Genomic DNA, 140,106 nt, shown 5'->3' with positions numbered 1-140,106 from the left:
TTACTGGCTTTGTAAGGAATTTTCATCAACCTCCCTGAGGAAAGAGGGATACAGCCCCCAAGCACAGCATATGGAGAGCGTTCTCTCTAAGAGTCACCAGTCAGCGAAATGACTCCTGATTGTGAGTATCTAGTTCTACTGGACAACTTTGAGAGTCACAAACTTGCAGGAGAACTGGTTTCAGGCCAGCTGAAAGCTGTACTGTGCTCAATTCCAGGAGTGCTGAGATGCTTCCACCTGCCAGGCCTGTCTCTGGAGGCAGCTTTTTTGTTGAGCATTGCTGCAGATTCGACAGGCGCAGTTGGCTCAGGTTTGTGGCTAAATTAGTTTATCTCTATTGGTGGCGTGGGATGACAGGGCTCCTTAATACTTCATGGATGGAAAAGTTACCATCCTGCACATCTGCAGCTAAAGCTTCTGCATGAAACTCGTCTGAGTTCGGCTCCCCAGCCTGCAGCAGCTAAGACAAACCTTCTAAATGAGCTGATCAGCTGGAAAGGGGCTGGTGGGGAGGCAGGAGAAGACACTTACAGAGTCATTCAGGTGATGCTCGTGTCTGGACAGCAGGGTCTGTATCACAAGTCAGCACAAAGGAGCAGAGAGCTCTCCCGAGCCAGTGTGGGGAAATGAGATGAAGACACCCAGCAGATTTCCACTTTTAGCTTAGAAGGTGAGTTTTTGTGATTTCAGTGCTTAGGTTGGTATAAAGCGGGGAGAGAGAGACAGCCGTAGGTGAAACTTTGTATAACACCGGCAGGTAGCTGCATTAACCAGTTCAATCCCCTGTCTTTAGGTAGTGTATTGCAGCACTCTCTAGGACACTCAGCACCAGTTGCTAACTGGTATTTTCCCGAGTAGATCTCTGCTTCTCAAGCACTGTATCATCAGCCTTTAAGCACCTCCCTTTCATTCCTCGTTGTCCACTTATTTGCTGTGATTGCAGGTGGTATCTTGGGTAACTCCCGTGCATCATGGTTTATCTCTGGCCTCAAAGACTTCTTTTCCTTTTGTAAAGAAATAGGCTGCTAACACAGAGAGAGACCAGGCACGGCGTAAGAGACCAGGGTGGCTACACTTCCTAAAGGAATAGACACCCTTTGTGCACCAGCTCTGTGCATTACACGTCTCTGCCTTGCTTATATGAAAAACTGTTGAAAGGCTGCAGCTATCAGAGGGGTGTTTTCCACGCCTGCCGGAACAGCAATCCAAATTTGAGTAGTGAGATGACAAGAAACCCACTAAAAGAAATAAAGGGTTTCCTGCATCGCAGACGCTAAAAGCCCTTTTTGGGAAATGAGTGACTCTGAAAGGTATGAGACCATTCAAAGAATTGGGGCTGTGTGCTACTGTGTCCTCTGAGGGTTTGTCTGGTGGAGGAGAAATAGCTCGTGCTCGCATTAACCTGCTCCCAGAAGGTATATTTCTTCCAGCCCTCTGAAACGGAGACCTGGCCAGAGATGAATATGAGTTTTCTCTGCCAGTTAATTTCCAGCACACACTGCACGCAAAATCTTCATTTAAAATGTGTAAATGACAGCAAAAGATCCACAAGGGAGCCAGATTTTAAGAGACCAATTTGTTGCCTGCGTTTTAAAGATTGTGCACCCTGGTGAGCCCTGTGTTGCTTTGCTGCTGAGCGTGCTCAAGGAGAGGATGAAAGAGTGGCCAGACACAGGCAGGGGCTCTGCAGAGACTGCATGTCACCCTGGAGGATAAAATATTGTATGTTATGCTCAGAAAAACTGGGAGAAGTGGCCCTCACTTGCTCCTGAAGAACAGAAAGAGGCTTTGTTTCCCAGACACGTGGCTCGGTGCTGTCCTATGGCACGTTTTGGGGAGACTGCTCCCTGCCAAAGGGGGCTGCCTGTCTGGTGCCCTGTAAGCGGTGGGGCATGATGTGAAGTTCTGCTTCACTACAGGACTTAAGCAGATTAGTTCCTCTGAACAGCCTTGGCAGGTTGTACCCCCAAATCAAGCCCCAAATGTTCCCCCCTTGAACTGCAGCTTTCCTGCCTGGGGTGTTTGTCCCTGCTGCCCTTCGCTTGTTTCTTGCAGAGCCCTCAGCTGCCAGCTCTTGTTTCCAGCTGTTTGCCTCTGCTTCTCACCCTGCCTGAGAGCTCTCATCAAAATATCGGGGTCCAAATATCCCAGTGCTGGTGCCTCAGGGCTGCCCCAGGATCTGCGTGGGGAACGCGACAGCCGGTTTGTACCGTCCCATAAAGTGCTCTCGGCTGCCTGGAGGAAAGGAAGACGCAGGCTGGTGTGAGCCCAGCCTCTGCTTTACAATCTCTTTCCTGCCACTATAAATAACCTCGGCGAGAATCACTTCAAAGGGAAGGGCTGGCGGCGGAGAGGTGGTTTGGGGACCGAGCGGGACAGGGGCGTCCCACTGCCCGATCCCACCCCGGCGCTTTGCATAAATAAATAAATCATGCAGCAAGGGAGAGGTGGAGAGAGAGGGCGAGCAGAGGAGGTTACTTTGGGAAGCCGCGCAGCTCGCTCATCCCAGCCCCGTAGTTCTGAGGCAGTGTGTCATGTTACAGGGGTGCCACGATCAGCCAGAGCACAGCGTCGCCGGAGCAGCTGAGAATTACCTCTCTCTGATGGGGACTTTCATGTGTGAGCTCCTGGCCAGTCTGCGAAGGAACTGAAACCGACAGCTTAGAAAGAATCAAAAATCTACCAGCGAACCAAAAGACTGAAATACAGGAGGAAAACCAAAAAATCTTGATCAGATTACTTTTTTTTCTCCCTCAGACGCTTTGCTGCAGTTGGATCCTTTTTTTTCTGCACCCCTTTTTATGTGTGTGGTTTGTTTTTATTTTTTAAAGACCCCCCCCATCCACTTTTGTCATTATTGCTGTCACTTGTGACTGCTGGCACTGGGATCCCATTGGACGTTCTTTTTCTATGCCTTGTGGATTGTGCTTCTTGGAGTAGGAGTGAAGCTTTATTTATTCTATTTATTTATTTATTGTTTCTCAGGACAGGGAGGGAATGTTGGAGGAGAAGAGCTGGAAAGGCGTCGATGAAGCAGCTTTTGACAGGGGGTGTGTGGCTCCCCCCAGGACCAGCGATGGGGAGAGATGCTGCCGCCTCCCTCTCCTGCTGGGCTCAGGGCTGCCCGGCGTCTCCCTGCTTTCTCTGGTGCTGAGTCTCCTGCTGTATTTTCGAACCTCCGATCTGCAGTCCCGGGTGTCCCACTTGGAAGCGGACAGACCCACACAGCTCCCTGCCTGGTTCTCCGCAGACCAGATGGAGACAGCTATTTTGGGAAGAGTTGACCAACTGCTCAATGAGGTCGGTGTTCTTTCACTTTGTATGTATAGTTTGCAGTATTATAGATTTTATGTACATGTATGCTTGCATGGTCATGTTATCCATGTTCCCCCTCCTTCCTTAGTAATGTATCTCTGCGCAAGGGATGCTGCTGCTCGGCTGAATTCCCTGTTCTTTCAGGTCCCTCCCAACTCTCAAACTTGCTTGGAGTTTACTTTTCTCAGCCCACACTGTGGCTGAAGCCTACGCTTTGCAGAGGAAAACCTTATCCCTGGTCCTGGCATGGAGGGAAGAACCTTCAGAAGTCTTGCCTGCTGAAAGGGCTAGCATCACAGCTAGAGGTTAAGTCTGGGGATTCACTGTGGGTTTGAGTCCCAGGAAAGGGATAGGCAAGGCATGTCAGCCGGCATGGCTATGGGAGGAGGTAGTCGCAAACTCACCGATGTTGTGATGGGCTGGCTTTGCTGTTGTGCCAGCCCTGACCCCTTCCCTAACTCTTGGCTCAGGAAAATGAGACACACTGGTATTGCCAGGATGGTTTGTGGTACTGCCAGAGCAGCAGTGCAGAGCATATGGCTGTGTTATGATCACTCGAGTCCCATCCAAACTCCACTGGACCCTGTGGGGTCTCCTCTGAGGATGGGGGAATGCTGCTACTGGCTTTAGCAGGTCAATAAAGAGGGCCAAAAGTGCGGATTATTGTTGCTGACATCTTTTACTTTGCTTTGTTGATGCGGCTGGGGGCTGTCTGGGTTCCTGTACTCTGAGCAGGATGAGTATTCCTTGCCTTGTTGAGCTTTGAAGTGTTGACATGTGTCAGGGAGCAGATGGTGACTTATATTGCTGAACTCTCCAGACAGGTCCCCACTGACCTGTTCCCACAGCTCTAGGAGAGACCTGGGGGTGAAATTCGGGGCTGGAGCCATTTCCACCCACCTCTCCTTTTCTCTGTTTACTCTAGCTTTGGCTTGAGTCATGCTGGAGAGATCCCTGGGGCTAGCCCAAAAACTGTTCGTGTCTGAAAAATATCCCTCATGTGCTGCTATTGCCAAATGAGGTAAGGAATGAGATGGTCAGAGTTGTGGCTATTGGGACCTACCTTGGGCAGTACTGCCTGGCACCTGGAGTGACCTGGACCCCCTCCTCATTTCTAGGAGCAGTGAAAGTCTGTGGTGAGGAGTATAAACCTACAGCTGACAGGCTTGGCTTCTGTTTATGGGTCTTGTGAGAGCAATCCCTGTATCTGCTGGGTTATGCAGCCAAAAGCTGTGAACCTTGAGTAAGGAAACACTGCAGGAGCTGAATGATAGGGTTTTCAGTTGCCTCTTTGGATGAGGAATAAGGGAAAGACAGGGTCCATGGGGCAATATTCCATTTTAAAAGGGGTTTGGGGAAACAGAAGCATTGCAAGTGACTGAACTGTGTCTTGTGATAGCACTCTCATGTAGGAACTTCTTCCCTGCCACCAGGCAGGGGATAACCTGCAGCAATGCCCCTGTTGCTGCTGGCATAAGTCTGCTGGGAAGTCAAAGTTTATCTCTACCAAGTGATTTGAGAAGAGCCACAGGATGCCTCCCGCAAGCGGTACCTGGGGCTGGCTGGCCCCCTGTGTCCTGCTGGCTCTGCTGGCAGCGGCACCTTTACGCCATTTTATAGCTTGGCTTAGTGAGGAAATGGGGCTGTCATGATGCTGTGTGCCCGGCAGCACCCCTGTTTTCTGAGCTGCTGCTCCTGTGCTCCTGGGAGAGGCCACAGTCCTCATTGCAGCCTGTGTGGAGAGCAGCTGTAGGACAGGAATGACTGCTTGAGGGGCCGGCACTTGCTCCTCGATACTGCCAGGGTTCCCAGCTCCATGCTGGCCTCAGCTTCAAAAAGAGCTTGGAGAAAAGTGCTGGAGACTGTGGAGCAGTAGGGATGCCTGGCCCATGTCTCCTGTTCCCTTTATACCTGTGAAGGTCTGATGCCCATGGGGAAGGAGGACTGTCCCTTTGGGGAGGAGACCCTGTCATCTCTGCTGCCCACTTCTGCTAAGCATCTAACCCTCAGACCTCCACACTCAGCCAGAGCCACTGGTGTGGACCAAGCGGCTCGAGGTCCAAGGCAAGGGGCTGCTAGTGGACAGATGGTGGAGTGGCATTTGAGGCTTTTGCTTAGGAAAGAAAAATCCTTCCGGTCCTCCTTTTCGTTAGATCTGAAGTGGGGCCCTGGACTAACTGGTGAGGGGCAAGGATGAGAAAGGAGGAAAAATGAAGGAGAAAAACAGGGAAGATAAAGGGAACTGGGAAAGGATGGGAGAAAAAAACAAGGAAAGCAAAATTAGTCATGCTGACCATGACTGGGGGAGAGGGGCTGTGGATGAGCTTGCTGCTGTGGATGTGAAAATGGGATATTCATCCCCCCTGCTCAGACCCTCGCTGCTTCTCATTGCCACATCCTTGCAGTTTCCTGGTGTTTTGACCTTAATGGGTTTCACAGCTGCCAACTCAGCGTTATCCATCACAAAATAAAACAGCAAAGCTTTAAAGAAGCCCTAGCTTTACAAAAAGCTAGTCAGAGGTGGGCAGGGAGGTGGGAAGGGAGGGAAGGCACAGCACCGGAGCATATTTCTAACTGGTGGCTGTGAAGATCAGCTGGAGGAACGTGAAGAAGTAAAGTCTGTGAGATCTGGTGGAGGAGCTCTAAGGTTATGCTCAAAATCCGTACTGCTCCGTGCTCTGAACTGGAGTTGGGGAATGCCCTCCAGGCTGGGCCATGTTTGTGCCCAGGTCTGCAAGGGACACCATACAGATTGTACTGAGGAGTGCAAATTGCCAAAGTCCTTTTACAGGCGTTTCTTCTAGACAAGGAGAATAGCTGTGTCTGTTTGCTTAAGATGTTAATTTTAAGGCAGCTGGTGGGGATGTTTTTTCGATCTTGGAGCCTGGTTTTCGAGCAACTGTGGCTGGCTTTGGTAGTGTTTCCATCTCAGCTCAGGAGGAGCAAGGAAAGGGCAGCAGATATTTTCCCAGAAGCAGCCTGACCAGCACTTCAATTGCTACTGTATAAACCTCTGCCTGGTGTAGGCGAGTACCACAGGGGAATTTACTACCAGACTCGTACTGACTAGGTTTTGTTATAAAAACATCTGTGCAGAATGGGCCAGAAACAGGTAGTACAGGGAGAACTTTAACTCCATGGAGGAATTCGAATTCCTCTGCATTTATGAGACTTCATAAAATCATGCAAGGAGCACAAATAAACTCACTACTGTCATTTGCAAGAGAGGCAAAGCTTTCCAAAGAAGAAAACAAGGTCCTTTCCCATGCTGGGTAACATTTGGTGCTATTTCATCTGCCAAAGCCTCATCAGGGTGGAGAACAAGAAAGATTCAGTGCTGCTGCTAGGGAAAAATATCCCAGAATTTGTGAGCTTGTAGCGATAGAAATGTGTATGTGTGATGCAAGAGCAGGTAATCCTGTGCAGCCAGAGGAAGGATCAGCTGCCCCTTGGCCTTCTCAGCGGCTTGTGTTGAAGGTGTTTGTTGTGGCTTTAATGATTCTGGTGGGATTCAGGAATGTGCCTATGATTGAAGAGGGAGCATTGATCCTCACTGCTTTCCCAATAGTCTCATTTCCCTGGAACTCTTTCCTTACTTACGTAAGGAAAGGAGAGACACCAGAAAATTCCCTTCCCCTCCTGACTTGAAGCTTCCCCCAACCTCCCCTTTTATTCCATATCTCAAAGCACATTGATCAATTGTTTCATAGGGTCTGCAAGCTTGCTCTGAGCATCCTCTGCTTACATCTTTAGCTTAGCATTTTTTACCCCAAAATCAGGAGATCTATTGTTTTTCTTTCAACTTCTCTGGTAGCTGAGTCCTATTTCCTTTCAGCTGCTTGCAGTCTCTGTACCTAGGTGGTGTTATTTCCAAGCTTTTTGCTCCATCTGAGACAACTCGCTCCTTGCTTTTGCTCTGTGCCACATGGTCCCATGGTCCCAGGAGCTGGGCCTTTAAGAAAAAAAAACAGGGAAATTGGAGATAAAACAATAAGAGTTAACAAAACCACCCACCCTTGAAATCCTGTAGATGGTTGTAATAGATTATCTATTTAAGATGTGTTTCTTTTAGCTGTTGGAGATAGTGGTGGGAAATGATTTCACCTCCCTGGGTGACTGCAAACAACTGGGAATGCTAAAGAGCTATTAATCTGCCCACTTTGAAGAAGTGCCCTCCCTCTTGCCTAATCTCAAGTGCCCAGCTGAAATAGACAGGCACTTGCAAGGTTTAGGAGACCACAGCCATGGTCTTCTAATGTCAGAAGATACCTTGCTTTTACTGCTGTGTCCACCTATGGCACCTGTGTCATGCTTGTGGTGAGTTAACAAAACCTATGGGAAAAGTCCTTGCTGACTTTTCTTCCCATTCCCAGCACTTGTTTCCGCACGACCCTCCTGGCCTTTCCTACTTTTCTTTCACACTCAGCCATGTGCGATGGCTCCCTAAATTACAAAGAGGTACAAGCTGAGGTGATCAGCTGTGGCTCCAGCGCTGGCAGAGGCTTTTTTCAGCCACTTGTCGTGGAGCAGGGGGAAGGTGCAGCTGTTAAGTGACTGGATAACATGACAGACAAGAGCAAGCTGGCTTTGCTGACAAAGCAATCCTCTCTGTAGGAAGTGTTTTCAGCCTTTCTGGAAGGCAAGAGGTAGTCTGTTGCTGCTTGTGATGTTATGTGCTCCAGGTATCCCCCAGGTGAAAAAGCAAATCCCAGATCCCAGGAAAAAGATTGCAAACACTAGATTACCAGAGGTCGCCTACCTTTTTTAATTTTGTTTACAGAAGTCAACTTTGCCCTAAAATTGAATGGTTTTCTGTTGCCTGGAAATGAAATTTTTCTCTTGGAAACACCATTTTTAGATGCTCTCCTGAGCAAAGCCAGCTTCTTGTGTGAGACCAGGCAATATTTTGCACAGTGGTAATGAGGGAAGCAGAAAAGGCTGGGAATTTGTTTTGTTTCACCATCTTCAACCCAAAGTTGAACCGAGGTCTCCAGAAGCCGAGGATTTTTTTCCGTGGCAATCAGTGTTTGTTTAGCAGCCTGTGCAGGAAGCTGGACTCCAGGCTCTCCTAAATCCCTGGTAGGTTTTGCCTCTCACTGAAGGGGAGCAATCCTGTGGCACCACTGGGCTTTGCACTCCCCAGGGATGTGCAGAGCTCTTGGGCTTGAGGGAGGCACAAGGGATGGGGGGAGAATGTCCAAGTGCTGGTGAATGCCTGATGGCTGCATGGTCATGGTGCACAGGGCTGTGCTCCCAGCCTGCCCAGCAGCATCCACTCCTCCCTCCTGAGGGGCCCCCATCCTTGAGAAGGCTATTTCAGTTTTTCCAGGTCTTTCCATTACCCTGACCCTGCAGATAAAGCGTCAGGGAAATGTTATCGGTCCTGTTCCTTTCCCGGTCATGCTCAAGTCCTGCTGGGTCATCATTTCCCTGTCCAGTTATGCTGCTGCTCTCCTTGTATGCCTGCACAGCAACCTAGCCAGGGCTTCTTGCAGCACACCCTAACTCAGCCATTCCCTCTTAGCCCCTCCAGTGCCTCTGCACTTGGTGGGGCAGGGATCTGTTCCATGTTTCCTGGCAGATTTGTGTCCTGTAAAGGCTGAATTTGGACCCTTGCTGGCTAGGAAATGACTTTCTGCTCCTGCCTTTGTGAACTATTGTGAACCCCTTCCTTGTCTGAGCCTTGTCTGATTCCCAAACATGGGAACACCACTCAAATGTGGTAGTCTCGTGTTGGAACATTTTGGTTGGTACATGTATAGATGGGAATGGGGCTGTGTATGTCTAGATACCGATGTGGGTATCCAGATAAAGGCTCTGCTGTCCTACTTGTGCCCATGTTTTTCCTCAGGCCCAGTTAAAAGCCAGGCAGTGCTGCAGAGCTATGCCATCTGGGGATGACAGATGGGCATGTGCCCAAATGCAGTGATTCACATATCTGTGCTTTTAAACTGAGAATGTAAACACAGATGAAATGCTCTATGGGAATGGGCAATTTTCCTTGCCTGAAACCCTCTCCTCACCCTGATATCAAATCAACTTGGTATCAAAACATTTCAGTCTACCATGCAAAGTAAGGCCCTGAAAAGATTCGATTTCTAGTCAGTCGCAACAACCCTTACTCTTTTGATTCTCAATGAGGAAGCCAGTCCTTTCAAAGTGAAAAAATGGAAATGTTCCAGCCTGTTCTGCCTTCCCTCATCCCAGGCAGAAACAAGTTGATTTATCCTCTCTAAAAGAACTATTCCCCAAATGGATGCCTTCTTGCAGGAAGATGCTCAGTTACTTGTGAAAATAAAGCAATTTCTGTATGATCTTGGGCAGGGGCTTCTGTCGTGCCCTACATAAGGCTATTTATTTTGAAACGTGGGTCCACTTGTGAAGTAGTTAAAAAACATAGGGGGGTGCTACTGGGATGGGATGTTTGGCTTGAGAGTTAAGAGGGAGGAGGGAGTAACTCCGTAGCTCAGGAACCCCAGCAGCTCAGCCTTCTCAAATCATTAACTAAGTGTGGATCACAGCCATTAATGAATAACTTAATTGGATTGATTTGCATTTTCTTCACTAAATTACAGTTATTTTATAAAGTCTGTGAGGGCTGGTGAGGATGCTACTCCTGAAGCACATTTTGCTCAGGACATGGGTTAATTTTATTGACATTTCCAGTGAGGGAAGATGCGCTAATCTCAGGTGGACTTTATTTGCCCTTTAAGAGATACACAGATGGTCCCAGAGAGGAGGAGACTGACATGTTGGCACCATTAGAAATCCAAACTCAAATGAAATTAACATTCTGACAGAATTCCACCTTGTGGAAGTACTTGATAGGCTTGTTGTGTTCTACCCTTGGGGAAAAACTGATTTTCACAGCGTCTAAAGGTTTCAGGGGATGCAGTACCACAATCTTGCAGTGGTACCCATCTTTCCACCCAGGTGTCTCCATGAACATAAGGAGTCTGCTGCAGGGTGGAAGAGGACCTGCTTCAGATCTTCATTTTCTGCCCACTGAGTGGGTCTTCTGAGAAATGCAGCTTTGTCACGAGGACACAGTCACCAATTTATTTGCCACTGCTGGCTCTTGGTTTTGTAATGCCTGTCAGGAGGACCACATTTGGAGGCCATTACGAAACGCCCTCAGCCTGCTTTCAATCAAACCCCACATTTCTAGTTAAAGACCATGAACTTTATTGCCTTTTTTCATTCTCAAACTGCTCTGCCCTGTCTCTCCCATCTCTACTTGGGCAGCATCCCCTCCCAGTTCCAGTTTTTCAAGAATCTGAGGCTTTGATTTCAATGGTAGAAATAAATCCTTTTTCTGTTTTTCCTCTCTTGGCAGAAATTAAAGTTCCACTTGCCAAGACATCGAGAAGTTCGAGACACCCACCAGCGATGCAACTGCCCGGCAGGTAGGGATCTGCGACAGCTGGCACTTTGGAAGGACCTTTTTTATCTACATCTCATTGAAGTTTTTTTTAATGTGGTCTCCTGTGTGAATGCAAAGTTATGTGAACTTGCATAACAGTGTGCTTGATGTATAGGAAATGGATATGGAGATGTGTGCAACAAGTCTGGTATGTACGTGGATACCAACATGTGACAGGAGAAACAGAAAAAGTGGTGGATAACCTGGTAGATGTCTAGATAACCAATAAAGAGAGAATAATACATCTAGAGGGCAAATGTTCCCACTGATTTTAGATACCAGTTTTGAAGTGTGCAGAGCAGCTCTTGGGAAGTGCATCTGACCTGGCTGATTTTGGAAGGTTTGCGACATGTAGGCTGGATCCAACACCAAAACTGAACATCTGAATTTTGGTGAGCTAAAATGCCTCTAGGGTGAGAAGATTTGAATTCCTTGGTGTTCTACGACTATCTGAGGCATCTCAAAGAATAATAGCTTTCTGCTAGAAGCAGCCATTTATGAGGAGGTTGAATGAAGTGGTCACTTGAGGTCCCACTCATGTAACATACAGCAACATTATGGGATTGCTTAATTGCTTTATGGTTTTAATCATGTTAATATCAAAAGCCTCTTTGAGACATGTCTTTTGAAGTGGTTTCAATACAATAAGTGACAAATTGCTATGGAAAAAACATTTGTGAATGGCATTTCATTCCATGAGAATGAATCATTCAGCGTTCTTCATTGTCTTTTGCTGCATTTGACTGTTCAGAAAAAAAAGCCAGAGAAGTGCCAGCTACCACTCGCATCTGAAGTTAAAGTTTTGGGAGAGTTTGAATTTGTATATTTAAACTGATTAACTGAACACATTTTGCAAAGAAGGTGGCAAGAAAAGTTATGTCTCGATGAGCACATGAAAGCAGAATTTATATTTTCTGTGTTTTCTCCTTTCAGTACCCAGTGTGAGGTGTTTGACAGCATATGGTGGTGTGCTCATCAAAGGGTATTTAAATGTGGTCAACAGTGGGATAAGGGTGGATGATACTACAAAGGGGTAATCTTTGCTTTAAGTAAGATCTCAAAATCATTGTATTTAGGCCTGTAGCAGGTCTCTTGCCAGACTAAAATGAACTTGCTAGGTAGCAGATTGTAAAAGCAAGAGTTAAAGCTCTGCAGGTTTGTGGTAGAAAAGAACTAAAATCCAGGATTCAGACTTGTAGAACATAGCAAAAAGTCTGATTTGACTAATCCAGATCAAAATTGTTGGACTTTCTTTTTGCCCGAGAAAGAAACAACAGGAGCAATTTTGGTTTAAATTTAGAAGATGGCACAAATGAAATGTTTCCTAAGTATCTGTTCTCTAAAGAACAGATCAAACCTGAATTCAACTGATTTTAAATATCAATGTTTTCCCTTCAGTGGGAGCAAAAATCATAGCCCTCCTCAATTTTTAAGTTCTGGCCTGGACTTGATATATAAATGCTGTAAAACAAGAGGAATTAACACCCTCCTGGTGTTTCTAAGCCAGCTTCAAGAAGGAAACTTAGAATTTGAATGCAGAGCAGAGACAAAAGATTCACTTCTTTTTGAGGCCATCTGAATGTCACCTCTTACACCATTTGTGTGATAGATGACTCACTCAGGTATTTCAGCATCGAGATCCGTAACACCTCATTACAGATAGCCATGTCCCTTGGGAAGCTTTGGCAGCAGTCTGTGATGGATTTCTCATGACTCTCAGGTGCCCATTCATTTCATTAAGTTCATAGTATTGCTGAATAACAGCTTTGATTCAGGATGACAATAATAATAAATGTTTCATAAAGGTTGAGGCTTCCTTTTTACCTGTCAAACTTGCTTGCCTTCATCAAATACTCTATGGGTATAGAAATTATGGCTAAAATTCTCCCCCACTCTGTCAGCTACTTTGTTGAGGGAAGTTAAATCATGATCTAAAGCTGATGTTGTAGCAGGTGAGGTTTTTATTGGCTTGGAGCAGTACAGAAAACAAAGGCACCTTCAGCCAGATGTTGTCTTGTCTTAGACCCTTTGCTTCAGGGTATTTCCCTTTGGTCTCCAGGCTGATGCAATGCAGACCACCTGACCATATTTCATCGTGGTCTCTCTTCCAGCCTGAGACCTTGGGAATCCTTTTCCCCTATGCATTTTTTCTCTTGTGTTTAAAATGCCTCAAGGATCAGACAACATGACTTTTGCGGGAGACCAAGGTATTCAGAAGCGTCAAGATGTTGCAAGACTTGGCGCATGCCTGTTGCTTCTCACTGGCCCCTTCACTGCCTATAAACACATCATGCTCCTCAGCAAAATAAATGTTTATCAGAAGTGACATTTGAGTTCATCCCTATCTGGGACCCAGGTCCCTGCATGGCAGAGAAGGGGAAAAGACAAGTTCATTTGCTGACCTGTTCAGTTCGGATGTGGAGGTGCAGGGCAGTGTCACCCATTGCCATAGAAGAGCTTCAGAACAGATGGGGTTGTGAACATAAATGGTTTGGAAAAGCTGAGAATAGGAGAAAAAGAAGATTGTGAAGTATGTGACTGTGCTGTGGCTATCTGAGAGTGTGTGATAAGGGCTCTAGGAATTACATGGTCAGGAAAACAGCACAGCTGTATTTATAGTAAACGATAAGGAAATATAAGTTTCCTTTGACTGGGAAACAGCTACTTCAGATCACTTGTGCTGGGTGTGACTACCTGTGAGACGTTGCTCCTTGGCATTGTGTTTTTTGAGCTCTGAGGTTGCAATGGGCTACTCCAGCAGGGTCTAGATGGGGAGGACGCAGCCCTCAAGTTTAGCACAACCTATCTGGGTAATTAATGACTTTGTTCCCTTCAACAGGTAACTTGTGTCATTCCTTCTGTCCCCAGTTACTGCTAGACTGATCTGGGACAACTTTGCACAGGTTGGCCAGCAGACCTGGGGAAAAGATTGGGGATGCCTCAATGGCAGCAATGACTGTACCCAGCTATTCTCCAGCCTCAGACCGTGTGCTGGGATGGGACCAAGGTGTGGGCAGGGAGCTCAGCACAGGTTTTGGTCTGAGGTTGTTGCTTGCGTGGATGTGACTTGGGGAATTTTTCTGCAGCTAAGCAGATGCTTTTCCATATGGTGTGTCAATGTGGTTGGGAGCTACCTGTGGCTGGAGGATCCTCTTACAGCCAACTGACCTCCCTTGATTTCCTCCATGTGGTAAAAAAATACTGCGAGGGGAAAGCATTGTATTTCAGGCTGACAGGGCAAAAAAATCTCAGCTTTCCTGGTCTAATCTTGATCCAGTTGCAGATCCAGACTGTGTCTGCCTGGGTAGCCTCAAACAGCCAGGGATTATACCACAATCCCTTCCCACAGCCTTCCTGGAGGAGGTGGGAGCTTGTGTATTTTGTATATTGTGGCTCTCATTATAAAACTTTTCCCGTCTTCCTCTCTTCAGCTCTGATTTTCACAGTCCCCACGTGGCTGTTTTTCACACTCTTGGCTCTCTGCTCTGATCTTCAATATCCCTTGAAAAAGAAAAAAAAAGGCTGGCCGTTTTCCCTCTGCCTCCACAATGCTTGTTTTGGTCCGGTTTCTCCTTGGACAGGTTGGGAGCCTGTGGTGCTGGAGGCGGTCAGCCATGCAAGCCGGGAAGCAGCTCAGAGGGATGCTGAATGACTTTTCCATCCCTCCCTATGGCAGCACTTGGGGGCAGAGGAGGGACCTGGGCTGCAGGAGGAGGCAGCTCCCAGGGACTGCCACTGGCCGTTAGAGGAAGGTTGTACAGCCCTGCCACAAACCAATGTACCTTCTGTTACAGGGGCTTGGAGGATGGTGTGGGGTGGCTGCAAGGATTTTGGCAGTGGCCAGGAACTGGAGTTTTCTTCGGAATATCTTTGAGGCTTTGCAAAGGAATGTCCCCTGGGCATTTCTTCTCAGACAAAATTTCACCCATGTTCCCTATCTGCCTCAGCATGGGGCACAGTGAATGCTTCTTGGCCACCCTTCAGCTGCAATTGACATTAAAAAAATACCAGCAGGAGATACCRCAACTCAAAATTGTTGCTGCTGTTCCCCTTCTTACTGGGAGGCCTGCAGGAGCCTGCAGGAGATGTGTGCCACATGGTGCATGTCTGTGGTCCAGGCATTCTGCTTTCCACCTTGGCTACACCCATCCTGTGCTGTCCAGACCCCTCTGCACACTGGCAGCTGCTGGAGGAGGCCAGTAAGAAACAGGGTAGGGCTGCATCGGGCATTGGCTCTGACCCAGGATGTCACCCAGAGCCAGCAGGGCCAGCTGATGGGAAGCAGAGGATTTCCCACATCCTGACCTTTGCGCGGCCGCACAGATGGCTGCGAAGGGAGAATAAAATGCTGGGAAAGGTAGAACCTGGGCTAGTGGATGAGGAGTTGGCTGGAGCAAGGGGAGACCTCTGGGCAGCATGGGCTGAGCCTTGGCCCTGCAGCAAACAGGTAGGATGTGGTATCCAAATGGATGTGCCTGTTTCTAACTTGGCATTTGTAACTTCTCCCCAAACATCTCTGTGGAGATAAGCCAAAAAGGGGTAGAGCGTACAAATCCTGCCTTCTCCCCACATCCTAGTTGGGGTGCTCTGTCTCTTGCAAGATTATTTTCATGGTTTTATATTTTCTTGCTGTCATATTTAACATGATCCTCTTTCAGCTTGCTGGGGCTGCTTGGACAAATCATAGTATCATAGAATGGTCTGGGCTGGAAGGGACCTTAAAAGACTATCTAGTACCTGCCCTGCCACACACTGGAACACTTTCTATTAGACCAGGTTGCTCCAAGCCCTGTCCAACCTGACCTTGAACACTTCCAGGGGTGTGGCATCCACAGCTTCTCTGGGCATTCTGTGCCAGTGTCTCAATGCTGCTCAAGGGCTCCCACGAGATTGAAAACATGAGCACATTGGTGAGCCCTGAGAGGTGAAGGAGGTGTTTGGGATTCCTGGTGTGGGATGAGGGTGTGGAAAGGTCAACTTCAGCTATTTAAACACCAGCAGCCACAAGCCGTGTCAGTGGCCTTGGCTCAGAGCCATGAGCAGCATGAGGTGGGAGGGCGCAATGAAACACCCTTGGCCCAGTGGCCCTACTGTCAGGAGGTGCATTGAACTGCTGGAAATGCTATGGTTTTAATTTCACCCCTTTTGAGGACAGTAAGTCAGCGTGGCTTTCCATGCTGACTGTGCAAAAGGTGTTTTCCTCTTTGAAAGTGGCTCAATGCAGCTTTTTGACAAGCGCAAACAAAAAAAATCGGAAAAGAGGACTTCTGTCTCAAGCAGCCGCTCCTTGCCAAAAGCTTTGAGCTCTCTGCATTGTGTTTTCCCTTGGAAGGAGTAAGCCCTCTTGGCAGGGCTGGCCAGAGAGCCGGGATCTGGAGGGAGCGGTGCCTGGGATGTCGTGGATGGGCATCTGGCTCCACCACAGCCACAGCAGCATGTTGCCATGTCAGAAACTGGGATTCTCTGGCATGCCATCCCCGCAGCACATCTGGAGGAAAAATTGCAGCATAATCATTGCTTAAATACTACCCTCCTTTTTCCCCCTGCTTTGTAAGACATCTTCCTGGGAATTCTATTATTCCCTGAAATTTAAATATATTCCCCCATCCACATTTTTGGCCCCTCCAGAGTATATACACACTTCAGCCTGGAAAGTTGCTCATGCGCCCTGGGCTGCTGGCTGTATTTTGGGTTGGGATTTGTTTGGTTTAAACATACTGTTGTTTCATTTGTTTTGAAGATGCAAACCACACAATGAATTCCATGGATTCTGTGAGCAGTTATGAATAGATGGGGATGAATAATTCAGGAAAACACCAAACAAATAGTTTGTTTGGTCACTTAAATCTCATTTTCTGAACATGTAGGCTGCTGTGCTCTTAAACAACTGCCTGGAGTGGCTTGAGGAGTCACCCTCACCTTGGCTTTTATCACCTGTATGTTCCCACATCTGTGGCTGAGGGAGAAAGGATGGTCTTTATACCTCTAAGCATCAACACATCCGGCTTAGTCTGGTTTTGGGATTTAAACTGGCTTTATTAAGGAGTATTTAATTGATTTTAATTAACCTGCTGTTGTTGTCTCAGTGCAGACTAGGAGGGCTTGTGTAAGTCATTAATGCAGCTGCGAGTGTGGCCTGTGCTGCAAAATGACTGGAGGGCTTAGAGCATCCCTATGGTGCTACCATACCAACAGAGTTAGGATGACAAACACCTCTGTCTTTCCCTCTTTATCCAAAATATGCTTAGAAACAGACAAAGCACTGAAAAGGAAAGGTGCTGTGACACAGTGATGGACACAAATGCTCTGGAAGAGGGTTTATTTGCACCTGTCTACTTGTTCATATAATTCCCTCTTGCCATGCTCAGGCCTGCCTCCTGTGCACCCCAGGGTTCCCCACTCTGTCTTTTATATCCTTTCTTATTTTAAACTTTTTTTTTTTGGCTTTTTTATTTTAAACTGGCTGCAAGGTGTGAAAAATTTCCTCCAAAGACATGGAATTGCTGTGGGATGTTTCCTCTGGAGGCTGAGCTCTGGCCAAAAGTGCAAACAGGTGAACATTTATATTCAGGTATGCTTGAATCCTGGTGACAAAAGCATTAACTTTAATAGTGCTTGTATATTATAGCCCAAATGTTATATCCCAGCCCTGGATAAACCTTGATTGTTTGATGCCTCCATTCTCCATGCAAAACCAGGGATAAACTAACCTATTTCTCAGGCAAAGGTATGGGGCAGAGAAAGCCAGTGAGGATTAAATGCATGGGAAAGAGATTTTGGCACAGATACCCACTGGTACATTCTCCAGCCAAAGCACAGATTGAGGCAGGAGAAAAGTGTTGTGGCTGTGCTGGTTTTTATCAGGTAACAGTCTTGATGTGACCTTTACTGTCTGTGTCTGAATCTCAAGTCCAGTTGCACATGACACCCCACACACAGACTGGGGCCTGATAGGTTGCCTATGGGGCAGCATGTCAAGGGCTGCAGCAGGGAGCTTCTGCACATTTGACAGGTTTGTGTACAGATGTTTGGTAGAAGTGTTTACACCATTGCATGCCTGTGCTTACAATGTATATGGTACATATGGGCATAAATCAGCGCCTTGACAAAGCAAGGCAAAAACATCCCAGCTGGCTGAGGAAACCCGAAGAGCACATTGCACTGCTACTGTACGGTGACGGCTTTGATTCAGCACGAGCGTGCTACTGGGGTGGAGGATTTTTCCCAGGCCTGGGCTGCGTGCACATGGCCGGGCTGGTTTGCGTCAGCCGCTGACGCACGTCTGGGCCCCGCGACGTGGGTCTCGCGTGTGCTGCCCATCCTGGCAACTCGGCGGCGGCCGGAGGAATGAGGGTGAGTCGCACCGGCCGCCAGGCTCCGCAGCGGGGCACGGCGCCCGGTGGCGGCCGAGCCCTTTGCGCAAAGCGTGGGCGCCCGCCAGCCGCGGAAGAGCACCGAAAATATCCACGATGGGCCAAGGGAGATGTCGCAGGCGCCACGTGGCTCGCTTGGAAGTTGTTTGCAAGGGGACTGCTTTGGTGCCAATGTTAGATGTTGCCGTGTGCTTGAGGGCAATGGGATGGTAAAAAGTGGGTTGTTGGCCTGGCCAATGTCAGGATGATTCTGTTTGGCATCCCTGTGGTGAGGCAGAGAGGAGTTTTGCAGTGAGATGCAGAGGCTCATGAGGAGCTCTCCTCTCCAAGGTTTCTGCTTTCGGTCTGGTGATACCCGATTCCCTCTTGGCTCTTCCGGGCATCCGCCCACACCTTTGCCCTGTGGAGACCAAGGACCAGGCTGATCTGCCGGTGCCCAAGGGTGTCCCAGGACGCAGATCAACAGGAAGAGGGGAGGGGTGGCTTTCCTTCCCCCGGATTGCATTTCAGCCCTCGTGCCAGGCTGGGGCTGCAGGTACGCTCATGGTACACAGGCAGAGGCAGCCTTTAAAAGGGAGAGGTTGCGTCATGCGGGGCTGGGCGGGCCTTGAGAGGCAGAAACCTCATCTGTTAAACACATACCGCCCCTCCTCCGCCGGGGAACATTCAATCCCCTCTTTGATGGATGTCCAAGAAAATACTTCTTCCACATCCTAAACTTGTTAGCACCAGTTAATCATCTTAACCTTCTTCCCCTCCGTACACACACTCCAATGAGTTTCCCATCGCTGGCAGCTGTTAAAGACGCAGCAATGCTTTTTGTGCCAGCCTTCGCAGGCGAGTGTATGGCCATTAATTATTAAACCTCTCGGCTGTCTCCCAGGTGGGAGAGCAGATACCTATGCCATGTGCTGAAGCCCCTTCCAAGACACTGTCTGATGAGTCTCTTTGAGGGTGGATGCATTTGGTGCATCTCTTCCCTTCCAGGACCTGTACCAGCTCTCTCTCCCTCTGTGCACTCTCTTGTACATTCATAAGCATTGTGAAATGGAAGCCCTGAAAAATATTTGTTTGCATTAGAGCGATGCTCCAACATCCCAGATTACCATTGCAGAATGCCAGCAGTGTGGCAGTCGGAGGGGTTGGAGAGATGTGCTCACATCTGAGGTCTGTGTTGTGCTTCTGGTGAGAGGAGTGGACTGTGACATGGCACCTGCTCACTGGGCATCTGCCCTTCATTGCATCTGACTATTTTCTCTCCTTTCCAATCTGGAAACCTGCTTGTTGCCTGTTGTGTATCTGTTTTTTCCCAGAAATAAGGTTGTGTTTCAGGTAGACGAAAGGTGGCTCCCTGATGCATCCATCCCCTCTTCAGTGTCCGAGGTTCTGGTGGGGCAGTGATGTGCCCTTTGATGCTGTCTGACTCCTGCACATAAGGGATTGGGTGGTAGCCTGCTTGCATAGGCTCCCCAGACCAATTCACCTCCTCACTCCCCAAACCAGGGCTGGGATGATTCCTGCTCTTCTTGCCCATCCTGTTCTAGTCTGGCTGCTGAGACTCAGTGTCTGTTTCTTCCTCATGCGATGTCTTGGGCGAGCAGCATCGCAGACAGGCTGTGCAAGCAGGCTGTAATTAAATCAGCATATTCCCCAGGGTGGGCAGCTGATTAACAGCACATGGGGGGCTGAGACACACACAAGCAGTATCAATCCATTGCTTGCCTCAGTCCTCTCCCTTAGGATGTCTGTTTTTTTTTTTTTTTTTTTCTTTTGGCTTTTCTTTTTTTCCTTTCTTTCAAAGAGAAGATGAAGATTATATCAGCTGAACTGGAATCTGAACTGACAGAGCTTTGTGCGAGGGACTTGTTTATTATGATTTGGTGTTGCTCCGGGCAGTGTGTGCGCCTCGCTGGGGACCACCCAGCTATCCCATCCACGCCAGGCTCCCTTTGTGGGGTGGCTCAACCAGCAGCAGGTAGAGGACCATGGAGCTGCTTCGCCTTTGGGAAGGGATCTTCCAGAGGCTGACTCTGGCACTGAAATGTGGCACTGGGTGGATGCAGCCAGATCCTGGTGGCTGCTCTTTTCTTGTCCTTCCCCTCTGTCATCTGCTGCTGCTGTCCAAGGGAGGAGGTGTTGCTGGAGGCAACAGCAGCTGCTGGGAGTTGTGTGTTGGCCTTGTCCCTAACGGAGCTGAAGAACACAATGGGCTGGGATTTTTAAAATCCTTTTTCTTATTTAGTTTTTAAATATCAGCTCCTTATTAGAGCGATTTTGGCAGCAAAGAGGGAGTAATTATGTCTTCCAAAATGGCAGTGCTTACTGGAGATTGACTTCACCTTAGACCCTACTGTAGACGAATGCCACACAGATGAAAGAGGGGTTGAAACCCCAAAAGCACCCTGGGTCCATGGCAGTGCCCTGGCCATAGTGAGGGCTCAATGTGTCAGCTCTCTGGTTAACAGGGATTGGTGTACCTGGCTCTGACGTGTCTGAAACCCAGGGAGAAGCCGTGGTACAGTGAGGCTGTTTGTCATTCCTGGTGTGATATGTTTTAATGTGGGCTTTAAAAAAGAAGGAGAGGAGAGGGGGCAAGAAACATGCTTTTTCTGAACGGTGTAGCCTCTTGTTTTTTAGTTTACCCTCAAATCATGTGTGTGGTGATGTCTTGCTTATGGATGACTTGAGAGCTTATAGAAAATGCTTATTTTCTGGGGAAGCAGGTGTGGTTGTGAATATTTCTGTCTCTGAATTCCAAAGCCATCCTGGATAGAACCTCATGCTCTGTTATTGCACTAAACTGTATCTTGGTGGACAGGGTCCTGGAGTTTCTTGACACAGTGGTGGAAAGTGGTTCTCAGACCCTTTAGGAAAAGGAAGTTACAAACATGTGGCACTTGGTTCGAGGTCTGGCATGGGGTATGCACTGTCCCTAGCCCCACATGCTTTGGCATGCATTCAGCCATTTCCCCCTCCTCCACATCGGTTTTTCCATGTGCCTTTCCAATGCAGCTAGCTGTTGCAAACCTTGGTTCTCAATCCTCCTCTTTGCTCTCTTCTTTTCTACAACAGTGAGGGTTTCATGTTTTGCTAGAACTTGCCTCTTTAACAGTGGCTGAGGAGCCTCAACAGCTTTTTACCAGGTGTACAATATGCCCCATGTACTTTGGAGAAACTTCTCTCTAAATATAATGCCCTTTTCCCCTCGTGCCCTCAGGGCCCTTCCTTTTGTCTGGGAGGAAGCGCTTCAGTGTAACTGATGTCTAAACTGCTTGGTTTTCCTCCAAGTTATTTTTTCTCTGCTCTGTGGAGAAGGGAAAGTATTTCTTTTCCATGTTCATTGTGCTCTCTTTTTGAGATTTTAACAGAATCTCTCATTACCTTAAAAAATAACCACTTGTGTGCCTAAATAAGAAAAAATCTTGCCCTTTCAAACAAGGTGGAGGTCCTGGGAGAATTTGGCAAACTTACTGAGTCGAATTTGCCATGTTGAGATGAGACAATACAGGTGCCTTCCAGACCGTGCTCAGCTGTTGGTTGGGGTTACTTTTTTGGCTTTCCAGTTTGATGGCTCTCTCAATAGTGTGTGCTGTGCATCTGGTGTTGGCACTGGAGCTAGCAGGGAAGGGTTCAGCATGCTCAGTTCATTCTAGATATGGGAAGCCGTGAGTCCCTTATCCTTGTAAGCCAGCACAGGTTGTCTCCATATGTGTGTGCAGCCCTAGCCCTGCTCCCACTGGGCATGGGGGTATCCAAGCTAAGCCAACCTCTCCCACTCAAGATGTGCTAAAAAACATGAGCTAGATTTGGCTGAATGGATACTCTCCTTTTCCTGCACTATAAACCATGCTGAGCAAACCCACTTAGACTCGTAAACCCCACCGCATTTTTCCTTTTGAAAGGACTAGCATCAGCCCCGCTCTCTTCCACGTGCTCTGTTTGGACACAAGGCGACAGATCAGGAAGAGCCTGAAGCAAGAATTTATGGTGTCTCTAATTAGTCACTTTGTTCCATCCTTGAAGGAGCGGATAACGAGCAACAGGGATGCATTGCTGGCCTCTGGAAGAAGAGTGCCGTGGCTAGGCTCATGTCCAGCTGCTGATAGGGTAATTAGTGGTAACTGGGAGCTATCAATCATTTGGGATGGAAAAATGTCTGGGCTAAAGGAAAGACCCTCCCAAACATTTTCATAACTCAAAAGGGTGTGAGACAGGGTCTGGAAGACAGTACTGGCAGTCCGTGAGGTATTTGAGGAAGGAGTCTATTAAAAGATAAATTGAACACAATGGTCTTTTGTTTGTCCCTGGGTAGGTGACAGAATTTGCTGTTATAAAAGTTGCAAAGTATTTTGAAAGGAGGAAGGAAGAAAAAAGAGTTAGCAGATGGAAACGAGAGAAGAATAACAAGAATTATGGGGGAGAAAAAAGTAACAGTGCACTAGTTATTAAAATCAGCTGCTAATTGCAAAAATGATATAGGATTAAAATGAATTGTGCAATTTGCTAAGTGAACAAAGTGTGCTGTTTGCATTTTAAGTGCATGATCAGAAACTTTATTCAAATAATTAATAGCTCTAGTAAAGTCCAAATTTCTACTTTCCCCAGACAAAAGTAAAAATGCCATGGATTTTGGTTTTTGCTTTATCCAACCATGATTTACTTTGGCCAGTTTTTCCCTGTGGTTCCTTCCTAATTCTGCAGCTCTCTGAGGAATAGGACTTGTGCAGGGCCTGGCTGAAGAAGCGGCTAGCTCCTTGGTGCAGAAATTACAAACTACTCTTGAACAACCAGCTGCAAGATTCAAACCAGTTTGGATCTCTCCAGAGCTTTCAGATGCCACCTTCTTATTCCTGGCATGGAAAAGGATGTGTTAGGGGATGTAGGGTGGGAGTTCCAGGGAGATTATCAAATGTCTGCCAAAGGGTTGGAGTCATAGCTAATTGTATTGTCATATGTGTCATCAGATTAAGAGTTGTGAGGTGCTTCTGGAAACGTCTAGGTGTTTGAGGTGGATTTCAACAACACAGAAGGAGCTGGAGAATTGGTGGGATAGTGCCCCTGGAGAGCAGTAACTGGGTAAGAAGTTGAGGAAACTCAGCGGCCTGACCAGGAAAGTCATTAATTGAATTTGCCCCAGTGCAAAGGAGCTACAGGAAGAGATCAACTAAAGAAAATAATGAAGTCTTCAGCAGGCTGAAATTCAGACGGGAGGAAAGTAAAGCTGGAAAGATTTAAAATGAATGGGTATGCGAGATGGAAATCTGAGAGCCTTGGGTGAGGTGGGTCTGTCAGGGACACCAAGAAAAGGCTGAAGTTGTTAATTATGAGTGAGGAGTAGACCTTCCTCCTCGCTGGAGCATGAGTGCCATTCACACCAGACAGCGAGGACATTGGCTTCTTAAAGAAATCTCTGAGCATTTGAGGACCCATGGAGAACAAGTGGCATGTCACAGCATAAGGGCAGGGCACAGGTGGTGACAGGGAGGAACTCATTTTCCCTCCGTGAGTAAGACCCTTCTGGTAAGATGAATAGACACCATGTCTTCTGCCTTCAAGTTGTTTGCCATTGACTCATTCAGTGTGCTGGCGAGGAGGTTGCAGTTTGAAAATTACACTCAGAGAGGCAAAAAGGCTGCTGAGGGGGAGCAATGAGGACAACCAGAGGTCCAGAAAACATGGCCTCTGCAGAGAGACTGGAAGAATTAGGTTTTGTTTAGTCTAAAGACGAGAGAAGACTGAGGAACAGGACAGCAGACATCAAATACATGAGGTAACCGCAAAAAGGAGAGAAATAAAGAAACCTCTTACTTGAGTTTGCTGTGCATCAGAGGTCATTGACTGACTTAAACAACACTGGAAATTTTGGGTCGTCTCTAAGAAAGATAATAAATATGGCCTTATGAATCAGGGCTTGGGTATTGCCTGGACTCGATCACTAGGGCAGCACGTGGTGTCTCTATCCCCAGAGGACAGCAACAGGTTAGAGAAATATTTGCCCAAATGGGCTAGGTACAGACTTTTTATTCCTTTGGTTGCTTTGAAGATGTTCCCTCCTCAGTTTCGTGTCACTCTCATTTCACAGGAATCCTTTAATCTCTGTTTGGTTTGCTCAGGGGAGGCAGAAGGGGAAGAGAAAGGGGGATAGTCAAGAGCAGCGGTTTTGGGCTGGTGGTTTGCTGGAGCCTGGGGGCACGCTGGCTTTGGCAGAAGGTGATGGAGTGGAATGAGCCTGCCACCATAAGGTTTCAATTTACCATCCAGGGGTCTGCACTGCTACTGGAAAACCTTGGGGGGGGGGCCTTCAAGCATGAAAACCCACTGGGTGAGCTGACCCTGGAAGTCCTTCCCAGCCTGGATTTCTCTGCTTTCTATGGTGCTAAGTGCTTCAGCATGGCAGGGACAAATGCAATTGCTTGCTGCCTGAGAAGAGCTTGCTGACCCATGGATGCCTGCCCAAAATGAGCATTGTGCTGCCCCTCGTTTGCCATCCCACTGTCTCTCCCCTGGCAGTGCCAGAGGTGCTCTGTTTGTCCTGGGTGCAGCCAGCACTGTTTGGGCCATCTGCTCTTGCCCCTTTCCTGCCCTTTGTTTTCACAAGGGCCTCTCCCAAATGTTAGTCCTGGTATTTCTGCTTGTCTGTTTTTGAGCCCTTGTCTCTGAGCACTTGTATGTGCCTAAAGGGCTGGCTGCAGTTATGCCAAAGGCCTCACTTACCCTTATCAGATTCTTCTGGCTCTGGAGGCTGACGGGCTCCTGTTTTCCTTATAGATTCTTTTTTGAAACATGCAGAGATGTTTGGAGATGTATTTGGGACCTGTGATTGAACTCCACTATCAGAGCCTCTCTTTTGAGACTAATGCCTAATCATGTAAATTTTTCTGTGAGGCTTCACCTTGGTGTCTACTTAGGTTATAGCATCCTTTGGACTTTTTTTGGTGCTGCGTTTGTGGCTTTCTGCTCTGCTTGGGCTAGTGTTGGTGGTGTGCTGGGATGCTCAGAGTGCCTGAGCAGTGACTTTTATCCTCAACAGCTGCTGATATTAACTACTGAGTCTCGGTGATGTCATGGGCTTGATTTCGGGGGCGAGCTTGAATGACTGGCATAACCTGATGCCTCAGCTTAGCGTTGGTCAGATTTTTTGGCAGTGAAATCCTGATGGTTCTTTCACTGTCCAGCATTTCTGCAGTCCTTTGAAGAACCTCTTGCAAGGGTGTAGCTGAGAAAGAATGTTTTGGAGTTGGAGGGGCCTGGCCTTTTGCAAAGGCCATGTGCACTCTGGAGTGAGTTATACACTCAGATTGTCTGCCACTGCTCACAAAACCTGAAACAAAATTTCTGGAGGTTGTGCTTTGGGTAGTCAGTGTTGTCTAAAATTTTTCTTACTATTTTCAAGATATTTTTGTCTTTAATTCCACCTATTGCTAATAATACTGAATTATGGCAAGGCACATGGTATTTTCGCCTGTTCATTTAAGCTTCTCTGAGTTAATGTTCCCTCCACCTCCCCTTGTGTCATTTGTCCCCTGATGGAGGTAGGGAGGGTGGGTCTAGAAGACTTGAGTACTCTGGATCTGTTGTGTCAAAACTGCAGTAAGGCCAGTATTTAAACTGGGCCAAACCCATCATTTGTGCTCCAGTCTGCCTGCTCCAAAATGGGGTCAATTTGCACTGAATACCCATGGAGCCATGAATTAGGGGTTCCATGCCACCCTGGCTAAGGTCATGCTCAGGCCACTGACATTTTAATCAGTATTTCATAACTAATTGCGTGGCCACAGCTATCTTGTTATCAATTAACATAGCACTGAATGTCAGGAAGTAACTGTATCTCTCTAACTCCCTGAGGCTGGCTTCTGGGTCTGTGAAATGGCTGGATTTCCTCACAGGGATGGATTACATGTTTACATCTTCCCGGCTGCTGGAGTGTGTAGTGAGGATGACCCAAGTAAGCAACAATAATGTCTTGGCGTTCTCTCTCTGTCCTCCTCGTCTTGTGTATGCTATACAAGAGGAATATGTGAGCTTTGGGAGCAGGCTGGAAGATACCCACATTGCAGACACTGTACTGCCTGAATCCAAGAAATTAGAGAAAAGATAAATAAGCAACAGCTTTTGGGAACCTTTTGAGAATAGACACTTCCAGACTTCAGGAAATGCTTGTAAGTGGATGGGATAATTTCAATGATTCTCAGTCCAGAGAGCATTGCTGTGTCCAACTGGGGAATATCTCTGTCATCAGCAGAAGGCCTCTCACCAAACCTGCTCCTCTGTGTCCAGCTTTTAACATCTGATATTCTGGAACATGGGACTTTCCAGATTAGGATAAATTCAAACCACTTGTAAAACTAAGCATGTCCTTTTCTGAGCCTAAAGAGGCTGCAGTGTGGAGGGTGGCTTTTTATCTCCCTGAATGGGTAAAAGGAGTCATTGCAGTTCTGGTCAGTCACTGGTTTTGGTCAGTCACTGGTTGAACAGGTTGAGGAAGGTCAAATGAGCAGGGACCTCTGTGGCATGGCCTTGCTGTTCATCACAGGTGTGCTCCTTCTGTATATGCAATAAGGTGGACCTATCCGTGGCTGCTCATTTCCTCACTTGGGCTAAGGAAAGGCAGAGTTTCTTTAGTGAAATTTTCTGTCTGCATAAAAACCAGAGCATCTGAGAAAGGATAGTGCAGATGGTGTCAATTTCCAGAGGCCATATGTTTGGAGGGACCTTGGGTACCCCTACAAGAATTCTTTGTTTTCTCAATGTTCAGTTTCAAAGGTACTCTGGAGGTCTCCTCTTTGCAGGAGACCACTGCTTCCTCCCACTCGTCCACTCCTGACACATTTTCTCAGTCCCCTCCTCCGTCCCCCGCTGCTGCACAAGCCTCGCAGCTGGATAAACAGCGCTCACAGTCACTTACAACCCTCCAGTGCCTTCCAGCGAGGCGCCGGCACGGAGAGGTGCTTCCTGAGCAGCCCATCGTGGGCGGACGGTCGTGCTGCAGCCTGCATGCCAGCGTCAGCATCGCTCCACTCCCAGCAAGATCAGGTTCAAAACACACAGGATCTGGAGGTGCTAATTACAAGTGAGGGTCCTCTGTCTATGGAAGGCTGAGGAATTTGGTGACCTGGAAGCTCTGGGTCTGTTTGCTGGCTGGGCTTAGCTATGGAATGGGCTTGGAAGCGTTCACAGTTGCATTGATCACTGCTGCTCTGCTGCCTCATTGTCCTCTCTCTGTTGACTGTTTATATGGAAAAGAGGATCTAGCTCATCTCCTATGCAGCACCACCTCCGTCTCACCTCAAAAGCACCTGCTGTAAGGAGAGGAGGAACTCCCAATAAGTGGGATTGGTACTTGTGGCGGTCGAGATTGTTGACTCCTGGTAGTTTGTGGAGCTCTTTGGAGTCCACCACCCAGAGCTGGCCCATGTGGGGGCAAGCAGGCCAGTTTCCACATGCTTTCCCCAAACTGGCTGGAACTGCAAGAGATAAGTGACACGGGGACAACATGCAGTGGTGATGGAGTGACTCAATTGCAGTTCAAGGGGCTTTGGTAAAGGGTCCCATGCAACGTGGTCAATTTGTGGGTTTGTTTCCTTGGCTTACCGAGTTGCCAGCATCTCTATCCAGGCCAGAGCAACTTTGCCAGAGCTTTGGCCAGGGCCAAGCCCACTGCACTGCTGATGGTTGGAGAAGTTGAGAGTAGAGGCACAAGTATCTCTGTCCTCTTTTATGTGCTCTTCCCTCTAATGTGCATTAATTTACTGTTTGTATTAAGGACCAAGCTGCTTTAGAAACTCTGTTCCACCTTGTTATTTATCACTGTGACAGAATATAAACCAAAGCATTTTGCTGAAGCTTTATTTTGCTTTGTGGAATCTCCTGTGCTTTGTAACTGCTTATCCAGCAGCACTTCCTCCCTCCCTGCTGTCTTTAGGACATCTTTCCTCCTCCTCCTCCTCCTCCAGCCCATGCAAGATGATGTTGCTTTTGGAAATGACTCTGTCTGAGGGCTTCGCTGTGTCCTGGGTCACAAGGATTATCCTGGCATTTGAAGCCCAGTCCCTGGATGGTTTCTACCGATTGACTTATTGCAGCCTAGACTGTGTCCCTGCAGCTCACTGATGTGTGTTTACACAAGACAGTGCAGTCCCCCTTCACATAACCATTAATTTTATAGGGGGCACATAACAGAGATGGGCCTCCCCTGTTCCTCCTGCCTTTGATCTGTGTGGGGTGCAAGGCCCAGAGCTGCCAGCATTGCTGATTTACTCTGTTCTGTGGACGGAGCTTCTGGAGCAAAGAGGAGTTTATGTTTGCTCTCAGTGGTATGACAATACCATTACAGGCTGTGCTGCTGGCTGGTTGTGTTTGGGCTGGAAGGGCAGGGATGGCTCAGGGTTTGCATGTCCTTAAGCTTTTCTTTTAATATTAGCTCAGCAGTTTGTTTCATGCAATCTGTGAGTGCCCCAAGTCCACACAGACAGGTAGGTGGGTTATTAAGGGTCTGTAGTGCTGCTAATGGAAATAAAGTCCGTGCATTGGCAAGCTATAAGCATTGACCTTGTGACAGGGCACTCAGTCTGAAACAAAATCTCTCCAAAACAGCTCTCTCACAGAACTTTATTGTCATCCAAGCCAGACTCCAACAACTCTCTTTTTTTCCCCTTTCTTTCTTTTCTCCCAGTCTGGCATAAATTAGAATTCCTGCATTTGAGTCTGACCTTGCTCTCCTAAACGAACTCTCTCATCAGAAGCCCTTTTGTTGTTTAGACTTGATGTACCGAGCAGGACAGTGACCTCAGCATCAACACCGATGGTGGGCGATTGCCAGACCAGCCAAATCTGGGTTGCCCTGAGCTCCTGTCCTAAATTTGATTGGAGGTGTTTTGAGTTGTTGAGCCTTCCAGCTGTGAGTGTTGACTTTAGCTCTGTCAGTCATCATAAAGGTGGTTACTATATTTTGTATTTTAACCAAAAGTTATCCTCTAGAGAATCTCTTCTGATCAACCCCAGTGAAAGGTGTGGCTAATAGTGGCATTTGACAGGGCAATTTTAGGTCACCAATTCTGGTATGAGACACTCATGCTAAGTGAGAGATTTCCAATATGGAAAATGTTTGTTCATCCAAAGTCTCCAGTTTCTTTTGTGGACTTTCAGCCAGAGGCATTTTCAGGATGACGATGTATTCTGCCGGTGCTCACCATGACATCCGCCTCCCATGCAAGGAGGAGGTTTGCTGCCTGTTATCCGTCAGCTCTCCTGTTATACTGCTTAGCCTTACTTCTTGGCTCTCTGTGTGAAGGAAAAAAAAAGAAAACACAGTGTCTATAAAGTATGGAAAATGTAGAAACTCCTGACAGTTGTATGGTGTGTCTTGCTTTCCCCACAGAGAGGAAACCACAAAATAGTGAGTCTGGGGGTTTCTTTCCACACACACAATATCTGTCAGGATTTTGAGGAATTTTCTGGGAACTGATGAAAGAAATATGCTGTTTAAGTCCTGATATATATTGTACAACCATTCTGTATGAGGGAGATACACTGTTCCACACTGGCATGTTCCAAAAGAGCTTTCCCTCTCTTTCTTGAAAGAAACACAAAGGATTTGAGGGAATTTCTTCTAAGAGGGCAGATTGGCTTCTATGGGATCAGAGACTAAAGAAAAGGGGAAAATTTCTTGTATTAAAGAGAAAAAGTAACTGATGTGTTTAATTGCTGTAGTTTCCACATTAACCATTTCACACCTTTGCAAGTTCACCAATGCTGGTGGGAAATGGGCAGGAATTTTACCAGCAAAGCAGCTCTTGCCTCCTCATATTCAACTTTCTCAGTCCCCAGGGGTGAGCAGGGTGTGGGGGGGGAGTCATATGAGTAACTAGTCCCCCACTCTCATGTGTGCCAAAGGGCCAAAACTGAGTGTGACAGCATCAAGAGCCTGACTTGCATGGCCTTCCCAACACAGGGCTCTGACACCTCTGTCAGAGGCTGCCCTGCACTCCTGGTCATTATTAGCAGCTGCTAATTGTGGGGATACCTTCATTAACAAGCAGGGAGCTGGTGAAAGTGCATCAGCAAATAGGTGCAGCCTGAGGATCAAGCCCAAAAAATGGTGTAATGTTTTTTTCTAGCTCTTATTGATAGGGTTTATTGTATAAATAAATAAATTATTGTTTATTTTTGTTCTGTCTTTCAGGTCCGCCTGTAAGTACCAAACCTCCACAGTTTTAGAAGCTGTTGCCACAGAGTCTGTGGGGCTTGAACTCGCAGCCTCCCATCTGTGGTGTCTGGTGTGGTAGCCACTTTTGCAGCCTGGGATATCCCAAACAGCAAGTACTGCGGGAGCTCAGGACCTGGATTGGGGTGGGATTGCTCTTGGCTGCAGCTCAGCCACTGAGGGGGAGATGGAGGGAGCACAGGGATGGGGACATGGCAAATTCACGTGGTGCAAAGATCTGTGTGTTACCCGCTGGCCCCACACCCACGGGGGAACTGGCTGCATGTGCTTCACATGCATGGGATGCCACATGCTGAATGAGATGTGTTTGCAAAAAAAGGGAAAGATAGATCACAAACACATGGCAGGAGCTGAGCTGGAGGGATTTGTTCCCTGCTACTCATGCGGGGTGGCTGAACTGCCGGGCCTTCAAGTATAGCTGCGCAACTATCAATTTCAGAGGAAGAATTGTGTTGACAGCTTCCTTTTCAAATGTTAGCTAATGTAAAACCTCAGCACAGACAACTTAGGCTTCAGGAAAATACCTAGGTTACTGCTGAAATTTTTCTTGCTGCTATTATGAGACCCACAGTGAACCAGAAGAAGTAATGGTGAAGGACTGAAGCTGTGTATCAATAGCCCTCAAGATTATAAAGAAATGCTGTGTTGTCTCTAGCACTGTCCTTCCAGAGGAAATGGTTTGTATTTGTGTACTAGGGGGACTATTCAGGTTTTCTGTGAAGGAACATGAGAAGTTAAACATACGGTAGTCATCTTTTGTCTGTTCACACAAAAATGTCTTAAACAGTTTGCAGATGATGTTCTGAATAGTAGTTGCTGCACAACCTATTTTCTTTCCCCTTTCATCAGGCTGGAATGCTATAGACTGAACTCCCACAGATACATGAGCACAGACCTATTTAATGACAAGAGTTTTCCAAAAAGTTGCACCTTCCAGGCCAAAAGGTCTGAAAGCATTTCACAGCTGGAAGCCCTGATCCACGCAAAACTTCAGYGATAGCTTATCCCAGGGGCTTCCAGGACTGGCTGCTGAAGTGGATATATTTCAGCATTAGCTGCGGCTTTTTCTGAGGAGGGCACTGCCCTGCAGGCGGCTGCAAGTGGAGTCCATCCATGGCTGTCCCTGCCCCTTCAACCTGGGCAGCCTTATATTGGCACTAAAGGGATGAAATGGGCACAAAATTGATGGTGGTGTTGGCATTTCCATTATTGCTGTGAGAAATTAGAGGGAAATAATAGATCAACACAGACGTCTTCCAGAGAGCCGTCAGCTCCTTTGTGGGGTGAGGAAGACGCACGCTCCAGGCTTCCTCTGCAGCAATAAAGGGTTAGAAACCTAATATTGTAATGAGAGATTGAAGCCTAGCAGAAGCACATGGGACCACCAGAGAAGTGCTGACATTATATGCTACCGTATCCTGGCTTATTGCGACCCCTGAACCTGTCTCCGCAAGCACACTTCTAGGACAGGCTGTGAGGAATGCTGCAGCCAATGGAAATAACAAGAGGAAGTTGGGCAGACTGAGCGTTGTTATCCAAAGTGGAATTTGTCTTGGGCTAGCAGGATCCTTGTCTCATTTCAAGACCTCTTGGGTTTCTGATCAACTGGTGAGTGAGATGGGCTCAGTCACAGTGAGCAAGAGTTTACCTCTGAAGAGCCGAGTGATGCCACCACAGGAAATATCCCATCCCACCCCCCAATATTTCTTGTGATTGAGATGGAAATGATTTTATGAGCAACAACCTAGGCTCCTTCCTGGCTGATTGTCATACTTATTGTTCTGGATAGTGACCCCAAAGCGATGACCACCCCACGTCTCTCTCCCATTTTTGTTTCCCAGCTTGCAAAGGACAACATATTGTGTGACAGGGCTTAGCTCGCAGTGCTGGTGTTGGCTTGAGTGTGAAGATGGGCAGAAATACTCATTTAAAATGCACGGAGCCCCACTTGCAGTCTAGGGCAACAAGGACAAAAGCCAGGGAAATGGATGAGCAACACCACAGCAGCAGAAGGAATCTTCATGCTCTTCTCTTGCCCAGCCAATACTCCCACCCTTATTCTAGAAGTTAGTCAAGGCTTTGGTGAAGGCAAAGGCAACCCGCAGTCATGTAAGATATTTGATGAGATTGGGACTAAAAGGGGCAAAGGAAGGAAGGAAATGATGAAATCGTGCAATAGTCCTTTTGCCGTCTGGACCACATCCGAAGCAAAAGATCCTCTCACGGACATTTTCTCTCATATTTCTGATCATGCAACATTTCTGTGGCAACTGCAGCAATTCCATACATAAAAAAAAGTAATATTTAGCAGATGGAAACTAAGGAAAAAAGTCAAAGCCCTGTAATTAGCTTGTTCTCTGTGGACTTGCAGATACCTTCAGAGCCTGTGCGGAGAGCTGTGGGTAGAGTTGTGCCAAAAGAAGAGAAAACTTCACAAGCAGGGGATTAGGAAACCAAAGCAATCAGAGCTGATGGTCAAGGAGCTGTGGAGAGTTTTTTTTAACCATTCTGTTTCCTAAACACTTCCATGTGATTCCGTCTCTCTATCAAGCCCTGCCTTCAGAGTCTGAGGCTAGCTTTTGCTGTTTTGGTGTGTTTCATTCCAGGGTCTCATAGAAAGGCCACTGCTTCTGGTAAATACTTCATTTTTTCTGTTTCATTCCCTCATTCTCTCTCTCTGGCAGTACCTTGATCAGGAGGCCCCCAGCACTCATGAGGCAGTAGAAGGTAGACTCACATAAAAGATGTGACATGGAACGGAGTATTGCAAACAGGACATGGCTCATACAGAGTAGGGACCACAGGAGCTTCTTATGGCCAAACTTAAAGGGTAACACAATCCTCACGACCCCTCCTGTGTGTGGAAAACACTACTTTTGAAGATGTCTTTCAGGGTCTGGTTGAAGAGGCACAATGTGCACTGTTCTTGCTGATGAGACTTACCAGTTGCAGCAGGATTTAGAAGGCCTAAGTCACCTTGGGACAAATGCAAAAATCTGTAATAACAGCATCTGCATCTGAGTTAGTCATGACTGAGGAAGGAGTGTGGGGTTTGGAATTACAGCAGTGTGATTTCCTCATGCTGGTTCCCTGCTCCCGAGGCTGTGGCTCACCTGGAGACTGCACGAGCCGTAACAGGCAGTTTACCAATGAAGAAAATGTAAACTGTGCAGCTGGCTCTCCCCTGACTCAGGACAGAGGCTGCTGGTTGCCTTTCATGCTCTTTTAAATCTGATGCGGGAGCTTCAGGCAGCTTTGCGTGACTTTGTAACCAACCTACATGGTATCATCCACCCACGAGTGCTCTTTCCTGGCTCCCTGTCACAGACAACCTTTCCTTATAAACATCTGGCATTTATTTGCTGTCCTACTGGGAGCTCCCCCTTTGCTGTTATTACTTGGAGAGCTGCAACTCTGCATAGTCACATACCAGACACTGTGCCGTCACGTACCACTCCAGGTACTCACGGGAGACCTGACACAGCTCAGCCCCAACTTTGTGCTCTTCCTGCTTGGGCACCAGCCACAGCAGAGCCCGAAGAAGCAAATTCAGCTTTTACCTCAAAAACCATGAGGGAAATCAGCCTGGGCTCAGCTCTGGAGGAAAGCAATATTTAAGGGACTAAAAGTAGAGGAAAGCTCAGTGTTACATTTTGCAGCAGGCACAAAGTAATCTCAGAGCCAGATGCTGACACCAGAAGTTTCACTCACTGCTGGCACACAGATACAGGCACATATTAGCAGGACTGAAAACCCACCTAAAACCCTAGAAGAAAGCAGTTTCCCATAATATTTCATCAACAAAACTTAAAATCAAGCAGCTGTTTAGGGTTTCATCCATCTGCAAGGGGTGCTTTTGCAAAGCATTTATAGCTCTTCAGTTTATCACAACATATGCTGCATGGAAAGGAATGCTCCCCCAGTTCCACAGAGGGAAGTGGCTAAACATCCACCAAGGAATGGTTTGATCCCAAGCAATAATGTCTTGAGTTTGGGATGCACAGCCTTTGTGTACACCCAGAAGAACAAACAGAGCTAAGTGCCTTCCCCTTGCAGAGATTTCAGATTATGTTCACACGCACTGGGACTGAACGTGGGGGAAGGCACGAAGAGGTGGCACCGATGGGGCTGGTGTCTCCAGCTGCAGAAACCAGAAAGCCAGGTTTATGTTTACAGACACAGTCAGCCACAGGCAGGAACACTCTGTTTTACATAAGGAAACCCCAAACTTCACTGGAAACAGAACTGAGGGGTTATTATCACGTCATTTTTGCAAAATATAGACCAAAACTTACATTGCTGCCGAAGCCATAATCATCAAGATCCTTTAGCAATGAGCTGCTATCTTCCAGATTTGCACAGCCTTCAGTTTCGGTGACCAGGAATGCAGAGGGGGTGATTTTTTTTTTAAATTGCATAGTATAATTTAACTGTAAGAGGCAGCCAACTGCCTTGTAGGTGAGTGGGTGAAGAATATTGTCATTGTTCCTGTGCTCATGTGTTTACGAAGTTCTGTCCAATGTCACCTGACCCAAAGTCATTCCCTAAACCGCTGTTAGGATTGCTCACATGCTGACAATGCACTGGGAAATATCTCAGAGGGGTAGAGAACTCTGAAAACAGCTGCTCATATGTCTTCTTCCAGACGTGCTTTTTCCTGTATCAGCTTGTGTTCTCACATTTTTCTCTTGCTTCTGGACAGGACAGTATTTTCAAGTCTAAGAGAATTGTGTTTTAAAGTGATAACTCTACAAATAAATAGCTAACACACAGATGACTTAGGTCAAGAAAGAGAAAAACCTGACAGTTGGCTACTGCAGGAAGCCAATTCCCAGGACCTGGATTTTATGAAGTGTTGGAAATTGGGATGGTACTTTGACTGGAGACTCCTGTCCTCCTTTTGCTGCCTAAATTGCTATATGTAATTCCTGTTGTAAGATGTGTGAGTCTGTCATATGTGGAAATGAACTGGTGGCTCACACATATTCTAAAGGCAGGTTTGGGCGCATGCAGACACCCTTTCTTTAACTTTCTCTCTCCTCAAAATCCTTGGACACTTGCACCACAGCATGAAGCTGTTCATTTGTGCTGTTTTATGACCTAGCTTTTACCCCATTACCAATTGCCTCTGATTTTTGCCTTAATTGCCAGGGAGACAAAGGTGCGATGGGAATCCCTGGGCGGCCGGTAAGTCAAACCCTCTTTTGTGTGCCTTACCTTCCCCATTCTCTTCCAGCCCCCAGGATCTGGGTGGGGTGGGGGATGTGTGCTTTCAGGATCATCCTTGTGAGGTGTCAGTGCGAGCAAAATTACTCCCCCTGAGCCCCACACTTGAGGGGCTTTCCTTGTCTCAGCAGGCAAGCCCTGACCAGCCCTTCAGGCCACATCCATGCTGGGGATGGGTTTCCATTTCACCTGCTGTACTATCCAGGCCCTCCTCTGGTTCAGCATCTCCCTGGCTGGGTGTTTCCTGCTGCCACCTCGTGCGCCAGCTGGGCTTGCTGACTCTGGGTTTGCTAACACGCACCCCTGCCTGCCTCTGGCAGCTGCCCCTTCCAAATAACTCTGCCCTGAGTGAAGCGGGACCTCCCCTGCCTGGCTAAGGGCTGTATTTTGGAGCTGCTTCTTGCTTGGGAATCCCATGGTGAGGATGGGGAAGAGGACAGGGGCAGGAGCTGAGGCCACCCTGCTCATCCCAGCCCCATAGCCAGGGATATGGGGCAGGAGAGCGTGCCTTTGTCTTTGCTGCTGATGCCTGTGTTTGTCTCTCTCTCTCTCCCTCTCTCTCTTCCCTGCACCTTCTTGCATGTGGCTGTGACGGGTGCCACTGACGCAGGGACTAAAAGGGCAGTCTGGAGAGAAGGTGAGTCAGCTTCTCATAGCCTGTAGCACCCCCAAACTGCCCTCTTCTAGGGCCACCCTGGTCACAGTCATGGCCACTGCAGCCACCTTTGGGCTTCCACACCCCTGGGCTGCCCCATCTTCTGTGTCAGTGCAAATATATTTCCCAAATTCCTTTCAGATCAGTCAGCCTCCAAAGATGCTGTGTCTCTTGTTTATGACAATTTACTAACAGCATAAGAGCCAGTGGGCACACACAGGCCTTCCCTCTAGGCTTCCTGGATTTTAACCATTGACTTTCTTCCCCACTGGCAGCTCTGCTTGCCCCAACCAACCTGCAGCTCCCCTTTACCTCCCAAGTTAGCCTGATCCCTGGTGCAGGTTGGGGCAAGGAATAAAGTGGCACAACTTGCTCCTATTTTTGACAGAGTGGGACCTCTTCTTCCTGAAGAAAGCTGATGGTGTAGTTTAAGTCTGTGTGACACCATCTCACAGACTGTTTGCTGTGCAGTGAGCTGGGATTTGTACCCACAAACAAGTGCCGGTTTACAAAGCAATCCTACTTTTTTGAAGTGTTTGGCATTTCAGTGTTCATGTGTTTTCCCCAGAACTGAGGTGCCTCCCACCTGTGAGAGCAGGGAAATGGAGGTGTTTGGGATGCATGAATAACTGAATAACAACGTGTAGAAACTAGGAAAGAGGTGAATATTTACCTGAGAAAGGGGTGTCATCCATGCACTACCATACCAGGCCTGTTTGCTCCTCTTCATAGTAGACAGGGAGAGAAAAACACAACAAGGAAAGGTGAAACAGGATAGAGATTCTTTGTTCTTGTGTTTGCTGTTTGCTCAGTGGAGCCAACCAACATTATCCAACAGACCAGAATTTCCTAACTGTAGCCATTCTACTTTTTCTCTGCATGTCCTTGCATTTATTTCTGGCCAAAGTTTTCATGAAGGGACAGCAGATAGATACAAACAAACAACAGAAAAAAACATCACTCCTGGTTGCCCCTGCTTCCCCAAAGCTCTCCATGAGAGCCCTAAGTCCTCATCAGGCCACAGCTTTATTTTGCAGAGTGCTCTGCTTTCTTGCAGGCTGCTTGGTTTATGGGATGCTCTATCCCAAGGTTCCCCAGCCCTGGGCGCTTCTGGAGCTGCCTCTCAGGAATACACCATGTTTTTCAAAGAGAGGGACATGTCCTGCCCATCACACTCTGTGGGTTGCTAGGAATCGGAGAGGCAGCTGTTTTTCTTTACTTTTTCAGCAAGCCCTTTGCTTTGTTTTCATCCACATCTCAGCTGAGTTTGAGAAGTACACAAGCGAAGCATTTCTGGAGGCAACCAAATAAGCTGCCCGCAGCTCCCATGTCCCTGAAGCCCAGCACATCCCTCTTTCTTTTCTTTCCTCTGCAGGACACAATCCTCCTGGAACTTGCAGGAAGGAAACAGAAAGAATTTCAGGCCATTTTTCACACTTGCAATGGGGCAGAACCTCTGTTTTGCCAGAAAGTGTTTTATGTGTTTATACTTCTCCTTGCTGTGCAGCTTCCATTTTCTGGCACATCTGAGCAGCTCTAAAGGACATATTTTCTCCCAAAGTGTGAGGCAGAAGCTGGGGGAGGTCAGAACAGAAGCTGCCCAATAAGCCCTGAAGGTCTTACACCTGAGGCACCCTCGTTTAACCCCAGTCTTGATGTGACTTGTCTCACTCCTTTTCCTTGGCTTTGTCTCTCTGCAGGGTGCTCCAGGAGAGGCTGGCATGTCTATCATTGGGCCCCGTGGTCCACCCGTGAGTGGCTTTTCTCTTTATTTTTGCCTGATGCAGGTTGTGGGTAAGTTACTGGGAAAGTCTTAGGAGGGTCATAAGGACTCAGCATCAGCTGGAAAGAGCAAAAACCCCATATAATGTGGTTCCCATGCTGAGCCAGCCTTGGTTTTATACTGCTATTATATACTATATATAATGAAATTATAGCTAGTACTACAGGACAAATAAAAAGCCTTCTCTCAGCAAGGAAACCAAATTCATGAATTTAAAAGGAAGAAGCAAATTTCCTTGTAACAGGGCTGCTGTCACTTTTGTAGAAAATTTTCCCTTTGCCTGGCTGATTTTAGCCTTTGGTTTTATCAGCAGGGTACAAGCCCCCTGATTTTAATGAAGAGCAGGATCAGAGCTAAGTGGGTGACTGGGGATCTCACAAAGATGCGTAGTTCAGAGGTCTTTGTCAGGTACACAAAATCTTGGAAGCTCTGTCAGCATGGTTACCCCTATCTGGAGAGTCTCTTAGTTGGCTGGGGAAATGACAAAAGGCAGGATTTTGCACCCTCTTTCTAGCAAAAGTGTCCCTACAAGGTGCAAGGAGTCAGCCAGACAAAGCTTTTTGCAAGGACAGGGTCATAAAAAAAGGACCAAAATGAAGGGTTGGAGTGTTTATGTGCCCTAAATGCTGGATGCTTCTTGCACTTCGGTTCAGCCATCGAGCCTCTGCTTTTGTGTGGATGCAGCCAGACCTCTCCACTCCATCCCTGTACAGCCTCCACCAGAGATTTCCATGAAAAAAGACCTGGAGATTCAATTCTCTGCCTCTCAGTAGGCACTTCCGATTTTGATTAACCTGTGAAGAGCACCGTCCTTGACCTGCAGAGAGGATGGGCTGCTGGCAGCCTTTGTTTCATAGCAGAGGTCAAGTGAGAGAGACCTAGGCAGTGCAAACACTTGGCTGCATCTGGCTTTCCAATTAATTTTCCCAAAGCCCCATGACAAGTGTTTCTAATAAAAAACAGCTTTGCTGGTCCCCAGGCCCACCTGCCTGGGATGCTGGAGTTTGGGAAGTGACAGAACCAAAGCTCAGGACCCAAATGGTTCTCCCCAAGTGTTTTATGCCTGGCAGATGGTCCCTGGCCATGTGTCCAGGCAAGGAAGAAGGGCTGGCAAGTCTCTCAAACCAAGGTCTGAGCAAGACCACCCTGCAAGACCACAAACAGCAGATTTTGGAGGGCAAATGCCCTGTTGCTTTTGCTGCTTCTCACAAGTTCTGGTTCTCAGCTTTCTGAACTGTGTAATTATAGCAATCAGAGAGAAAAGCCGTCAGTTCCTGTCTGTGGAGGTCCTGCGAAAGAGACCGGAACCGCTGTTTTCTTGAAGGACACATGCCTGGGCTGCAGGACAATTTTTGTCTGTGCTACTGCCTTTGCTGCTGTTGGGAAAGTGCAGAAACGTTGCATCTTTAAAGCAGCAGAAAAATGAGATGGCAAATGGTATCTAAAACGGGGTTTTGCCTACACCAGTCAAACCCCTGAGGTGCCAGGACTAGCCCAACTCCACACTTTCCCCCTGCAAAGCCTACTGTGAAGATGATCCAGTTTCCTGGGGAGCTGGTGATAGGTCAGAAGGATGGCTGAGCACAGAAGACAAACACGGAAACCCTGGCCAAGGGGCCACTCGGAAAGATGTGGGATGACAAATAGTTTCCAGATTTTTGTTTGGAAGTTGAAGTTTTCGCTTGAGCTCAGAGCTGCTTAACTCCTGGCCAGAGAGGGACAGTGTGCCGATAGTGGCAGAAACAGACCGTCTCCATGATTTGGCAGCTCCCGGGATTACATGCTTCATACAATCAACATTTTAAAAAGGAGACAAGGAAAACCAGCCACCCAATAAAAACAGTTTCTTGGAATCGCTCGCTGCTGAACTGTTGTCTTGGCGTGATACCGTGCAAATGACTTTGCTGTCCTCCAAGGAGAAAGAGGCAACAGTCTGTAGTCCACAGAGGAAGCCAAATTGCACCATTTCCAGGTTTTCTCCCAAATTCTTTTTTTAGCACTTCTTGTCAGGGAGGTGTCCAACAGGGAACCAAAATTAATGAATTGTGGCTAGGCTTTTCTTGCTTCTTGCCTTTTCAGAAGCCAGCAGTGGACAGATCCTTTAATTTATAGCCTATCTTCCCTTTTGGTCACTAGCCAACAGGACCAGCTGGTTTTGTGTGTATCTTACAAAGCAAAGCCGACCAAGTTCAACTTTGCAGAACTAAAGAAACAGTGCAGATGCAATTAGGTCCTGCTAACATTGTGTACAAAACCAGAACTCTTCAGTGCAACATGAAGCATTTTGTAGTGGGGGCATCCCTCAAACCTCGCAAAGAGGCTGTTTGGGCCCATCCTCTGTAGAGGTAATTTTTCACTGAGTCTCTCTGCAAACAGAGGATGGCTGGAGATGTTACCTGAAGGTGAAGGTTTTCCCTGTCAGCATAGGTCTGAGGTCTCTCCCAAAGGATTGTCATTGCTTCACTGTGGCAAATCTCAGCCTCACAGCCCAGGAGGCCCATCCTCACCTTCCCTTCCCTCAGCACCATGTGGGATCGTTCTGGTTAAGGCAGAGAGGCACCCTGTTTATGCCCAGCTTTTTCCCAGAAAGCCCCTGCAGGACTCCAATCATGGTAGCTCAAATTGCTGAAAAAAGCATTTTCTTCCCCAAAATGAGAGAACACATAAAGAAGCTGAGCATTTTGGCATCATAGCACAGCTTTCAGGGTAGGCAAGGTGCCACGGTGGTCACTTGGTGAGTGTGGCACAGGATTTACCTCATCCAGCTGTATCTATCTGCATGAGTGTGCTTCTAGATTTGCTGAAGTCTGGGACATATGGACCATGTGCTTCCTTACCTGGCTCATGCTTTTTTGGGGGGGGAACTGAGATTAAAAAATCCTTAAATGAGTGATATCTTTACTGGATACTGACAAAGCTATGGTAACTGTGACCTGGGATGTCCCAGGTCCCAAAAACTGAAGAACTGTAAAAAATTAACAGCCAGGACATTTTCCTCTTCTCAGTGTTTTTAAGTAGGGGGTGAAGAAGCTGACAAACACCTCCCAATCCAGAGTTTGCTGTACCTGATCCCAAATGGGTAGCCAGTGTGGCTAGCCAGAAAGAGGCAGGGGGAAAAAACTTGGTGATCATGTTTCATTCATCACACTGCCTAACTGTCTTAACTCTCAGAAGATTAAAAAAAAAACAAACAAAAACAACAACAACAACAACAACAACAAAAAAAACAAACAAAAAAAAAACATCAAAAAAAAAAAAAAAAAAAAAAAAAGAAGCGTTAAAAAAAATCATCTCCAGAATTATTTGTGAGGAAAATGAATGAGCTGGGACATAAGATGAGAGGAGGAGGAGCAGAGGAATGGCTCTGTATCACAGATACCAGTGACCTGCAAGGCTTGTCTTGCACAGAACACAGCACTCTGCATTAAACATCTCAGGTTCATGGCAGCAAGAATTGCCATAAAATGAGCTCAGCCTCTGGAATATACTCCAAAAGCCTAACATATGGGCTAGGGACACCCATTTAATTAATGTAGAAACTTCAAGGAAACTTCTTGCAGTCCAAATTGGAACTGCTCCAGCATTTTCTTGGCCCTGTACGAGTTGGAGTGGGGATGTGAGATTTCACCTCTTTCCCAAGACACTTTCCCTTTGGAGGGGAATTGAGTATCTCTTCAGAGAGTTGTAGGATAATTGGTTAGAGGCTGGGGGAAAGGCTCTGTAGAGAGGGCTTAGGGTCCATCAAAATTAATTTCAGTTCCTCTAAACTTCTGTCTCTGTTTCATCCTTCCCAGGGACAGCCTGGAACAAGAGGTTTTCCTGGATTCCCGGTAAGTGTAACTCTTAATTTATGAGGTATGGATGTGTGATATTGCCAGGAAGCCTCATAAATGCTTGTATCTCATCACTTCTTCCTGAAACCAATGACCTGATCTGATATCACTGGAAAAAGTAATTTTTTCTTCATTTGTTTTTCTACTTTTTTTTTTTTCTTTTAAATGATACTTAGGGAAAAAACCCCAAAACCAAACCCAAACCACACAAGGTTTCTTTCTGAAAGGAAATTAATTTTAAAAAACCACCAAGTGTTAAAACAGCATAGTAAAGCCAGATCTGTTTGGTAAAAGAACACCATCCTAAGAAGTACCCCCATCCCAAACAAAGAAAACAATCCCTAAGTAGGTGAAATTCCAACTTTAATTGTGCTTTTAGGTAATGTTCCAATAGGAGCAAGGATATAAAAGGGATCCAAAAGGGGCCCTGGTCATATTGAAGGGAAAGGACATGAGACATGAGGGGAGATTCTTCTCCAACACAGTTGCAAGGGAACAGAGAATATGCCCAGGAGAGGACAAAGCAAATTTCCTTTCAATCCTGCAGTTGCTGGCAGCACTCTCTGAAGCACTGAGGCTGCTGAAGAACTCGAACAGTTGCTATTTATTCATATGCATTTATCCTGGACAGCTAGGAAGTGTAAGGCAAACACAAACGCCCTCCACATCCCTGCTCCCGCCAGACAGCTCAGCAGCTGCTCCAGGACACTGGATGTGCCAGAGCAGGTCTGCGGGGGAGACTCTCATGCCTGGAAAATGGGAAGAATTGGCAGCCTCTGAGCTGTCTGACCGGGCTCCACAGCTCTGCCCTTTGTGGAAAGCGGGGCTGTGAGCTGCCCCTGGGCTGAGGAGAAGCAGATCCTCTCCAGGCCCTTGTGGTCTTTGGCTTTTGGAGGAGCAGAAAACGAATCGCCCAGCTCATGAGAAAGTGCTGGGTGGGACAGCTCAGTGGAGGCTGTTTCTCATCAAACAGTACCTTCAGCATGTGCTGAGCTGTATGTCACCTCTTCCCTGGGACACTTATTATTGTGTCATTTGCAAAAATTCCTCTTCTCCCGAAGGTGGGTGCCCTTTTAAATCAAAGCATTGAGAAAAGCTGCTGATATTCAACTAGTTTACCAAACACTGTAAAATTTGAAATTCTGAGGCTTTTTTCGCAAATTGCCTGTGAATCCCTCCTTGCTTTTTTTCTTGTGTCCAGCATTGCTGCTGAAATGTGCTGATAGTGAGCAGGTCCCTGCTGAAGCAACTTGAAATCAGTGGGCCAGGGACCTGCCAGGACACACAGCAGGGCAGGGAGAGTCACCCCAGTCCATGCAGTCTTGTGGCACATAGTGCTTCCTGAGGCAGATGGACAGACAACCCAGGGAAAGCATTTCTCATCATTTTTCCTGTTTTATTTCAGGGCCCTATTGGCTTGGATGGCAAACCGGTAAGCAAACAACTTCTCTGCAGGCTTCCTGCCTTGCCTCCTGCTAGGTCCCACTGTGCTGACAGCCTGTGTGTTAGACCATATGTTTTTAAGGGGATTATTTTGCAGTGTCATGCACATGCATGGATTAAAAGAAAATCAGGAGGTTGGCAGGCAGGAGGATGCCACAGATGCCTTGGGGGAGATGCAGGAGTCAGGAGATTAAGGAAGGCAGAGTATGGCCTATTCCTTTCTAGGCAAATCTATAAAATAGCGGTTCACAAGTGTGGCAGCTTGGCTCTTTGGGGAAAGCATTAGGAGGCACTCCCACCCCAAATCAAGACAGGCAGAGCAGATCCTCGGGGTATCATCCCTTTGCTTTATCCAACAGCTTCCTTCTCTTTGCTGTTGTGCCAAAAAGAACTGCAGTAGAAGAGGGAAGGATCCTAAAGATCTCTGTGAGAGCTCCATGCTGTCCTTAGAGCTTTGTAGTAGAAACCTGAGTTCTTCCCATCCTTTAGAGAGTTAGGCACAAATGAGCTACTTCTCCAGGGATAGTGGATATGAAACACATAGCTCCATGTAGCAGGTTTGCCACCACACCCTTCTAGCTGTGCTGTGATGGAGAAAGAGCTTGTAGCACATACCCCTGGCATCTAATTTCCTGCAGCAGGACCCTGTTTTTGCCATGAGGAACATCACCCCCAGGAGAGACACAACAGCACCTCTCTTGCACTGCTCTGGGGGCACACACTTCACTCAGCAGAAGCTGCTCTGGAAGCCCAAAGAGGGCTTAACTATGATCCAGCCATGCCCTGAAGAGCCTTGGCTCCCTGAGTTCTTCCTGCAAAACTTTGTTCTGAGCATTTTGGGTAGCAGGGAGCAGTGTCCTGTGTGTGGGCACAGGTGTGCCACAAGTGTGTGGGCAAAGCTCCAGTGTTGCATCCTCCTTTAGAGGTGTAATAACTCTGGGCTCCTATCGAGGTAAGGGGGAAGTGGGTTAAATCAACATCTTCTAGAGACTGCAGTGGCCAAAGCTGATTGATGCGTGTTTTCTTTCTTCTGCAGGGTCATCCTGGACAGAAGGGAGAGATGGTAAAAATGCATATGTTTGTCTGTGGGTAATGGGTTGGTTTGAAATGATGTTGCCTTTCAGCTCATGGGCAGGGCAGCAATCTTAGTTCAGCTGATGCATTAGCTGCATCCCTAATTCTGTAACTTCATAATAGTAGTGCTGGGATGCATGTCTGTAATTTTTGCATTATGGCTATCAGATTCATCATGTCACAACAGCAACTCTCTAGTTACGCATGGGATGTGTTTTCCTTGCAGTTAGCAATTATGTTCTTTAAATATATTCTGGGAGCTGACATTTTTCATGGTTGGCCTCATAGCACAAGTAAAAGTTGATGGAAAGATTTCTGGAAACCCATCTGGCAGCTTTCAACTTATCTAACAACAACAAAAAAAGCAGATTTTTTGTATTAAATGTGGTTTTTTCTCCCCCCGCTCTTGAAGCTCTGTTTCATGTATGCATCATACTAAAATGCTTTTGGTTGAAAATTATAAACTTAGACTGCACTTGATGGAAACCCAAATGCTGTCTTGCTCCTTTTGACTTCTCTGATGATGAAATCCCAAGTATGAGTATGTCAAGAGAGCAGCTCTTGTAGTCACCTTCGCTCACTGAAGTGTTGAATGTTTTCTTCTGCTAATTCTGTAATTCTGTTTTTGGAGCCTGAACGTCAGTATAGCCCTCTGGCAAGCACATGTTGACAATCTCCTTCCCCACTCCCCTATTGCACAATCCTAGAGCAGGCTCAGGCATCAGTCCTGTCTGCTTCTGGTTCCATCCCAGTGCCTCTGCCAAGGAGACACACTATCAGCTGAGGTCCTGGGAACAATGAGGGTGTGCTTTCCTGATGATTTTTCACCCTCCTTTTAATATTTCCCCCCTGTGGTGAAGCCAGGGCATGTGTGCATTTTCAGTCCTCCAGAATAACAAAGGGAACCTGGATCTCTCTTGGGAATTTTCTTCACAATTGTTTTTAAAAGATCGTTTTTTTCACCTCTTCCATACGCTGCCTTCTTGTCACTGTGAATGGAAAACCATCCCATGTTAAATTCTGTGTTTCTTTAAAGGGTGCTCCAGGTCCCAGGGGACAACTTGTGAGTATCTCCTCCCTATCCCATCCTTCCCTCCTCCAAATCCCTTTCCCCTTGCATTCACTGAACTCCTTCATTTACTGAGGCTTTTTTTGGTCACTTTTCTGTTATAGGGACCTCCAGGACAAAAAGGAGAAAAGGTAATTTCAACAGAAGCCATGTTAAAAATTAAATTAAAAGAGTGCAAGGGACATGGTGGACTTGGTGCTGCTCGACTTAGCTGTGAGTGAGGAGTACAGCAAGAGCAGAGGGCTCAGGGGATCGGGGTGGGAGGCATGGTGCTTATCAGGTGCAAATTGACATAACTGCTCTGAAGTTGATATAGTCACAATGATTTACACCTTCTGGATCTGACCCTGCATGCCTATTTTGGTCCCCTCTGTTTGTGGCTTAAACTCTTTCCTTTTTAATCCCTGTCTCTCACAGGGTCAGTGTGCAGAGTACCCGCACAGGGTAAGTCATTAGCATTATTATCCTCTGTTCTGTGCCTTCCTGCATGTTAATCCTTCGTCTGACCGGCTTTTTGTTGGAAGTAGAGATGGTTTCATTAACAAGCTGCGTCATCTGGGCCCTAGGGCAGTGCTTGGTTGATTGATGTGTTTCGCAGAAAAGCAGCAGATAAGGTTTTCCTGGAGGGATGTCGGTTCTCCGGTCTGTTCCTGCCCACCGGAGCTGACCCCTAAGATAGCTGCTGTCAATTCTGCTTCCTGGAGACCCTCCTGTGCTTTGTGCTGGAGAGGGGAAGGTCCATGTCTTTATCTCAAAACCCAGTGAAACTCGGGGTTTCTAGAGGAGTAGAGGTCACCCACTCAGGCTCTGTGCTGCTGCACTGGCTCTGTGCTGCTTCCACTGCTACTGTGGTTGTGTGGCCAGGAGCAGTGTGGGGTTGTCATCATTACTCCCTTTTTTCTTCTCCCTCATGCTGGTGTCATCCCTGCACAGAGGCAAGGGATTGTGCTCTCTGCCTGAGGGTAACCCTGCACCCCCTGGCCATGATGCTGTGTCAGGTCCCCAGTGGGCTTGTCCCCGTGACAGTTCCCAAGCCTGGTGGGCATTCTGCCTCCCAGGAAGAGGCTGAGAGGGAGGGGTGATGCCAGCAACTGTTCAGTGAAAGCTAATATGTTGCCCCACTTGCCTCTTCACCCTGGCCTGGCCAGCATGTGCTGCAGCCAAGAGCAGAGAGAATACATCATGGGGTTTGAGGGGATTTAACCAGTTCTAAAAACAACCAGAGTGCTGAAAATCCACTGGAAATGCATTGGAACAACATCATATGAAGTGGCTGGAATTTGTAATCTGGGTGTACAGGGAGACAGGCTTAAGAGCTTTCTGTTTATTTTTGATGGGCCTCTGGATAATCAGCTGGGTTCTGGTCCCTGGCCCGCAGGAAGCAGGGTCAGAGCAGCAGAGGCACTGGAGAGAGCTCGGCTGGCAGCAAGGGAAAAGGAAGCCGTGGGTATATGCCAGTCCCCCGTGCAATAACAGCCGGTCAGCTGTGTTTATTTAGTGAGCTGGCTCACTGGATTGTTATGTTAAAAAGAAGCCAGCACTCTGGTCACCCGAGCAGTGTCCTGAGTTCCTGTTACAGCCCTTAGCTCTGGCTGTCCGCAGCGCTCAAGGTGAAAAGCAGTGGCAGGACCCAAAGCAACACTGGGAAGGGAATTGGTGGATCCCTGGAAGTAGCCTGGGCTCAGGCCTGGAGGCACAGGCACACTGGTCTGGTGGGTTGTAGGGTGACTGATGAGCTGCAGGGCTGTGACAGCGGGAAAAGGGTGGGTACAAAGCCTCACATCCCAGCAATGTTTGCTTGGCTCCATGGAGATACTTTTGGTCTCATGAGGCACCAAGCTCAACATTATAAAAAGCCCATGAGTTGTTCAAAGCTGAGACATGCTCACAGGAAGGGTGACTGTCCTCAGATCAACTCAGGGACAGGCTGTCCTGAACTGAAAGTTCAGCGAGCCAGAGGCACAGATCAGCCAGCAGAGGTGCAGGATTTTTTCTTTTTTTTTTTCTTTTTCTTCCTCCCTGAATGAAAATTAGGATGGGTCTTGTTGCAAAAATGTGACACTGCTGACCAAATTGCAATTTATTCTTGCTTTTCTGTTTGACAAGGTTCTTTGTCAGATGTTCTGGGTGAGGAAATGAAAACCAGCATCCTGAGAAACCAGGGGTGTTGTTTCAGTTTTGTTTCATATTTGTTTTCTTAGGAAGGAAATACAGGGTTAGGGTATGTGCCTTGGCTCTTGTTGTAGTTTCCTATTTTTTTGTCTGTATGAGCCTGTATGGCCTGTGCTGCTGTGGGAGACGAGCCCAGGCACTGGGGCTGCCATTTGGGGTGAGATGGCCACTCAAGCTGCTCCAAAGTGCCACTCGAGAGGAGGGGAACCAGCCATGCTCCATTTGCCCTGAGAAATGCTGTTTGTCTGACTGACCCCGTTTGTCTCACGTGTCTTCACTGTTCCCCAGGAATACCTAAGTACCACCCTTGCAGCCCTGCGCTCTAACCAGATCCTTACGCTCAAGGTTTGTGGGTAGTGGTCAGATGGGTTCTGATGCAAAGGCTCGAGGATCCAATATTGCATGCTGCCTTCTGAAAAAACTTCCTATTGAGACACAGGGGTCAGGGCAGGAGTTGAGTTGGAAGTGCCTTCAGGTTTCCTCTCCAAACTCTCCCACTTGCAGCTGAATCCACTGAAGGGTCTTGTCTTGCCTCTGTTTTCAGGACTACTTTTCTCCATTTTCCTCCTTATCCTTTAGAGCATCCTCCCTCAGCTTCCCTGTAAGCTGCATAATGTTTCAGATACCCTTCAGTGCTTGAGCAGCCAGGCAAAGCCAGCTTAGCTGGTTCTCCTGAGCTGTGGGGCCTCCTGCACTGTCTTTTAGAAAGAGGAAGTTTGCCTTTGGATGAAATCAGCCCAGCTGAATTTCCAGCAGAGATGCTTTTGGAGTGATAGCTTGTGGCTGTCTGGATCAGTGCATTTGAACACATTTGATCATGATGCTGCAATATTGGGTTACCACTTGTCTTTGCAACAGGACTGGATCCTTGCTTTCACTGAACACATGAAGGACAATTTTGAAAGGGAATAAAATGTGCTGCTTGGAAGTGTATGGTTTCTGTGGTGGGAGATCTGTGGGCACACCTCTGGGATCTGAGAGTGCAGCTCACATGGGGAAATGTCGCACATGGGCACGTTTTTGTGCCTGAGCATAGGAAGCCTCTCTCACTTCTCCCTGTGTAAATCAAGAGCAGCTTCAATGGAAAACTGATAGGAACAGGAAAGTGGATCAGGCCAGAGCAGCATTCCTGGGCCCAGAGCCGGCATGGTGGGTGCCAGGGTGACAGCAGCATGCCTGCAAGTGGAAACTGGATACAGCAAAAGGATGAACAAATGCTCCAGAGCTTTAGTGCATTTGATTTCTGTGTGTCCGGGTCAGCTTTGTGCCCTAAGGCAGCATTCCTGGCTATAAGCAGTCAGAGAGTGATGATACTGTTGAGCAAGGGAAAACAAAGCACAGGCTGCCAAGGCAATGCCCTGCTTAGGACTCCAGCTCCAAGGCTTGGTTCTTCTCTCTTGGCCATGGTTGTTGTGCCTGCCTAGCTACATGAACCACTCCAGGACCTGCGTGTTGACCCCAGCTAGCCTCTCTCCCCTCGCTCCCACACCTAGAGGAAGGGTGAGACCTGGAGATACACTGGATTTCTTGCAAGGGGACAGAAAACACACTTGGAAAACTTGGAGAAAATTGCAGTTTTAATAGTTGTCCCAATTCCCATGATGAGAAATTAAGAGAAAACAGTCCCAATCACTGAAGGCCCTAGCAGAGCCAGTGAGGGGATATCTTACAGGGAACACTGCCTAAGCAAATCAGCGGGGCTGAGTCAAAAATCGCCTGGGTGAGTTCTATTTCTGAGCAGAGGAAGGTGTAAAAGCTCTGTACAGTGGGAGCATTCGCATGGTGACCCCACAGCTGCCAGCTATCAGCTGGTGAGTGCCCCTGTGAGCAGCACGGAGGAGCTCAGAGGTCTGCCAGCAGGTACCTGTACTGCGCCTGCTCTGCGCCACTCACACGCTGGGCTTTATTTTCATGGCAATCTCTCTGTTCCCCTCTTCTCTGTTCTCTCCCCTGGCTGCTCTCTGACTCTTGGTGCCCTCATGGCCTCCTTTGCCCTGTGACCTTCTGGTTTGATCTTCTTCAGCTGTTGCCTCTCCTCAATTCTGTGCGGCTGGCTCCACCTCCGGTCATAAAGAGACGCACTTTCCAGGTAGACTTCTCCTCCTTGTTGCCTGTTTCTAAGCTTATCCCGATGCTTGCAATTAATCAGCTTGCTACCTGTCTTTCTTCCCCTCCAGAGGAGTTTCCAAGAGTTTCAGGCAGAGCTGAGGGACTTTTTTTAAAGCAGAGGAAATCTTTGATGTGATAATGTTGCTAAAAAGAAATGCAGTGAAGCCAGTTTTTCAAACTAAAATAAATGGGCCATGAAGCTGTTTTCGGGGCTGTCGACAAGCAACCTCCTCCCTTAAGGAGTCAGTTCCTGCATATTCTATCTTCAGAAGAGGTTAGAAGCCTCTTGCTGAAATACATCTAATGTCTGTGAAATTTAACTGAGATGAATGAATAGGCAAATGCTTCTTCTAAGGGTTAGTCTAGTCTGAGGCACTTGGGGAAATGTGTTTAAATAAGCTCTTAGAATGGTTTCATTAAACTGCATTAAATCTTTGTGTAAACGCATTTATTTTGGTTTCCAGGGCCATAATTAATGCTTAGTTTATTTAGGGAATGAATTCATAAAGTGAATTACAGACATATGAATAGTGAATAAGAGTGTCCATAGTCAGAGTTCATGTGGCTTTTAATGAGCGCACTTTATGCTCCCTCATTCTATCAATTGGGATTAGCTTTCCTGAGTGGACAAACTGCTGCAATTACCCTGCTGAAGTGTGCCAGGCACTCTCTATTAAGTGGCTGGGTTTTGTCACCCTGCTGCCTGTCTAGCAGGGAACTGTAGGATGCAAGAGACCTTTACCATGAGGTGCCTGGTCCTTGCCCAGCACTGGACAAATCCTGACCTTTCCACTTGAGCCCATGAATTCAGTTCAGTTTCTATCGATGCAGCATTCGCAGCACACAGAGCCCCACAGTTTGCACAATTTGCCTTTCAAAGTGACAGTCTGGAGAGCCAGGCCAAGGACTGACCTCTTGGGAAGGCTTTGAAAGCTGAAGTTCCTCTCCAGGATGAAGTGGGAAACTTGAATAGCGGCCCTAGGTCCTGTCGTTAGCCAGGGCTGCAAATTCCCTCTGTCCGCAGAGGAAAACTTCCCCTCTTTGCCATGAGAGTTTTGCCATGATCTCTTTTGCCTTTGCTGTATTGATTCCCTAAATGCAATTATGGGTGTAATGTGCTCCTACAGATCTTCCAGCACCAGGCAATTCCAGGAGCCCAGCATATGAATACTAAGAAAAACAGTGAGGCTGCAAAGTGGAAGTTAGCACCAGTGCCTGGAAGAGAGGGAAATCCTGCTGCTAACTCTGAGCACATCAGCAGGAGTGCTTTGCCCAAGGACTGGGCCTTAGCTGAGCCATGGGTTGAGTGGGGTCCTTCATGAGGAGGCTGAGCAAGCATTGCATTGCTGGGGCACAGTCAGGGTGGCTGGCTGGTGTTTAAAAGAACTGAAAAATAGCTCCAGTTGACAGCTAAAAATATAGAATGACAAATGAGGAAAATGACACCTAATCTCCCACTTACTGTATCCCCTTACTGTCCATTGAGCTCTGTGGGGGTCCTTTTGTGCTGAACACATTAATAGGACTGTAATGATGTGGTAATAACACTTGGTGTGTTCAGGGATCTGCAAGGATGGGCACTTGCCTAGAGAAGGCCGGCCGTGTCCAAGACAACAAAGTGAGGCTGATGCGAACGGGACCTTGGGTGAGCTCCTTCCAGCCACTCGTGTGCTGGGACAGGCCTCCTGCTCTTCCCAGTTCCCTGTCCCCTGCCAGCACCCCTTTCCAGTACCATGCTGCATTTTAGTGCCTCACATCTGGGGCATGGGCTGGGTTGGCAGAGCTGAGGTGGGAATAGAGGAGAGAGAGCCAAAATGAGATGGGCAAAGCCCCCTTTGCCTTCCCATGGTGCACCCATGCTGGGGGTGCTGTAAGATGCAGGGGGAGGAAAGTCTTTTGAAGCTTGAATGAGAGGTCAAGGCAAGAGGAAATTTAGAAATATATTCCAGTGTCATCCCGGCATCTTCATTAGATGCAAATTGCCATCCATATTTTAAAGCTATGAGACCATTTACAGGAAAGTGGAAGAGCACTGAGTATGGGGGATAAGGAATCCTAGAAAAGAACCTGCATTCCCTTTCAAGAGCCACAGGATGAATGAAGATCCACTTCAAAAAAAAGGGGGAAAAGCAAGTGCGCCCGACCTGCCTGGCCCAGCAAGGCTTCCCAGCGTGGGCTGCAGGTTGGGTGGTGAGACACAGGAAAATGGCTGTTGCTCCACACATGACTGAGCTTCTCGTGAGCCTGGCCCTCATATCGGAAATTTTCTTTTAAATAGAGTTCATGGCAAAAAGGAGGAAATTTGCAGCTTATTACTTTCATTTATCATTCTAAATAAAGCAAACATCCCCTGTATCTGCATGTTTTACGAAAGGCAGCCAGGATAAACAGTGCTCTTGGTAGGAACACAGGCAGGGGATAGATTTCATGCTTTTTCCTCCAGTGTATAAAGTTGTAGAGGATAAACGCAGCGGAGACCCAACTTCACACCCATTAACTTTTAACTGAGAAACAGCCATGTTTGGTTTCTAGCTTCCCGTGGATCCAGCAAGGAAAGTTTTTCAGATTTAAATTGGATCACCAGCAGTAGGCCGCCATTGTATTTTATCTAGAGAGGTGAGCCTAATAGGCGAATGGCTTAGCATGGGTCCTAAGAGCTCGCTGGAATCATCAGTTATAGATCAGCAGTCTGGTATTCAAACGTGGTGCTTCCAACCCACTGTCTCCTCAGCGCCGCTTGGTGCCACGCTCAGGTCCTTTGGGCCAGATGACATTGCTGAGGCATGAGCCACCAAATGGCTACTGAGGGGCCTGGGGAGGAACCGGCTCAAACGGCTCTGTTCCAGAGAGCTGAAAATGGCAGGTGGCTCAGCGCGTGCTGCCTTGTTAAATCATAGAAAAAACAGGCTCTGCCTGGCGGACATGGGCCTGCCTTGGGTGGGCTCCAGGAATGCCATGATGATCCTGTTATTTTCTTTCGGGTTTGTGGCATTTCTACTTTTGGTCCTTGGCAAAACAGAGGGAGTGTTGTCCCACAAATATAGTATGGGGGAAGAATAGGCTGAGGTAAGACATTGTGGCTCTGCCTGGAAGTGCCAGTGTGGTCATGGGAGGCTTTGCTTCACATGTGACTGTCAAGTGCTTTGGAAAGCCTTAGAGACTCAAGAGGTGTCAGTCCTTGACACATAAATTTTACTTGACTGACTCAGGGAAGAAAAAGGTCTCTTTGGACTGCTTTGTCATCACTAAATCTCTCTAGAAGAGACCTCTGACCAAGTGACCTCAGATGTCTTTGCAAACTGTAGAGTGCTGGCTCCTGCTTCCCAGGCTGTGCTCAATAGGGCTCTCCATCGCTCTTGGAAACTCCCTGGCAGTAACCTGGGACTTGCTTCTATCTCATCTGCTTCAGCCAGGCTGGCCTGCCTTGGGGCCTTGGGCTGGCAGTGTGAAGGGTTTGCTCTGCCAGCTGATAACTCTTGTTTTATGAACTGTAGGGTGAACAAGGACAAGCAGGGATCCAAGGTCCCCCAGGGCCCCCTGGTCCACCAGGGCCTGCTGGACCAGCTGGACCCAAAGGAATCCCAGGACATCCTGGGCCAGTTGGGCCCCCTGTAAGTCCTTATCAAAACCCAAATCCTTCTGCTCCCCCTTCCCCTAGGGCTCAGGCAGTTTCCTCTGGCCTCTGTGGCCTCTGGTGAGGCTGAGATAGCCATGGATGGGAGACCTGCAGAGAATGTGGATGTGTGGGGAGGAGGAAGTTGCGGGGAAGGAGGGAGGTGTGCACTGGGCACTGCTGCTATCTAGACACACAGTGGGTGACACCAGGCTCATTTCCTCCTCCTCAGCCCCTGCAGATGACCCCAGAGAGGAAGTAACATGTGGGGAGTAATTGTCGTGCTCCCTGCCCCCACTTTGAAGTCCTGTCCCTGTCCTTGCAAGTAGCCAAGGAGGGTGGGAACAGAAGCACCATTTATACAATAATACCATTGCTAAATGGCAGGGCACAGGACAGAAAGTTCTGATAATGTGCTTCTCTCTTGCAACAGGGCAGAACGGGAGAACCTGGAAAGCCTGGCAGAGATGGAAAGGTGGGTGCCAGAAATCAGCTCCATTCCTGGGAGCTGCAGGAGGAACTGGGGCACAATGGCTCTGTAGCCACTGCCTAATGAAAGGAGCTTCCATCTCAAAGAGTTTTCAGGGCCTGCTGGCAGGACAAGCAGGTCTTGTCCTTGGAGGCAAAAGCACCTCTACACACACAATACAGGGGTTAGGGATCCTGAAAGCATCTCATTTCTTTCTGAGAGATCTTCATCAGTCTCTGAGGAGCCAAGGACAGGATGGCTAAACATTTGAATTGCCAAACAAGGCATCAGAGAATATCTAGGGTAGTTTTCCCCTCCTGCCTGCTCATATGCAGCTCCTGCATAGATACTTTGTTTATTTATATTTACACGCACACATACCTGGTATGCTTCATGGTTCATATCAGGTAAATTGTTTGGTTATTTCTCATTTAAAGACACAAGTGGTTTGTTTGTTAATATGTTCTCTCCATTTAGCTTGCCAGAGAAAGCTGCAAATGCCTGATTTACTCCAGAGCTGCACAGTGGGCTGGGAACAAATTCCCTAAACAAGGCAGAGAAACAGAAAAGATTCTGGAGCATAATGCATAAGGCAAAGCAGCTTTTTGGTCTTCAGATTCAGCGAGACCAAACGGGGAGGGATGGAGTGCTATGGGCATGATTTTATTTGGGTGTGTGGGCTAACATAGTATTCATCTGCACAAAGAAGAGATTGGGGATGTTTGAGCTTACCAGCTCAAATCTCTAAGGGGTGTTTCAAAGCAAAGCAGCCAGCACCTCCCATCACCCTGCTGCCCATGAAATGTCTACATTTTCTGACTCCCACATCTGTTTTGTTTTTATCCACAGGGCTTACCTGGGCCTCCTGGACCAAAGGTGAGACATGTCACCTCACTTAGAGGTGTAGAAGGATGAGGAACAGAGGTGGACTCTCCTGGCAAGGACAGATGTGTACATTTTGATGGATGGAGGAGGGGTAAAAGAGGTTACATCAAATAGCTGAGAAAGATTTCTAATCCAGCTCAGCATTGTCTCTGGGGTCTGGCCCGTGTGCTGACTCATGGGTTTTGTCCAGGCGACACGTCTGAGTTCATCTTGACTGAGCCAGGCACGCCTCATCAGCCCGTCTTGCAAAATTGTTTGCCACACACAGCTTTATTGGCTTCTTCCATTCTCAAAGCATTTCACAGCACTTCAGGAATGGATTTTGCAATGCTATTGTTAACTCTGCCATGGTTTCTAATTTATTCACTTGCCAAACTGCAAGGGAGGGGGTGGTCATTATTGTTTTTCAGCTGCAGCCACCCACCCTAACTTGTTTTTATCTGAGATATGTAGGTAGGGTGAGCAGATAGGAGCCATGGAACTGGGACACACAGCTGACACGTGTCACTTGGCTGCCAGGGGTCAGCCCAGTGCAGGTAACGATGACCTGCAGGTCTGAAGGGTCAGGAGCTCACTGGAGTCACTCTGAGCAAAAGCTGAATTTTCCTCATGGAATGGTCTCCATCCCAGCAATACCCCAGGGAAAAGGGCAGAGATTTGTCCTTCTCAGGCCAAGCCTCACTTTCTTCTGTCCTTTTGCCTTTTGCAGGGAGATGCTGGGATTCAGGGACACCCTGGCAGAAAGGTAAGAAGGGAAGCTCCAATGTTGTTAAATGAATTAAATGGAAAGATGCCTTGTGGAGTCATGGCTGAAAATCTATGGGCTACTCTGGAGCATCCTGTGGAGCTCTGCTCCTGCTGGACATGGATCTGCAACAGGCCATGGATCCCCTGCTGTCACCCATGTAAGGAGAGCCTGGGTCTGGAGATATCTTTGTCACTCCAGCAGCTACAGAACAGACTTTGCCCTGAGTCTGTGTGCCTCTCTAAACCCACTTCCAGGCTGAAATGCACTTCCTGTGCATCCAGACCCAAACAAGAGGCTGGAAGGGGCCAAATCCCTGGCTATTGCTGTCTGGGATACAGGAAAGAGTCAATCCTGCACCGGGTTAAAAGGCAGAAAGGGGCAATGCCCAAATGCCTACAGCAGCTGCTGATGAACAGCAGGATTGTCAAGCCTGGAGGGTGTAATGAAGAGACGGAAGGAGAGACAGGGGAAAGACACAAAGAGAGATCAAAGGGAGAGAGGGAATGAAGAGATACTGCTAAAGAGATGTCAGCTGGAGAAGGGGAAGGTGAATGCTCCCAGCAGGAAGGAGTCCTGTGTCCCCTGTTATCTCCACTTTGCTTTATGGGCGCTGTACAAGCAAAATGGCAAGACCTGAGAGCTTTTTAATTAGCTCTGTATAAACTGAGAAGTTTTTGTTATGTCAGGAAGTGGAAATTATAGCCCCTGCAGACCACAGCCCACTCCTGCAGACAGACACAATTTATTGCCCCTTCTCCCAGTGAACCATTGGATTTTCCATTAGGAGCCCATCCTGCTGTGTGTGTGCAGGGCAGGCAGCTCTCAGCAGCGACCTCACAGCGAGGGCCTCCCCTACCAGCTCCTCTTACATGAAACAACTTGTCTGGTTAATTCACTTCTGAGCAAAGAGCCTGCACAGATCTGGGAAGGGTGAGCCCAAGGTTGTGACCTTTCCTTGGGAAAGCTGGAAGGAATGGATGAATGCAGGGGACCTTAACAAGAAGGGAAAGGAAGGCTAAATGTTCAGGAAAGTTGGTAACTCAGATACGATGTAGGATGTGGGACCACTCCCTTCACTCCATATATTTCACACACTGAGTATCTTTCTTGATGCAGAGTGGAGCTCCTCTCTTAATGATATCCAGGGGTAGGTTGGTATGAGTGGGACACCTTGGTGTGGGACATCCCTCTCACACCTCTGCTGACCTTTCTGCCAACACACAGCTCCTTTTCTTGCTGCTGTGTTTGCTTCTTCCACTGTTTTCTTTCTTCTCTTCCTCAGGGTGAGGCGGGTGAGTCAGGCCTGCCTGGTGCCCATGGCCTCCCTGGAGCCTCTGGCCCCAAGGTAACCCTTAAACTCGAGTCAGTGGGGGCATCAGATTAAGAGGCACAAGCCTATCCTAAAGGGCTATCAAAGGCCAGGGGCTGGGGCCCTTCTCTAGAGCCTGGAATGAATCATGTAGACAGGATCACTAGCTCCTGTATGAAGAGTCTGGGCTATTGTTGGTCAAGATAATTCCATGCTGTCCTGAACCAGGACCTACACAGTCCCCCATTAAAGAATAAAACTGACCCAGCCTTTAGAGGCTTTAGAGGTGTTTTGCATTTTGTGAAAATGAGTGTACTCTGGGCCATGAAACGTTTTGATGGTTTCTACACCCATATCTTGTAGAAAAGCGTTAGTATGGGCAACCTCCAGCATCCACTCCAGGGACCTAAACTGCCTTTGCCTTCCCTGGGAGTGGTGTGCTGCATCCTGTGCTTGGCTGGACCATGCTGTTGTCAGGACAATCAGAGTGCTGGGGTTGCATTTATCACACCTCTCTTTTGGCTACTTTCTCTTTGTCGCTTGCTGCTACATTTGAACTGCTTGCTTGGTTTTTCTTTCATGTTTACTGTCTGTCTCTGTTTCCCCCCCTTTCTCTCTCCTTTGCTGGGCAGGGTGAAAAAGGGGACACTGGCATCAAGGTAGGCATGACAAATATGTTTTTCTAACATACAGTAGATCACCTGGGAGATACTGCTCCTTGGGCTAATGGATTGTAAGGGGAAGTTGGGTCCAAGGCAGCTCTGTGGGGTATTTGATGGAGTACACATCTGTGCTCTGATTAACCACAGACAGGCACTCGGAGCTCAGGCAATAAAAGCAGCCTTTATCCGTTTGGTGGAATTCGATTCTTACCAAAGGCATTTCTCTGACTATGAAGCTTGCCGGTGATTTGTTGCATCTCTTTATTTGATGGGCTAGGTTGGGGTTTCCTCATAAAATCTGGTTAGCTGACGCATCAAATCCACTCAAACTCTGCAATTCAGGCTGAGGTTTGGCTCCAGCTTTTCTGTCTGTTTCTGGACACTTTTTACAGGCTCATATGGTTTGTGCCCAGATGTTATCTATTTGACTGAAATTTACTGTACCCATATATTTAAAATATATTACTCAATGTAGACTGTGCTTAAAACATTACAACATTGGCAAGTATTCATGGCAGTCAGAGCACACTGTGTCATGCCATACATCTTAAACATCGTGAGGAAAGACTGGTCCTGTAATATTTGGAAAGGCATTAACAGTGACACGTATATTTCAAGTATTTAGTGTGTGGCATGCAGCTCATTTATCCTGCAGCACATACACTTTCTATATCTTTTCCATCTGGGTGGATTACTGTTTGAAGAGAGAAAAGGCCCCTTCAGAGTTTACCAGGGATGCGTCACTTGGAGTTTAAATAAACGTTCTTTGGGAATGCAGGCTCTGGGTTCATGGTTGAATAGAGCAGTATTGATTGTCTTCTTGCAAGGAAACAATACCTCCTCAGAAATACTGCAGTTCATGTGGAATCCAAAGGTTCCCTGTGTCCATTTCAACATCAGTGTAATTCCATCAAGCACAAAGGTATTGCTCCTGTTTGTGCCAGTGTGAGTGAAGGTGGTATTGCACCTTGAACTAATGTGTTTTGGGGGCTTGGAGTTTGCAGCTCTCTGGACAGCAGGTCTGAACTGAAGGACTGAAGTCCAGGTGTGGCCTGGGAGGGAAAAAAGGCTGAAAGGAGAAACTGTTTTTTGTCCCTGCTTAAACTCCAATGTTTCATTGCTAGCAGACAACTGCTCTGCTCATGCCTATGTACAAGGACTAACCAGCCCTTCATTTGGGCTCTGGCAAAGGGGAAGCCTGCAGGTATTGCAGTCTCAGGGCCATCCCAGTCTTCCCTGACTCTGGGCCACCCTGGAGACATGGTCTTGCTACTTGCTGCTTCATCCCTTATTCATCCTACTTCAGGAGTGGAGATTAAATCCACCACACATTTTGTGATACTAAATTGCAGCTCTAAGTTCCACCTCCCCAGTCCCAAAGCAGCACCTTCTTTCACACACAGGCTTTCATTTTTATTATAGTCAAGATCACTTTTCATTCAACTTCCTTTCTTTTTGCTCAGAGGGGTTGAAAGGGAAGTGCACAAATACTCTTAAATCAGCAGCCAGACCTCACCCAGTAACAGCTCCTGAGCATCCAACAGCACGTGCATTTGTTGTCTTTGGAAATTGCTTCTTTCTGTTATCCTTCCACCTAGGAGGATTCACTGGGACTCTGGAAGACTAATTCTTCCAACTTTGGATCCAGTTACCTGGACTAGACTTTACAATCCCTTTGCCTTGAGGAGCGTTGGACAAACACTATGATTCATAGCTGTAGTGGCCAGTTTTTCATGGAATAGCATGCTTTATCTGAAGAATATCACAGAGAGGCTTGCTAGTACCACTCAGTTGATTTAACCACCTCTTCTCATCCAGTGGCAGCTGCAGCACAACCTAGATTGTCTCTGCTGTTTCCTTCTGTGGCTGTTTGTACTTTGATCATGTAGGGACCTAAATCTCTGTCCCTTGAAGGTCATTTAGGCAGTGATTGTGATCACCTGAGCCACTTGAATGAGCGTTTGACTGGCTGCCCCCAGCCTTTCACATTCACATTTCACTTACACTTTCTTACTTTTTTTTTTCTGAAAGATCCATAGGATGAGGATGATCCATGCTCTGAGGAAGGAGCCATAAAGAAAGTGGCCACACCTTTCTCAAGAAACCCCTGATAATTTGCCTCTCAGAGCAAAGAGGAACGGTGCCTGCTTTAGTTGGCCACTAATGAGTTGATTAGTGTGAGGCATCACTGGCACCCATTGGGGATAAAGCTGCTTGCACCTCTGTGTAGAGGGGAGAGGTATAGCCTAACTCTTTCAGACATTGGGGAGGTGTCTCCTAAATCTTTGTGAAGCTCAGGAGAGCTGGGAGATGCCACTGGTTGCCTTCCTGAAGCCCGCTGGGAGCCATGCTGGATGCTTTGCCTTTTGTACCCACCTTTGGTGGTGTTTCCCAGCTCCTGGCTTGGCTGCACCATTCCAGTGCTGCCTTTGGTGGGCAGCTTTGCTGCCTGGCTGCGGCACCCTGTGCAACTCCGAGGGCACCAGGGGACCATAAAGGCATCAGCCCAGCGGGTGCTCGCTGTACTACAATGGCTTTCAAACACTTAACGGTTTAAAGATGTTCTGGAGAGTTGTTTTTCCTCTTTTTTCTCTGTCACTGGGTTTCTTTCTGCTCTTCAGTGGGACAGGGTCACATTTGTTGCTCCCCTCTTTAATTAGCTCTAGTGCCTGTGTGATCTCGCTGGTGCTGGGGGCTGTGCCAGCATCATCAAAAAACACAGTGTAGGGTGGTGGCTCTTAGTTGCTCCTCTGGTGGGTGGGGGTTACCCTGCTCCCTCTCATCGATGGGGATTTGCTTTTGCAGGGCTAAGTAATTAAACAGCTTTTCAGGCAGGCGTTCTTCCAGGAAAGTCTCTGGGGTGGGGAATTGCTGTCACAGGCTGAGCTGCTCTGTGAGGATGGTCTCTGCAAGTAGGGTGGGTGTCTCCAGCAGACTGTATCGGTCTTGAGAGAGCAGTCCCCATTTTCCAGTACAAAGCATTCCTAATTACTGCTTTCCTTCTTACTGCTGAAAATAGGGTAGTTAAGTAGGCTGTGTAGGGCTGGAGGAGCCCACACCAGGTCACGTATATGATGGTATTTGAGGGTGTTCTACAAAATATAGTTCACAGGATGCTGTAATTACAAGACATTCTTTTTTGAAAAAGCATATACATCTATCCCTGCTGAATAGCCCTTCCAAGCAAGGACTAAACGTCCAGAACAAAATGACAGCTTCAGGTTGCCCGAAGATACTTTATTTTCCAATTATTACCAGAAAAAATTCAGGCTAACAGTGCAAGGCAACCCTTGGATTCTCTGTCTCTCCAGATAGGTTTGTTCATCCTGTAGTCACTGCAGGCTGAGTGCTTCCCTGTGCCCTGTGACATGGGATGTGGCACTCTGGGGGGGGAGAGGGTGGGGTCGGTCCTGCTGTAAGCAGCAGGCTTGAGAGGTTCCACTGATGGGAAATGGCCCTGCCTAGGACAATTGGCTTGCTGAGAGTCAGATGGGGAAAATGGTGCCTCACCTCACTCAGGAGGGTTTTTCATCACCAAGTGCCCTGGGCACTCCTGACAGAGCCCTGGGAGGACTCATCTCCTGTCTCTTGCTGTCTTTGTGTGTCTTGCTCTGCTTCCAGGGGGAGAGAGGCATGCCAGGGCTGCCAGGAAGACATGGCTTTAAGGTACCTTGTAACCAGAGGAGTGATGCGTGTCTGCCTGATCTCACCCATAGCACTCGACTGTCCCTGATGCACAGGGATTTGTTGTGTGTCTGTTGGTCAGTGACTATCCTCAGCAGAATTATTTATGCTTCCAAATTGCAAAATAGTGGGCCTAACTTATGAAGGCAATGGTGGGGGAAGAAGTGTTTTACAGAGCAAATGGCATGCCCAGTCTGATGCTGACTTGCAACATCAGGACCTTAATGCTTTATGCCAGTGAGAGCAGCCAGTTGCTGATGTTTGTAGGGAATTGGCTTTTTGTAAATTGGGGGTCCCAGGTGACCACTGCAGGTGTGTGTGAGCCCAGCTGGGACAAGCAGGGCTGCCCAAGTGGGAACCTGGGCCACTGCAGCGATGAATCAGAGTCAGTGTGTGAGCAGCCTTGCATGTCTGAGCATTGCAGTGTGAGGGTAAATACTAGAAAATAACATCATCTGCATTCGCTGCTGTTTGAAGGCTGAAAAATGAGGAACAGGCATCCCAAGGCACTGCGAAGGCCTAACCAAAGCCACTTGCTGCACGTTATCCCTTTCATKACTCCAGCCCGTACTCACTAAAACCTACTGACCCTGAGACAATCTGGAATGCTTTTTTCTCCCATTTATTGCATAGAATCCCTGATCTCCATCTTCTGTCCTTGTGTTTTTTAGCTTTTGTCCCCGATTTCTGTTTCAGAAAGCTGAGAGGTATGATCCTACTGCTCTCTGGCTGCCACTCCTCATTGTTTGAACTTTACCAAGCTCTTTTCACTTTGAACTTGGTTCCCGGTCCTCCTCACTGCTTCATATGCTACATCCCAGCCCCTCACATTTCCCAAGTTCTAACACCACTGCACTCTCTCCCCTCTCCTTAGTTATCCCTCATACTTGCTTTTGTAACTGGACCTTTTCACCAGGACCTAACTAATACTAATAGAGGGTATTAGTACAGAGATTTCAGAGCAGACAGTTGACAGGCACAGCCTGCTTTTTGCATCAGTGCTGTCGAGGGAAATGTGCCAGCAGCTGCCTCCTGGGGCTCAGAGGCACCTGTCTCAGATGCCAGGGCTGGACTCCATGGTCCTGTGGCGGTGGCTTGCTCTGCACTGCAGAATAACACCTGAATTGCAGTGCTCAGGAGTCTGTTTTTTACCCCTGAGGTGTCTGGCTTCAGAGCTCTCCTGAAAGCATTTTATTGCAGGGTTTGTCTTCTGTGATAGAAAAAGAATAAGGGGGAATAGCAAGGTTGAAGCTCTGGGGTACGAGCTGGCCTTTTCTCGGGATGCTTCAGCAGAGGTACCTGGGCTCAAGCCCTGAGGTGGGGGTTTGGCCCTTGCTCTCTCTTTTGCATTCCTCAGTTAGTGGACACTGTTCTGCTTGTTGGCCTTTGCTTCACTTGTAGCACTAAAACCAGGGGTGGGGGTAGAAATCCGGTTGTCTTGACTGGATTGTCCTCACGATGCCTGCCTTTGGAAGAGCTTTCTGGAACGCAGAGCCACTGCCATAGGTGAACGACTTCTCAGGGAATGTGGACGTGTGCTGTGTGGTGTTACAGCCTTTACTTCTGACTTGTGGAAAGAAAAAGAGGTGCATTTGTGCATTTTTAGTTTCACCTGACTGATACTGTTTGCTTTTAAAAAATGTATGTCCGATTAATTTCAAACAAGCTGTTCCTATCTTTCCTCTCTCTGCCAGGGTGCTCCTGGGGTGGCCGCCGCAGGGATGAAGGTCAGTTTTACTCTGTAATGCCTCGCCTTGGGCACGGGCTGGAGCTGGGAGAGCGTACAGAGCTATAAAATGGTCGGACAGCTCCCACTAAAGGGGAATATCAGAACTGACCTGTCTCCAGCCGCTCCCCTGCTACCCAGCGGCGAGTCTGGTGAGCTCTTACCATCACAGCCTCCCGCAGCCGTGCCTGCTCCTGTCACATAGAGCAAGAAGCGGCAAATTCCTTCATGCCCGCAGATTAATCTTGTCCTACTATACTCCTTCGTATCTGGTAAACGTCTGGAAGCACTGCAAGGTGGTCACTCAGTTTTGTACAAGCCCTGAGTCTGACGTTTGGTAGTTCCTTGCAGCAGCCTGAGAGATGGCTAATGAAGAGAAAACAAAATGCAGGCGCAAAAATACACAACTGGAGCACTCTCATGCCCTTACTTACAAATCAAAGGCCCCCATGGATTAATGTTCTGTTCTTCATTCTGATAGCTCTAGAAGGATTTGTACTCTCTCTTCCTAGTTTTTCACTTTATTTTCCTATCTCTTTCTCACCAGGGCGAGCCTGGGACTCCAGGAGAAAAGGTACTCTCAGATGGTTTTGCTCTGAGCCTGTACTTCTGATTGGTTGGTATATTATTCCCCACCCAGAGCAGGTGAGGGAGCTGAGGAATGGCTCTGTACTTCCCAGTACCTAAGTCCAGACCCTAATGGCACCTGCCACCCTAAGCAAAATGGTAGTAGGATACAGTGATGTCAAGAAAGGGACCATACTGCAAATATTCCCAGTCTACTCATGTCTGTGTCAATGGAAAACCTTTCAGTTGCCTTTCTCCTTTCCTCCCTACTCCACAAGACACACACGGCACACTTTGCTTAGCAGTTAGATTCCCTCTGCCCCTTTCCTTGTCCCCCTTCTGCCTCCCAACACTTGTGTGCCCCACAGAAGCCTTCCCATGCCCCTGCAGGGGACTGTTCTGCTGTGCACTGTATGAACTGCCCTGGGCAGTCTTCCCATCTCGGTGTAGCATGAGCTGGTTTGAGTTCCCGAGGCCTCATCCCTTTCCATCCTGGAGCAACCAGCTTGGTTTCACAGCAGCTGGCTCCTCTTGTTGGAGGCTCGCTGGGTTATGTTACAGCATGTGACAGCCGCATAACAGACGCGTTCTCTGTCTCTTTTCTTCCCCATCAAGGGAGATCCTGGAGTCCCAGGGAGGATGGGCCCCCCAGGTTTGCCAGGGAAGAGGGGGCAGCGGGTAGGACATTGCGTGTTTGGGCTGGGTGTCCTGGCAGGGCTGTGTTCCCTGCGAGGGGGAGCTGCTGTGTGCTGCACTGCTGTGCTTGCGGGGATTATGTGTCCTTTGCCGGCTCTTGCCCCCTTGGCGAAGTGTGTTTGTGTGTTCCTGCTTGCAGGAGGTGGGGGCTGCTGGCAGGCAGGGCAGCAGGAGATGCCTGCCATGGAGTCTTGTCCCGGGAACGATTAAGGACAGTGCTGCATCTTTTGACTCCAGAAATAACACCCTGAGCAGGGATTCAGTAATCTGACCTCCCTCCTCAAATCCACTGCTTCACACCCTAGTTCTGGCAGCACGGGATGTTTTCAGTAGCCTTTATGGCCATGTGTATCCGAAACAGTCCTTGAATGAAAAGTGGGGTATTGAGACAGAATCAGGGATTCACAGAGGCCCAGGACAGAATTAGCTATTATATGTTTACAAAACCACCCAGTGCCAAATGTTTTCCTTGGATGCAAAGTCCTGGAAATGTTTTCCCTTTTTCCAGGGAGAGAAGCATTAATTTAGGGCAGCAATGTGCATGGTCTAGCCGGGAAAGAAAGCTGTGGGGGGAAGGCCGGGTCGTACAGGTGGCTGGAAGTCAAATTACCTTGGAGAAAAGGGTGACTGCACTCTAGAACTGCCTGACAAAAAGATTGCTGCTAGTTAATTATTTTCCAGGGAGCTACCAGTGCATGTCTGTTCCTGGAGCATTGATGCAAGTCCCCTGCATGTCAGATGTGTGCCCTTGAGCTCTGATGAGCAGCACCAGCCTTTGCAGGCCAGCAGCATGGCTCCAGGAGCCATTGTGGAGAGAGCTGGATGTGAGGGAAAAGAGGGTTTGAATTGCTCTATGTAATCTGCTGCTGAGTCTTGGAGCTGTGGGGATTGTGGCTAAGGACACACCTTTCCCTGGTGATGCATTTGAAACATCTCTGCAATGGAACAGAAACCTCCAGTATCTTTCTCTGTCGTGGAAAAATGCAGACTCCTAAACAGGACACTGTACCTGGAAACCATGGGTTTAGCAGCTGGATGGAATAGTCTGAAGAGGACTTAACTTCAACATAAAGACCCTTAATTGAGCTCCAGTGTTCAAAATAGAGCCCAGGTGTCATGGTGAACTGGGTAAAGCCACTTCACCAAGGGAATGCTGGATGCTCTCTATTGCTCACTGCCCATGGCATCCTCCCTGCTCCATGGTGCCCTACACAGCTCATCCTGCAGCTCTCCAGGCACCATCTTGCACCATCAGCTGTTGTCTGCCATTTTTGCCACTCCTGCCTTCGCTGCTTTTCTGAGCGGTGCGTGTCACAGGGCTTGGCTGCCAGCTGAAATGCTGCACTGCTTGGCATTTTGTAAGAACGTGATGAGTCTGGGATTTGGAGCTAGGGAAAAAGAGCAGGGCATGGAGAAAGTCCTGCACTCCATTCGCGCCTAAAATTCACTCTCGACAACAGCTTCTGTGGGTATATGGATCAAGGAAAGCCTTGCAGAAGAGCTGACAGGGAGAAGGGTTTAGCAGACCAGAGGGATAAAGAAGATGCAGAGGGGAGACCCTGGATCCCTTTCCCTCTTGCCTTTCTTGGAGAGAAATGGCAACAACATGCAGAGATGGTCAAAAGGTTGGGTGAAAACATTCAATATCTTGAGCTGGTACTGCTCAATGAGGATGCCTTGTCTGGGCCCAAAATAAAATTCCTAGGGAAAGGAAAGGTTGTGAAACCAGGAGCAGCTCAACCTTTGGCTGCTCCTTCAGGATGCAAAGCCTGCAGAGTCAGCCCTGACCATGTCGGTTGTGCCAACAGGGTGAGAAGGGACGAGCTGGTGACCCTGGTCTTCCTGGACTCCCTGGCCCTAAGGTTTGTCTCTTTCCTGGTTTTTGTTTCTTTTTGTTTGGGTTTTTTTTTGGGTTTTTTTTTGGTTTTTTTTTTTTTTTGGGAGGTACCACTCTCACCCCCTTTCCTCTCTCCCTCATTCCCTGTGCACAGCTCACACATCTGTATCAGTGTGTTCTGCACTGCTCAGCTGGATGTCATCCCTAGTCAGGATATGAGGGGGGCACACAAAAGATGCCTTTTTGTGAGGAATTGCATGCCCTCCTGCAGTGAGGAGGAGGTGGTGGTCCTGGGAGCAGGACCATGGAATCATGTTCCAATAGTTGCCCTTTAAAAGCAGGACCTCAGATGTAACATGGATTTCAATCTTCTTCCTGCTCCGAGATCCATATGTGATGAGGAGGTGGGCTTTTTGGGATCTTAGTTGGAGGAGTTGCTTTGTGCTGAGAGGCCCAGGGCAGCTCAGCTAAAGCTAAGCCCTGAGAGTGGCTTTTTCCCTGTGCATTGAGATTTTCTGATAGAAATCATACCTTTCAAATCAGGCTTGGGGAAGGGGGCAGTGCAGGGAATGCCAGTGACCATTTCAGGAAGGGATGAGGGTGTAATGGGAAAGCTTTCCTGTTACTGCCTTATTATCTGCCTCTGTGCAAAGGACAGGGTATGTAGGGCTGAGTGGCTGATGACTACAGCTCCAGAGGGAGATATTCCAAAAGAAGCCATCATCAGGTGGTTTGATCAGCTCAGTTTCAACAATAGAAGAACACAGCATTCCGAGGGAGGCTGGGGGTGAGGTCTGTCCACAGGCAGCTTTACATTGCCCTGGGGAGCCAGTGCCTTGCCACAGCCAAAGGGATGAGCATGCTGTGGCTGCTGGCAGTGCTCCACAAGGACCTCCAGGCTGGACTATACTGGCCTGCTCCCTGGCCAGCTGCTGCCTTTGGAGTGGTGCCTCTCTGGGCTTTCGAAAATCCAGCTGATGGATCTTGTCTTGGGCCATGTCTCTCTAAGGCCGTATTTTGGCAAGTGAAGTTACAGAGATGAGGAGTCTGAATTGAGACATGTGGCTTATTCTTCTTTGCAAACAGGGAGAGAAGGGAATTGCTGAGAATGCCTTGGTGGGAGCTAAAGGAGAACCTGGCCCTCCAGGTCTGCCTGGACCCCCTGGACCAAAGGTGAGTGATTTTTCCTTCATGGAATTGTATGTTGTGAGGGACTGTGCCCAGCACAAGATGTGTAGGAAGGAGCAAAGGTTGTATTCATCATGCCCACCTCTGGTTACCTGCTGAAGGCATTTCAGGTTCTACAGAGTGTTTCAGTACTGTTGTTTCATATGCTGCAGGTGAGAGATTTTGTGAACTGTTTTTGGAAGGAAAATACCCTCCTTGTGCTCAAATAATTTCCCTGTGGACTCTGTGAGAAGCCAGTCTGAGCATTCCCTCTGCACTGGATGGAACAGAAGGGTGCCTGGTGGGCAGTCGTGGCAGGAGATTTGGGCTACCCTGAGCAGAAAGGGGCTCAGCACATGTTGCTTGGCTGGTGCAGTTCTGCAGTTCTTCCTCCTGGAAATGCAAAGCCTGCAGTGAAGTCACACTCCCTCCACACAACACAAATCCATTCCTTATGCTTTCTCTTCCTGTCAGGGAGAAGCTGGTGACGTTGGCCGGCCGGGTGCTGCAGGGTCACAGGGAGAAAAGGTACAGAGTGCTTCTTCAGGTTCTGAAGCTGCAGATTTGTTCCTATGTGTACAAAACTTAGCTGAAAAGGAGAATTTTAAATCAAGTTGTCTAGTCCAGACTATTTCAGAGAAGCAGCAGAGGATGATTCCTGAAGTTCAAGCAAGTGAAGGGACAGCTTTGCTAAAACTGTGATCTTTCTGTTTCAGGGAGAACGTGGTTCGCCAGGAGACCAGGGACCCATGGGCCCAAGGGTAGGTATTCCTTCACATACAAAGAGTTCTGGCCCTTCACAGGGGTCTGAGATAGTGGGACCACACTGAAAGTCGGATTAGGACTTGCTGTAACTAAAAGCACTCATAGCTGGGCAGTGGCTAAATATGAGACAGGCTCTTTCTCCACCCTATACCCTCACCCCATATCAGAGGGAAAACGTCTCCTAAGCCATCTCAGGGTGGCTCGTTCATAGAAGGAGGGAGTTTGGACATCCCAGTCTGGACTCAGGCCCCTGGCCTATGAGAAAAGGGCAACAAGGGCGTTGGTGCATACCCAAGTCTAAGAACTGCTCAGACAATCCAGTTCCTGCATTCTGGCCTCAGCTTCACCTCTTCCCAGATCTGCCACCTTTGATGGTCACGATGTGGTGATCTTAGCTGGGCTGGCTACAATTCTGTAGAATTGCTGCACTGCGGAGGTTTTCTTCAATAAATGATTAACCAGACACTCATGACATGGGCTCCACTGAGCCTCCTTTTTCAGAGTGAACCCAGCTCTCAGCAATGCAACTGAAGGGCAATCCCAGCCCCTGGCTAAAGACTTGGTATTTTGCAGGGCCCTAAAGGAGAGCCTGGGAAGGATGAAATGATGGACTATGATGGGAACATCAGTGAAGCTCTCCAGGTGAGCAGCTGCCCTCCTGTCCTGTGAGGTGACAGCTGGATGCTTTGCTATTTCCAGGGGATGCAGACAGCTGGGAACAAATCATGTAGATCTACTTGGCAGTAGCAGTGAAGGGAAACACTTGGTTGTGCCATAGTCCCTTTCATCGCACAGCTCACTGTGTGTAGGGTTTTGGTAAACTTCTGTGTGCCCAGTTGGGCTGATGTATTGGTGCTAGTGGATGTAGAGGACACATGAACCCCCTTGGGAATGGCCCATGACGTGGGGTGAGTGGTGAATAAAGTCACCAAAGCTTCGTTGTGAGCGTGTGCAGAGGAAATGAAGTGAGCGAGTGGCTGTGCCCAGCTCTGGGTTGGAATGGGTTCCACTGGGATAAAGGGGAAATTGTAGAATAACAGCTCTGTGGGACTCACAGTGAGTTTTTTGGTTCCAGGGTTTGTTGGGTTTTTTTTTTTTCCTCTTATGTATTTTATGTAGGCTCCTTGCTTATTCGAGCCAGTGTTACATTAGTGGAGAACAAACCAGCTCCAGAAAAAAAGCTTGGTTTTCCAGTGGCTGTTTTCTTTATTTTAATTTTTTTTTCACTTTTTTTTCCCCCTAGGAAATACGAACTTTGGCCTTGATGGTGAGTTGCTGTCTTTGCTGTGGGGTTTTACACAAGTAGCCATGTGCCTATCCTAAGCAGATGGCCTGACAATTAATTTAGGTGCAGCAAAAACACTTGGCCTTTGCCATTGGGAGCGAAAGCAGCCAACAGCTGAAAGAAGAGGTCATCTTGCCTTCTGATCTTGGCATTTGAATTCTAATCAGGACTTTCATGTCTCTGCTTTGAGAGGTAATACAGGCTGCTCAGAACAGAGAGTGCTCAGAAGGAGAAGAGAAGAGCAGCTCTCAGGCTCTCCATTGCTCAGCTTCTCAACAAAATATGATTTTAGGAATGCCTTGGAATGTTCCTCTTTGATTTCCTGTAAACTCAGAAGAGATGTTTCATTTCAAATCACAAAAATAAAACCCCTGTTGAATATGAAAAGAATATGAAAATACTTCTTTTCTTTATCTAGGGACCCCCAGGACTTCCAGGTGTGGCTGGACCTCCAGGGCCACCAGGACAGAAGGTACTATCTCAGTTCAGCACTTGCAGAATCAGGGCAGCACAGGAGCGGCCCAGGCAGAATTTCCAACTAAAGCTCTCTCCAGTTACTTCCTGTTTAGCACCATCAGACTGTCCTGCCGGCCTCTACCCCTCCTCCTCATGCACAATATCCTGAAGATCTCTTTTCCCACAATGATAATGCCTAATCTCAGAGATGAAGGATCATTTTTACTTGCCCTCCTCTTCAGGAAGCAGCTTGTGGGAACAAAATTCTGTAAGATTGTGTTGATTGAGGACTACTTTACAACACTGGGACTATGAGCTGGAAGTCAGATTAACAAGACTGGGAAAATTCTCAGGAAGTCATGTAATGTTTGAACAGGGGGTTTCCATATAGCTTTTCTTTAATTCTGTGAATACAGAAAAAAAGGGGGTTTTCATGCTTTTTTCTTGTGAGTAGTCCCTGCAGGCTATTTCTGCAATGTTTGCCCTTCTTCATCATAGTGACACACAGAAGGAGTCAGAATAACTGCTTTCAAACTGCCAAAGTACCAATTTTATGTTTCAGGGTGAAATTGGCTTGCCAGGTCCTCCAGGCCACGATGGAGAAAAGGTAAGGCACGATGCTCTTCCCATCAGAGGTCTTACCTAAAGTCATGTCTGTCACTGACATTGCACAGTTGCTTTTGTCACTGGGCAAAAAGGTATTTTGCTTCACAAGAGAGAGCATTAGTGGTTTACCAATGTCCTAATGTTTGTCATGGCAAGGCTGTTTTGTCCTCTCTCCAAAGGGCATTGCCATGAAAGGATGAATGAGCAGTGGAAGAGGCTCTAGGGCAGGCAGGAGTAACCTTACTCTTATCTGTAAATGTTTCACTTTATGTTATGTGAATTTCGTTTAGGGACCACGTGGCAAGCCTGGAGAATTGGGCCCCCCTGGCCCTCCTGGACTTCCAGGAAAGGATGGACCCCCTGGAATAAAGGGAGAGCAGGGCCACGTCGGGGTCAGAGGAGAAAAGGGCGATAAGGGAGAGCCAGGACAAGCGGGCCCACCGGTGAGTAAATCAAAGCCTCCCTGGGTACTGGTGGCTGCCCAGGTTATGGGACAAGGCCCCAGGACTCCTCGGATACCTCAGAGCCCCTGTGAGGTGGGTGCTGCTGTGTGAAGTGTCACAACACAGCAGTGAGATCCTGAGCTGCCTGGCACGTGTGTTGTCCTCTTGCTGGAGTGGCTGTCCCCAGCTGCCTGCCCTGCTCTCTGGGCACCCTGTCCCTTGCTCAGCTTGCTGCCTGGTGTCTTGCTGGCACTAAAACGCTGCTGGAAGTGAGCAGGCCTGATGGTGAGCCTGGAGGCTGAGGCACCAGCACACCCCGTCCTGGATGGGAAGCTGTTGGGGTAACCCCTCACAGCCCAGCCACCAGCTGGGGCAGAGTGCCCAGCCTCCCAGCTTCAGTGTCACAGCTTCTGTGTCCCCAGCACCGCTCAAGGGGCTTTTTTGCAGTGACTTCCTGCCTCTCTACAAGATTAGTGGGATGAAACTCCTGCTCAACAGCTGGCTGTGGGGAGTGATTTCTAGCATGGACTCCAGCAAACTGCATAACCCTGAGCAGAACTTGGAGGCAGGAAAGCAGTATCCCACCTCCACTCAGGAGACTGGCACACCCACAGTGACTGGAGGATGTTCAGACACTGCACCTCTACTTTCAATACTACTGAAGCCCTGCATTTCCATGGATACCTGGCAGATGTCCAGGGTTTTCAGAGTACTCTTGAGATGACCAGAGCTAGTCTTGGCTCTTGCAGTGATGTCTTACATGTCTACCTGACTTAGGTGTGCAAAAATTCCACAAATCTTTTTTTGATCTATAGGGTCTAGATGGCCCCACTGGAGAGAAAGGAGAACGAGGTGACCAAGGGATACCAGGACCATCAGGATTGCCAGGTCCCATTGGACTTCCAGGATTGACAGTAAGAATGGAAAAGACAGGCTGCTCTTTTCTTCTTGGTAAAGAGAAAATAGCATAGAGCAGCACACAAGGGTTCATTTCCCAAAGTGCTGAGTATCCTGGGAGCCTCAGAGCTCTACCCCTTCGTTAGGTGCCACAGAATGACTGTCAGGCCTCTGGCAGCAGGCAGGGAATGGGAAACCCATGTGTTCCTGTTTCTCCCGGGGCAGCTGCTGCTTGCCAGCACATGGGTGGTTCACAGGCAGCTTCAATGGAGGGAGACTGCAGAGCTCAGTTGGTGGTGACAGGATCTGTTGTTGTGTGCAGGGAGAGAAGGGTGAGCCTGGGCAGCGTGGAGACAAAGGAAACCCAGGAGAATTGGTAGGTCGCCTTTCTCATGTTCCTTCTGCGATCTTGGCAGTAGGGGAGGGACACTTTGGCAGCAGTGCTGCTGGAAACAGGCACACCCCATCCTCTGGTGACACCCCTTCACTGGGGACTGCAAGCCTCATGCTGTGGGACTGCATCACCAGCCACCTCTGGCTCCTGATGCCCTCCTTTCCCTGGCACAATCTCCCTCACAACCAGCAGTCAATGAGAAATGCCTAGGGAAGGACAGAACATCTTGGAAAAAATAGCAAATATTTTCCTCAGCATTTTCAGTAAGTGGATTTTCCAGCAACACTTGCATTTGTATATATACACACGTGTTTGGGGTGGGGGTTTTCAATAGATTTTACAGTTCTTGAGCTTGCTCATCCCTGTCTTTGGAGTACCCTGTCAGGAGTCCCACAGGCTGATGACATGAGTGGAGCCAGCTGTTTTCTTCCCTATCTTTTACTCTTTTGACCTTATGCCTCCTTGTAGGAGCAGTAGTAGAGTAGTGGAAGTGGATCTTTCTTTGGAGAAAACCTTACTGCTTTCCCTCCTCTTAAATGTTTGCAACTGCTGCATAACCCTCCCCAGCCACTGAGTCCTGCATTGTTGCTGCTTCCTAATGCAGTGCTTAGGTGGAGTGCTGGTTTCCCAGCCTGGTAGAGGAGCTCTGCTGCACCCTGTGTCCTTTCCTCTGAGTAGTCTCACTTTGCCCCTGAGGGCAGCACATTGATGGTGACTTCTCTTGCATTGCTTTCTAGATACCTGGGCCCCCTGGACCCCAAGGCCCTCCAGGACCTCCGGTAAGTTTGAATAATTCACCTGAGGAGCAAGGCAATGGGAATGGGGATAGAGCAGGCAGTGGCTGGAGAGGATTCTGTGAGAAGACCAGAACCACTGAGGTGTTGAAATGGGAGCATGCTTAGTGTCGCTTCCAAACCCACGCCCAGGGTAGGTCACAGCTACGGTGGGCAGGGTGGGCAAAGAAAGAAGGTTATGTTAGTGTGAGATAAAAGGGAAGACAGTAGCAAGATGGGATGGATGGGATTAAACGGATCAACTGCAGAAATGGTCTTAATAGCACACCTGGCCCCCTGCCAGGCTGTGCTTGGCAACAGCCTCCTTGTTAGACATGGGAACAATATGTGAAGTGCCCATTGCGCAAATGAAGAGGCCTTGGGGCTGAGTGTTTGTACCCCGAGAAAGCTAAGCCTTTGCACTGCACACTTGACTAGGATACCTGGAGTTTAAAGCCCATCCTGAAATTACTTACATCTTGTTTCTCATCCCAAATACAGGGTGTTCAGGGCATCCCAGGACCCAAGGTAAGGGTACAAAGCATTACATACTGAGGTGTAACTAAAGTTGTCCCAGGTGCTAGAATTCCCTTCAGTAACAACTTTTTAGTATTCAGGTGGTACTTTTCTTCCATCTTGGTAAGAGGATAGATCCTTCTGGATATTTTCTTGAAGGAAATGGATTAGCAGCTCTCATTTTAGGACCCAGAAAAATAGTCCTTCCCTCTAGTTTTCATACAGAGAAGTGAGAAGTCACTGCCCCATGGAATTGTTCCCTTGAGAGCATAGCTGAAATCTTTGTCTGAAGGGTGGAGGTCTGTACAGTGGGACAAATAGTCTGCACACAGTCCTAAGGAACTGAGCTCTAGCTTAAAATTAGTCTTAAAATTACCCTGTACATTCTGGTGTAAAGCACTCAAGAACTTCACTGTCCTTGGTGGTGAGAATCTTTCTAATCTGCATCTAAATGCTCAGCCTGCACCACTGGCTTGCCTGCTGTAAAACAGCTCCTAGACAAAAAGTAGTTGAGTGGAAATATTCAAGGAGAGCTGCATCTTTCTGGTGACATTCTGGGCAAAGACTGGAAAATGTGCAGTGTCTTAATTCTTCTGATTATCCGTAGTATTTGGCCATCAGCACTGTTTGGATGCTAAAAGGGATGGGTACGTTTTAAAAAGCCTTATGAACAGGATTGAGGGAGGAAAAGGCTTTGGGCTACATTCTGAATTTAAGAAAAAGGAATATTTTGTTTCGTATTGCTTTATAGTTTATAAAACAGAATTTAAAAAATGCAGTTGGGAAAGGAATGCTGAAATTACTTTTTTTCTGAAATGTTAAACTGATGCCTTATAATTTACAAAAGTCTTTCCAAATATTGTTTCTACATTATTTTTCTTCAAAGCTTGTAGACACCTGTCATTCACTTCCAGTGGATCCACATCTTATAATGTAAACCCACCATATCAGATAACTTCTGGCTATATATATTTATATATAAATATGTATACAGTCACACCAGCAGGGAGAGCAGCACTGGAGTGAGCTCAGTTCACCTCTGAACATCTTTACCCACAGGGTCTGAGTCTCCTATCTTTGCCATTAAGTTAAAACAGGTGCTCACACAGAGGTAATTTGACTGACAGTGGTTTTCTTCAAATTAGGCTGAGAATGAGGCTGAAGTGTTACTCTGCTTCCTCTTGTATTCCCTCTGCTGCTCCGGCGCTCTCTGAAGGGAGGAATGTTTGTTATATAAGTGATGTTACAGTGGGTTTATTTTCTGCTCCATCCTTCCTTTAGGGGGAAGCAGGGATTGATGGAGTGAAAGGAGAGAAGGGTGCCCAGGGTGAAAAAGGAGACAGAGGGCCACTGGGATTACCCGTAAGTATCCAGGAAGCAAGCAGCATTTTGTGAGCCAAACTTATATCAGCTGTAAAAAGATCCCTCAATAGGAGACGCACGTGGGGATTTGGTATGTAAAGTCAGATAAAGAGATGGTCTATAAATAATTGTGCCTTTGCTTTTTAAACTCAAAGCTTCAATTTCTGTACTGAGCCTTCAACTTCTAGATCTGTTTAATAGATCAGCAGTCTTTATTTCTTCCTGGTTCTGGCAAGACTGGGAATAACAAGCAGTAGCTTTCCTGGGGGTTCTGTGCACTTCAGGGCAAGACCAGAAACAGAAGTCAGAGATGTGGAAAGGGAAAAGCCTTCCCCAGCCATTTGTCACCTGGGCTAAGCTTTGTACAAAGTGTGGTGGTTCTTAATGCAAATCAGCTCCATTGATATCTGAACCATTCCTGACACTTCTGCCATGGAATCAGTGCTGTCCCTGACCCGTGTCCAAGCTGTGTGTGAACTCAGTCTGATTAGCCTGGTGTTAGTGCACTGTTTGGCTTAGCAAGAGGAATTGGGGCACAATGTGTTATAGAGAACTTGCAGGACCTTTAGATACAAACCTGATGATGAGTTGGTGGTAACTTAGTCTCACCCAGTTGTTCCATCAGCCCCCAAGTTCTCTCATCATAAAAAGCACTGGTGGCACAGTAGACCTTCTCCCTTTCCCAAATTTGGTGCCTGGAATGAGCACTGCAGAGTGCATCTCGTGTACTGTGTGACTTTGTCATCCTGTGTTTGACCACCCAGATCCCTTGTCCCTGACTTTGGCTGAAATGTGTGTGTCTTTGTTTGTAAAATGTTTTCCTCCTTTAGTGGTTCTGAGCAGTAGTTCCCTTCTGAGCCTGGATGAATCCTCTCTAACTCTAGGCACTCAATTGAGCTCAGCATGAGCGCATTCCCTGGGGCTCCAGGCAGAGACAGTAGGGAGAAAGCAGACTTTTTGGGAGGCTCAAAGACAAGGGATTGTGCCTCAGGGAAGCAGTAAGAAGTCAGAACCCAGTCCCCTGAGAAATGCTAATGAAGGTTTTCTGTGTAAATGGTTATTCCCTCAATTGAGACCAGGGAGCATCCGGACGGGGGAAGCAGATTCTTGTGAAAGTCTGAGCAGAAGGTGCCCCAGCAATTATCCCGACAAGCTCATCAGAGTGTCAGGGAATGTGCTAGCTGCTTCTGTGACAGCAGTGAGCCCCATAGGGGCCCAAAGATCCCTTGGCTTTTCCCATCACTCTTCCTGAGCTGTGGAGTGGGGGAAGAATGGTTCGGAAGTGTCTTCTTAGAAATATTTTGTGTTTGAATCAGCAGTAGCAGCTGGCCAACCAGGAAGCACAGCTAGTAAGATACTGTGGAACGTGTATCCTTCCTTAGAGCCACAGAACTCTGTTCAGAAGTTTTTCCATGCCTGGTCCAGTGTGTCTTCAACCTGTCAAACTAAATGCAGTGCCAAGCGGGTTCTGAAACAGTTCAGACTGTAAAATTCTGAAACTGGAACTGCTGCCTTTTCCTCTCTGATTTGGGGGTTGACATCACACTGGAATTCCAGTCCTGATTGTCTGCAGTAGGTTTGGACTTCTCTATGGCCAAAAGGGTTAGGAGTCTGTAATGCTCAAGTGGAGGGAAACTCAGTATTTGGTACTTTTATCCTACCACAACTTTCTCTCCCAGCTTCTGTCAGAGACAAACCATTGGGGTAGTTGTGCCTTGGGCAGAACCACTGTTAGATCTTATGGATTAGGAAATACAGGGCAAGAGCCAAGCAGACAGAAAAGTGCCACTTGATCCCAGTGTGGTGTAAATCTGCACTGGTGACACAGGGAGATGAGGCACCTGTTTCCTAAGCCCCCAAACAACTGCATGTGGAGTGGAGCAAGCCTGCAGCTGACTTAGTGTGCACCAACAGGCCCTGCATTTCTTGGTGGGAACTTGAACAGCTGATGGCTCTGCACTGCTTGTAAATGCCTTTGTGACCACCGGCCTCTGAGCCTTGTGTCTCACCTGTGTTGCCCAGCCTGCCACAAAGGCAATGCAGATTCCAGCTCCACTGTCACATTGTCCTTTTCACCACCTGTCACAGAACAGCTGATTCTCCAGCAGTTTTCCTGGTGGCATTGAGAGAAGGAAATTTATGTGCACTTAAGAGGATCTGAAAGTTGCAGGTCAACATTACGTGTATTCAGTGTTTGTATGTTTTTGTTGATTTGCTTGTAGTACCATCACCTCTCCTTGAGATCTTAAATTTTGTTTATTGCAAATGTATGTTTGTCTCAAGTCACTGCTTTACTCACCTCTCCCTTCCCCTCTCCCTCACCCTCCTCCCCTCTCCTCTGCCTTGTTTTTGTAAACCCTCCCCGTCTGTTCAGGGTGCTTCAGGTTTAGACGGCAGGCCTGGACCACCGGTGAGTTCTGTTTCTCTGTTACCCCACGTTTGTCCTCTCCAGTATTGTGACTCATTTTGTGTCTTCCACCTGAGTCTTGTTTACACCAGGAACAATCTTATTTTTACCAAAGCAGGCTTGGGAGGGGAGTTAAAATGAGGAGTGATGTCACATGCTTGTCTTTTTTGATGCTATGAGTCTGGATCCTGGGGTCACAGCCTACTTGTTCCACTCTGTCTCAGTAACAAGATGAATGAAACCTCTGCATGGTTCCATGATGCTCTGTTCTCCTGTCCTCTTCATCCTGAGGGGTCTCCAACCTGTCATTCTCCATGAGATGGGGCAGGGACTCATCATCAAGAACTGTAGTCGTAGGACAAGGGGGAATGGCTTCAAAATGAAAGATTGAGTAGGTTTAGATTGGATATTAAGAAAAAAAATCTTTACTGTGAGGCACTGGCAGAGGTTTCCCGAGAAGCTGTGGCTGCTCAATTCCTGGAAATATTCTGAGCCAGATTGGACAGGGCTTGGAGCAGCCTGGGATAGTGGAAGGTGTCCCTGCCCATGGCAGACTTTTGGAACAAGGTGATCTTTAAGGTCCCTGCCAAACCATTCTGTGATTCTAAGTAATGCCAACCTGGTTCTGCAAACCACTCTTCTATTCTCGGATAACAGCTGTTAAATAACAGCCAAATATTTTTAGTCCCTCTTGGGAAATCAGAAGGAAATCTTGGGAAATCAGATCACCATGTATAATCCATTTGGCTATTAAAAAAAAAAAAAAAAAAAAAAAAAAAAAGGCAATTTCTCCTCCTCAGGGTAGTTGGGAATAATTCAGCTGCTCTGACTCTGAATGGCATCTTACACAGTCACTTGTTTGGGGAAACTGTAGATATAATTTTATACATGTGCAGGGGAGATTTCAATGTATTCCATGGCACTAAATCATGCATAAGTGCAAGCAATTAAGATTTCCACTGTTGCATGAATTTAAGGAGAGCCTGATTTCCTCTCTTCCTTCACCACGCTGAAGTTGTGTGCTGCATGAGCTACTCCTCCACTTGTATACTTGCAGATTTGGCTTCTCTGAAAAGCTCTCCTGATTCACATGAGCCATCCTTCCCCTGTCAGAGGGGTTCCTTAGTGACTAAGGATTTCAGACTGATACTAAATAGGGCAAGACCCTTTGCTTTGAGGCAAGGTCAGCTTGCATGAATGACTGACCCAACACTTCCCACTTTGCTCAACTACACTGACTCTGGGAGGAGGGAAAGAAAACAAGGTAATAAACAAAAAGAAAAGAGAATTGCTTATCATGTGTGTAAGTGGCCTTTATTCTGCTACAGCTTTCAGCCTTGTCTGGTATAGAGAGAAAGAATTCCTGTCTGTGGAGCTGGTAGAAATGCCTTCTGAAACAATTGTTAAGAGCAAGCTTCAGAATTAAAAATGAGGCTCTGAACAGTGGTACTCATGTGATATAATATAGCAGTTCCCATGTTCTTCAAATTGCCTGTACCAACCACTTCAAATCCATCTCCACCAACACTGAAAGCTGTAGTAGTGCTACGTGCTCTCCACCACCAGACTGTCCCTCCAAGCTGTGCTTTTCCTAAAGGAGCAGCAGTGTCTCTTGGCTTTAAAAAGGCCCTGGAATAAAAACATCCTGATGTGTTTTCCTTCCTGTAACTGCAGGGTATTCCAGGACCAATTGGGGTTTCAGGACCAGCAGGACCAAAAGGAGAAAGGGTGAGTTTGCTTCAGAACTGACAGATGCTCCGTAACTGCTCTGAAGATACAACAGCTCTGAGGAATAAAGGAGCTCTAGGCTTTTCCAGAGCTGGAATTGCCCTCTTCTTGAGCATTCAAGACCCTCAGCTGGGCCTCTGAGTGTCTCATCCTTGGGGGTTTTTAGGTGCTTTGAAATGCATCCTTTGCTTTTTCTTCTGTGGTGGTCTGCTGCCTGTTTGGACTGAATAGGAATGTTAACAGTTTCTGTTCCTTTGTTTCCATTTCAGGGCAGTAAAGGAGATCCTGGAGTTGCAGGACCAATGGGGCCAATAGGGCATCCTGTAAGTTCAGAAATATTAGGAGTTTCTCTTGAGAGCTTGTTTCTTTGCTGTGGTTCTCAGCTGAAGATGCTGCTGTAATACAGTATTTGCTGTCACAGCTGGGTTAGGTATAACTCATGTGACAAGACTTTGTTCTCTATGGGAGTGACAGCAAAAGCTGAGTAGCTTCAGAGCAGACTCAGAGCGACGTGGAGGAGGCTAAAGGAAGCTGTTAATTCATCTTGGTCTTCGAACTACCTAAAGAAGCTGTTTGGGACTCCCAGGATGTGTATCCCAGTCCAAAATGCTGCTTTTGAGCACATCTGCTCTCTTTACCTTACATAGCCTGGGTGCCTGCCTCCAACCTGCCTGGGAGGGCCCTATTTTGTCATTGCAGGGACAAAAGCTGTCTTCAGTGAGATTATTCCACTGTCTGGGATTGCTTTTTGCAAAATGGGGCCAGGGTTGGTACTCTGGTCTAATGCAGTCATGGAGCTGCTTTGTTGTTCAGCGCAAAAAAGGAAGCTTGCTGCATTCTCAGAACTATTTTGTTTCTTAACTGAAAGTAACCCTTGGTATAAATACTATTATTAGTATTTATATTATATATATTGTGGTGTTACAGCTTGGATGGTCTGATAGAGGTGAGGATGAGGTTGTCTGCTGGAAAAGTTTTGTTTGTTTTTGGCATAGGGCCATTGGTACAAATGGAAAAAAAAAAACCAAACCCCTCAGCACACATTGTTCTTTTTAGTGGGAATACAATGAAACCTGCTTGTTTTAAAATAGTTAATTTTGTGTTGATGACTTTCAGGGTTTACAAGGTCTACCTGGTGACAAGGGAGCCCGGGTAAGTTACCAGGCAAACTCCTGGTATTAAATTCTTTAATTCCTAACACTGTACACAGGGACAGCCCAGTTCACTCCTGAGCTCCTGTGGTAGCCAGCATGGGTTTGTGTGCCAGACCTTCATCCAAGTAACTTCCAACACCTATGTTTTAGAGGATGACACCTGTGGCTCATTCCATCACCTGGGACATTGTGCTACATCTCTCCCAAGGCTGGAGGAGGGATTTTTTAATGTGTTCATTGTTGTCACAAACTCTGTTCCTGAAGCACAGGATTTAGTTAGACCAACATGGTGTGCTTTAGGAACTCCTGCTTCTCTACTTAGTGGGGTTCCTGGGAAAGTTAGCTGCGGTGCAGCCAGCAAATCATATTTCAGTACTTTTAAATTGTACCCAGAGGATGAAAAAGAAAATTGTCTTCTAGCAAACAATCCTGCAGAGAATTTGGAAGATGTAAATTTGGAAAAAAAGAAATTAAATTTGCCTGCTTTGAAGAGGCAGACATGAAACCTCCTCAGGCATTGTCCTGAATAGATGTGATGGTGAAGAGCTGGCCCAAACGCAATAGCAGGAATGGCAGCTTTCCCATCATGCCACCTGTGATATAGAAGGATTAACATCACAAAGGAGTGCATGTTGAGAAACTCCTGGTTTTTATAATTTTTTTTAAATTATTTCCTTGCCTGTTAAGGCTTTGAATCTGAATCTTTTTGATAAAAATGTTTAGGAGCTATGGTTGAATACAATTTATATTTAGAAATACAAATTACTTTTGGATTCCAGTCTTCATAATATTACAATTGTATAAATGTCAAGAAGTTCAATCTAAGTGTAGTCATACACACCTTCTACCCATAAGACTCTGGTATCACTTAAACATTTACATTTTCAGATAAATTTATAGTGCATGTGCCCATGTGATGATTTCATTGTATGGATTTGCTTTTGATGAATAGTGAGTGTTCTCTGTCCTCTATCTGCAATGGATTTCTGACCTTACTCTGCACAGAAAGGACAGTTTTGGACAGCAGTAGCCAACTGGCATCTTAAACTAGGGGAGAAAGGTTCAAGTTTCATGGAAGCACTGAAGTTCTCCCCTTTTTTAATCACTGCGTTTCTGGCTTTGCTTCTTAACTTCCTCTTCACTAACGTGTTTTGTTTTGCTCGTATGGGTTCTAAAAAATGCAATTTTTAATTCTTAGATGTTTTCAATTGGTTTTTAGGCTGAGTATCTTAGCAAAGAGAAGGATCTTTCATTAGCTGTAGATGGGATTAATCTGAGCTCTGGCATAAAAGCAAATGAAAACTGAGAAATTGCAACTCTTTGTAGAGGATGAGTAGGAAAGCATGAGTGGGGAGTTTTGCTGCCCCTTGAGGCGTGCATGCACTCTGCCTCACTGTCGCCCATAGTTTGCAATGCAAAAGTGTGAGAAACTCAAGAGTGTAAATGAGCAAGTTCAAAATCTTAAGGGACACTAGAAAATGCCCCTTTTCCCACTGAGCCCATGTGGAGGGACTTCCCCTTACTCTGAGGTCCTAGGCAAAAATCTTCTCTTTTCCTGTAGGCTTTTTAATTGGCAGAAATGTTGCTGCTGCTTTCTGCTTGGAGATCAGCATAGCTATGGGTTATGGCACTAAGGGCAGTGGGAACAGGTGGCATTTTGTGTGACCCAGCTGTAAAAGTGTGAACCCTGAACTTTTGTCCTGCTGTTATTTTAATGCCTGTGGGTTTTTTTCCTTGTGTGTATGTGCATCTTCCTCGCTCCCACAGGACCACCTTTGTCTCCTTTATCCCTTCCTCCTCTTCTGCCTTTCTTCCTGGTTCCTTCCTCCAGAGCAACCCGTGCTGTATTTCTCCTGGATTTGTCCTCTCCATTCCAGTGCTTGGTTCTGGGTGACTTCTCATTGCCTCTCCCCTCCCATCCATTTCTGTTGCAAGCTTTGGGGTTAACACCTTTTTTTTTTTTTTTTTTTTTTTTTTTTTTTTTTTTTTTTTTTTTTTTTTTTTTTTTTTTTTTTTTTTTTCTATAATGGAGAAGCAGCAGCCTGTGCTGATTGTATCCCTTAATTCTTTTAACACTCCCCACAAGGACCTTAACTTCAGTTCCCTGTGCAGCAGCCCCTTCTGCATTTCATGCTCAGCAGCTTTGAGAATTTTGTCTGTTAAACAGAAAGATGGATATAACTGACAAATACCACACTATGCCCTGCCTTGTGCTGCCAGTTAAAGATCAAAGACCAGTCACTGCCCTGTGGCTGTGCTGCCTAGGACTAGTCCCTGGTCTAACAGTTTTTTTGGGAGAGCACTACTCAAAACATCCCAAAGGACACCCAGACTGTGCAGACTCTCGGTTCTGAGTACTTCCTTTATTCCCTGTCTGAGAGTCCCTGAGTGAGACTTTATTTAAAGAATGGGAGTTCAGAGTGGTAAGTGCTCCAGTGGTAGAGAGACATTCCCAGCCAGCTGGAGATTGAAATGATGTGGCACCCTGCTGGTCAGAAGGGTGGTTTTCCATCCTGTGTGTCTGGGGTCAGCCAGTTCTCCAAAGTGCCCCTGTCTGATGTATGGGGAGCCCCGAGAAGTCGTGTGATGATCCCTTTGATGGTGAGCCCTCACAGTCTGTCAGTGAGGGACTGCAGCCACAGCCAGGGTATTTATGCAGCTCAGTTACAGCTCAGCAGCTCCATACATTGATCTTCATTTAACATCTCTTGAGGGAGATTTTAAAATGTTTCCTAAATGTTTATCCTTTTTTTAAACTATCGCTGACTTTTGTTTGAAATGGATGATCCTAAAGCTTTTGTGTATTCTTTTTTTTTTCTCGGACTAAACTATTATTTACAGGGGGAGAGGGGCAAGAAAGGCTCTAGAGGGTCTAAAGGGGATAAGGGAGACCAAGGAGCACCTGGATTAGATGCACCCTGTCCGTTGGTATGTCCTGTTTCATCAAATGTATTGTTTTAAGATGTGTTGATGGGGAAGACAGAAGGAAATCATAACATAAATAATGGTCTTGCAAAAGTACAACACTCAGATATGGCTGTGGTTCCCACCACAGCCTGAAGCAAAGCTGTGGGACCAACCAATCATCTGAGAGATCAGGCTGCTGAGTGACCATGGTTATGTTCCTTCCTCTTCCAGACCTCACAAACGTTTGGTGTACGTGGGGTGTCCCATGTGCTGGGAGCCCAGGGCTTTCTCCTCTGTGGATAGAGCCCTGATTCCTTTGCTGCTGGTTACGCCTCGTCTCTGGAGATGCTCAATGAGATCAAATCTACCTGACAGCAAAACTGGAATGCTGGTTTCCTTGCCTTGGAATAACAGCCAGCTGATGTGATGGCCTGAGAGCGCACAGGGCACTTGAGCTTCACTAACCAGAGGGAAAACAAGTCTCAGTTATCCTAAATGGGATGTGTTTCTGTCAAAACAGATTGGCTATAGATCTAGGCAAATGACTAAATACAGGAATATGTGTACATTATTATCTGAATTCATACACTGCAGCAAATGCTGCCAAAAATCTCCTAGCAGTGCCACAAATTCCAGGAGTACTTGGGAATCATGCATTTAGAAATCCAGTTGCTGGGTTTGCTAGTGAGCATCAGAGGAATGGATGATCTTGGAGTGGAAGAAATGCCATTCCCAGCCTCTGAGCTTTAACTCAGAAAAATATCTCCTGGTTTGTAGATGACAGAAAACCAGAAAAGAAATTGCTCCTGCTGGTTGTGCAGACACAGCTCACTGTGCAGACAGGAGCCTGTGCTTGGTGTGCAGCAAAGTGCCCTATGCCAGTCCCAGTGGGGACTCAGCCTCTCCTCCCATGACACAGAGCTGGCTGGCATTGACTGAAATAACGATAGTGGTTGATTTCATAAACAGGGTCTCCGAGGTTTTAAAGGCGAGAAGGGTGAGCCGGGGTTACCTGGGCTGGACGGCCTGGATGCCCCATGCCCATTGGTATGGTGTACCTTCCCTTTCCTGCATGCTTGTTTGCTTTTTGGCTCTGGTGTTATTTTCTGTTCTCCCCAAACAGCTGCATGCCCTAGAAACACCTGGCAGTTCCTTCCTCACCAGTCTTCATCCTCCCTTCCTCTCATTGCTGCTGTCAGAACCAGCCCCTTTCCCTTCATGCTGATTCCCAGCTGCTGGCAGCAGACTTTGTGTCGTGAGGAAAAATAGAGTTGGAATGCGGTTTTATTTACAACTGCTTCAGTTCTTCCTTTGCCTTCACTTTGACAACTTCCAGTAATCCAATGCACGCAGACCCAGCTCTGCTCTGGCTTGGCTTCCTCACAAGGACCTGCAATGCTTGTATACTTCATTAACTCACAAGTTTCAAATGCTTGTGTGTGTTGAACAAAGCCTGACATGGTTCCATATGGCCTCAGTCACCTTATACATGAAGATGACTGAAAATAAGAGTTATCCCATTAGTGAGCCCAGGTGAAATATATTAACAGGGACACTTAATCTCCCTGCTGGATAATTCCTATTTATGACTCTCCCCAAAAGTTGAAATTGCACCCATAGCATCCAAAAAACTTGAATTGGGAATTACCTGTTTACCAATAGCCATCTTATTCAAGTGATAAAATGATTATTGTAGTATTGCCTGATCTAGCCCAATTGCTGTAGGACAAGAGTATTCAGAAACACATAACTCCAGCTGATTTCTAAGTGTCCCAGTGAAACTCACCAATTTATTAATTTTGTCTGAGATTCGCTGGAGCTGTAGCGTTCAGTAACGTTTTTGCTCCCTAGCAGAGTCTCAACATCTCAGTAATACAAAGAAACTTGTACTCCCACCTGTTAGGTGAGGTCTGCTTGAGGACGGTCCTTCCAAGCTTTATACTCATTTAAGGATGTTTGATGCCTTCTACAAGGGATGGGATATTGTTAGTTTAACTAGCTGGCAAAATGCATTGCAAAGCAAAAAGCCACATTTAGTTTGGAAGGTTTTCCTAGTTTCCCGAGGGAAAAAGCAGCCATGAAATTGGCATTAAAAGCCTTTGTTGTTTAAACTATGTGAAGAGCTAACAGTTTTCTTTCCAGCATTCCCTTGTTTGAGAGCTGCCATTGCCTCTTTGGGGCAGTGACTCAAATACTGACTATTGGTAAGGTCTCAGTTGCTGCTCTGTTAATTCTGGGTAGTAGAAACTTCTTCCAGCACCACAGATAAAACCATACCTGCCCAGAACAGTTCACAAAGGAGGGTGACCCCAGAACCATGTGTTTTGTTTCCCACTGCTCATAGCCAGGTTTCTATGGAGTAACTTCTGGCTGAGTAAGGTACCTAATTTCACAGGTGCAAGGATTCTACCCGTGCCCTGGCAGACGACATTTCTGATTTTGTCACTGCTCCCAGTGAGCATTCACCCCACATGGCCATTTTTATTTTCATTAAGAGAAACTTGGCAGAAAATCTGATTAAATATGAATGCTATTATTTTTTATACATAGTTTTCTGGCATGCAAGCTAGCTTGGGAACGTGAATAAGCATGTTTTCAGATCCAACTAGGTTAAAAGCTTAGCATCCAGCTCACACATCCGTGTGTGTAGCTTATGAAGGCTGTGAACTAACTCTTTGCACATCTGAGATATGTGGAAGGAGATCCTTGGTACTAATAAGCATGTCATGTTTCCATTCTCAGCACATCCACCCGCAAAAACACTTCCTTGTGACCCTGGTCTTCCTTTGATCCCTAAGCTGCAGCTCCCTGGCCTCCCATTCCTTCATACACCTAACTTCCCATCTCCTCCTGCCATGCACTACACCAGTCATTCCTACCACCACCAGTGTACCAATGGGAACACCACAATTTACCCAATAATTAACTTGTAATTCCATATTTTCACATAGTTGGGGGAAGGGGAACAAGAAGCACAAGGAGACCGTAGTCCAAAAATTTAATTTGAAAAGCAATGTTATTATAGCATCATAGCAACGTTCAGTTCATCAGACCCCTGGAAGTGCATCTCAGTTAAATAGTTTATTTCTCAATATACAACTGTGCATTTGCTTTTCTGTTTGTATTTTTTGGGGGTTTCCTGGGGAATAGCAATAGCTTATGAATCTGCCATGTGCACACAGCACAAGTATTTGACTTCTCATGTCAGAGATCTGTCTCCTGACCTCCGACTTAAGCTCCCGCTCCAGAGCATCTTAGCAATGATGTCACATCCAGACCATCAAAGAGGGCTGCTCGGGGTTGAAATGAATGGCAGTCATTTACAAAAGCATTTCTCAGCCATGGAGACTCTATCTTTTAGTACCACAGCCTTAAAGCGTTCAGCCTTCTTCAACATTACAAAAAATAATAACACACCCAGTGTGGGCCGTGGAGCCCAAGACATCCAGGTTGCAAAAGTGCTGCGGGAATTTTCACAGAAATCCTGCTGATGTTATTGAAGCCAAAGCCCCTTTTCAGAGAATCAGCTGAGACATCCTGAACCAGCAGAAGGGTTGCCCAACTGCTTGCCTTCCTAGTTTCCCTGGAACAGAATCTCCCCAGAGGCAAGAGGAGGATGCTGGGCAGGATCTCACATGACAAAGCAAACCCTTTAACAGACAGAGCAGGAAAGAAATGGAGTTTTTTTCCAGACCCTCCTCAGGATCTGAAGTTAGTGCTCACTCTAGGTTTTGCTTTTAAGCTCAGTGTTACAGAGCCATGCCTGAGGACACAGAGAAGCCACCTCACATTTCCCACTGCCAGCCCCTGGCAGTGTTTTTCTAGCTGAGCTGGACCTCCTGTATTCCTTCTCCCTTCAAGGAAGGCTGGATAGACTCCTTTCTTAGGGTAGAGTGGTTCTCATGTACATAAGTCCCTTGCACAGCCTGCAGGCATTTCCCCTCTTCACCCCAGCCCCTGCTTCAGGCTGCACTGGTTCTGCCAGCCAGAAGTCTGGGTCACTCCAAAGGGTGAGGAATATCTCTCAGACTATTCCTCCAGCCCTGGTTCAAACTGTTTGTTGCAGTAATAGTTAACCTGTGCCTTCCTTTCTCCATTCTCTATACTGCCTTCTGTGTCCTAAACTGCTATTTCATCCATCTTTGTTGCAGGGGGAAGATGGCCTTCCAGTTCAGGGCTGCTGGAATAAGGTATAGTAATCCTGGAAACGTTGCTGTGCTGAGTTGGCAGTGCCACGGGTCCTGCTAATATTTTTTCATTAATCTGGCTAAGAGCAGAAGAGGTGTGGATGCATGAATGGGATTTCCAGGACTGTACCCCTGAAAAGTGGCAAGCAAAACTCCTCCTTTTTTGTATATCACAGTTCAGCTCTATGGGCTACAAAGGAGAGAACTTTATCTGTGGCCTTTGAGCTGCCTGGCCCCAAAGCACTCTGATCCTTGCACAAAGATTACAGATTTCCACCTGGATTGCCTCAGACCCCTCCTGCACTCCCCAGGGTCTGGCCCACTTTCAGTGCTTGCTGTGGGTGTTAATGCCAAGTGCTCAAGCCTCAGTGGTACGAAGAGAGTGGAGGCAGAATCAGACAGGGATGAACCTTTTGCCCTCAGTTTCCCTCCTGGGGAAGTGGAAAGAATCCCTGCTGAGATCCATCACCATTGCTTTTCCTCCTGGAGACCCCAGAGCCAGCTTCCCTAGGGTGTCCTTCCCCCTTGTGAGCAGTCACTAACACTTGTTAATGAGTTGTCACTAACACTTGTTTATTTTTTTTTTTTTTTGCAGTGATGATTCTAACCCTGGACTGGCCTGTGTGTGTTACTGTACATAGAATATTTATTTTTATACAGTGTTTTTCTCTGAAATGCCAAAAGTTATGCATTTTTACAAATTATCAAAAAGTGGTATTTTTTTGTACAGAAAATACTAGATCTCCCTTTTTTTCCATTTGTCAGTTCTCTGTATGATTCTATGTCTGCATTATGCTTGTTTTGTCATGGAGTACAGCTGTAATATTTACATGGTATTTGTGCATACATGATAAATATAGGAACTTAATAAATTATTGCATTAAAAGTGCCCAAAGGAACTGCCCTGTATAGATTTAAAGGTCATTTTCATTTTTCAAGCTGGACAATTCAAGAGTATTTCAAAACATTATGTGTTTTTTATTAAAGTGAGATATGAACACTACTGTTGTGATGAATTGAAGTGTTGCTTCAATTGCTCGTGGTAGTCCCTGTGCACTGGGAATGTAGAGACTCCGTGATTTATAATTATCCTCCCATAAACTGGAATAACCCTCATGACAACGAGCCCTGGTTGGCAAGAAATTCTAATCCCTTTCTAAATTGTAGGCCTTCAAGCAGCTTAATTAAAGCCTCATTTAAAATTAAGCATAATGCAGCATACCTTGATGATATCCTAACAAATGTGTATTAGTGAAATCAATCCACATGGCTTTTTAAAATGTTAACCAAAGGTTGCATGCAAATTTGCAGAGTGTGCAATTATCATTTGCATATGCACATCTTAATTATCCCTCCTGACCTACCTTTGTTGATGTCTCAAGTCTAAACTACCCAGAGAGGAACATACTACCAGACTGAAATGAACATAACAGTGTGCTTTCATTAGAAAATGAGGGGGAAAGTGGAAGCCTAAATTTATTCCCTAAAACACATCCACGTCATTTTATGTAAAGGGGAAAGACAGTGGGCAACCCAGGAGTTTCAGGGGAAAGCCATCAGCATTCAATGATCCCAAAGAAGAAACACAAGTGCTGATTCACTAGCTAGACTGATCCAAGTCCTGCTCTTTGCATGATGCTGCCACTCCAACAGGAATTCAGCTTCTCCTGGCTACAGCTGGCCAGTGGAAGGGGTCATGACCATGATCCCCTCCATACCTAACTATTCATCTGTTCACCGACTATTCATCAGATATTTTTCCAGACGATTCCACACAGCCTTTTAGCATTGTCAGAGTAAAGTGACAGAGTAAGGGATGTAGTTCCCTTATACACAGGGAAAGTTTTGCTGGGGATGGCCCAAGGAACCCAGCCCAGCCTCTGACTGCTGCACCCCATCTGTCACCTCACCCTTTCAGCAGTTTATTGAATTTAATCTAAAAATCAGTGAGGTTTCCACTGCCCTGTGTCCCTTCGCTCCCTGCCCTGCGGGCTGTTCTGACTGCAGTGCTCTCACAGTTACGAAACTCCTTGCAACTTTCAACCTAAACTAATTCATGGTATTTACAACCGTTTGTTCTCATGCCAACATTGTCCTTGGGATGAAATGTTTCCATGCATGATGTTTTCATGAGATGCTTGGTGGACTGGAGTTGAAATAGCACAGAAGGGAAATGAACTGCAGAGCACTGACAGATTCTTGTTATTTTTCTCAGTAATAGATGTTGTTAATACAAGCCCCTGCTCCCTGTTAGACGGCTTTGCAACTGTGAAGCTGAATTGATTGGAACAGCCAATGTTTCAATTGTATTTTGGTTGCACACCGGTTAAAACAGTTACTAAAGACTCAGACAGGTGTATTGGTGGTGCTTTGGGTTTAGAAGGTTGTAGAAGCAGCAGTGAGTTCCTGCTGTGATCTTGAACATTCAGTTGCAAGATAGGATGTTTGAATGCTTCAGTCCCTTTTAAAAGTCCTGGCTATTCTTAATCCTTAAAAATGTAGAGATGCCTAGAAGAACCTGCCAATGCTTCCTGTTCCCTTTGGTCTGTGTAGAATGGTTTTTGTGCAGCTGGTATTTGTCATTGCACTGCATGGGATTGTTGTTGCTTGGTTTTATCTGATCTAAGAGCAAAGCCAGTGCAATCTGGTACCTCGTCCTGACACAGCTCCTGACAGGCAAAGGACTCTTGAGGTGATACTGCACCTGTTTTATTTCTGGGCTGCTTTTTGGCTGCTAAATTTGTGAAAAAGCTCTTGCCTGAGGTGTGAAGGACTTTGAAATGAAATTGCCAGAACTCTTGAAAGTACCTGACCTGGGTTGGCCAAGACTTACCTGCTACTGGGGAAAATGTGTAGGGTACCCACTCATCTGTTCTAAAGGCTGGAAAATGGTGACAAACGTTCCCCATGGCTGCTGCAGATTATAGACTGGGATTTTAACTGAAGTACCAGATAATCATTTTGTACTGCTCTTCTAAAGCCCTGATACGGATACAGTCTCATCAGCTGCTGGGGATAGACCAGAGGTCTCAAATCAGTCACCACACCAATCTGCTACTCTTCCCAAACCTAAGCTCCTTGCCTGTCAAGAGAAACCTAAATGGGGCAGCTGGGTTTGTACCACCTTGAGTGTGGCAGTTTAGTTTCAGGCTCTGTCCCTACTAAAACCTGTAACCAGACTGCTGTCACTGTTGATTCCTGTCAATTCTGCCTGGCTGTTTTCACGTGAAATCTTTTGTCTGCCACTTCAAGGGTCAAACTCCTTGGCTGATAGCCAGAAAGTGAGTCTGAGGATGGAGAAGCTTGGGAAATGGCAGTAGAGTGAGAGGAGAAGGAGAACCTTCCTGAAGATTTGCTGGAGATGTTTTGCAAGTTCTCTCCCTGGAGCTTAGGAAGAGTTCCTCAGCGATGCACCAGGAATGTGTGCCCAGATGCTGCCTGCTGGGGCTGCAGGAGCTCAGCATGCCAGCACTTTCTGCTTTGCTTTCTCCTTTCTCCCAGAGGCCAGTGGCAGGGGTTGAGAATGACACCATTTATATTTTTTCTCTAGTCATTTTCACTTCATTCTACTATTGTGGTCAGACTCTTCAGATGAAGAATAAGGCTCATTTTCTAGCAGCGGCTGCATAAATGAGTGCAAGACATAGACGTTATTTCTGGAAGGAGATCCTTTCATCCAAGGAAGAAACCCTTCTTGAGCAATTCTCTTAGCAGAAGCAGAGAAACCCCCATGTTCACTTTGGAGTGCTGCTTAGAGAGGATGTGATAACAATTTTTGCTACTATTTCTGGTTACTCAATGACAAACTTCCATCTGTATCATTAATGATTCCATCTTTAACCTTTTCATCACAAACTTTCTTTTCCTGTTTAATTATAAGGAAATTACTTTGGTTTGTTTTGGTTTTTTTAAAACCATACTGGATTCTGAAGGCATGAAATATTTTGTCAGACAAGGAAAACGTGGAGTGTGGAAAAAGTCTGGTTTCACTAATTCCTTTGCTTCCTGTAATTGTGCTTTGGTCTCCACTGCACACGCTGGATGTACTTGGTCTGGAGCCCTCCAGAAATGTTTTCTGCTGGTCCATTAAGGTCCTTTTGTGGGTACATCTCCACAGATGTACTTCCAGATGGAAAAGAAGGATCGCAAAGGTTCAGTTCCACTGTTACACATTTTAATATGTTTGCTAGAGGGAAATAAAGATTTGGCAAAACGCTGAGGGGTTTAGAGGATGTCTCCCAACTGCCTGATGGGCAGGATATACAATGCTGGATACTTCCTACCAGCTGCCATGCAAACCTGGCATCCTTTACTCAGCCCCCATGACTGAAGATTAAATTCTGTTCACGTGTAAGCTCCAGTGTCTTTCCACCACTGTTCTTGCAATTTATTTTAAAAAACCCCAAATCCAAAATAAGTACCTATCTTTTGAATGTAACAAAACATCTCTACTTCCCTGAGTGCATTTGGAATCCCTTTTGCCCAAGCACTAAAATTCGTATTTGACTTTGAGGGAGTGATTCCTTGGCCTAAATGATCCATTTGCATATTGAAGTACTTTGGTGAGCCAGAGCCATTGTTATTAGAGCTAATGAATGATATTATCTCATTCATTAGGCAGACCCAAATGCCAAGCAATTCATGTTGCAGTTAGGGAGAAAGTGCTGATTTCAAGTTGAAAGGGATGCCATTAAACCAGAGCAATCCCAGATTAAAACACTCTTTGTCAGCTGGAATAATTCTGACCATCTGATAAGGACACCTGTACCTGACACCATCTCATCTCTCTCCAATACATGGAAAGTCTACAGTTAAAATAATTCCAGGTTTGCAAAGATTGGGGCAAAATCCCACTTTCAGGTTCATCAGAAGAGTTGCAGACTTTTTTCTTAAGGTTTCTAACAGATATATTCAGGAAATACAGTAGCGGTGGAAGAAATTGTTTCAGTTGGGAGTCAGGCTAATGGAAAGGTTAATTTATTTTATTTGTATTTTTTTCCTAATTTTTGCTTTTTTTGGGGAGGGCAGAGAGAGAACCTGACCAGAACTGCAGGCGGTAGGTGTGCATTTTGCCTTCTTTTTTTAATGAAAACCAATATATATATATAGTTTGGTAATGTTACTTTTCTTTTTGTTAATGATTTTTGGGGGCAATTTGTTTGCTCTACTCTGTTTTCTTGTGTTTCCTTTTAGGTATATTTTTAATGGGCGTTTAGAATAAGTGTGTAAAAGTTCATCACCCAAAATGTCCTAAGGACATTCCTGACTGTGTGTTTTTTCCTCAAGTTCAGTAGTGGAAAGGTGCTTTCTATAGGCAAACCCATTTATAGTGGGGATAAACATATCCCCAAAGGCCACATCTAGGGACCAGGTGCCAGTGACCTCTCCCAGACAAAACGCTCTCTCCACAACTCTTCATTTACATTTACAAAGATCAAAAGGGCTATGTTAGGGACCAGCTGCTTGGAAATGGTCTCTTCCCACTTTAGGTGGTCTGTCGGAAATCAGTGAAATCTGGCAGGAGCTGCTGTGTCCTCTTCAGTGACGTTTTACAGCCTGAAATCACAGGCTTGGCTAAAAAGAGCTAATAAATTAAATTTAAAAGATCTTTTTTTAAGATGGCAAGTTCTTGGAGGGTACCTGCTCAAGCATTACTGTCTGTTGCTATTGTTTTCCCTCCTCTGAATCCAGCAATGAACTCTGGTTCAAGCTTAGCTTTAGGCTGAGCTTCACCCTGAGCCTTTGTGCAAATGCTTTGCTGGATGAGGGTGTCCCCTTCTTTTACACTTTGGGTTTTTCTCCCTTCCCCTCTTATTGTCCCTATAGCTTCCTGATGTCTTTGATCTAGACAAAACAGCTACTTTCTTTTCTGTATTTTTTTTAAGATCTCTGTTGGTCATGTTTTGATCATTTTCCCCTCACCATTATATCTATCCTTCCTGCTATCCTTCTTCCCTCTTTGTAGGCCCACTGTGTTAAACATTTTGATCTCATGAGAACATGATGGCAAAGCATGAATTAAGATTGTAGATGTTTATGATTTTAGAGTGGACTGTAAGGCTTCTGCTGTTCTATTCGTGAAGCAGCAAAGGCAGTGTAGCTTTGTAGCTTTCTTATGATTTTGTTTGTTCTTTTAAAAACAGAATTAGTTAGAATATTGCAGATTTTTTTTCAAGAAAAACCTGCTAAACTTTTTTTTTCCTGAAAAACATGAGTTTGTTGAACTGCTGTTGCAAAGTTTAGTAAGATACTAGTGGCAGGTATGACAGGACTAGTTGTGGAGCTTGTGGAATGCAAGTTACACTCTTGCTTTCCATGGTATGCTGTTTGTCAGTCTGTTGTCTCCAGTGGGGGTTTGCTGGGAGTGTGAAATTCCATTTTGTGATAATTCCATTGTTTTTTTCAGTCATGTTTCAAAATGTTGCTTCAGTAAATCATTCCTTTTGCTCTCCTGCAAAGATTTGCTTTTTCCCTCATGTTGCACCCTACCAGCAGTGCCACAGACCGAGAAGATTCACCCTTTTTTGAGTCTTCCAAAGGAAGAATGTTAGCTCTTTAAATTCCAAAGCCTTTTCTAGGTGATGTCTGTGAAAAAGAGACACTTGGCAGCAAGACTGTGCAGGCCACCACAAGCAGACTCCTTCTCCAAGCCTGATTCCTTACCATTCATTCATGACCTGTTCCATTCCCACTCTCTTCTGTTATTCCTTGTTCTCCCTCACCACTGCATTGAAAGAGGGGAAAACTGAGGCAGAACATTCATGGCTATGTTCACCCTGCTCCAAAAAGGGCTGAGATTACTCCCCAGTGCAGGGAGGAATGACCTCACCCCACACCATTCTCATGGCTTTAGTGATGCAGAACTAGCTCCAGATGTTGAGCAAACCAGCAATGGGAGGGAGTTCCTGATTTATGGAGACAGCAGGTGGATGTCAGGGGTTTTTCACACTTCCATCATCGTGCAGGTCGGTGCAGGCTGTGGGGAGGTGTTTCTCTTGGTCCTCTGACTTGGAGGTGGGTGGAGGTGTCCCCCATCCTGGTGACTTCACTCCTCAAAGAAATCCCATTGATCCCCTCTTGGCACTCAGACTCCTCAGAGCAACAGGAAACACCTCCCTGATGGCCCTTCCTACACCTGGCACTGCTCCTATGTCCCATCTTTGTGTCACTTGGACACCAAATTCTTTAGTACTGGGACACTTTGTGTCCAAGATCTGCTCATCAGCCAACACCAGACAAACACGACCCAATCCCTGAAGGAGAATGATTTCTGAAGCAACTGTGTTGTTAAATATCTGCTTTCCTTGAATTTTACAAGAGAGATTTTTCCTCTTTGATGACATAGAATGTAGAATATTTATTATAGCTGTAGGAAAGTGAAGAATTGTGAGTAGACATTAACAGGGCATTGTTTCTATGTTTCTCTTATAAACACCTATTGATTGAGATGTTTAAATCTGTATACATTTTGTACACTTTTTTTTTTTACATTGAACTTTTCTGCCTGTATATTGGATATCCAATGTTATTTGGCACTGATATGTGTATGTGCTGTGTATACTTTCGTGTTACCAGTAATTTTTACTGTCATTGTGCTTTTTCTATTTCTAAGATATTATTTCAACTCCTTTTGACATAGTTTAGCTACTTGGAATGTTTTGGACTTCCACAAAATTCCACCCTAAATAATTGCTAGCATGAAGAGGACAAAGGGCTCTTCTTTCCCACAGGCTTTTAAATCTCAATAGGAGCTTCTTCAGCCAAAATGAGCATTTGATTTTTCCTTTTCACTTTTTTTTTTCTTGTTAATAAGATAGTGCTGATTTGTTTGATTTTTAGTCCTGGGAATTCTGAATTCCATGTTGACCATTTCTGTGGTCGATATATATCTGTGCCATAAGGAGTTATACTGACCATAACAGAGTTGAAATACGGTAATTATTTGGGGTTTCTTTATAAATATATTTTCCACTATTAAGTTTTTAAGCAAATCTCTTCTCAGTGTGATAAAAGATTAAAAAGACACTAAGGACTAAACAGTCAACATGTACAAGGAAAGGGATTCAGATAAATTATTTCCATCTGTATGAGTGAGGAATAGCTCAGGAATTTTAATGTCAGAACAAAAGCTGAGTTTCAGTTACACATTTCCTGAGTCCATTAATTAATCCTGTGAAACCACTCCTGTCCTGGAAACCAGGCATACATTTAAAGAACCCCCTGAATCCACTCCTCAGTAGTAAATAAAACTCAATTTTGTAAAAGTAAAGTGTTGCTTAAATATAGCACCTTCAAAGCATTACTGTTTTCTAGTAAAAGATGGGAATTTTATGTTTAATCACCAAGTACCCATTTATCAGATAATGAAGCCAGGACTAATATTATTCAGAGGTGCTAGTTTAAATTATGATTAAAACTGCTATGCAGAGCTGTATATTGCTATTTTAAATACCTTAGCTTAGTCACTACATTAAGAGAACAAAGATGTGAGATTTTAGGAGGAAGTTTGTTTGGGGAATGGATTTTTGGGTAACTAAGAGTGGGCTAACCAGCAGGAGATTGTGAAAAATGTCTCTGGCTGGGGGTGGGTTTAATGGTAAACAAGACATCATATATAAAGTATCATACCATTGTTTTCCAAGAGGAGCCTGATGAATTCCCCATGCCTTGTGTTGAAACTTTATTCCTTTGTGTCAGTGTTTTAGTGAGGTTTCTATTTTAATTTGTAATTTAAATACACACATAGATACCTGTTCCAGTACAGTCTGCATTTGTTCCCTATGATGTACATGCTTTCTTGTCCTTTTATAAAAACGCCTGTTTACCCACACATGGTTTGTGTCTTTTGTAAATGACACTACAAGCAAATCACAGCCCATAAATTCACTTACAGGTGAATTCACTTCCCGCTCGGCGATAGGCTTTACGTTCCTAAGACAACCACGCCATCTGCTGTTTGCCAGTCAGAAACTATGGAAGTAGGTGGGAAAATTTCGATTTAGCAGGTCAGGAACATCAAAAAGACTGTTATCACAATAAAATTAGATGGATGGAGAGAGGACAGAGCCCTACCTAGTGCATGTGCTAAGGGAAAGGCAGCAACATTAGCTGAGCCATAGCACTGTACACTGGAATCTGCACGGAAGAAAGACAACCTGAAACCTCCCAGGGCATGAACAGCCTTACTGGAACTTGCTCTTATAACATGAATTAAACAACCATAAGTCACAAAACTACACTAATTATGGAACTGAGAGAGCAAGGGGGAAGAGGGGAGAGAGACTGTCTCTCTCCAGTTATGCATATGCTAAAATTATTGTAATTATCAGCTTTGTGTGTTGCATTTCCTCAGAACTGAGAGAAACAATGAGGTGTCCATCCATCGCTCCCCTCCCTCAGCTTAAAAGCACAGCTCTCCCCTCCCCTCCCCTCCCCTCCCCTCCCCTCCGCCTGGATGTGTTTCTGTGTGAGCCCAGTCACCAATGCAGTGGTGGTTCCTTTGAATGAAAGTGAAGTGCTGAAAAACCATTAGCTCTCAGTGGCCAGACAGCAAAAGTATGCTTCACTCCTTACCTCCTCTGGGTACAACGAGCCTTGGAGTGTGAGGCAAAATCCTCAAGGATCTGGATGTTTAACAGTGACTGTTACATAAAGTTACATAGGAAAACAAACATGTTTTGATGATCCAACTTGGAATGGAGAATGTGTTTGAAACTTTGGCTTTTATAATTCCTTAAGGATTCAAGGTCACTCTTGCTTTATGAAGTTATAATGTTCTGGAGCTTTGCTCTGTCCTGCCTCAGACAAATGTGAGATCCAAAGGTTTGCTTGTTTCAAGGCATTTTCATTTAGGACCCTGCAGTTAGCAGGAAAAAACAGCTAATGATGTGAATTGTTGCAAATCAAACTCAGGAACAATTATGAAAGCAGACAAACAAGCAGTGCTGTGCTGACCTGACCTGTGAAGCTACTCTGAAAAGAATTTGGAGCTTAATGGTCCCATCCAGGGAGACAGTGTGCTTGTCTGTGTTGTCAGAGGAGAAAGGAAAGGGGTATCACTGTTCCAAACTACACCAAAGGGTGTAACTGCAAAGGGACAGACATCCTTACTAGCACAGGAACAATCAATCAGATACAAGATCCCTTTGCAACACGGTGAGAAGTAGGAAATGTGATCTATTTCAGATCTGGAGGGATCTGTAGTTGAATGATTCGGTGATCAAAAGGTGCAATGACACTTTGCTTCATCTTTACTCCTCTGACAAAGAAATACAGTTTTGCAAATGCCCAAACCAAATAATTGCATCAAGAGTCCCCAGACAAAGAATGTGTCACTTTCTGCACTAGAAAGTGTGCTATAGTAAAAGCATTGTTGCAAATAGTTTTCTTCAAGAAGTTCACAGGAATAGAGGCTTTTCTGCCTCTTAACTGGGCAGTGCCTGATTATCCTATTGATTTGTGGCCAAAAGCACCACTCACAAATGTATGGCTTTATCTATCCAGCTTTCCTCAATCTCAGAAATTCAATTAGGTTTTTTACTAGTTAATGTAAAAACTGCAATCCTTGGGAGGCACAGAGCAACAAGCCGAAAGCATCAGTTCTTTCTCGTATCACTCCTCAGTTTCCTTGGCTAGAGGTCCTGACCTGCTCTAATTCTTTGGAGAAGCCATTCTACACTCGTGATCCCCACAATCTTTCCTATACCTTATCCCTTTCTGGCTACTGTTTGAGTTGTGGAGAGGGATCCTACAATGCATTCCTCAGCTGAAAACAATGTTAATTTCTGGGGTTTGTTACCTTATTCTTTTTTGCTTAATTCTGACAGATATAGTTGTAAATCTCCATTAGACAAAAAATAGCGTCATGCTGATTGTGATTAAACTACTCAGATATTTGTATTCAATTAGTATTTTTACTAAGGAATAATTAAGACAATGATCTCTGCAGTCTGCATAGCTGCATTTAAGTAACAAGGATTAAACCCTCCTTTTAAAGGATGAAAAGGTATTTTTGATGTTTTTAAAACTAATAAGCTGCATTAAACTTTTAGAATCAGTTGGTGTTTGGGCAGGAAAGACCTTTTCCCCTTGCTTACACACTGTAGCTAACCTGTGACTGCAGCTAATCAGCCTACATTAAACATGTCAGAATCTGACACACACAAAGACTTCAAATTCTGAAGGATGTGGGATGGTCTAATTTAAGAAAGTACTGTTAAAAGAGTATTCTCCAAAAAGTTAGGATTTAGCTTTTCTGGCTTCTTTAGCCCATTGCACCCTATCTACCAGCATAACAACCACATAAGCAACATGAAACATGGAAGAAAGGTTAAAAAATGGCTCAAAAAATAGGAAAAATAATTCATTACAGAAATACACATTATTTGCAGAACTTGTTGTTACATCTGTTCTCTATGACCATAATATAGACATATTTGATTGTATTTGGTTATCTTAATGAGAGGGCAATGCTTACACTGATTTGATCAAGTTCCTGGATTATGTACACCCATAAAATAGAGCTTTTGGACTACTTGACATTCCTGTCCTGCCCGGGGTGAGCCTGAATGCCTGCCAGCCCGAGTGAGAGTGAAGCCCTATCTCTGGGTTCTGGAGCTATGAAATATTCATTACAATATTTGAGCTATGACAGCTTGTGCCCCAAAATGAGAATGCCATAAACAGGCTGTTTCCCCCATAGCTGGGGAGTCAGGCAGGCAACAGGCTATAAATGATCCCATAGATGCGTTGTTTATTTTGACAAACTAACAGATTGTATTTGCGCTCAGAAGGCAACAGGCAGATGGTCTTTGCACAGCCTAGAGAGGGCAGGCCCCGCTCCTGCTGAGTGGGGAAAGCTCTCCTTCACTCCAGTATGGCACAAACAATAGTAAGCAACAGTTCTTCCCTGAGCAATTCCATGGAAATGGTTGAAACACAGTTACTGTGATCAAAAGTCTCTTACCTGCTATAAAAAGCAGCTGGTTCCAAGAGCGCCATTACTACAGTACAATTCACACCTGGTAATTGTTCCAATGTTGCCTTGCTCTGATCTGCTCTACTCAAAAATTCTTTATTGCCTTACAAAGTGACCCAGAATCTTTCAGAAATATTTGAAACAACATAAAATATCCATGTAATGCTGTTAATATTTAGGTTAAGGATAGGTGGTATCCACTGGAGAAATAAAGAGGGGAAATCAAGTTTATGGTGAGGCTATTAAAAATCATAACAGCAGGAAAATTGGTATTAAAATTCAGATATCTATGACTGACTTAAAAAGTGTTACACTGTGAAAATCTTCCATGACCTCTCCCACACTTCTCCATCACTCCTGTTTCCTTCAGGAGAACATTGTTTATAAACAGAAAAATGTTGTTATAAACAGAGTGAGCTCTCCTAATGTTGAAATTTTGCCTCACATAACGACTCAATTTTTCCTTGAAAGACCTCCCACATGCTAGTGTTCTTATCACACAGCAACTATTCGATGTTAATTCTAACAAACTGTGAATTTTTTCAAAAATTTGGGATGCTTGTTTTGCCTCATTTCAGATTTTTAATTACAAAGCCATGTACCACATGTATGATTGTGAGGGGATGCAGTCATTTGTACCTGGAAATAGAAAAATGTAAATGTAATGCTTTTCTTCTTTTTTTCACACGGGTTTTACACTGTCATTCATTTTTATGCTTTGTGCTTGAAAATCTTGAGCTTCCTCCTACCCTCCCAATATGGCTCAATACACTGCCAAGACTATAGGTATCTTCTTCCTTTGCTAAATTCCAACTCTCAGTGGGCAAGATCTACGTAAGGCTTCCTCTTGTCTGTAAAATAAGTGAAACTCATACACAGGAATTTTTCTCCTATGATCACAAAGCATCTTGACCTTTCTTGCATAAGAAAGTGGGAAAGAGAACAGACTACAAAGAATTAATCCACAGAAATGCATTGAGGTTCTTACTCAATGCTTGAAAAAAGATATCTTTATTTCCATTTTAACAACAGTCAAAATATAGCTGTGTAAAGTGAAATGCTTTACCCAAGGTCACACAGCAGTCCAGGAAAATGCAGGTACTGAACTCATGCCCTCTTTCTTCAGATGGTGCAATCCACAATTAACATAACCTGGGGAAATATTCCATTGCTTTTTTTCCCCACCAATTCCAATTCTATGCAGACACAACATTGCTTACTTTGGCAGAGCCAAAAACCAAACCCCAGTGAATCTTTTATGATTTTTTACAGTGACAAAGAGAATGCTGAAAGCATGAGCAGTTCTTTCTCTGCTGTTCCCAGGTCCCCTCCCAAAGTAACACTGCAAGTGAGCAGGAGTGATCTGTGTTAATAATCTATCTCCTAGAGCATCACAGTAGCCCCCAAATGTCTTTATAGCGAAATCAGTGCAATGATGCAAAATACCATGTACAGGAATGATGATATAAACCCAGTTTCATGTAAAAATATACCTGAGATGAGTTAGAGAGGTGTAGCCCTGTACTCTCCTGTTTGCACCGGGCTCGGCTCCCGGATTTGGCGCTGCCAAGACACATAACACAATCGCTTATTGCGTCTCTTGGAGCTCAAGCTCTTGAATCCGTGTGACTGCAGGGAAGAAAAGAAAACCCCTCAGCTTGCTTTTGGAAAGCAACTGAAGTTTGCAGCCCTCATGGAAAGCCTGCGAGCATCTGGAACAATCCAGTGCAGGACAACACAAAGAGCTGCTGGCACTCTTTGTTATGGCCGTTCCAAGTCGACTTGGGGATGCTGGAATATTTGGTTTAGAGGCACCATAGCGAGGCACACAAGTCACCTCGCCAAAGCAATAAAAGGATGAGTGACTTTCGATAACAAAAACCAGGCGTTCCTGGAGCTTTAGTCCAATCTCAGATTGCCTTGAAACCTCTCCATCTCCAAACTCCTCCACCCTGGGAAAGGATGGGAAAGGCTTTCTGCCTTTATGCTCCCGGCTACCACAAGCCCTCTTGGGACTAGGGTCGGGGGGGGGGGCCCTTTCTCTGCTGGGTGGGGAGGGGGCTCTTGTCCCCACTGCAGCCCTGGGGCCCGGGCAAGGAGGGCGGCAGCCAAGAGAGGGGGGTTGTAGCAGGCCCGGGCTGCAGTGACTCCTCCTAGAGGCGGTATGTGCGGAGCGGGAGGAAACCCCTGCCACCCCCCTCACCAGCAGCCGCCATCGCCATTGAAACATACAATACGGGGAGAGCGGCTGAGGCGGAGCGAGGGTGGGGGGAGCCGAAAAGGGAAAGTGGGGAGGAAAAGGGAGGGGGGGCAAGGAGTGGAGGAAAAGAGGGGGAGGAAAAAGAGGAAGGGAAGACAAGAAGGAGGAGGAGGCGGCGGCAGTAGCGACGGCGGGCGCCGGCAGGTGAGGGGAGCGACGGCGCGGGGGCTCCGGGGGCCGCGGCCAGGCCCCGCTCCTCTCCTTCCCTCTCTCCCCGCCCGCACGACCCACCTCCTCCTCCTCCTCCTCCTCCTCTTCCTCATCCTCTTCCCGCCGCCGCTGCCGTTCTCCGGGAGGGCCCGGCCATGGCCAAGGCCGTGAGGGGAAAGGACGCGAGGGGGGCGGGTGAGGGGCGGCCATAAAGGGAGGGGGGGCGCGAGGCGGCGGCGGCGCACGCGGGGTCGGCTCCGGGTAAGTGCGTGTGGAGGGGGGGGATGGCGGCTCTTCCTCGCTCGCTGCCTCCCCGCTCGGCCCTCGCAGCGTTTCCCTTTCCGGGGCCGCGCGATCGCCGCCACAGCCGCCCCTTGGGCAGCGGCCGAAGCCTCCGCGGCCGCAGCGCTCGCTGAGGGCGGGGGGAGGGGTGTGAGGGGGGAGCGTTTGCGCGGGAAAGCCGGCGGCCACACCTCCACAGGCACACACACACACACACACACACACACACACACACACTCCGCCGAGCCTCAGGGCGCCTGCGCGGCCCGACAGCTGCCCCCCCCGCCTCTCTCCTGTCAATCAAGCGGTTCACGGCCAATCAGCGCACTCCTCCCCCTGTCCGGGGTGCCGCAGCGGCCAATGAGCGGGGGGAGTGGGCGGGGCGGCGGTTTCCGGGCAACGGCGAGGCGTGCGGGGGCGGGGCGGCGGCGCTCGGCGGGAGGGCCCTGAGGGGGCTCCGGGCGGGCTCCCGCCGTGAGCGCGGTGTGCTCCGTGTGCTCCCGACCTCGGCAGCCCTCAGCGGGGCCAGAGGCTCGGGGTGTGTCCGTACCGAGGCCCGTCCTGTGAGCCCACTGTTGGTTGTGAGAGGGAGCTACCTCTGCAGGGAACCCCGGGACTTCAGAAAGCTTCTTTCACTGGGATTGCGCTCTGTGTGTGCGGTTCTGGAGACGCCCCACCTGCTCCATAAGTTTGTGCTTTGGTGCCTTAGTGATTCATTCAGATAACGAGCGCTTTAGGTCTTCTGAGTTATTTTTCTCAAATATTTCCTTTGTAAATGAGCCTAAGTTGGCCCCAGGGTTGTCTATGGGCTCCTTGATAACTCCTAACTGTTCTAATGCATCTTTAGCTGGAGATGTGGGAAGTGCAAGTGTGTTGGTAGTTGTGTATAGTCTTTATTTTCGTCTTTGAGTATCAAGTTCGAGTTCTGATGTTTAGAAGTCAAAGTTCTCCGTGGAGCTCCTCTGCTCAGGACACAGACTGGGAGAACTCTGGGGCTCTGGGGAGACTTTATTGCAGCTTTTCAGCACCAGAGTGGGGTGTGTGAAAAAGGGGGAGAGGGACTTTTTACATGGACACGTAGTGATAGGATGAGGGGGAACTGTTTAAATCTAAAAAATGAGAGATTTCTATCATACTATGAAGGAACTCTTCCCTAAATTCTTCCCTGTGAAGGTGGTGAGGTCCTGGCACAGGGTGCCCAGGGAAGCTGTGGCTGCCCCTTCACTGGAAGTGTCCAAGGCCAGGTTGGACGGGGGCTTGGAGCAGCCTGGGATAGTGGAAGGTATCTCTTAGGTGTTTTTCCAGGAGGCAGAAGGAAAGTATCACTGGTTGCCTTGAGCTCTGAAGAAGGCAAAACTCAACAGAGGAAAGCCCAGCTTGCCATCATATTATAGAGAGCTTTGGTAGCTTCTCAATCCCCCATAGCAACACAGGGATGTTGGAGTCATGGCAGAGTAGGAGTGTGCTGTGGCCAATTAAGGGAGAGGGAAAATAATTGCTTTAAATTGCCCAAGCCTGATGTCATGGCAGCCAGATATAGGCACAGCCCTTGTGGCTCAGTGAGGATGGACTTCGCACGAATGGCACAGGCCTATTTTTAAATGGAGGCACTGCACTTCAAGAGGAGAAATGTAGAGATGATGAATCAGCTGGCAGGGAGGGAATGAGTGTGGGTAGACTTTTCAACTGATAAGCCCTTGAGGCTTGGCTCTGTCATCAGAAGAGAACAATTAGGACAGCGGTGCTCAACTTGTAGCTCTTTACATGTTGGTTACAATTCAGGTGAGTGTGGCAAGGCTGAGCTTATGTGCCTCTTTCTGCAAGGGAACCAGTTCATCCCAGTCTGTGAGATTTCTTTGTCCAGGTCCACAGGAGTTTTCTCAGCATGTTTCTTCATCCAGGTCCTGATGTGACTGCCATAGCTTGGCTTTCTACCAAAAATTGCCTTCTCTAGGAGTCAAAACAAGACAAGAGCATGCTGTTGTATTTGTTGCTCCTCAGTACACCCTGGTCCATGTAAGTAGCAAAGCAGAGACAGTGTTAGCAGAGTTTTGAAACATCTTGTATTTAGGCTCTCACAAAATTCTGGGAACATAACCTGCAGTGCATTTGGAAAATACTTTGGGATTCCAAAAGCTGGCTTGGCAGCAGGGGAGTAAATAATGGCAGAGGCTTGCTGTGAGAGAGAAGGGAAAAAGAAGGCGTAGGCATGGGTGGAAAGTTCAGTGATGCAACAGAAGGATGAGCCAGGAGTAAGTAATTAAACATATATTTATATAATGCAACAGCATGTCCCAGAGCAGTGTGGTTAGTTGTATACAAATATGTTTTGATTTTCTGTCACGGAGATCAAGTGCAATGATGGTATTTTCTGTGAATGTAATCTCTTGACATTTGTCTTTTCCATTGATTTTTACTCAGTTGGGATTTGATGCTAGAGGAACAAATATATGAGAGGTTAGCTTAATATGATTTTGATTTTCAGCGTGGTTCTCTGTAGGGGTTTCAGTCCTGGACTGAACTCTTGGGTGATGGAACTGCCCTGCCAGCATTGCAGAAATCTGTTTGTACCCTACAGCATATGTTTATTGAGTTCTACTTTAAAATGCTTTATTGTTGGTCTAAAGAGAAGGCTGTTCCAGAAATTGGCTCCTCGGATGGCTAGAAACTGAATTCCCAGCCTAGTTTTGTTGGGGTTTTTTTTTTATGTCAGTTATCACAAACTGAAAAGGGCGCATTTTAAGTGTTGTTATTATTGTGAAATTGAAGGGTTTATGAAGGGTTTGTTGCAAATTGCAAGTTTCATTGAGGAAGGCACCTTGGAACATCACCTCCTTGTTCTCCTGAGGTGAATGAGTATTGGGAATGAAGTAGCTGTGCCTTCATTGACAGAAATACTATCTGTGGCAGACCTGCTCTTTGTTTGCTTCAGAGGAGTAACCAGGCCTCCAGGGCAGCTATCAAAACAGAGTTAAAACTGATTTTTCTAAACAGAGTTAAAACTTCCCAAACATCATTTGATGAGAGTGAGAATTAGGGGTGTAACTGTGACCACAAGCAAGCTTTGGAGTGGAGTGGCAGATTCCAGGGTTTGTTGTCTGTTTGTCTGTAATCTTGTGGTTGCCAGAAAAATAAGCAGAAAACAAGGTTTGTTTTCTTTGCTTCTGATATTGCTACACTGGCAGTGCAGTTCAAAAGCAAAGTTATATCAAATATTCCAATTATCTAACTTTGAATGAATAGTTCCTGCACTTTAACAGGCATTGAGGGTGGGTTTGGATTTTTTGCTTCTGGAAAAACAGCAATGCATGAAGATGTTTGTCATCAGTCCTGCTGGTTTTTCTCTTGCAGCCCTCAGATTTGGAGCAAGGCATTGAGAACCACCAGCAAATTGAGAAGCACAAAGCTGCAAGATGTCAGGGCGGAGTGGGAAGAAGAAAATGTCCAAACTGTCCCGCTCGAGCAGGGCTGGGGTGATTTTCCCTGTGGGGAGGATGATGCGCTACCTGAAGAAAGGGACCTACAAGTACAGGATTGGGGTTGGAGCTCCAGTGTACATGGCAGCTGTCATAGAGTACCTCGCAGGTAAACCAAGAACCTGGTGTTGGAAGTGCTCATCACACACACACACACAGAAGCCAGGGTTAGCCACAGGATGGGAATGGAGCACTCCTGAAAATCAGGCTCTACAAAGTGCAGGATTTGTTGGGATTTGCTGAAAATGCTAAGGAGGTTAATTTGTTTCCTGAAGAGGCTGTGGATTGAAATTCTCTCCTTTAGAGGTGCCATTCTTGAGCACCAGCTGGAAGGGTTACTTTTTATTGCTTTGCAGAATGAGGAGTCACATCTGGGTGATGTTTCTGTCCCAGAGAAAATCGTTAATTAGGCTTTTTGATATGCCTAAATGTGAAAAACAGGAAGAAAATAGCAAACCCACCTGGTGCTTCTTTTGTGCTTTTTAAGCGAGCAAACTGTTTTGCTGGCTGCATTTTTCCTAGCAGGACAGTATCAAAGTGTTATAAAATATAAAGGTGGGAGGTTTTGTATTTAAAAAACCCTTTTGCTTTGCCCAAGTGTATAAAGAAAATGTTCCAGGGTTTCAATCTTCCCACATGCCCTGAGTTTTCTTTTTCCTTTCTTTCTGAAATTGAACTTGGAGGAAGGGGCAGGTATCCCATGGTTATACAACATACTGTGATTCTGTATAGAAATATTTCTGAGTGGTCTGTGATCATATCTTCAGAGTTCCTTGTTTAATTATAGAAAATAACACTTTAGCAAATTGTTAGAGCTCATGATGCAGAGAGGATTCTGGTTCAGGTTCCTCAGACATTACAGATCAAGACTGAGGTGCATTGGAGAATTTGTGAGGATGGAATTAGTTGAGTGAGTTGTGTTTCAGAGGTATAGTTTAATGCCAAAGTGGCATGAAGAAGCTTGCATGGAGGCTGGGTGTCCATGTAACAGCATGCCAGGTTTTATGTAAACATCCCTGTCTTTTTCACACACAAAAACCTTTTCTTATTACCAGACAATAAAAGCATTATTTTCTTGTAAAGGTATGGAGAAAATCTGAAATCTCACTACTAAACTTCACTAATTTCACTATTTCACTATTAAAATTAGATTTATGATGAAGCCTAAAATCATATTACATAAATTTCCATGTCTGTGTTGATACATTATAGGATGAAAATCAATTTTTTTCTCCCTGAGAAGCTGTTGTGACAATGTATTGCTTGTGTTGAAGAAATCACATCTTTTATAACTTTTATAATCAGTAACTTTTATAGCATAATGTGCTGTATTGTGACTCTGCTGACTTTTTGTCTGGGGAGAAATACTTTCTTTCTTTTCCTACTCCACAGGGAGATGTTCTAGGATAAACATTCAGAGGTGCTTGTTCTGAGCTGTGGCAATTATTACAAGGTGCAGTAATAAATTGTCAGCAGCACATCTGGTATGTGCAACATTTCAGTGGTGCAGACTGAGTTGTGGTCATTATTGTTTGCCTGTTACCTGAACTAGAACAATGTATGTCTTGGCTCCAGTCCTGGATAGTAAGTGCAGTTTAATTTAAATCATTAATCTGATGTGAGCAGATTATGTGTGGGCCTACACTTTGCTTTAGAAAATAAAAGAATGTGTAGTCAACCAGGCAAGAATATTGCTGGAGGTGTAGGCTGGGAGCCCACATAAATTGTAAGGGAATGCTATTTTCTGCTGTTTGGTTCAGCAGAGAGCTCCTGCATATATTGTGATAGAATGGAGTAATGTTTCTGAGCAAACATATATTGCTGGTGGATTGTGTTCTTTCCAAACCAAAGTTCCTATGCTCTGTCCAGGGTTTTGTTTGGAAATATTACAGAGGTGGAGAGTGCAGTTAAAGTAAACAGTGTCGCAACATCTCACCATGCTGATCTAGTTATTCCTAATATTATGTGTGAATAAAGTCTTTGCTTTTGGGAAGCCTGTAGAAACAAAATAGGTTTTTCCAAGGATGTCAAAGCGGGTATTATATGTCAAACTGGTGAATTTTCTTAACATTATCTGATCTTTTTATTACAAATGCCATTAATTTCTCCTGGACTTGCAGCTATGAATTGATGGTTCCTTGGGATGAAAGGCTGCATGCAGGGGAGCAGCTTCAGGCTAAATCTGGGAGGGTGGCAGTGAGAGACTATGACTTTTTAGCTTTTTTTTTTTTTTTGTTATGTTAAAACATTAATGAGAACTTCACCTCTAAACCCCTGAGTGCTTCTCTGTGTTTGAGCAGAGATTTGATGCTTTATGAAAGGGGAAGGGTGGTCTCCGCCACCTCAGAGAAATCTGCACTCTTTGACCAGGCTCTAACTTTGATAAAACATAGGTTGCTGGTGCTCAGCAGAGACTTCTTGGATTTTGACAGCTAAAATATCTCGAGACTTGGGCCTTACTGAACATGAACCAGCCTCTCTGAGCTCCCAGATCATAACATTGTGGGGAGACAGTAGTTATGGGAGAACACTGATGTTAGAGGCAGAGCCAGGGATGCATCTGGCTAGAGGAGAGAGCTGGATTGATGGCCAGTAGGCAAAAAAATGGCAAGGAGTGTCCAAATATTCTGCCAGGAAGATAGTGAGTAAGTTGAAAAAATAGGAAATAGGCCAAGGATTGGATGAAGTGGGTGCTGGTGATGAAAACCCTGGGCACGAATGTTGAGCCTGAGTAAACAAGAGAGATGAAAACTCTCCAAGAAAGGCAACTGAGATAGAAATCTTGGTGTGGATTGCTGGGAAAAGGAGAATGGGCTGTGGAGATGGGAAAGCAAGTCATGGCTGGGATAAAAACAAGTTGGATGAGGCTGGAAGGTTCAAACAGGACCAGAACCATCTGCCTGCATTCCTCCAGGGCCTGTCACAGACTGGCAGATCTCTGTGAGTGACCAGCCCTTCAGGGTCTGTTGTTGACCTCTGTTTGTGTTGCCCCAGGCACTGAGCCTCTTGACTGGCATCATCCAGATGGTGCATATGCACCTGGAGTATCCTTACTCCCAGCTTATGTAGCTCAGACAGCTGATGGGCTTTGGTACATGTTCTGTGTCACAAGATACTAGATCCTTGTGGTTTTTTCCTTTGTAAGCAAGGTTGATTATGGCAGCACCTCACAGCCATTATTAACCCCAAATCTGCACTTTCCCTCATCAACCCCATCATTAAAAGCCAGCAATCACCACAGTGTACTTTTCATGAAGAGGAGCTTTTACCTTGACTGATCACCTAATGTGGAGAATATCTCATCACTGTTCTAAACCTTTCTTTTAAATCTCTCTATGCTGTTTTATATCTTAGGCTTGAAAATCATGTTGTAAAACTGCAGCTTCATTCCTGTCCAGAAGGTTGTGTTTGCTGAAATGAGGCTGAATTCCACTTGCTTCAGAGTTAAATTTCTGGGAAAAATTGGCCTCAGTCCCACTGGATTTATGGACTTTGAAACAGACTCATTCTCTGAGTGTGCATGGGGCTGACTGCAGTCACAACCAGCCAAATCAAACATCACTGCATGTGTCCCACAGGGCATCTTCCCAAAAGTAGGCAGAAAATACAGATGCCCCTTAATGATGAAGCACAAGCCCTGTCAGTGGTGTGCTGATCAGAGCAACTCATGGAAGATCTCAATGGAAAGTCATCCTCTCTAAACTGGGGCAGAACACAACACCAGCAAAGGCTTCCTCCTTCACAAGAATCATCTGCAATACTCTTCTGCCTCTTGTGCTCATCTGCTGTGCAGAAACAAGTCCAGCAGATAGTTTTCCACTGGCAAATGGACCAAAGTCTCCATCATTCAATACTTTTTTTCAGGGTAAAGGTTTTGCTGGTACATTTGTATGTGGTAATGTAATAGGAACTGACACAACTTACCCTGAAGGGGAGGTGGAAAACAAGATAACTTGTGTGAATTCTTTCCAATTTGCTATCAATAATTCTCGTAGACCTTTCTTAAACCTTTCTATCCAGCTTCAGAAAAGCTCAGCTGAACAAATATCTTTGGCCTGGCTGGGATGCTTTAGTTCCCAGACACTCCAAATCTGCTGATCCATCAGCTAAAGGAACCTCTTTTTTCCTGTTTGTCACAGGATGAGAAGATGCAATCCCATTCAGGTCTTAGCTTGGCTGCTGCTTGTGTCTGCTGGAAGAGAGTTATGTTCTTCTGAAGATGTCTGGATTTGAAGTTAAACTTCTGATGTGGAGGCATCTTTGTGGATTTTGACTCTTGCAGGAAGCAATATTGAGATTTCAATTTAATTCTTAATGCCTGGTGTTGAGAGCATGAAAACCAACTTATGGCTGAGAATATCAAGATGCCCAATTCCAAGAGAGCTTGTTATGGTATAGCACTATATTGTAGGACTTATATTCTCTTCTTAGAATTTAGGTAACCTCTGCTGTTAGGATGTTTCTACTTGAAATGTAAAGCAATTCCTTTACGAATCCATTATTGTCAGCAGAGAATGTGATAACCGAAGCCTCCAGTTTTGATACTGTATTTTGCAAGTGCCATTTTATATTTTTAAGATTATGCGTCCCTGCCTCCACCATCAGAAAAAAACATGCATATAAACCTTCATTAGAAGGATGTAAGGATTTACCTATGCAAATGTTTGGCATCCTTTGGTAAGTTATAAAAATATTCCACAATCTGCCATACGTCACCTCTGCCTCGGATTCCCTTCTTCCTGGTGTCCTGTGATGGATGGCTGGCCTTTGAGTGTTCTGCCTTTTTTGCTCTTAACATTAGGCAGAGGACTAAGAGTGCACCATCAGGATGCTGCTGGCCAAAGGACCCAAACATGGGGCTGTGGGGTGAACACACAGGTAGCAGGATGTGTCTGTTGTTGGCACACCTGAAAGAACTTCAGTTCCCACACAGGTAAGTATGTGTTATTTTTTTCCCTGATGCAATTGTCCTCTGCTGTCAGCATGCATCTGCAAAACCCACAGGAGGAGCCTGGGTCTCTTTTCTTGCTCTCTGCTGGTCTGCATAATGGATGGAATCTGTTCCTGCTGTCTGCTGCTGCGTTAGCTCCATTGGCAGAGGTCTGGGAGAGGGTCTGGCACTTGCAGCCACATGGGGCTGAATATAGCTGATTATGCAGGATCTCTTTTCAGTTTCTTCATTCAAAATCCAGAACAGACTAGGAAATGCTAGAGCTGAGAAGTTCCTGCCCTAACTTTTATAATTCACTATGACTAAGCATATAAATTTTAAGAAAAGGCTTTACATTTTCAAAATTCAGTTAAATATGTATGCTGTGTAGTAGTGAAAACTGAAAGACAAGTCTGTACTTTTGTTATTCTAACTGAGTGGAGTTGGAAGCTTGTATTTTCCCCATGAGCCAGAGTTAAGCCTCATATAGAAGTAATTTGGATTTTAGCCAGACAGAGTTATGTACATTTTCACTCGATTTTTCATGAAGGTTCTTCTTTTTATGACAGTTACAGTTCTTTATGTAGTTTATAGAAAGAAGTAGGATGTCATTAAGACATCAGTAAGTTATCAACAGGACATTGATTGGCTGTAATTTTAATATTCCCTTACTAACAAACGCAAGCACAGGTCCAAAAACCAGAAGACAGGGACACAGGTATACTTTTAAAATGAAACAAATAGTGAATATGATTTTTATGATTATTTGGAGAAAAAAATTCCCTTCTCCTTCCTTCTCACTGTTTCAGCAGTTTGTGTGTGAGAAATAACTTCTGAGTAGGGGCCAACAATGTAAACTTATGAATTATACTGATTACTACAATCTAAATAAATTTAGGAAGATGTGTTTGTATTTCTGTAATAGTTAGGAAAAGCTTAGTGACTTTGGTTGCAGTATAAATGCTACTGCTGATCTAGAGAAACTACCTTTGAAGTGACCTTCTGTTCCCAGAGATGTAGAAGAACCCTTGTATCAATATTTAATGCATTGAAGCTCTCACGTTGTCTCTGCTTGCATCTGAGTCAACCTTTCATTCCTTGTTCTGAAATGAAGCTTCTCACAGATTTTCAGTGTCCTTTAATGCAGAATTCCAGCAGTGCCTGGCTAGTGTGTTGGCTTTCCAAGTATTTCTTCAAATGCACCTCAGTCTTCATCTTCCCTGGTCCTGAGAATCCTTGCTGTTTGTCAGAGCTGTCTGTTCCAGGTTGGGGGTTTCACTGCATGCTTGACTCTTCTGTTGTTACAGGGCTGATCATAAATTTTGGACTGCTGATGTACATTTTTTAGGGGTCTCTTTTTATTGTCTTTTTAAAAGAGATTCCTGACTTGGGACTTGTAAAAGAAATTATCTGAACCAAGCTTAGCATATTTTCTCCTTTAGGGAATTAGCAAAGAGAAATTAATGTATCTAAATTTACAAATACATTGAGTGGGGTTTGATTTATGCCTTTCTGTAACAAAGATCCTTTAAATCCCTGAGAAGGTAAGTGGATATTAAGAAGCAGTGTAAAATGTGTATGCAGCATGTACCTAAGCTGCATTTTTGTTACTCATTTTTAGTTTGATGTGTTACAGCCGAAATCCTGGAATTGGCAGGAAATGCAGCTCGGGACAACAAGAAAGGAAGGATTGCCCCCAGACACATCCTCCTGGCAGTGGCAAATGATGAGGAACTGAATCAGGTACCTGTTTTTTTGGTGTAGGAGTTATGTGCTGTGGCAGGAGTGAAGCTGCTACCAGGGAAGGTCAGAAACAGCTTCATCTGAGACAAGAATGAGATTGCAGTTACTGGAGCAGAAGATTGTGCCCTCTTAAATAAAAGCAAAAAAAACCCCCAAAGGTTCTGAAATACTTAATCTTAAATCCTCTGGACGTAAATTTTGATTCTTCTGAGCCTATGAGTCATCTTGAAGCAAATGGATGTGATGCTTCATTTTTTCCTTAGGGACTTTAAATACTTAAAGAAAATGTGCAAGACCTTTTCCCAAAAGCTGTAGAAATGTGTGCTTGCTATTATGCTGGCTGTGAGGCCCATGTTGGGCCCATGTAGGGATCTGGCTCATTTTCTGCTATTGCTGCCTCTCTGTCTGTATGCCCAAACTGTGGGCAGTGCTCTGACTCGCGGGATCACTTGTGGGATCACTTCTTCTAAATTTGTTGAGTGAGGACAGAGATCATGCCTGGGCTGCAGATTGTATTTTTCAGGGGTGCTGAAAAGGTTCAGTCAGCATCAGAGTATCTCCTTCATATGAAGATGGATGAGATCATTCACACTTTGAATACTCCTGCACTTAATATGACTGCTTTAAATAATGGACATGTGGTGCCTGTTGGGTGTCATGTGGGTCTGTTTCCAATCAAGTAGAGTAAAAAGTCAAATCAGGCCAGAAGAGAAGGAAAAGCATCCTTTTCCCTTTCCCAGCTCTGTGGTCCTGGTCAGTGACCCATGAACTGGGATGTGTTGTCTATTAGGAATTAGCCAGACTTTGTCCTCTACATGGTATCACAGCCCATTCCTGTGGTTTTCCTCTGCAGAGCAGGTCCTTGGAGCTTTTCCTGGCTTCCACAGCATCTGTGGAAGCATGGCATCTACCCCTGCCAAAGAGATCTGCACCCAGTCTGGCTCTGAGCAGGACTGTGGTGCAGTCCTTTTTTTAAATAGCCCACAAACACTTTTCTTTTACCCTTATTCACTGCTTGTGAGTCACCAAGGATGGCTTTTCACTAAGACTGGCACTGGAAGAGGGAGGAATGATTGTGCAGCAAGAGAATTCTCCAGGATGTGCTGGCTGACTTTGCTGTCACCTGCCAATTTCCTTGTTATTGTGGATTTTCTCCCTAACAGTTTTTTGGTGGTGCAGGCTAAGAGGGTATTTAATATGCTTCCATCTGCACTGCTTCTCCTTGCAGTTGCTCAAAGGTGTTACTATTGCAAGTGGAGGTGTCCTGCCCAGAATTCAGCCTGAGCTTCTAGCCAAGAAACGGGGTGCCAAAGGCAAATCTGAGACCATCCTTTCCCCTGCTCCTGAGAAGAAGGGGAGGAAATCCATGGTGAACAAAAAGAGTGGGAAGAAGGCAAAGTCTACCAAGGCACGGACATCCAAAAAGGTAAGCACAAGGCAGGTACAGATTCCATGTCACCTTTTACAATATTTTCTTGATAATTGAGTAGAATCTCTTACCTCCATACTAACTGTGTGGCAGTGAGACCTTGCTTTTAAAATAAAGGCAGCTGTGTTCTGAAACATTTTCTACTAGAGAGATGCCATGTCTTCAGCCCTTGTACACTTACTGGGTTGCTGTTAAAGCTTTTCCAAGTCCAGAGAACTTGTCCTGACATGGAATGTCAATGTCATTGTGACAAGTTTTTGTTTCATTTGTTCTTAGCTGTGCTTTAGTGGTTTTTAAAAGAAAAATGAATCAATCAGATCTTCACCACTTCACCTTCCGTTCGGGTTGCCCATCCTCTGTCACTGTCCAAAATGGATTAATTTGGTAAAGCAGTAACCCAGATCAGTGCTCTTGGTTTGTCATGCACCTTAAAACACTGCTGAGTTGGGCACACTGATTGGGCAGGGTTAAATTATATTAAGCTTCAGTTCCATAGCTGAGGATAAGCAGAAACAGCCTCTGAAAAGAAAACAGAGTTGCTTAATAGGATATTTAATAGGATACCTCTGTGTATTGATCTCAGCTACCCTCTTACTTTGAATTGTGCACATGCAGAATTTGGACTTGTTAGGAAGTTGTAGCTTCTTGACATATCTTAAAGCAAATATTGAGAGATGTGAGGAGATGCTCCTGCAGCCCTCTAGGACTGGTAGGTTTGCTTCTCCTGGAGGAAAACTATAAGAAGGCTTTCTCATGTAATAACTGAGACTTAAACATTTGTTTTTCAGATCATAAAGTTGTTTTTCCTTCGATTTGGAGCATTTGACTGGGTTACTAAGTTTGATTTAGAATGAGGTTCTGCTCTGTTAGCAACAAAAATAAACTAACACATACCCACCACATAAATACAACCTTAATTGTCAGTGAATGTACAGATGGGTGTGGGTGCCCTGCCTCTGAATATGGCCACAAATGTATGTAATGCCTCAGATGAACTGCTGATATTTTAGCATTATATAAACAGTGCAGATCTCAGTTGTTACATAATCTTGTGGGATTAGAAGGCTATGAGTAATGTATTGATCTGAGAAGATAAGATTCATAGTAAGTGATTAAATCTATCCACTGCTGAATTAAATAGAAGTTGAATTTTTTTTTCCTTTGAGAAGTCTTGCTTTCTTTTGTCCCATCAAATAGAACAAACAAAAGGACAATGAAAAAGAAGGAGCTTCAAATTCAACATCTGAAGATGGACCTGGGGATGGTTTCACTATCTTGTCCTCCAAGAGCCTTGTGCCAGGACAAAAGGTAATACAGAGCAATAACAGATTGGGGCCTAGCATAAAGGGAAGGATACTTTTCTCTTTAAACCAAAGCATTTCCAAAATCAGCCCTTTTTTCCTTCAAAGTGTGATATTAGAACATTAGTCTTCTAGCAGTAACTTCCTCTGGAACAAACTCCTGAGCTGTGGGCATATCACCAAATAATCTGAGTGGTGTGCAAATTAATTAATTAAAAGCTAAAAATCAGAATCACACATACTGGACAGAATAAAGTAACTAATTTATAAAAGACTGAATCCAGCCCTCTTTCACTTCAGCTTTTAGGTGTGAAAATGGTTTTGCACTCAGATTGCTCTTTACTTTTTCTTCCCCCCTCATTATTTCAGCTTTCTCTGACACAGAGTGACATCAGCCATATTGGCTCCATGAAAGTAGAAGGCATCGTTCACCCTACAACTGCTGAAATAGACCTCAAGGAGGAAATAGGTGAGGCTCTGTACACGCAGAAAAAACACATCTAGAGTTGGAACAGTAGCTGGTCTACTGGCTGCCTGCTGAGATCCCATCCTGTTCCATCTGAATCTACCCCAGGCCATAAAATATCCCTTACAACTTCTGAAAATCAGTCTGGATCTGACTAGGTATAATAGGTTAATCACTAATTTATCTTTTTTTAATGGCAAGCAAAACACAGACAATTTGTTGAAGCACATGAGCAGCGAAGGTGTAAATAATTATTCTTGAGGTGTTTATTGACTTGTTTTTATATTTGCCTCTGAAAATTAGATTGCAAAATTATATACTAATAACACTTCTAGCTATGACTCTCATTGTAGGATGTTACATAATTTAGAACTACTTATGTACAAAGCCTTATACTGCTCATGTGAAATAAGGAAATACTATTACAAATATGGAAATTTAAGCAGGAGGGAGGTAAAAAGCTATTCAGTCAGTTGCATAGGGGGCACAGAATCTACTACCAAGCTTTTGGATCATTGTTTTTCAGTCATCAAGACCTTCACTGACATGCCACTGTGTTTGTTTCAGCAAGTAGTAGGGTTTGTATGTTGGGTTGACTTTGGAGGCTGAAAATTTTGGGTCCTGAAAATCCCACTCCGCACAATTTTAGCTATAAGTTAGAGTAGTGTTCTTACAGATATTTATATTGAAGTAATTTCCAGTAATAGCACACAGGGCTCTTCAAAACTATGAAAAGCAAACTGTATCTATGTCTAGGCACAGTGGTAAACATAAACATCAGCTGCTGCTGATATAGGGAGACAGGATAATACGTGTACCCTGCTCTTTTAAATGATGTAGACTTGTTTATCCACACTGATACTCTGAAGCCAAGGCCTTTTGCTCTGTGTCCTTGCAGGCAAGGCTTTGGAAAAGGCTGGAGGGAAAGAGTTCTTGGAAACAGTGAAAGAGCTTCGCAAATCTCAAGGACCTTTGGAAGTTGCTGAAGGTAAAAAGGATACTCTGCTGTCTTTTGGACACAGCTCATTTCCTATGTTCTTTTCTCTGGACATTCTGATCTGTTCCTGTTTATACATGTGTGCCTTTGCTTATGTGAAGTAAATGTTTCTTTGAAGCTGTTGCTGATATGAGCATCCTGCTAAGAGGCAGAAATAGGATACCTGTGTGCTGTGCACATTCTGTCTTTAGGCTGATCAGTTTATCTCAGACAATTTCTATCCATGGGAATCCAAAAATTAAGGAAATCTTTTCTGCCCTGTTTGTACTGCAGTCTTAGTGAGAATCAGAAACTCTCAGCCAAACATATGAGGCATAAAAAAATTAGTGATACTTCATAAATTATTCTCCTTTATGCACATTTGATGAACAGTATATAACCCAAATAATTACCTTACTTTGAACACAAATGAAGATGTGATGTGATCTGCAGAACTGGCACACTTTTTGGAAGAGCAATTGCTCAGGCACTGCAGCTACTTTATTAGAAGAGCTTCCTTCAAGGGTTAACACATTTGTAGCAGGGAATAGTTTGGGACCTGAGATTTATCTGTCCACAAAGGAAAGCACAGTCAATTAAAGGTGTCTGGAAGACAGATAGAGAAAAGTTGCAATATGCATTATTTGGCTTAGTATCTCTATACCCAAGAAAATTAATGCTTTAAATAGTCTAGTTTTGGAAATTACCTAATTGAGTAGCCTAGTTTTGTAATCTGAAATGATAGGGAATTTTTTTATGCAATATAATTTGCTTCACTTTCACATCAAATCAAATTTAGATGCCTTAAAATCAAAGTAAACTACTTTTCTCTGTCAACATCACTACCTAACTAGGAGGTACTCCTTTTATACTCTTAAGACAACTGGTTAAAATTTAAGTAGCATAACACTGTGCCTGCAACAAAATTCCTCTGGGATGATGGACAAGTGAATACATCCAAGTTTTTCATCCTTGGGCTAATTCCATCCTGCACAGATAATTTCAGAGTGTTTAGCATGAGATTACCAAGATCCAGACTTCCAGTTCTGATGGTGACAATTGCAACAAAAGCAAACTGATACCATGCTGTGGACTCTGCAGATCCTGGAGAAATAGTAGGCTTTCTGAAAAATTAATCTGAGGTTCTTAATTGAACATAACTTGTGAGGACTTTCAACAAACAACTTTGATTTTCGTGTCCTTGTCTGAAATTGCCCAGCTGTGGAGTGGATCTAAATATTATTCCCCAACACTCTGGAGCTGTAATGATGATGATGCAGGATATTTGTGCAAGGCCCTCAGTGACAGCACTGCAGAAATATCTATGGGGATTACAGATACTGTATTCAGGGTGAAGTTCTCATACTTTGCATAAAACAAACCCAGAGGCTGTGCTGAATGAGAGAGCTAAAAACCATTATGAGTTACTGTGTGCTCACCAAATGAGCCCTGGGTCCTTTGGTCTCCAAAGAAATAATGATTGATCACAAAAGGAAGGATGAGACAGTCAGGTTATGATTGCAAGCGAGCCATTGTGGTGTATTTTAATTCCAAATGTATTCCTTTGGAGAGGTAATGTAATTAAGAAGGCACATTGGGTTAAAAGGTCATTGCAGGCTGGTTTCTGTTCCAAACTAAATGTTATATTTTCGTTTGTGGTAGCTGCACTCACTCAGTCTAGCGGCCTAGCAGCAAAGTTTGTCATCCACTGTCACATCCCACAGTGGGGCTCGGACAAGTGTGAAGAGCAGCTCGAGGAGACTGTCAAGAACTGCTTAACGGCTGCAGAAGATAAGAAGTTGAAGTCTGTGGCTTTCCCCCCATTTCCCAGTGGCAGGTAGGACTCCCTGTGTCGGGTGGCAGAGGTGGAATTGGCTGTCAGAGCTGCTGCTGTAACAGAGAGGTGCCCTCTGCTCTGTGACCCTGCCTCTGCTGCTGCTGCCATCTGACACCGTGCTGCTCCAGAGGAAACCGGCCTGAAGTGCGGTGTTTGCATGAAACTGCCAGAGAGCTTTATAAAGAGAAATTACCCAACCCACAGGAGAGCTGAGTGGGCTTGCTGTGTTTTCTATTGCTAGGCAGTCATTTTCATTCTTCTGCAGCAACTCGGGTTTTGTGTCCCTTCATTTAGCTGTGGGGAATCTTATGAAACCTGCATTTGTACTAATAAGATTATACCAGCATAATGCTGAAGGCAGGTAACAATGATGCAACCTGAGCTACATAGACATGAGGTGTCCACTTCAGCCATCCTGGGACTAGATACCAAAAAGACTTGTCACACAAAATCCTTTCTTTCTGGAGAAAATGAGGGTTTCTCAAATGTAATTCTGCTTTTAGAAGGGAAAACTTATTAAATATGAAGCTACACATTTCTTTCTCAATAACTAGCAAGCAGAATGTGCTTGACTAAGAAATCTGAAATATTTATCTTTTTTTTTGTTTTTAAATTTCTTTTTAAATCAATGGTTTGTTGGTCTCTGATAACAAGAACACTTACCCAAGTCCTGCTAACCGCAGAAATTGTTATTTTGTGTCAGAGTTCACATGCTCTGATTTGATTTGAAATGTGTCTAGTGATTTTGGTAGTAGTGCCCGAAGAATAGAGTGCATAGTACAGTCCAGTTGTGCTAGCCCATCAGTAAATAAAATGAACATAAAACAGCATTTGATCAGTGAAATCACTGCATGTCACTGAATACACAGGAGGTGAAAGTGCCATTTTTACATAGATACGCTTTAAAGCAAAAATAGTATTTCTATTGGTGAGGACAAAATATTAAATAGAGGGAAAGTGCAATTTTTAGTAATTTTTTAATATACAGATATTTTTGTTAATGGTTTTCAGTCAAGGCAATATGTGATAAATTGTTTTAACAGTCTTTTATATAAAGTACAACTTCCAAAAATTATACAACTTCCAAAAATTAACTGTAACTCTTAAAGCCAATAGAAATAGTTTCTAGACCTCACATCTTCTAAGAGCACAGAATCAGAATAATCCATTCTTGACCATCAGTCTTCGTGCAGATCCTTCTGTTGCTTTGTTCCATTTCACTCTCTGTTTCTCTTACAATTACTTCTGCTCACTGAAGATGAGTGTAAGTCTTATCAGGTGCTGCTGGTTTACACTTTATTTATCAAAGAACCTCAGAATTTGCAGAAAAAAAAGCAGTCTCTCAAATAGGACTTCCTGGTTTTGCTGTCATTTTCTGCTACCTACATGTCTGCACAGGAAATGCTGGGTTTGTGGGTAGATAAAGAATTATACTGTGTCAGTTTTGTGAGCTTTTGGTTTCCTCTGTCCCACCTTTGGGACTATTTGCAGTAACTGATGTAACATTGCAATAGATGGGATACCTCAGTTGTGCCAGATCTTTTTGATGGTTTTCAACGTAAATATGATTGTAGGTTAAAGAATATTACCAGCTGAGTGAATGAATGCCTCTCAAGCTTAATTTGGCTTGGATCTGTAATTTCAATGATTCTCACAGGAATCTCAAGCAAAGTATTTTAATGACAGAGTGAGGAAATCAGCTAAGTAGGTGATGTTTTGGGGTTTTTTGTCTGAAAAAATAATCATTCAATGAACTTTTTAGCCTGCCCAGCATGGCATGGAAAAGTTTAATTCTAAGGTCAAGCATAAGAAAGCTTTGTGTGGTCAAAAAAAGTAGAAGCAAAGGAAAACAGCAGCTATGCCAGCAAGGAAACTTAATTCAGCAGCAGGTGAATATTGGTATCAAAACTTTGGGGTTTGCCAGACTGCAAGTGGCACTGTCTTAGCCTGTGGCTGGAACAGCTCTGGCTGGTTCCTCTCAGCATCACTGCTCAACACTCACCTGCTCTCTTTTCTTCCCCAACCACACAGAAACTGCTTCCCAAAACAGACAGCAGCCCAGGTGACCCTCAGAGCTATTTCCACCCATTTCGACGGCACCAGCTCATCCTCCTTGAAGAACATTTACTTTCTGCTCTTCGACAGTGAAAGCATTGGCATCTACGTGCAAGAAATGGCCAAGCTAGACACTAAGTAGCAACGGCAGCCAAATGAAACTTTATTTTTCAACAAACTTGAGTAGCATTAAAAGCATTAGAGGTGGGTTTTATTTTTTCAGTGTGATGAGGATGGGGAATGGTAGTGGCGTGATGTGTTGTGATTTGATGGAGAGCTGTGACTAGAGATGAGAGGGGTTTAGTCCGATTTCTTCATGCCATTTTAAGCAATTAAGTTACCATCTGCTTTCAGGAGTTTAGTGTCCCTTGTTACTTTAGTTTAGAAGTTTTTTAAGAGTAACCTCATTTTAGATTTGTAGTGATGATTTCTTCACACACACACACATACACCCAACTTTTAAAAAAGCTCTTAAAAATGTTCTGCTTCTTTCTCCCCTCCCTTGAGGGTAGATGGTAAACTTCTGTTCAGCCCACAGCGAGGTGAGAAGGGTTTTAGAAGTGATGGATGAGAAACTTCTGTTTTGCTTTTAACTCAAAATAACCTCTGTAATTACTGAGACTATTTCATTGTGATTTTGTTTGTTTTATAAGAAAAAAAGAAAAAGATGTGTCAAGTGTGGTTATTATTATAAACACTAATTTTGCTCTGGGAATTTCTCACCCTAAAAAGTGAAAAAAGGGAAAAGAAAAAAAAAAAAAACCAGCAGCATCTGTAATCGAGTGCTTGCTGTATCACAACCAACAGCTTTTCTGGCTGAAATTTAGTGTTGTAAGTGATGTAATTGAAGCTGCTGAGGAGATTTTGACACAAAGCTGCATTATAGTCTCTGAATTCCAGGCTTGCCATATCCCCTTCCAGGTTTTAGACAGGCTTTTCCCTGGCAGCACTGTGAACCGTTCCACCTGCAATGCTGCAGAGCAGATCTGTAAGAAGCAGGTCCTTCTTAGAAGAGCAAGAATAGAGAAAGCCAGGGGAAAAAAAAACATAACAACAACGCATAACAAACAAACCACAGAGATTCTGAAAACCACAGTGTTTATTGTTACAAATCGAGGTAAGCCAAGCTTCTTGCCCAGAGCTCTCTCAGCAGGGGGAGTAAAAGAAACATTTATTCCCTCATTTTTAATCATTGGAACTTCTGTGCAGTTCATTTGGGAAGTGCCTCCTTCCCCTTTACAGCAAGGCAGGCACCCCTTTAATGAGGCACGGTGATGGGTGGCTTGAGGAGGTGCTGCAGGGGACAGTGTCAGTCAGTCCAAGCAATAGAAGTGCACCCTCACCCTCTTGCAGTTGTACTTCTTGCTGGATTGTTACTGGTGCTCTCTTAAGAGGGCATTGTCTGTCCCATCGTCTTCCAGCTCTTGGAGACGAACAGGTCCCGGCTCTTGGCAATGGTCACCAGGAAACGTCCCACATAGTAACCATTCACCTGGCCTACACCATCATTCCTGCCCATGGAGAGCAGGAATGTTAGTGACCCTGCAAAGGAGATGTAGAGGTGTAAGCTAAGCAACGGCTGTCCAGCCCCCCTGCATCCATGTGGAACAGCGTTCAGTATAGTTCTGGTAAGTGTTTACATCAGTGCTTGTGAACAAGACCCATCACCCAGCTAGATTTTTGCGACCAGATTGTTCAGTTTGTGTTTGTTGTAGTTTAAGGGGAGAAAAAAGGAGAGGGGAAGTCATCTTATTCCCAGGATTCAACTGGACAGTGAGCAATTTTAAGAAAATAAAGTAAGTTTGATGAATAGTAGACTCCCACCAGTAGATTTATCCAAGACATTAGTGAAGAAAGAACATGTTGTGTGGTAGACTGACACAGGTAATTAGTATCTACACCGTGTCTTTGGCAAGGACTACGATTAAGCCTGAGCTGTAAACTGACATAATCAACCCCAATTGTGAGCTCCTTCACAGTAAATTCAGTGAGTTCAGAGTCCCATGCAAGTTAAGACAGCTGCTCCTTGCAGAAAAGCAGCCCAACACCCAAAGCCAAGTGCTAGAAGATGGCCTTACCTGGCTCGTAGGTTTTGAGAGGCTTCTGTGTCAGACTGTTGATGATATTTGTCACCACAATGTTGGCATGGAGCCCAGCATGGTAGGCCATCTTGGGCTCTTTGACATCTGCACAGTCCCCAATGGCATAGATGTTCTCATAGCCTTCCAGCTGGAGGTGCTTGTTAACTCTCAAAGCACCATTACTTGCCATCTTGTCACCTGTTTTGCCAAACATCAAGTTTTTAGAAGCAGCTTTGTGTCGCTTGTTGTGGCCTGAGACCCCAAAACGCTGTGATGTTTTTGACACAAAGTAAGGGGTTGTTTTTTCACCCTCTTTTCCACATGTCAGGGAAGAGATGCTTTTTGCCTTGTTGTAGTTAATCACTGCAGTCTTGTGCAGTGCATCATCCTTTGATATTTCAGTAGGATCACTCCTGCAGGTTGTACACGCTTCATCCCTCACCTCGTATCCTTCAAGCACCCACCCAGTGGTTTGGTTTTTTCACTCACCAAATGCAGCAGCATATGCAGAAGAGTTAATCTTTATCCCTGTGCACAGCACCACCATGTCAACAACCAGCTCGGTGCCCTTCTCTGTCCTTACTACCATGTCCTTCTGGAACTGGTTTGGCCTGAGGTTTTCCACGTTGCTGACCTTTTCACCTGTTGCGACAGACAGCTCCAGGTCACAAACCTTTGTTAGGCTGCTGTTTCCAGCTAGCCCAGAGTAAAAGGAATTTGAAGGAGCCATGCATAGTCAAAAAAGTCAGAAAGAGGACATAAGGAGATGCTTTGGCCAAAGGAAGAAAAGCTTATAGATCTTCAGAAGCATTGTTAAGGACGTACCTAGCAGGAGCTGGACTCCTTTCCTGAGGAGAATCTCTTTCACCTCCTGACGGACACTGGCTAACAGCTCCACATCAGCCAGTGCAGTTTTGGAGTGAACGAGGATGACCTGTTGGGGACAAAACAGCAAATGGGGACACAGGAACAGAACAGGATTTGCTGTGTGCAAGGTGGGAGCAGCTACAGCTGGCTTCCCTCCACCCTGATTAATGCCTGCGAGGATGAACCAGGAAGGGGCACCTTGTGCCACAGTCCTTGCTGGTGGCAGGCTACAGGCTCAGAAACTGGATGTGCAGTCATCTTGGGTACCTCCAGCAGCACCACCACACAACAGTCTCAGAAATCAGGATGAAGTTAGCAGTGATGATGGTGCTCCTACCTCTTTGTCCTGGTAATCAGTTTTGATTTCGGCAGCCATCTCCACTCCAGCAGCACCACCTCCCACTATCAGGATGCGCTGAGATTTCTCAATCTTCAAGAGAAAATTTGTGTTACAAGAGAACTGCAAAGCGCAGGAAGCCGGATACCTTCAGTCATGCCATGGACATTCTGAGACATAGCACAAGTCCAACAGCAATAAACCTCTTAGTTCATTAAGAGAAAACAGAAAAGGAGAATCCCATGCATGCTTCCTGCCTATCCTGTCACACTGTTGAGCACTTCAGGTTTCCCCTTGTGCACAATGCTAAACAAGCTCCCTGTCTTGGCTTGGCACTGTGATCTGTCACAGTCCCTTGCTCTGAGACACAGCTGGCTCCAGATGTCCACAGTGGTATCTGGGGCAGGGAGGCTGAGCAAAGGCAGGCAGCGCTTCCTAGGAAGTAAGTTGATTCCTCACCTCTTTAACCATGTCTTCATAGGTCTGGATGGCACTTTCCATGTTAATGACTTGGTTGAACTTCCCAGGGAAGGGTCCATCACTGCCTGTTGCAAGAATGAGATGAGAGTAGTGGAGCTCCTGGGAAAGCAGAAGGTAGAATAGGATATTAGACTTCTTTAAAACGGAGCCTAGAACACAGTGGTTGTCTCTTAGGTATTAGTCACTCATTCCATCTTCTCCATCCCTTGCTGGTAACCAGGAAAGTACTTGTCACTGTCAGCAAGTGACTTTGGGAAGAGATCTGGTCCAGGTGACACCAAGTAACTGTTCCTCAAGGTGTGAGAGAAGCACCATTCAGGTGAGCTGAGAGCTTTAAAGAAATTACCCTAAATTTACAGGGAATAACCTGATATTTATGCTGGACATTTATAGCTGGTTCCAGAGATTAACTTCTTTCCTTCACCCTCTTCTGAACAGAAGTGAGATGCTCTGGATGGAAAGAGTGATGGATGCTGCTGCTCTTGTCTCCTCCTTAGTTAAATAAGGATCTGAGCCCCAGAGTTAATTGTTGAGCTCTAAATCCAGCTCTAAGAATAAAAGCTTAGCTGAGTGGGCGATGGGATTGCTTATTTACTGCACACTCACATTCCAGGACAGCTCTGGGCCAGAAGGGATGGTGCTGTGCAGGGAAGGATGGTCACTGTTGCCAAGTTCTTCAGGAGGATGGAACATGCCCTGCTGAAGGATGACTCCCTTAAGGTGATCCCATGAGGCAGCCAGGTCATTGCAACACCCACCTTGCCATCACTGAGCAAAACTTGTTGCCTCTCTGGGTCTATGCCCACGACTTTGCCTTGTTGGAAGCTGTCCCCAAAGGTGACTGAGTAGGAGATGAAAGTCTTCTTGGCAAATCCTGTGAGAAGAGGAGACAATGGGAGAGCTCTGCCTCAGTGGAGGCTAACAACCCCCTCTCCCCTCATGCTCTCCTTGCTTAGACAAAAGCAAGGCATGCAGCTGCAGCTGTGGGCTGGGACTTTGCTGGGTGTTATCTCTGCCCAGCAAGGAGCTTCAGGAGCTTTGCCTCAGGTTTGGTGATGAGATCAGCTCCCCAGGTGACCCCCTTGGCTAGATGGCTTTGTCTCTGCTCTCCGTATCTTCTGTGTTTGCCAATACAACTTCCATGGTCCTGGCAATTTCAGGTTGGGTGTCAGAGAGTTTTTCATGTTATCTGCCTCTCAGACCAAACTTTTGCCATCCTATCAATGGTTGTTCCTCAGTTTGAACATGAGATTTGCCCCTTAAGCCCCCTGGCCAATTCCAGGCCCAGACAGGCCTCTGCAGCTCTGACAGGCTTTTATCAGCCAGGGCCTCATTGCTGAGCTGCTCCACATTCTGAGATACACAAAGTGATTGACTCATCCCTTCCAGCTGCTGCTGCTTTTAGCTTAGTCACTTTCTAAACCCTTGAAATAAAATTTAAAAAAAAAAAAGGTGTGGGGGAGGAGAGGATAGTCTGAGCAGTTTTTGCTCAGTTTTCCCAGCGGATGTGCAATTAGCCTAACCACAGACTGGCTATGGGTCCTCCCGGAGCCAAGTGCTTGTTTTCCAGATGGAAAACATCGAGCCTTTCACCATCGCAGGGCGGAGGAGGCAGTGCAAGCACCCCGTTCCCTGCCGCTCCCCGAGTCCCTGTCCGCGGCTCCCGGTGGGACGGGGGAGCTGCTCCAGCCCTTACCGCTCTCCACGGCGGCCCGGAGGGCGGCCACGTTGTGATGGAAAGCATCTCTCACGTCCACCAGCACGAAGGGGACGGCCCAGGACTTGAGCAGGCTGGCGGCCGCCGTCCCTCCGAAGCCGCCCCCGACCACCACGACCCGCACGGAGTCGTCCAGGGACAGGCGAGAGCCCATGGCGAGCGGGGCAGCTGCGGGCTCCCGGCGGCGCAGGGGCTGTCCCGGTGCTCGCTCGGCCTTCCCGGGCGGAGCTGCGGGCGGAGCTGGGCTCCTCGGCGCTGAGCCCGGCTCCCGGAGCTCCCGGAGAGCAGCGGGCAGGGAATGCCTCCAGCCGGGCCAGCACCGCGTCCCGAGAGCCCTTCACCTGCCCTAAGCCTCCTCCGCCTACATCCCCCCCGCGACCAAGGGTTTTACAAACCAGCACTCGTGCTTTTAACTTCACCAATCTGCAGCCTGGGTGAATAATGCAGCGGAGAATGGCCCACTCCACCCCGGGAAACAACCCCTTGGAGAGGGAACTGAAGATTGCAGAATCACACAATCAATTAGGAAAAGACCTCTGAGATCATCGAATCCGATCTATGACCAAACAGCACCATGTCAACCAGACCATGGCGCTCAGTCTTTGCAGTCTTTCTTTAAACACCTCCAGGAATGGTGAATCCACGTCCCTGAGCAGTCTGTTCCAATATCTAATCATACTTCCTGTGAGGAAACTTCTCCTGATGTCCAACCTAAACACAGAAAGCAGATGTATTTGCTCYGTTCAGAGCCCAGAGAGACCTTTGCCAGAGGGATGGAGGGACAATCACAGAATCAGAATGATTTGGGTAGGAAGGGACCTTAAAGGCCACATAGTTCCAACCTCCCCACCCTGGGCAGGGATTCGAGCTCAGCATCGCCACGGTGGAGACAGGGGACATAAAGAGGAGCTGAGGAAGGTAGCAAATGTTTTTGGGGAAAGGGAGTGGAGAAGGTTGACAGTGTAAAGGACAATCCAGATCGTGTTTTTCCGCAGMACGGAAGTTGCCCCGAAAACTTTTGGCTCCTGTGGCATTTCGGATAAATATAGCTGCCGGCCCTGTGGATAAAAATAGCTGCTGCRCACACTGTGGTGCTGTGAGCTGGCAGAGCTGCCCCCACTCCCCTGCTCCCCACTGCTCCTCATCCCTCCCTCAGCGAAACGCAGCCCGGTGCCAAAACCCCCTCCCAGCAGAACTCCCCAAACCTGGGGGGTGGGAGACCACGAAGGAATTGKCGTCTTTTCCTGGAAAAGCGGGGGCTGAACTCAGGATTGCCGCCAGAGGGTGCAGCCAGCTCGGCCGTGGGGAGGTGGGACGCCRTGYCCRAGTCCAGCACACCCTCCCCTCGGCYGCAGGAGGGGCTCGGGAACTGGGGAAGGAGAGTGGCAAAAGGGGTGAAAGCAGAGGGGACGTTCCTGCACCCCGCGCTCTTCAACCTGAAAGAGAGCTGGGAAGGGAGGAATGGAACAGCCAGCAATAAAGCCAGAATGGCCAAGGTCCTTGATTGGAAAGACCACGGCTCTACTGAAATACATCTAGGGCAGGTCGGTGCTGTTTGTTACGCAAGACTCAGATGGAAATGCTAGAATTTTCAATAGGAGACAAATAATTTTGATTAATCTGTGCAATATAAACCCTTCAGAGCTGTTAAACAGAGAGGCACATGTCATGGCCCRGAGATCCAGGAGCTATGAATGTCCAGAGGCTGGGAAGTATCCCCAGGGTGCCAGTGCTCCAGGTCTGCTCCCTGTCCCCTCTCCTGGTTCTGGCACAGTCTGTCACTCTGTGAGGAGGCTGCTGGAAGGCCCTGGCATTGGCTGGCTTTGGGAAAGCACAATTCAAAGCAAACATTGAAAAAACCCAAACCCACTTCCATTTCTCTGCAATTTAATTCCAGTTTAAGCTCTTCTCTCAAATTACATGGACAGGCTTGCTTGGCACCCCTTGTGAACCCATCCCAGTCCTGGCAGGTTTGTCTTTACCTGTATAACTTCCTTGGCATTTCATCCTGCTGGAGCAAAGCTGGATCAAAGGCCCATTCCTAGCAGATAAGGATGTYGAGGGTGAGTTGCCACTTCCCACATGCTGCTGCCCTCTCCCCCTTCCTCTGCACCTTTGTGCCCAGCTCTGTCTTTTCCAGAGGCAGTTTTGAGCTTTCCATGCCAGGCATTTGCCTGTATTTCACAGCACATACCCACTGCTGGCAGCAATCCATTGCTCCAGGCATACTCTGCTAATTTCTCTTGTCACCTGCTGTTTTCCCCCTCCAGGTATATATGAGGGCTACCATCAGCCATGTCTGCAAACCCCCTGGATCAGCACCACATTCTCTCTGCCTACAGACACGTCCTGCACATCATCCTGTGACAGCCACAATGACACCAGCATGGCTGCAGCTCTCTGGCTGTGCCCCTGGRGGCTTTGCTTCAGGGAAAGGAGAATTCTGAGTCTCTGTTTGGACCATTCTTGCCCCACAGCTCCCCATTTTGCCTGGGTGAGCTGGTCACCCTCACATGCCTGGAGATCTGCTGCAGCCAAGGTGGAATGGAGTCAGTTCTGGGCAAGGAATCACCTGGAAAAACCAATTCAAACAGTTCCTGACTGCTTTTAAATATGAACACTGGCTATTTCATACTTTATACATAAAAATCTACTTTTAGCAGAAATCAACAAGGTCTTGTTTATATTTATTCTCTCCCTAACAAACCTCATTTTTTATTTTCAGTTTTTCAGTGTCTTGAGAAGACAAGCTGCTTCCCATGGGCAACAGCACCAAAATCACCCTATTTTGGTTAGGCTGGACCAGTCACATGTATTTATAGGCAGTGCCTCTCTATATGCCAGCTCATAAAATGGTCACAGATCTCACCAGAAAAGAAATTCAGGAAAACCCCAAAGATGAAATGCAATGGTGTCTGTGATTCAGGTGATCTTTGTGTCCATGAGAAGAGCCTTGGGGAGCGGGTATCTTCCTCTACTTCATCCCAGGGCTGTGCTGGGGATGCTTTTCTTGTTTTGCTGTTGTTTTTCCCGAGGTCACAGTGGACTCTGTGCCAAGGTGCTCCCCAGCTCTTCTTTCCCTGCACATCACAGCAGGATGAGTGTGGCAGCCTCAGCGTGCTGGGGTGACAGCTTCACCTCACCTGCCATGGCCACCTCCAAATTTGGGCTCATCCTAAGGCAGGTTTTGGAGAACCAGGGGTGGCCAGGCTCATGTCAGGTATGGGGTGAACAGGGACCAAGCAAGGGTTGTCCTTCCTCTTGGAGGAAACCCCAGCTCAAACAGTTTCTGCAACTGCCTTTGGGCTTTTGTGCTGTGCAGATCTTCCTTACCCCTCCAGAGCCAAGCAAGTAGCAGACATTAGGAATTTTACAGAAATGCCATTTTGTGGGAATTCATTCCTTACTGTGTTGCGATCCAGGCAAGTGCAACAAGAAGTTTTATCAGCTTTATTCATATCACCTGCCTGGCTGTAAGGATTGCAGGGATCCCTCTGGGAAATCTCTGGCTCTTGCAGCAGTGGAGCCCACAGACTGACAGTGCAGTGGCACCTTTCTTTWATGGGACAGCATGGTTTGTGGAATTAATCCTTGTGGTGTGGTAGAGGTGCATAAAGGATGTGCAATGTAAAACCCACACAGTGGCTGGGTTTAATTTGGGAAAAGGGAAAGGGCTTGAGCAAGTTCCTTTCCTCTTGGGGCAGGTTTTGAAAAAGAACAGCTTTCACTCCCGAYGTGGGGAGTTTTCTTCCCCTTGCCCCCCAGGTTTTATTACAGAGAAAGCACAGCGTAGAATAAAACTGTGTCCTTAAAAAAATGGGCCTCACAGACAGGCAGCCTTTGTCCGAAGGTGTAATTACAGGATAAATATGGGATGCAGACCAAGAAATGCAGTCTGGTCAGGCATGCAGTCTCTTAGAAAAACACAACAGAAAACAAGGCTGTCATTTAATGCTGAGATGTCCACGTGTGCTGCAGCCCTCGCAGGTCCCTCGTTGGCTCACGGGTCTCCCCACTGACCCAGCGTTTGGATGCTTGGATGTGCAGCCACAGCCATGGACCAGCTCCCTGCAGGAACCACACGGAGCCCTGCAATGGAGCCTCCAGAAAAAAACAGTGGGGCTGAGTGAGGGCATGTGATTGCTGGGATGATGGGTKTCCTTTCCTTCAGCCCCTGCTCAGAAATCCCATCTGATAGTGCTGTGAGGAGACGTGGGGGATTAGCTTATCCGATCCCATTAAATGGAGCTGGAGCAAGCGAGGAGAAGGGGATGGGGGTCAGGACAGCTGGCAGAGCAGCCACAACTTCTGCTGCTTGGGACAAACCTCCTGCCAGGCTGGAAAAAGGCCTTTTTATGGATTCCTATGGACCAGCCTGGTGGCTTTGCTTGGTGTTAAACTACAGGGCATCTAAGGTGGCATTTCAGAGACTTGCCTGCCTTGACCGCTCTCTTACTTGGCACCAGCAGCTCCTGCCTCAAGCAAGAGCTGCCTCTCCACAGCAAGCCCAGTCCATGGCCCCAGCCAGCCCCCAGTGCTCTGAGACGGAGGTAGAGAAACAGCAGGATGTACCCGCCGTCCAAAGTCAACTCTGGATTAGACAGGTGGGAAGGGATAATTTCCCAGAAATATCCCATTTAGAGGGGAACAGCCCATCCATCATTTATTAAAGCCCTCACTGGTGCTTCGTCATCTTGTGTCACCTGCAATGACCCCAAGGAGAAGCAGTTTTGGCTGGTAGCCCTGTCCCATGGGACACGTGCCCCCTCACTGCTCTGGACTACTTGTAGAAAAGGTCTCTTGGTGACAATTAGCATCACCACAATGTATCCAAATTGCCCCCAAAGCATAGCTGGGAGGTGAGCCTGAAGGCAGTACAGCCTCACTTTATTGAACAGAGTTGGAGTGGGGTGGGGGTTCTTTTGTTTGCTTATTTTAAACCAAGGTGGAGCCTTTGAGGTACTGTTTTATTTCTGGAAGCTAAAATCTTTTGAAAAGAGGATTTTTTTTTTTTTTCCATTGGTGTTGTCTATGAGAAGGGTGAGGCTGCATCCATTGCAGCTCCTGTTGTGGGCTTCCTGTGTGGTCCATCTGCATGCAGGGATGTCCTCACTCTAAGGCATTTTCTTTTGCTATGGCTTTCCTAGCSTGTGCTTTTCCTCCCAAATCCATGCCTTCCCTCCTCCAGGGAAAGAGCCGGGCACGGCCTGGCAGCAGCCAGAGCAGGCTGAGCAGGAGGCCCGTCTTGTGGGGGCACAAATGTCCCCACAGCCAGCTCAGGGGGAATTCAGCTGCTCCCATCTCGAAAGGAGCCGTGTCCCCCGCAGCTTCCCGATGCTCCTGGCACCGCGGGTTTAATGGGAGCAATTAGCCCCGCGGCAATCTGCATRGGTCGGGGGCATGTTTTCTCTCTGTCCTGTGACAGTTTTGACGGGAAGCTGGAGGCTGTCCAGGAACAAATGCTTGTGCTTGGCTGGCAGTGGCAGGCTGCAGCCAGCCGGGGCTGAGGCAGTGCAGGTGACAAAGGGCGGCTGTCACTGCCGGCTCTGGCCTGGGCTCTGCCCAGCTCCCGAGTCTCTCACCGCTTGATTTCTCTTTTCCTGCGTTTTCCTGTCTTTGCTCCCTGGACTCGGCTTTGCAAGCCCCAAAGTGCCACCGAATGCCCACGGTGGGATGGGAGTGGGATGCTGGGCGCTCCCCCATGTCCCCTCTTCGGCTGTGGCAACTCGGTAGCTACTCACCCCTCACAAACAATTACTCCATAATTTATTTTCTCATCAAAAGCTGACCTGATAGTGCTTTTCCAGAAGCATTTGCCTGTAACCTGCCTCCGGCTGTGTCCCCCCTCATGCTGGCTGAGCTCTGTGGGCTTTTCCCAGCGCGCAGCTGCGGAATATCCATCTGACCTCAGTGACCCCGCTCTTTCCCAGCAGGAAGCCTCCAAACAAAACCCGATTCACTCAGCAGCCCCGGGGCTGCTTGTGATGCCGAGAGCTGCGTGTGAGGYGGGAAGGAGGCTGGCACTGCCCATTGCCTGTAAGCCATTCGGGCGTGCCAAAAAATCCCCACTTTTGTGCCCTCTCCCCATCCAGCTGGCACCGAACACCCTGAATTCACACCTTGAAGGCAGATGCAGCCCGGCCCTGCTCGGAAAACCTTCGCAGCGGGGCGGGYGGGTGGGAGGCTGCCCGGGGCTCCGGCGTGGCTGCTCCCCGCCGGCCGGCCCCGCGCTCTCAATGCCGCCTCTGTTCTGCCTCTTGGGTCGAAAACGCAGCTTTTGTGAGCTCAGCCCAGCCCCAGCCCGTCGCCGGAGCCCCAGCGCGTTCCTCCCGGCCGGCAAAGCACAGCCCAGCTGTGGTCAGCCGCCACCTCTTTTCATTTATTTATCTTTGCTTTTGGCCAACAGCTCTAGTTGGGGAGAGAACATGAGGCTGCTGGGATCCTCAGCAAGCCTTAAGTGGAGATGACCCCTCTCCACCAAAATGCTTGGCTTCTGTCTCAGGTGGCTGCCATTACCCAAAAATATGTGGGGGAGAAAAAGAATGAGCTACAAAGAGGGCTAAAAATAGGCATTTTAATTAATGAAATGTGAATTGGAGGAGGCAGCTTGGCACTGGATGAATGTCTGCCCATGGCAAACACCCTGAAACTCCCTGGCCCCTAGCAGGTTTGGTCACCCACCAGTGCTGTTKGCAAGTATTTCTGGGGCTCTCCCCAGGCAGAGGACACCACTAATAMTAAGGAGACAGGAGATGCTTTGGACACTGTGCTGGTGTTTTTGTTTTCAATCARATAAGTCCAAACACCTTTCAGCACCGCTGAAGTTTGCAGTGGCTCCTGCATGGGGCTGGGTGGGGGTCACAGCATGTTGGTCCCTGGGGGCTCTCCCAGGATCATGGAAAGGCTTATGGTGGCCCCCAGCCAAAATGTGACCTCTGTTCTGGGTATCTCCCTTTGTGGTGGGTTGTGCTGCTCTGATTTTTGGGCTTAGCTCCTTGACCAGCCTCCCCCTCCTTTCCACATAATAAATAAATAAATTCAYCTGGTATGCAAATACACAGGAAAAAAGGGAAAAAAMCCAAACCTCCAAAACCAAGTTTGAAGAGCACCAAACCAGAAAGTCWCTTCATTTTGTTGCAGCCCAAGTGCCATCCAGGGCTCTTTGGGCAGTTTCCAGTCTCTGCTGGTGTACGAAGGCACTAAACCAGTAAGGCCTCTGGGGTCTTGGTGCTTGTGGCACCACAGGGATCTTGTCCTTGCCCCATCCCAGCTGGCTCAGGGGGTGGCAATCCAGAGGTGCTTGGTGCTGTCCCCCTCTGCTTGCCCTCACCCTCCTCTTCCTCAGTGCAGCCCCCAAGCTGAGGAGGTGGCCCTGGTGCTGATCCCACTGCCCCTCACCCTTGCCATTCCTCCATTCCTGGAGAAATGGTGTAATTTGGGCTCTGCAGGACCCTTGGGCCAGCTCTGCCAGGAGCTCCCAGTGCTCCAGCTCCTGGGGCTGCCAGCTGGCAGCAGCGAGGAGCATTTTCGGGAGCAGGGACCCTCAGGTCATCTCCGGGCCGGCCGGGAGCGTGGCCGCAGCCCCTCATTCTGCCCCGCCGCCGTCCCCCCACGCCGTTACGTGACCCAGGCGGGCTGTGCCTCCTCCAGCAGGCTGAAGGAGCGGTTGGCCAGTGCCGCGGGGCTGCCGGCCAGYTTGTAGCCGAAGAGCCGCATGGCCGGGGCGCAGGCGTCCTGCACCACCTGCGCCAGCTTGAAGGGCATGCTGAACCGCCACTTGTCGAACTGCTCCGAGGAGTTCTTGCAGGTGGAGTAGACACCGTTGCCGTCGTGGGGCGCCTGTGTGTTTTTGCCGATCCACTCCTCCACCTGCGGGGTGAGGGGCAGCCCGGCGAAGCGGTACATCTCCCGCGCCTTCTGCAGCGGCGCCCGCGCCACGTCCTCGTAGCGCACCAGCATGTAGCGGCCCCGCAGCCAGCCCGGCCGCCGCAGCCCCAGCTCCGCCGACACACGGATGCTCTCGCAGTTSCCCCGCAGCCGCTGCACCTCCTCCTCGCGCAGGGGAGCTTCCCCTTCGGACGCCCACTTCTTCCAGGTCTCGTACTTGCCCGAGAAGGCCACCATGCGCGAGGCCAGGACCGCCCGGGGGTCCCGCACCAGCTGGATGATGCGCAGGTCCAGCCGGGGATCCTCCACCAGCGGCTGCAGGAACTCCAGCTGCCGGATGCGCACCGTCTTCAGGGCYACGTGCTGCTTGCGCCTGCAGGCCTCGGCCGCCAGCGTGATGTTGAGGGGGCCGCAGCGGCGGGTCTTGCAGTAGTACTTCTCAAAGACCTTCTTGGCGCTGGGCGTGCAGACGGGCTCCTCACAGAGCGAGCGGCTGGAGCCCCGGCGAAACAAGAAGGGCGTCAGGTGGCCCTCGGGYGCCGGCGAGATGAAGTTCTCCAAGATGTAGAGGTCGCAGAGGAGGAGCTGCTTGAGGACATCCCGGTAAACCAGGGCCGAGCCCACAGCGCTGGCTCCCCCCGGCAGGAAGGTCACAGTCTTCTCGACGTGCCAGAGGGGYTCGAAGAGGTAGAAGATGCTGCCTTGCTGGTTGAAGAACTCTCCGACGAAGGAGGAGCCAGTGCGGGTGGTGGCCATCAGCAGGACGTGCCGCCGCGGCCCGGGGTCCCCATCCCCTGCCAGCTGCAGGGTGATGTTGTACAGGTGGGATCTCAGCTGGGAGAAGGCAGCATCCAGCTCCTGCAGCGAGGCCAGTGAGCCGTTCTCGGCCGGTGCTGGGCTCCCCTCCGTGCCGTTGGCCTCTGCCAGCGCCTGCGGGGACTGCTTCAGCTTGTCCGACACCCTGCGGGGAGACCCAGCCCAGCCTGGAGGAGAGCGGGACCACCCTGCATCCCAGTGGGGAATTTGGGTGTCTCCCATTGCACGGGAGCTCAGGATGTGGGGGAAAAGCACGGGGTGACTCAGGTGCCTGCTCCCTACCTGGAGATGAAGTTGTTCTCCTTCTCGATGATGACAAGGCTTATGACGAAGACCAGCAGGATGGCATACTTGCTYCTCATCTTCAAGCAGTGCAGCAGCTCCCAGATATCCTGCGGCAGAGAGCGTCGAATCTCCATGGGGAATACACACAGGTCCCTCCTGMTCTCTTGGGCTAGAGCCTTGCCTGACTGTGGAGAGAGGAAGGGTCAGCATGGCCGTGGTTCCCTGCTGGCAGGGTCAGGGGCTGACAAAGGCTTGACGAGAGCRGCAAAAAAGGGGGAGCTCCTCCCTACTGCTCCATCCCACCCCTGAGGAGCAGCTGYCTGAAGGCCCCATCGGCTGTTTCCCCTCCTTCCCAAAATACATCTGCCCAACAGGACCCCTTCCCACGCCTCCTCCAGTCACCCCTGCCCACCCTGAAACACAATCCCTGCCACCTGGCAGCTGCCTGCTCCCCGCTGGCAAAACCTTGCTGCTGGCAGCGAGGGACCCCTGGATGATCCTGATCTTTGGCACATTGTGGCTGCCAGCCTCTGGAAAGGGGAGGGTTGGAGGCTCYGCTGCGGGGCTGAGCAGCTTCCCCCAGCATGGCAGCAGCAGCAGCTGCTGAGCCTCGAAAATGAAACCCAGAGAGTTTCAGGAACTACAGTGGGACCGGAAAACGCTGCTGTTGCCAGTCCCCCTCGGGGAGTTGAATGCTCCGGGGGAGGTTTTAGCCAAAAGAAAAAAAGCCTTAAATGATGGTTTAGCTGCTTGATGGGTGATTCAAAACCAAGGAGACTCGGCATTCCCAGCCCCCCAGTCTTTCCTTCCACGCTGGAATCAGGGTGTTGGTGGAAACTGCTCTGAGTTGCACCAAACCGACGTCCCAGATGGAGATTTCGAGGGCCAAAACTGCTATTTCAGACTCTGGGGCTGGTCTCCAGCATGCAAATTTAYACCCCTAGGCCTTGCTGGCACCTGCTACCTGCCCGCTGGTCCGTGYGCCTGGTGCCTGGCTGGCCACGTGGGTGATGCCGTTTGCTCGTCCTGCTTTCTTGGCCAGACTTTCGGTGACTCAGGGAAAATCTATTCYGCTTTGGCTTGGCTCCGCCAGCGCTAGCCCAGCAGCCTGTCCCACTCCTGCTTTGGGGTGAAGGAGGGGAGCCAGGCAGAGCCTCGTCTTTTGGGGGGCCCTGGGGTTTGCTGGAGGGGAGATGCCCTGGCCAAGACTCAGTATCTGCAGCCGTTGGCAGAGCRTGGAGAACTTTGCCAGGAATTGCGTCACGTCCCAACCTCTTCCACGTCGYGCTCGGCCAAAATGTGCATTTTTTAGCGTTGCTCATTGTATGCCCCTCCCGCTGGGAAGGAGGGAACATGGGCAGGAGGGGTGGGATGTGTCCTGTGGCCAGGACAGCACCCCAGCCTGTCAGGTTCTCAGTCCTCTCTGTGTGAGGACCAGGAATTTCCCAGCTTGAGCAAATCGCTCATCTCCCAAGGCTTGGCTTCCAGCCACCCCTTCCCAGCAAAACCTTCTAAAAAGAGACATTCACACCCACGCACCCAGGAAACTCAGGATTCAGTAGGATGCAGGGACTCTGGAGAGCCCTGGCAGCCCCAGAGCTCTCCCACAGTGGTCCCCCAGCTCTCCTCTTCAGCAAGCGGCACCGATATCCCCGGCACACACGTGTGTGTGTGTGCGTGTTGTGTGTGTTTAACAGCCCTGTTAATTCAGTTTGTCATCTCGCCGCTCCTCGGGGACAGCCRGACAGGTGCCTTTCGCCAGCCACCCCCCAGATTCCCCCTCCTCGGTCGTGCCCCCTCGATGATAGGACTTGTCGGAGTGTTTGAGCAACCGAAGGAAATCAAATCCACAAAGCCCTCGGTGCGCGGCCGCGTCTCGGCGCTCGGCGGAGTCGCGGCAGCCCAAGGCGGGGTGATCCGCGTCCCTGCCCTCGCCTGGGGCKGGGGACAGTCCCCTTGCTGCCCGCACGAACAGGGAACGGCATCAACCGCTTCCTCGGACAAATCCCTRGGTAAAGCCAGCCCGGGGTTTTCCTCCTCTAATGCCCCCAGCCGACCACAAATGAGCCACAGACCGGGAATTATTCACAGGGATGACACAGAGAAACACGTCCAGCAGCGCTGGCAAAACCCTCGTTCACAGGCCGGGGRCAGGCATAATTCATTAAATAAACAGCCGGCTGCAATCGTCCCTCCTGGGACCCGCGGGGCGGCGGTGACAGGAGCGGGGGCCCCGCCAGGGCTGATCCGTGGGGCTGGGGACACGCGGGTGACCCGGCGAGGCTGCCTGGGACCGCTTGGCATCCTACAGCTCTTCCTCCTAAAGCTGGGGCTCACGAAGAGCAGCCCGGCCAGGGCAGCACACAAGCCACAAGCTCCCCTTTGTTAGTGGGAACAGAGGGGCTCTGTGCCCCCGCACGTTCCCCTCCGGGGCTCTGCTGGGATGGGAGGGATGGGGAGAGAATCTTCGGGATGCTGCTGCCGCCCCAGGGTGCCTCACCAGCGTGTGCTCCTGGGGAATGCACCTGTGTGGGCAGAGAGGTGGACRAGAGTCATCCCTGGGGACCGGCCAGCGCTCTCCTCTTGCTCTCCCGTCCCAAAGCAAAGCGGAATCATTTCCAGGAATGCTAAACTAAGATGSCCCGGATGGCAGCACCCACAGCTCAGATGCTGCTCCCTGCCTTTTCCTATTCCTCAGACTGGAAGTGCTTTTCARTTCAGAGCGGATGGCTACAATTCTCACTGTGGGGATGATAACAGCATTTGTGGATTTCCCAGATGACTCAAAGCCAGAAAAGGAACCTTTTTGGGTGTGGGGATTTTCTTTTCCATGCAGAGCTGCCCAGGCAGGATCTGTCTCTACCAGCAGGTTAACTTAACCTGCCACAGCAAGCAGGAAGGACTTGGACAGTAAAAGAGACTCCAAATCATTGCAGTCTGCTGGAGCAAGTCCGTTCATGGGATGGATATCCCACTGGTGGTGCAGGTGGGGTGAGAAGAGCAGAGGCCCCGTGAGGGGAAGGAGGGAAGGGATGCTCTTGTTATCCTTCTGCAGAGCATTCCACAGGACTGCCTGACTGGAAGAGCAGCGCAGGGGTTTTCAGTTCAGTTTTGAGAAAGTGCCAGATTTACACGAAGCCTTGGGGCTCTCATTCCCCAATTTTGGCTGCCCTGAACCCCTGCCAGGTGGGATCCAGGAAAGAAAGATGCCTGGGGTTGCCAGGGGCAGCCAGCTGGAGGTGAGACTGGATGAAGTCACATTTTCCTCTGGTGACTCAACAGAGCTCTGGACACAGACAGGCAAAGAATCACCTACATGCTAGCGTTCCCTCCCTGCCTGAGATCCTCCAGTCCATTGAGCTCCCACCCACTCCCGTGCAGTGTGAGCCCACAGTGACCTGCAGCTGAGCTTGATACCCCTGGTGCTGCTGCTCTGAGCAATTCCCTCCACCATCCTTTGCTTCATCAGATTTCCAGCAGACACYCCTAGCAGCAAAACACAGGGGCAGAGCAACAAAGAGATAAGGAGCACGGGCTTATCTTCTCTCCATGCTGCTCTTTGTCTGCAACCTGGGGGAAAAAAAAACCCCTCTGTATTTACTCTTTCAACTATTTCCGCTCCCAACTTCCTCCTTGGCTGGCCTTGGGAAATGTGCCACCAGAGCTTCCCACTTYGCTTTCATCTCCCAGCAATTTTTATCCTGGCCCTGGCTCTCCTCCAAGGCATGGCACGAGCACAGCACTGCTTTGGTTTGCCCTGCAGCACAGCTAAGGAGCCTGTCCAGGCAGGTATTTTATGGTTAAAAACATGTCTAGTTAAGCTAAAAAAAAAGAGGGGAAAAAGAAGTCACCTCCTATGATGTTTATAAAGTTGCCAAGAATAGTCACAAGCCTCACCAAATTGAAGCCTGGAAACTGCCCATTGGAGGAGAAAGTTGGGAATGGAAAGTCAGGAGCACTCAGGAGCAGCAGCAGGAGTGAGTGTTGGTACAAACAGGCACCACTGAAACAACTTTGTTTTCATGGCACGAGCTCTCAAACTCCAGGTGCACAAGGTTTTCTCCTGTCCACTCTTCACTGTCCCACCTTGAGCTCTGTGATGACCCAGATCAGCTGTCCTTGTTCCTCRTGTCCCAAAAAACACTGCCCAGAAGGGGTGTAGAGGATGGTGAGGGCCCAATAATGCTGGCGACAGGACCAGTACAGGCTTTGTGGCCAGGACAGACCAGTCTTTTCTCTCCCTCCCCTCGGTGGTGTTCTAAGAGAAGTGTTTGCTCCTGATGCAGCAGAGAGGAGAGCTGCTGCTCCCACCCCTGGCGAAGGTGATGGGATTTAGAGACACTGGTGCTGGGCACGGGGGTAAAACTCGTGCATCTGCCAGGCAGGGACCAGCCTCCGGAGCTGGATCTGGACCATGAGCCCGCTAAAACACCTCCAACCTTGAAACCACTTGCTGGAAACTGCAGACACGGCTGGGGTGGGGTTTGCAGCACCACCTGCTGCAAAGGTGAACGATTGAACGCTGGGCACAGAGAGGGGCTGTGAACAGACCACCAAGACGGGTGRGAGGACGGGCCGGCCCCGTTCGCTCGGCGCCGGCGGCACAATGCCGGCTGCTGTGCGTGCCGGCGGCCCCCGGCCACACTGGGAACCGCAAATGTCGGTCCCTGCTTCAATGAGCCCTTTCTTTGGGGCGCAGAGYCCGCGGTCCCTCCCACCGCCCCGCACTCCTCCTCACTGCTCCACGCTCGCCCGGAAGCTCCTCCGCCAAACCCAGCCCAAAAGCAGGGATACCGCTCTCTCTGTGCCCGGCTCGTCTCCCCTTTGAGCCCGAGACAGGCGTCTGTAGGACTCCAGAGATCYAGGAGGGACTGGTGGCAAGAGATGTTCGCCCTGGGGAGCAGTGACCTGTGCTCGGGTCAGCACAGGGGAGACCAAGGGTATGAAAAGAGTCGTGTGTTGAAGCAACATGGCAGATGTTGGAAAATTTCAGAGTTCAGTGCCTGTCATGGTGTGGTGCTGTAAATCGTTGACTGCAGAAAAAGAGACACTTCCCTCCGGGCGCCAAAGCCAGGCTCAGTGCAAAGGCAGTGGGGCGTGGGCAGCTCTCCCCAGTGTGGCCGGGAGCAGCTGCTGAAACAGGCACTGATGGGGGGACTCTGCTGGCCTGGCCTTTTCTCCCCAATGTCCCCCCGTGCCGGCCAGGCCCCCATGTCTGGGGCCATGAGGGTGTCGGAGTCCCAGCTCCGGCAGAAATGCCGCTGGCTCCCGGGTGCCTGGAGCCGGCCGAGGGCCAGCGTGCCCCGGCGGCCCCGGGACAGGAGGGGAAAGGGTGCGAACAACTTTCCAGTGCTCCCTGGTAGGGGCTGACAGGCCGGATGATGCAACTCCGGGATGGTTGTGAGAAACTCTCATTTTCCAAAGTCTCCTTCTGTCGCCCAAGCCGCGCTTCGCTCCGGACGGAGGCTCGTTGCTGCCGCCGCAGAGCTCGATCCCGTTCCATTGATTTTTTTTTACCCGTTTTTTCCCCCGAAAGAAAGGCACTGGGACAGCTGCTGAGCAGTCATGTGCAGGGAGGACTTTCGGCGGCAGGGTGCTGGGATCCGGCTGTCCGCCGAGGGGAGGGAAGCAGGGGAGGAAGGGAGGCACCGCTGGCGCTGCCCCGCTGCGGGAGCGGGCGGCGGGGAGCCCCGCACCGAGACAAAGGAGTGGCCGAGTCCGGAGGGCGCACAAAGGAGCCGCCGGAACCCGGGGCCGCCCCGCGGGGGGATGCGACCACCGAGCCCCCCGGCTCCCCGCCGGCCCCGCTCCCC

The 140,106-nt window shown here is 47.1% G+C and overlaps 4 protein-coding genes and 2 long non-coding RNA genes across 16 annotated transcripts; 3 read left to right on the top strand and 3 right to left on the bottom strand.

Moving 5' to 3' along the window:
- The first annotated feature begins 2,350 nt into the window (after window positions 1-2,350).
- Window positions 2,351-10,717, top strand: LOC130578002 (uncharacterized). Its single transcript, XR_008965838.1, has 3 exons — window positions 2,351-2,803; window positions 2,986-3,300; window positions 10,652-10,717. It is a non-coding gene; the product is annotated as an uncharacterized LOC130578002 (long non-coding RNA).
- A 19,578-nt stretch (window positions 10,718-30,295) lies between these two features.
- COL13A1 (collagen type XIII alpha 1 chain) lies at window positions 30,296-87,944 on the top strand. Of its 10 annotated transcripts, XM_057373758.1 has the most exons (42): window positions 30,296-30,300; window positions 35,486-35,521; window positions 36,171-36,197; window positions 37,916-37,966; window positions 41,793-41,828; window positions 43,237-43,263; window positions 44,311-44,337; window positions 45,385-45,411; window positions 45,522-45,548; window positions 45,835-45,861; window positions 47,878-47,934; window positions 53,193-53,309; window positions 53,745-53,786; window positions 54,630-54,656; window positions 55,375-55,410; window positions 56,696-56,758; window positions 57,355-57,381; window positions 61,006-61,050; window positions 62,763-62,795; window positions 63,342-63,368; window positions 63,977-64,039; window positions 65,866-65,919; window positions 66,981-67,067; window positions 67,536-67,589; window positions 67,778-67,822; window positions 68,400-68,468; window positions 69,070-69,093; window positions 69,530-69,583; window positions 70,130-70,174; window positions 70,464-70,616; window positions 71,432-71,530; window positions 71,836-71,889; window positions 72,645-72,686; window positions 73,182-73,208; window positions 74,478-74,558; window positions 76,933-76,968; window positions 78,640-78,693; window positions 78,963-79,016; window positions 79,810-79,845; window positions 82,689-82,775; window positions 86,906-86,944; window positions 87,537-87,944. In XM_057373758.1, the coding sequence occupies exons 2-42, from the start codon at window positions 35,501-35,503 to the stop codon at window positions 87,537-87,539; spliced, it is 2,004 nt and encodes a 667-aa protein (XP_057229741.1). In that variant the 5' UTR covers window positions 30,296-30,300; window positions 35,486-35,500; the 3' UTR covers window positions 87,540-87,944. The 10 variants fall into 10 exon arrangements, with proteins under 10 accessions (XP_057229741.1, XP_057229742.1, XP_057229746.1 ...); XM_057373759.1 differs by lacking the exon at window positions 36,171-36,197; XM_057373763.1 differs by lacking the exon at window positions 56,696-56,758.
- Window positions 87,945-99,859: 11,915 nt separating this feature from the next.
- Window positions 99,860-101,427, bottom strand: LOC130577989 (uncharacterized). The gene is made up of 3 exons (XR_008965837.1): window positions 101,410-101,427; window positions 100,412-100,547; window positions 99,860-100,070 (listed from the first exon to the last, which is right to left on the bottom strand). It is a non-coding gene; the product is annotated as an uncharacterized LOC130577989 (long non-coding RNA).
- Window positions 101,229-120,553, top strand: LOC130577988 (core histone macro-H2A.2). Of its 2 annotated transcripts, none has more exons than XM_057373741.1 (9): window positions 101,229-101,322; window positions 104,962-105,195; window positions 111,653-111,759; window positions 112,988-113,185; window positions 114,386-114,496; window positions 114,859-114,958; window positions 115,854-115,943; window positions 117,594-117,768; window positions 119,800-120,553. In XM_057373741.1, the coding sequence occupies exons 2-9, from the start codon at window positions 105,024-105,026 to the stop codon at window positions 119,963-119,965; spliced, it is 1,119 nt and encodes a 372-aa protein (XP_057229724.1). In that variant the 5' UTR covers window positions 101,229-101,322; window positions 104,962-105,023; the 3' UTR covers window positions 119,966-120,553. The 2 variants fall into 2 exon arrangements, with proteins under 2 accessions (XP_057229724.1, XP_057229725.1); XM_057373742.1 differs by lacking the exon at window positions 101,229-101,322 and adding an exon at window positions 102,654-103,626.
- Window positions 120,554-120,912: 359 nt separating this feature from the next.
- AIFM2 (apoptosis inducing factor mitochondria associated 2) lies at window positions 120,913-125,511 on the bottom strand. Its single transcript, XM_057373755.1, has 8 exons — window positions 125,285-125,511; window positions 124,347-124,462; window positions 123,568-123,687; window positions 123,109-123,201; window positions 122,730-122,838; window positions 122,394-122,546; window positions 121,902-122,102; window positions 120,913-121,365 (listed from the first exon to the last, which is right to left on the bottom strand). The coding sequence occupies exons 1-8, from the start codon at window positions 125,457-125,459 to the stop codon at window positions 121,211-121,213; spliced, it is 1,122 nt and encodes a 373-aa protein (XP_057229738.1). The 5' UTR covers window positions 125,460-125,511; the 3' UTR covers window positions 120,913-121,210.
- A 7,035-nt stretch (window positions 125,512-132,546) lies between these two features.
- On the bottom strand, window positions 132,547-134,625 carry CHST3 (carbohydrate sulfotransferase 3). The gene is made up of 2 exons (XM_057373750.1): window positions 134,291-134,625; window positions 132,547-134,153 (listed from the first exon to the last, which is right to left on the bottom strand). Exons 1-2 carry the CDS (start codon window positions 134,425-134,427, stop codon window positions 132,923-132,925), a joined length of 1,368 nt encoding a protein of 455 aa, XP_057229733.1. The 5' UTR covers window positions 134,428-134,625; the 3' UTR covers window positions 132,547-132,922.
- Window positions 134,626-140,106: the final 5,481 nt, after the last annotated feature.

Source organism: Malurus melanocephalus, unplaced genomic scaffold (assembly GCF_030028575.1).
Source record: "Malurus melanocephalus ecotype Western Australia unplaced genomic scaffold, MMel_1.1 scaffold_207, whole genome shotgun sequence".
NCBI lineage: Eukaryota > Metazoa > Chordata > Aves > Passeriformes > Maluridae > Malurus > Malurus melanocephalus.
This window is presented reverse-complemented; position numbering and strand designations above follow the sequence as displayed.

Coding starts and splice junctions, on each gene's coding strand:
- AIFM2 (XM_057373755.1), bottom strand. CDS start 125,459: ATGGGCTCTCGCCTGTCCCTGGACGACTCCGTGCGGGTCGTGGTGGTC. Junction 123,202..123,567: donor ATGAAGACATGGTTAAAGAG/GTGAGGAATCAA, acceptor TTTCTCTTGAAG/ATTGAGAAATCTCAGCGCAT. Junction 122,103..122,393: donor TGCATATGCTGCTGCATTTG/GTGAGTGAAAAA, acceptor TTGGCAAAACAG/GTGACAAGATGGCAAGTAAT.
- COL13A1 (XM_057373758.1), top strand. CDS start 35,501: ATGGGAATCCCTGGGCGGCCG. Junction 53,787..54,629: donor AGCCTGGCAGAGATGGAAAG/GTGGGTGCCAGA, acceptor TTTTATCCACAG/GGCTTACCTGGGCCTCCTGG. Junction 57,382..61,005: donor AAGGGGACACTGGCATCAAG/GTAGGCATGACA, acceptor CTCTGCTTCCAG/GGGGAGAGAGGCATGCCAGG.
- LOC130577988 (XM_057373741.1), top strand. CDS start 105,024: ATGTCAGGGCGGAGTGGGAAGAAGAAAATGTCCAAACTGTCCCGCTCG. Junction 114,497..114,858: donor GCCTTGTGCCAGGACAAAAG/GTAATACAGAGC, acceptor TCATTATTTCAG/CTTTCTCTGACACAGAGTGA. Junction 114,959..115,853: donor AGACCTCAAGGAGGAAATAG/GTGAGGCTCTGT, acceptor GTGTCCTTGCAG/GCAAGGCTTTGGAAAAGGCT.